The sequence below is a fragment of the Sorex fumeus genome, unplaced genomic scaffold (assembly GCF_029834395.1).
Source record: "Sorex fumeus unplaced genomic scaffold, SorFum_2.1 ptg000020l, whole genome shotgun sequence".
NCBI lineage: Eukaryota > Metazoa > Chordata > Mammalia > Eulipotyphla > Soricidae > Sorex > Sorex fumeus.
In genome coordinates this window covers 19251662-19395840 of record NW_026606077.1, presented here as the reverse complement: position 1 = coordinate 19395840, position 144179 = coordinate 19251662, and the positions used below count along the sequence as shown (strand labels likewise).

General features: G+C 45.4%; 1 protein-coding gene across 1 annotated transcript; it reads left to right on the top strand.

Moving 5' to 3' along the window:
- The first annotated feature begins 62408 nt into the window (after nt 1–62408).
- Nucleotides 62409–143579, top strand: RALA (RAS like proto-oncogene A). The gene is made up of 5 exons (XM_056113416.1): nt 62409–62642; nt 122902–123051; nt 126667–126875; nt 137612–137786; nt 141705–143579. Exons 2-5 carry the CDS (start codon nt 122938–122940, stop codon nt 141825–141827), a joined length of 621 nt encoding a protein of 206 aa, XP_055969391.1. The 5' UTR covers nt 62409–62642; nt 122902–122937; the 3' UTR covers nt 141828–143579.
- The last annotated feature ends 600 nt before the right edge of the window (nt 143580–144179 follow it).

Below are 144179 nucleotides of genomic sequence, written 5' to 3'. Positions count from 1 at the left end.
TAGCCATACCAGTAGTACTCAGGGGTTGCTTCTAGCTCTGTCCTCAGGGATCATTCATGGTGCGTTGGAAGGACCATATGGGATGCCTGGGACCCAACCTAACTCAGACATATGCAAGGCATGCACCCTGCCAGCTGTACTACCTCCTCAACCCCATTAGCTTGAATTTCTATTGCCATGAAAAAAATTCTTTTTTTTTTTTTAAATCTAGGAGTACGACTATTTATTTAGCCACTGATTAGCTGATTGAATTGGCCATGAACTCCACCTTACTTTTTTTCTTTTTTTAAAAATAATTTTATTTATTGAATCACCGTGAGAGCAGTTACAAAGCTTTCGAGTTTAAGTCCCGGTCATACAATGAAACACCTGTACCTTCACCAGTGCCCATTCTCCACCATCAAAATCCCCAGTATACCCTCATCCCACACCCTTCCCCTACCTGTGGGGCAGATGATTTTCACATTATTCTCTCTTGACTTTGATTACGTTCAATATTTTGACACCAGGCCCACCATTATTATTTGGGATTTTACCCCAACACTCAGATCTGCTGAAAAGGCAACAGTAGACAATTTGTTTTCTATTGCTGGTTATGAATAACATATGATGTCGCGTGGCTGCAGTAGTGGTTGCACGATTTTGAAATTCCGAAATTTTAACATTTAAATCTGAAGGGATTTCTGCCAAAACCTGCTGGGTTCCTGAGTCTCTGGGATCATGGCCGTTAAGCAGCTTGATCAGGAGCCAGAGAGGCTGTTCATGGGAGGTGACTCGGGGTCTCATTGGGGTGGGGAGGAAAGGGCCGGATCCACCCCCATGCCATGAGGCCCCATGTGTCTCATCACTGCAGGCCCAAACCTGATTATCCAGTGACCTCTGGAAGATGGTGGCCACCGGGCTGCCAGGGGGAATAGGCCAAGGCACGAAACCTATTCCCACCTAGGTTGGTCCAGTGCCTGTAACCTACTGCAGGGACCGGACGCATTTCTGCCAAAGGCCACTGGGTTTTGAAATTTGTTTCTGAGTCTCTGGGATCATGGCCATTCAGCAGCTTGATCAGGAGCCAGAGAGCCCATTGGTGGGTGGCAACTCGGGGTTTCATTGGGATGGGGAGGAAAGGGCTGGCTCCACCCCCATCCGGTAAGGCCCCATGTGTCTTGTCACTGCGGGCCCAAACCTGACTGACCAATGGCTCCTGGGGGATGGCGGCCACTGATCCACCAAGGGAGAGCAGGTGGAGGGGCAGCACCATTTTCCCCTGGTGTGGCCCGGCGACAGTGTTCTAATGTGGGGTACAGATGTATTTCTGCCAAAAGCCGCTGGGTTTTGAGATTTGTTTCTGAGTCTCTGGGATCATGGCCATTAAGTAGCTTGATCAGGAGCCAGAGAGGCCGTTCGTGGGCAGCAACTCGGGGTCTCGTTGGAATGGGGAGGAAAGGACCAGCTCCACCTCCATCCCATGAGGCCCCGTGTGTCTCGTCACTGCAGGCCCAAACCTAACTGTCCAGTGGCCTCTGGAAGATGGCGGTCACCGGGCCACCAGGGGCCAAGGCACGAAACCTATTCCCACCTGGAGTAGCCCAGAGCCAGTAGCCTACTGCAGGAACAGGACACATTCCTGCCAAAAGTCGTTGAGTTCTGAGATTCGTTTCTGAGTCTCTGGGATCATGGCCATTAAGCAGTTCGATTTGGAACCAGAGAGGCCATGCCTCCAATTATATAGCTAAGGGGGAGGTGGTTTGTGGCTGTGTCTCCAACATACCTAACTTTTGGCTGTTTACTTTCTTGCTAAACTTTGCCCCAAGTTTTTGGGGTCTTGCCAAAGGCACAGCAGCAATTTTGGGGTATCTGAAAGTCTGACGGAGCCATCAGGCTGCTGATGCACTCGCCTCACAGGTACAGATTGACCTGCTGGCGGCACCATACCCCCGTGAAAAAAAATCTTAATTTGATGAGGTCCTATTTATTTATTTGTTTGTTTTCTTTGCCAATGGAGTCAAATCATTGAAAACATGTTTCCTCCTCATGAATTGGGAGGATTAACATTGTCAAACTGGCAATACTCCCGAAAGCATTATACAGATTCAAAGCAGTTCCTCTAAGGATATTCAGGACATTTTTTCAAAGAAATCGATCAAACACTCCTGAAATTCATATGGACAATAAACCTCCGTGAATAGCTAAAGCAATTTTTAAAAAAAGAAAATGGGAGGCATCGCCTCCCCCAACTTCAACTTTACTGCACAGCAATAGTAATTAAAACATCATGGTATACTGGAATAAAGACAGACCTGCAAACCAATGGAATAAGGTTGAATATCCTGAAACACACCCTCAACTATCACTGTATCACTGTATAACTGTCATTCCATTGTTCATTAATTTACTCAAGCGAGTGCCAGTAACGTCTCCATTCAGCCCAGTCCTGAGATTTTAGCAACCTCTCCTTACTCGTCTTTCCCAATGCTGCTGTATTGGAGGCTCTTTCAGGGTCAGGGGAATGAGATCCGTTATTGTTACTGTTTTTGGAATATTGAATACACCACGGGTAGCTTGGCAGGCTCTCCAAGAGGCATATATATATGTATATACATATATATATTTCCCTCTATGATTTGTTGCCTACTGTCTGAACCCCATCAAATATGGTGTGGTAATTATAAAAAATGGGTAAGGAGTGTCTTATGATGTGTCGCGCAGCCACATTTAATCTTTTTTTTTTTTGGTATTTAGAATAACTTGATGAGAAAGTTATTTTTATTTATTTATTTTTATTAGTGAAACACCATGGGTAGAGTTGTAGACTTACAAACTTTCATGCTTGGGTTTCAGTTATACAATGATAGAGTACCCATCCCTTCACCAGTGCCTATTCTCCAACACCTATGACCCCAGTAACCTTTCCACACCCCTCCACCCCATCCCCCTGCCCCACCTTTGTGGAAGGACATTCCCTTTTGCTCTCTCTTTCCTTTAGGGTGTTGTGGTTTGCAATAGAGGTATTGAGTAGTCATCCTGTTCGGTCTATAGTCTACTTTCAGCACGCATCTCACATCCCGAGCGAGTCTTCCAAACACCCTTTACTTGGTGTTCCCTTCTCTATCTGAGCTGCCTTTTACCCCAGCATGTGCTTCAGGCTTCCACGCTGTGGAGCAGACCTCCTGGTACTTATCTCAGCTATTCTTTGGTGTTCGTCTCCCATTCTGTTACTTTATACTCCCCAGATGAGTGCAGTCTTTCTAAGTCTGTCCCTCTCTTTCTGGTTCATTTCATTTAGCATGATACTTTCCATGTAGAACCACTTGTTTGCAAATTTCATGACTTCATTTTTTCTAACCATATGTGGTCACCATCACTGTCACCGTCCTCCCATTTTTCATTGATTTGCTCAAGCGAACCCAGTAACATTTCCATTGTGAGACTTGTTGTTGGCATATTGAATGTATCATGGGTAGCTTGCCAGGCTTTACTGTGCGGGTGAGATACTCTCAGTAGCTTGCAGGGTTCTCTGAGAGGGGAGGAGGAATCGAACCTGGGTCGGCCCTACCCGCTGTGCTACCGTTCCTTCAAGTTTGAGTAAGAGTTTAGTCAGATAAAGTATTCTTGGTGAAGTGTTCATTTCATTGAGTTTTTTTTCACTATATCCCACCTTTGCCTTCAATGGCTTGGAGGATTTCTTCTTATAGGTCTGCTGTGAATCTAAGGGGTGCTCCTTTGTATGTGATTTCCTTCTTTGACCTTGATTCTTGTAGTATTATGTCTCTATCTATGGCATCCACCATTCTAACTATGATATGTCTTGGAATGTTTTTGTTAGAGTTTCTTATAGCTGGCATCCTTCGGACTGCTTGAATCTGGATGCCTGCATTCTCCTGCTCTGGGAACTTTTCAGCAATGATTTCTTTAACTGTGTCTTTTTCATTGGGATTGCTTCCCTGACCTTCTGGTACTCCAATAATTTTAATGTTGTTCCTCTTGAAGTCATCCCGTAGAACTCTGATTCGCTCTAGAGATTTTTTGAGGTCTTTTCCCATTGTTGCTGCCTGTAGGCTTCATGCAGCTTATCTTCCAGCTCACTGATTCTGTCTTCGGCTGTAGCCATTCTACTGTTGAGGGCACACACTGAGTTTTTTATTTCATCTACTGAATCCTTTATTTGTGACACTTCTGTGTGTAGCTTTTCAATTTCTGCTCTCATTTCTTCCTATAATTTCTTGATTCTCTGATCCATTGTTTCTTCCATGTCCTCCTTTAATTTACTGGCTATCTGTCCCACTGTTTCTTTGAGTTCATTGAACATCTTCAATAGTTCATCTCTGAATTCTTTGTCGGAGAGCTCACACTTGAGGCTTCTGGACTCTTTTCATCGTCCTCTCCTCATGGTGGGGAATTTGTGCTGCTTCTTCATGTTGTTGTGGTGTTATGGAGACTGATATGTGACACTAGATTGCTGGGTATGGGTAAAATAACTGCAGCTGCGTTAGTGGCGGCAGACCCAAAAATAGGACATGCCCACTTCTGCAGAGGTCACGCCCACTTCTACAGAGGCCATGTCCACTTCTGCAGAAGACACGCCCCCTACAGATACCTGGGAGAGGGAGAAAACAGGCTGTGGCTTTGGGGACGAACAGGAAGGTGCTCAGTGTGGTTGGGCAGCCCAGGGTCCAAGAGGACAGGACGCCTGGGGCCTGGGTGCGGGGAAGGTGATGTCCCAGGGTCAATTATTCACTGACCTGGAAGAGGGAGAAAACCGGCTGTGGCATTGGGGATGAACAGGAAGGTGCTTGGGGAGGTTGGGTGGCCCAGGGTCCAAGAGCACATTTAACTTTTTAATCTTTGATAAGGGAGCAAGGAAAGCCTCTTTAACAAGTGGTGCTGGCAAAACTGGACAGCTACTTGCAAAAAAAAAAAAATAACAAGAAGGACTCAGACCTCTATCTAACGCTGGACACAAAAAAAGTCAGCATTAGATAGAGGTCTGAGTCTGTAAAGACCTCAACATCAGATCTGAATCCGTAAGATACATGGAAGAAAATGTTGGCAAAACCCTCCACGATATTGAAGCTAAAGGCACCTTCAAAGATGAAAGGCCACTGACCAAAAAACGGGAAGCAAAGATAAATAAATGGGACTACATGAAACTATGAAGCTTCTGCACCTCAAAAGAAACAATGACCAAGATACAAAGACAACCTATGGAATGGGAAAGGTTATTCACCCAATACCTTCTGGTGAGGGGTTAATATCACATATATACAAGGTCCTGGTAGAACTCCACAACAAAAGAACATCCAACCCCATTAAAAAATGGGGAGAAGATATGAATGGAAACTTCCTCAAAGAAGAAATTCTGGTGGCAGAGGACCCAGGCTGTCCCTCCCTGGGTCCCCACCCACCCAGAAGATTAGCTTGTTATGCCCACAATTAGCCTCCAGGTACCATCTTAGCACACCAATAGCCCTGACTCAGAAACACAGCAGCAAGTCCCAGAAGACATCACAGCACTGGAGATCTCTCCAGGCCCCATACCATTCCAATATCACCGGGGCATCCCAGATGGAGCAGGTGCAGTCTCTCCACCTACTCCAGATGGAATCCCGATGACCAAGAGCTTTCACAAGCAAGGTTCAGGTATGCAGTTTCAGGACTAAATCTCCAGGCCGCATGGTGGCAGAGGATCCGGGCTGTCCTTCCCTGGATTCCCCCCTCCACCCAGAAGACTGGTTGTCAAGCCCACAATTTTTCTCCAGATGCCATCTTAGCACACCAACAACCCTGGCCCAGAGACTCCCAATTGAATCCCAAACTGGATTAGTGCCATACAGAGATGTCTCTGGAACATTTACAATTGTGGCCATGCGAGCTCTCATGATATTCGAAATGAGCTATGGAAGATATATTATCTAGAGTCTACTTCTGGCAGTTAGATAGTGGGAAAATTTGAGCGAAATTAATGCCCAAAATTAGAGAGAGAGAGAGAGAGAGAGAGAGAGAGAGAGAGAGAGAGAGAAATGGGGAAATTGTCTGCCACAGAGGCAGAGTGAGGACTATGATGTATATGTATGTGTGTGGGGGGGGGGGCGGTGATACTTGGGATATTGGTGGTGGAAAATGTGCATTAGTGGAGGGATGAGTGTTCCATCATTGTATGGCTGAATCTCAAAAATGAAAGCTTCGTAACTCTATCTCACAGTGATACAATAAAATAAAAAAGTAATGTGGAGTCCATGCCCAATTCAAACAGCTTAATCAATGCCTGAACAAATAGCAGTACTCCTACATTATTAAAAAAAAAAATTCAAATGGCCAAAAGGCACTACATCACTAATCATCAGGAAGATGCAAGTCAAAACAATAATGAAATATCATCTCACACCACAGAGTTGGGAACATATCCAAAAGAACTAGAACCACTAGTGCTGTAATGGATGTGGGGAGAATTAATTGTTGGTAGGAATTCTAACCATTGTGAAAAATAATATGAAAATTCCTCAAAAAAAGTAAAAACTGAGCTCCCATTTGACCCAGCAATACCACTTATGGGAATATACCCTGGGGGCCCAAAAACACATAGCAGAAAAAAATCACCATCAGCACTCCTATGTTCATTATAGCACTATTCACAGCAATAGCCAAATCTGGAAACAACCTGAGTGCCCGAAAACAGATGACTGGATAAAGAAATTATGGTACATCTGCACAGTGGAATACTACACAGCTGTTAGGAAAAATGAAGTCATAAAATTTGACTATAAATGGATGGACATGGAGAGTATCATGCTGAGTGAAATGAGTCAGAAGGAGAGGAACAGATATAGAATGACTGCGTTCATTTGTTGTATGTATACAGAAAACATATAGTATAAGACTAATATCCATGGTCAGAGAAAACAGGGGCTAGGAGGACTGGTCAATGGTTGAATCAATCACAAGTGTGTGTGAGGGGAGGGTAAGTAAGATAGAGAAGTCACCAGTAAGACAATAATACCTGGAAATTATCACACTGGACAAGAACTGAGTGCTAAAAGTAGGTAAAGGGATAAAAATGATAACCTTTCAGTATTTGTATTACAAATCACAATGCCCAAAAGCATAGCGAGAGATAGACAGAGATGATAGAGAGAGAGAGAGAGAGAGAGAGAGAGAGAGAGAGAGAGGAGAAAGTGCCTGCCATAGAGGCAGGCTGGGGAGTGGGGGGGGGGTAATGGGAAGGAACCTAGGGACACTGGTGCTGGGAAATATATACTGGTGGAGGGATGGGTATTGGAACACTGAATATAAGACTGAAACCTAATCATGACCAATTTTGTAAGGGTCTATCTCACAGTGATTCAATAAAAAAAATTTTTAAAAAGAAATCAAATTTGGAATGTAAAAAATGCTGTAAGCAGTTATTTCTCTTTCAATATAGTATTATGTGAAAGACTTGGGGCTTATGACAGAAATAAAAATAGAGCTGCCATATGATCCAGCAATTTCACTCCTGGGAATACATCTAAAGGAAATGAAAACACTGTCTTAAAGAGTTATCTATCTATAACCCTCATGTCCATAGCAGCTTTATTCACAAAAAAAAAAGAAAAGGTATGGAAAAATCCTAAGTACTCACTGAAATATGAATGGATTTTTTTAAAGGTGACACTTTAGCCCCTGAGCCTCCTCCTGCTCCTTAGAAATATGTTAGTTCACATTGCAAAAAAAAGTTGTGAGGGGCCAGGAGATAAAACAGCTGTAGAAAATATTTTCCATGCCGGAGGACCAGATCCAATCCCTGGCACCACACACTTCCCAAAGCACTACCAGGAACATTCTACTTTAATTGCATCAGGCGTAGCCCATGAGCTCTACTGGGTGTTTCCTTAAAAAAAAAGGAAAAAGATGGAGCTGGAGGGAGGGATAGTACAGCAGTTAGAGTTGCATGCAGTTGACCACGGTTTGATCCCTAGCATCCCTTATGGTCCCCCATGCACCACACGGAGTAATTCCTGAGGGCAGAGACGGGAGTAACCCCTGAACACTGTTGGGTGTGACTCAAAAAAACAAGAAACAGTGAATGAAGAGAGGGAAGGCAGGAAAGCAGGAAGGCAGGAAGGCAGGCAGGAAGGCAGGCAGGAAGGCAGGAAGGCAGGAAGGCAGGAAGGCAGGAAGGCAGGAAGGCAGGAAGGAGAGGAAGGAAGGAAGGAAGGAAGGAAGGAAGGAAGGAAGGAAGGAAGGAAGGAAGGAAGAAAATTGGACTATCATTATTAAGTTAAAGATCTTGGGTTTCAGTAAATCATCCAAGCTTTTCTGATAAACGAATTGCAATCATGAGTTCTTATAAGAACGATGAGCAATGCTGGAAGGGAGACTCGGAAAGATGTCATGACAAAAGCAGAGTTTGCTAGCTCTGAAGGTGGAAGAGAGCTGGGAGCCAAGGATCGTGAAGAGTTTGCAGAAGCTAGAAAACACCAGGCATCATACTTTCCCTCAAGCCTGCAGCAGGAGCAGAGCCCTGCCAACTACACTCCTGATCTCAAGAACAGTAAAATAATAACTTTTGCTTGTTTTATGTCCCTAAGTAAATAGAAATTCATTAAAGCTGCTATAGGATTTTAGAAAATAAAACTACAGGTTAAGTAAATAATGTTAAATAAGAAAAAATGAAATATGCTAAGGCATCAATTGCAAAAAAATTGCCACCTACTGAGAGTTTTATATTAATAAATTAATCTGAATTAGAAAGAGGAGATAATAATATCTTACATGATTATTTGATTACTTACTATGCATTAGGATGATCTTAGGTAGTTTGAGTCAGTGCTTTGTCACATTGCAGTATTTTATAGTATATGGGCTGTAACTATCTATCCCTCCCCACTGCCTGTCTTCCCCATTCCTTTGTGGACCTTGTTGCTTCCTGTCACTGACAGACTGTTGAGTGCTCCTGGATCCTTTGTTTGTAATTCTGTCATATTGTGGAAAGGTTTTTGGAGTCTTAGCTCTTCAAAGAAAGAATTAATTCTATAAAGAATTTTGTTCTCATGAATTAGCTTAGACAACCCCGGGGAAGACAAATTTAAATCCATGGATCCCTTGGCAAGCTGGACGCTCAGACAGCTGATGCTGCTGTCTTGGGTTTCCAATCTGTAGGGAGCCCAGCAGCTGGAAATGCAGCAGAGTGGGCCATTAAGGCTTGAGGATTCCTCTTCCAGGAAACCTCAGCTTGTTCTTTAAATCTTCAGAAGATTGGAGGAAGCCCATCCATATTGCCATCAAAAAAGAGTCATCTCTACATTGGGGCCCTAGGGCTAATAGAGAGATTAAGGAGCTTGAATGCCTATAATCCACCCAGTGTATCCTGGGTCAGAGTTAGGGTTAGGCACCTCCAAGGGAGTGAGCCTTGAGCACAGAGTAAGGAGAAGCACTCTGAGTACTTCTGGATACAGGCCACCAACAGCCACAAAACCTAGTAATATACTTTCACTTAAAATCAGTAGATGACTTATTTGACTACATCTTCAAAATTCCTTTAGAGCAACAACTAAATTAGGGTTAAATAAAATAATGGAATAATGGATAGTACAGTCAAACTAACACATAAAATCACCATCACAGTCATCAGTTCTTGAGGGGTGATAAAGACACCATGAGTCCTGTTCAGAGACTGGATGGAGTCTGTCCTGCTTTGCCTGGGACTTCCTAGGTAAACGAGAAAACCATCTCAGGGTGATGGGACTGTTTGGTGTGAGGGTTGAAAGCTATCAGTTTCAATATGAATAGTCAATCATTTTCACTAAAACACACAGAAGTCAACCACAGAAAGAAAGAGGGCAGGAATGGAAAAGAGAATAGTATTCTCAAAGTCAATTAAGCCCAGATACATTCCTGAGTTTTACGTGTTTTTTCACCCTCTCCATTTTTTTCAATGATGTGATCTACTTATCATTTCTTTTTCCTCCACTAACTAGACTAAGGTACATAATTGTGCCAAAAGTAAATTCTTGTGGGGCTGGAACACAGTGGGTAAGGCATTTGCCTTGCACACGGCTGACCGGGGTTCAATTCCCAGCATCCGATGTGGTCCTCCGAGCACCGCCAGGAGTGATTCCTGAGTGCAAAGCCAAGAGTCACTTAATCACTTAAGTGACACTTAATCACTTAAGTCAACACAAACTTGGCCAAGAGCATTGATTCATTCGAATGCCTAACAACCCAAATGGATGTTTACATTTGAATAGATGTGGCTCACAGCCTGCAGTTTCTATCTTCTTGTCTACGCACCAACATCTCATTATGATGAAAGAGAAATCGAGAAGTTCTACATGGAGCTAGAGAAGTTCTATAAAGAAGACCACACCTTCTACAAGATCATTGTGGGTGATTTTAATGCCAAGATAGGACCGAGAAGATCAGCTGAAGAACTTCACATCGGGACCCATGGCCTAGAATGGAACGAACAGGGTGAGAGACTGTCTGAGTTCATCATGTCGACCAAGACCATCCATGGTAACTCACAGTTCCAGAAGGCAGAATCTAAACGATGGACATGGGAGTCTCCCGGTGGACGATTCCACAACAAAATAGACCACATCATATTCAATTGACAGTTTTGCCTGACCGATGTCACTGTTGTCCCAAAATTTTGAACTGGATCGGACCACCGTCTCCTTCATGCAAAATTCTACTTCACAGAGCAGAGAGAAAGGGCTGCAAAGTTCAAAAAGAGAACTCCCAGAATGACCACCAACTGGGAACTCTTTGGTACTATTGTGGCAACATGGGAAGATGCCATTGTTGACAACATTGACGAGGAATACCATCGACTGGTTCAGCACCTCCATGAATGTGCAAGGAACGCCAAGAGAGAGATAGCCACAAAAAATCGCCTATCTTCGAAAACTCTTGAGCTAATTCGCCAGCGTGGTTTGGCGCATGCCTCAGGCAACCGCAAGCTAACGTCCGAGCTCGCAAAGCAGTGCAGAGATGTGATCAAGGAAGACCTCAAAGAGAGAAGAGCAGAAGTACTGGTAGATGCGGCAGAAGCCGGGAAAAGTATTCGTAACGCCTGCCTGTCCTTCGCCAACTACAAGACCAAGATGATTGCCCTCCGACGTCCTGATGGATCCATCACATCCTCCAGAATGGCAATGGAGAAGATTATCCATGACTTCTACTCAAATCTCTTCAATAGCCATGTCCACTTGCTGACATACCAAATTCCACAGGATGGATATGTCATTCCCAACGTTCTCCCTTCCGAAATCCGACACGCCATTTCGTCAGTAAAGAAACAAACAGCACCCGGCCCAGACAAGGTCAGACCTGAACACCTGAAAAACCTGCCGTCAGTACTCATCAATACACTGGCTCGGCTCTTCACTCGCTACCTGTCTGAATGCAAGGTTCCGTCCCAATGGAAAACCAGTAGGACCGTACTACTGTTCAAGAAGGGAGACTTCCATGGCATTGGCAACTATCGCCCGATCTGCCTATTGTCTGTCATCTACAAGTTGTTCACTCGAGTCATCCTAAATAGGATTGGCAGAACACTAGATGAAGGACAACCATGCGAGCAAGCCGGGTTCCGCAAAGGATTCAGCACCATTGACCATATCCACACGATAACCAAGCTCATTGAGGTTTCTCAGGAGTTCAAGATGCCGCTCTGTTTAACATTCATTGATTTAAAGAAGGCCTTTGATTCTGTTGAGACAGAAGCGGTCATTGAAGCCCTAACCAATCAGGGCATTCAAGCCCAATACATCAGGATCCTCCGTGAGCTGTATTGCGGATTCACTACCAGGATCTCACCATTCTACAAAGAAGTGATCGTTGATGTCAAGAGAGGGGTTTGGCAGGGTGATACCATTTCACCGAAACTCTTCAGTGCCACCCTCGAGAACATCATGCGACGACTGGAATGGGAAGGAATGGGAGTGAAGATAGATGGTCGGCAATTACACCACCTCCACTTTGCTGATGACATTGTTTTAATAACACCAAACATCAGCCAAGCGGCACAAATGCTGGCTGACTTTGACCGTGAGTGTGGAAAGGTAGGACTACAGCTGAATCTTACGAAGACAATGTTTATGAGAAACAGCCTCGTTCCTGATGCCCCATTCGCTCTCAACAGAACGACCATCTCCGAATGCAACAGCTATGTGTACCTAGGTCGAGAAGTCAACATGACAAATGACCTGGCACCCGAGCTGCGCAGGAGGAAGAGAGCGGCTTGGAACGCCTTCAAGAACGTCGAAGAAATAGCTAAGAGGACGAAGAACCTCCGGCTCCGGGCACATCTCTTTGATTCCACTGTTCTTCCTGCATTAACATATGCCTCAGAGACCTGGGCCCTACGCAAACAAGATGAGAATGCTATTCAGGTCTCCCAAAGAAGAATAGAAAGAGCTATGCTTGGAATATCACGCTTCACTCAAATGAGAGAAAGAACCCGGAGTTCCGACACCCGTCGACGATCAAGAATCAGGGATGCTGTCTCATTTGCCAAGGTGTCAAAAATCAGATGGGCTGGTCACGTAATGAGATTTAAAGACGACCGTTGGACTAGAGCTGTTACTGACTGGATTCCACTTAATCACTTAATCACTTAAGTTCCCGTTAGTCGTCGATTTGCTCGAGTGGGCGCCAGTAACGTCTCCATTTGTCCCTGTCGCGAGCTAGTGTAGCCCAATGGCATCTGTTCGCTCCGGGAACATGAAAGGCCTCAAACCGATCGTTCATGATCTTCACGAAGAAGTCTGACCATCTGGTAGGTGGGCGGCCACGCGGTCTTTTGACATCCGTGGAATCCAGTCAGTAACAGCTCTAGTCCAACGGTCGTCTTTAAATCTCATTATGTGACCAGCTCATCTGATTTTCGACAACTTGGCAAATGAGACAGCGTCCCTGATCCTTGATCGTCGACGGATGTCAGAACTCCGGATTCTTTCTCTCATTTGAGTGAAACGTGATATTCCAAGCATAGCTCTTTCAATTCCTCTTTGGGAGACCCGAATAGCGTTCTCATCTTGTTTGCGTAGGGCCCAGGTCTCTGAGGCATATGTTAATGCAGGAAGAACAGTGGAATCAAAGAGATGTGCCCGGAGCCGGAGGTTCTTCGTCCTCTTAGCTATTTCTTCGACGTTCTTGAAGGCGTTCCAAGCCGCTCTCTTCCTCCTGCGCAGCTCGGGTGCCAGGTCATTTGTCATGTTGACCTCTGGATTCCACGGGATGTCAAAAGACCGCGTGGCCGCCCACCTACCAGATGGTCAGACTTCTTCGTCAAGATCATGAACGATCGGTTTGAGGCTCTTCATGTTCCCAGAGCGAATAGATGCCATTGGGCTACACTAGCACGCGACAGGGACAAATGTAGACGTTACTCGTGCCCGCTCGAGCAAATCAACGATTAACAGGAAGTTTTAAGTGATTAAGTGATTAAGTGTGGATGCACCTACTTTTGAAGGGTCAGGAGAACGTCACCACTAGTGGCTAAAGCACCTACTTGGCACATGGGTTATCTAGATATCCTAGATATCTTTTTCTGTTTTATCACATATCCAGTGATGAAAATGTGACCTTGGTTTTATGTAGAGGTGTTAAATTCCAATAGGTTGACTTAAGGACAATGCCATCTTCTACAGTACTGTTTACACAATTTAAGTAAGTTACTGGCTTTAGTGGATTATTTTATAAAAGTCCAGCCCACGTGGAGTGTGGTTCTGACAGATTCAGTGTTTTGTTGCTATTGTTTGGTTGGTTTTTGGGCCACACTGAGCAATGCCTAGGGCTTATTTCTGACTCAGAGATCACTCCTGGCTGGCTCAGGGAACCATATGGGATGCTGGGGATTGAACCCAGGTTGGACACATGCAAGGCAAGCATTCTACCAGTTGTCCTATTGCTTGGGCCCCTGTACGGCTGTGTCTGACTGCTGTGTTGCCTGTGATCTCTGATGCCACAATTCTGGCTACACTGCAGCATTCTGCCAGAGTGTGCAGACACTACCAGCAGCCTCAGTGAGCACCATAACCACTGACCCCTAATCATGGCAATGCGAAATTCAACAGGAAAGAGGGGCATTGGTGCAAGATTTGACAGATGTTACTCATTGTTACTCAGTGCCATCAGTAGCTGAAGCCCCGAGAGACAATAAGGAGCAGAGAAGCTTAGCCAACTGCAGTGTGCGTGAATCTCAGCCAATTTGCACTGTGCATGTAAGAGTTGGCAACTGTGTGATATTAAGGCCCTGAGATTTTGAAGTTTTCTGTTACTGCAGTTAACCTAGTTTATCTTCACAGTTTATATACTAACCTTCAGAAGTCTCACCTTTGTAATTTTTCTCATAATTTGTATATTTAAAAAATCAATATTGGGGTTAGGAAGATTGCCCGAAGGGTTTCTGCATGCTGGAACCCTGGGTTTAATCCTTACCAATGTATTGAGCTGAAAGTAGCCCCTGAGCACTGCAGGGCATGACCCACAAACTATCAGTATTGATCTAATGTACTCAAAACAGATGTAATCCTTGTCTGCACTAATGAGTAAGAAAGACAAGCAGCCTTGCAAAGGAAAATACAGGGCACAAGAGAAATGTGGCGGTTGCTATGGCAGTCAGGGGGCATGTGGAAAGTCTTCCTGGGAAGTGACATGTAAATTGTGATGTGAAAGGTGAGTAGGAGTTTCTGAGGGAAGGGGAAGTAGGCAGTTGGACAGGGAGAGGGAAGAAAATTTGTCCAGATTGATGAAACAGCAAGAAGAACAGAAAGTATGGTATTGTATTTTACATCTTAATTCCCTTTCACCCTGGTCTCTTTTTTTTCTAGGCTGAACTGGAATTGCAACTTGCCCAGGAATGAAAATGCGATCCTGGTCTTATGTAGAGCTGTTAATTGCCAACAGTTTGACTTAAGAACAGTGCCATCTGGGGCTGGAGTGATAGCACAGCTGGTAAGGCATTTGCCTTGCATGGGGCCAACCTGGGTTCAATTCCCAGCATCCCATATGGGCCCCTGAGCACTGCCAGAAGTAATTCCTAAGTGCAGAGCCAGGAGTAACGTCTGTGCATCGCGGGTGTGATCCTTCCCCCCCCCCCAAAAAAAAAGAACAATGTCATTCTTGTACAGTGCTGTTAACATATTTAAACATTTTACTGCTTTTGGGGCTGGTAGCACAGCGGGTAGGGTGTTTGCCTTGCACATGGCCGACCCAGGTACAATTCCCAGCATCCCATATGGGCCCCCGAGCACCGCCAAGAGTAATTCCTGGGTGTAACTGTGTCTCGCTGGGTGTGATCCAAAAGAAGCAAAGCAAAAAACAATTGTTTTACTGCTTTCAATGGATTGTTTTATAAAATCAATCATAAAGCACAGTTAAGTGCTGCTAACAACAGCATAAGTTAGACAAAGGTCACTTAAATCATTAGTTGTGCCTGAGCTTTAAAATCTGTAGCCTAAACTAGATACTTATTGGACTTAAATTTTATTCAAAAATTAAGTTCAAAAGTGAGGGAAGGAAATTATATTAGGACCAATTTAGAAAAATTGGGGCTGGAGCGATAGCATAGCGGTAGGATGTTTGCCTTGTGCACAGCCGGACAGCCGAGCCAGGTTCGATTCCTCCGCCCCTCTTGGAGAGCCTGGCAAGCTACCAAAAGTATCTTGCCCGCACAGCAAAGCCTGGGAAGCTACCCATGACGTATTCAATATGCCAAACACAGTAACAACAAGTCTCACGATGGAGACGTTACTGGGCCCGCTCGAGCAAGTCGATGAACAACAGGAGGACAGTGCTACAGTGCTAGAAAAATTATCCTTACTAAGTAAGCCTAGCAACAAAGGAAATGGAAAGGTTCTTAAAATTATGAAAATTAATGGTAATTATTTACCATTTAGAAAATTAATGGTAATTAATCTATCCATAATTTTCTAAAATGACTTACTAAAGAAAATTCTAAAGAAACTTATCAAAAGAAAGCTGAGATTCAGATTTCTTCATAATTTTTTGGTTTATAAAAATTCAAAACTTTTGTGAAAGGAAGGAGAATCTAGGTAGAAGTTAGTGGGAGGGAGGGATGTGTATATGAAGGACAATGCTAATGGCAAGGAATCAGTAGAGATATAAAAAACACAGCAAAAAAAGAGCAAAAAAATAACTATACAATATAATTATTTCTAAAGGCAGAGAATAAAAATAATTGTTCACATCTTCTACTTATTGTTACCATGTTAACACTCAAGATTCAAATCACTTAGATTCATGGGCCTTATCCCAACAGACATGTTTGTGTGGGGGCGGAGGGCGGGTGGGGGGGAGGTGGGCAGGGGGTTGGGCCAAACCCAGGGAAGCTCAGGATTTACTCCTGGCTCTGTATTTAGGGGTCACTTCTTGTTGTGCTTAGGAACCATACGCAGTGCTGGGGATCAACAGTGGGGAGCGTAGAGGTGGGGGGGTTGGTGACCTACAAACAAAGGTCTTAACTTTAGTCAAAACTCTATCCTGTCTCTCTAACTAGTGCACATTCTTTCCTTTGTAAGATTCCTGGTACAATGTCTGAATGTAATAACTATTTTGTAAACGCAAATAACTATTTTGTAAACGCAAATTTAATTCCAATTCCTTAGTTGACATGACTATTTATTGCTGATAATATCTAATTCTTCTTTCTCACATCTGTATCTTTTGATTATGTCCTAATTACCAGATCCCTCCTGATTTTATAAATACCTTTTATTATGATCTATCCCTACCCTACCTATTCCTTTTCCAGGACAAATGATTTGTGATAATTCATTTTTATGAAGCATGATAAATTCATATTCTGCATAAAATTCTGAAGGTAATCTGTGTCTCTTTATATACAAGTGCATACTGTAGGCAGTTTCTAATTTATCATGGTTGACTTTAGTTACTGTGAGAACTGAGGCTGGCAAAGGGTGAAGGTGAAGCAGAGAGAGAGTTTGGGACAGTGCTGGAAAGATGCCTGCACTCTGGAAGCCTAAACATTCAGATTAATACTATTGCCAGTCATCACTTGATCACTTGACTTCCCGTTAATCGGCGATTTGCTCGAGCGGGCGCCAGTAAGTCTCCATTTGTCCCTGTTGCATGCTAGTGTAGCCCAATGGTGTCTGTTCATTCTAGGAACACGAAGAGCCTCAAATCGATCGTTCATGATCTTGACGAAGTAGTCTGACCATCTGGTAGGTGGGCGGCCACGCGGTCTTTTGACATCCCGTGGAATCCAGTCGGTAACAGCTCTAGTCCAGCGGTCGTCTCTAAATCTCATTATGTGACCAGCCGATCTGATTTTTGACGCCTTCGCAAACAAGACAGTGTCCTGGATTCTTGATCGTCAGAGGTCAGAACTCTGGATTCTTTCTCTCATTTGAGTGAAACATGATATTCCAAGCATAGCTCTTTCAATAACTCTTTGGGAGACCCAAATGGCATTCTCATCCTGTTTGCGTAGGGCCCAGGTCTCTGAGGCATATGTTAATACAGGAAGAACAGTGATGTGCCAGGACCCAGAGGTTCTTCATCCTCTTAGCTATTTCCTCAACGCTCTTGAAGGCGTTCCAAGCCGCTCTTTTCCTCCCGTGCAACTCAGGTGCCAGGTCATTCATCATGTTGACTTCTCGACCTAGGTACACATAGCTGTTGCATTCAGAGATGGTCGTTCCATTGAGAGCGAATGGGGCGTCAGGAACGAGGTTGTTTCTCATAAACATTGTCTTCATAAGATTCAGCTGTAGTCCGACCTTTCCACACTCACGGTCGAAGTCGGCCAGCATTTGTGCCACTTGGCTAATGTTTGGGGTTATTAAAACAATGTCATCAGCGAAGCAGAGGTGGTGCAGTTGCCAACCATCTATCTTCACTCCCATTCCTTCCCATTGCAGTCGTCACATGATGTTCTCAAGGGTGGCACTAAAGAGTTTTGGTGAAATGGTATCACCCTGCCAAACCCCTCTCTTGACATCAATGATTACTTCTTTGTAGAATGGTGAGATCCATCCTCCACCACCACGGGTCCCAGCATCCCTCCCAACCCCATACCCCATCCCACCCCGCCTCTGTGGCAGGACATTCCCCCTTGTTCTCTCTCTCTCCTTTTGGGTCCTGTGGTTTGCAAGAGAGGCATTGAGTGGCAATCATGTTTGGTCTAGAGTCTACTTTCAGCACGCTTCTCCCATCCTGGGAGGATACTCCCAACACCCTTTATTTGGTGCTCTCTTCTCTATCTGAGCTTCCTTTTCCCCTAGCACGTGTGGCTGGCCTCCAAAGTACCCCCAAAGATTTTTTAAATTATCTTTGGTTGATATTTCAAATGTTTATTATATAATTTTGCTCAGTTCTTAGTTGAGTACTTTCTTAAGTTAGACTTCTAGTATAACCACACCCAAATTACTAAATTTTCTAACTACAGAATAAAGATTTTGTTGTTATACTGGAAATTTATGCATGTATCTTTGTATTATAACATGTACTCTTTGAGCTTACTTTGTAAATGTGTGGAAAACTTTAGAAATGCCCACCCTGTCTGTTCTTGGGGTGAACTTCCCTTTGTAATGAAGAACAATGATGATGTTTTGAAGCTCTCTGTAGCCATGCTTATAAGACACATGATGTACGTGTGCCCCACTTTGCTAAAGCATGAGGCTGAATATGAATCAGACTGATGAGTTTGCAATAATGTCCTATCAGAAGGCTTATAGACCTTATAGACTCCTTGGGGCTGAGGTTCTCAGAAACTCTTGTTGTCTGGACCCAGCCCACAGATGAGTAAAACTTTATTCTCCCACCATATATTGTTTTGGTGTGCTTGATTAAATGATTGCTGCTTACAAAAATGTTTCTCTAAAGATAGAGTGTTCTATGCCACTGTCTTTTTTTTTTTTATCATTTTTTAAGTCATTCTAGCGGACCTAAATATGCACATGGCATCAAACAAGCGGCTCTGTATGGGAGCACATATTTACCTTCATTATAGACAGCTGTGAGAGACATCTGTACTCTCTCACTGCACGATGCCAAAACTGTCTTCTGCTGCAGAGATACCCACCTGGAGAAGCATGTTCTTTATCTCCCTCTTGAAAGTGTGAGGGCCACATTAGGGTGCTCTCATCTCTAGGTGGCATGGGCACATGATCTTTACTCAGTGACCATTCAGTTTATAGAAATATTAGACCAGACTGAGGGAAACCTGAATCTTGATGAGTGGTACAAAGAAGCGGTGTGATGTAATTAAAATCCACGGGGAGATTCTCATCTAGGCCATTCAGGTGGAATCCCAAAGAGGCAGTAGCCACAAGCAACACAGGTGGTGTCTCCTTCCCAGATAGTTCCTACTAATATTGTCCAGCTTTGCTTATCTGGGAGCTACCTGGATGTTTACTTATTTTCAAGGCTGGTATTACAGTTTCCTGTCCACTTATGAATCTTTTATACTTTACAGTAAATGTATTTTTCTCCTAAGCTAAAGACTATGATGATGGTGGTCTAGGGATGTTTGTGGCCGAGTACATGCCTTGCAAATGTGAGGCCCTGGGCTACATCCCTGGCACTGAAATACCCCTACCCACCCTGCATCACTGGCAGCAGTTCCCACAACTCACATAAAAAATATATGATGGTCTGAAGCCAGTGAGATAGTTCATGGGCAGGGCTCTTGTCTTGCATGTGGCGGACCTGCATTTGATTTTAAGTACTGACATGTTCCCCAAACACTCTAGGAGTGAGGACTGATCCCTAAGTGCAGAAGTGCAAGGCCAGGGGTAAGCCAGGTGTGGCCCCAAAACACTGATATATCAGATATATATGTGTATATATATATATAGGCCCCTCGAGCAAATATATATATATATATATATATTGACTTGAAACCAATGGTCTAGTAGAGGAAATACACACAAGGAAAGAGATGGTTGCAATACAAACTTGAGGAGGAAGGACATTCTTTACCAGGAAGTAGTTCTGTGTTAAGGGTGGAGGGTGTCAAAAGAAAGCTTGAAGTGATATCTGAAGTGGAATTTGAAAATGTTTTTAAAATTAGACCTGACTGAAGTGATAGTACTGTGAGTAGGGCACATACCTTGCATGCAGCTGATGTTCAATCCTCCATATGTCATATATATCCCCTAAGACTGCCAAGAATGATCCCTGAGTGCAGAGTCAGTATTAAGCTCTGATCACAGCAGAGTGTGACCCAAAATCCAGAACAAAAATTAAACTAGTTGAAAGGTAGTTGAAAGGTAGGAGGTGGGATTATTACTAACCTGAAGCCCAGGTGAAGGTTTAGATTTGAGAGGGTCTAAGGACATTCAAAGTAATGAGAAGTTTTGTCTGACTCAAGGGCCAAGTTTTATCAGAGAAAATTAAGTCCGGAACAATAAATGGGGTTTGGATTATGCAAAGTAATATGTGTCCTTAGAGGTGCTGTCTGGGAGCATTGGGAGCAGTTGATGAGTACTAAGCAGAAGCCTCAGTATCCAGCAGTCTGGTGCCTGGGAAACTGTAAGAAAAAAAATGTGAAGTGAGCAGAACCCCAGCAGCCAAAAACCTCCAGAACCCTCGCACAGCATGCAAGCTGCTCACCGCAAGCTCAGAGGAGCCTCACCTATGGGGGGACCTGCAGAAAAACCCAGGTATGTGGGACTCGTGACTGAGACCTCCAAGCATGCTTGGATTGAGACTGGGCCTCCTACCCTCAGCCCCCATTTTCCAGAGGCTTGGCAGTCACACCCACAAATTGCCCCCAGCGCCATGTAGTCTCATCAATGGTCAAAAACCAGAGACTATAAAATAAAGCTCTTGGAAGAGAGTGATGCAGAATATCCTTCCCCAGCTCAGGCTCTCTTGACTGGGGCACCTCGGGGTGGGGGTGGGGCGGGTTGAGTTTCCCTCCTCGCCCCAAGCAGAACCCCAGCAGCTGAAAACCTCCAGAACCGAACCACAGCCATGCTCAAGGATGAGCCTCACACATGAAGGAACTGGCAGAGGAACCCAAGTGTGTGGGACTCGTGCTGAGATCTCCAAGCCAGCTCGGATCAGGACAGAGCCTCCTCCACCCAGATCCCCAGTTTTCCAGTACCTTGGCAGTCACACCCACAAAATGCCTCCGATGGGCACCATATAATCTCATCAATGGTCAAGATTCAGAGAAGGGAGCAACACAGAACATTCTGGAGTTCAGGCAGCCTCTTATACTCTAATCTACTGATGTACCAAAAGTAGCACACATTTGTTTGGGTTCAACATACATGTTTGTGCCCAATTCAATCAGCCTAACCAATGTCTGAATAAATAAATAGCAACACTACATTAAAAAAAATAACATACATGTTTGTAATCTCTTATATAAGGGCTTAAATACAACAGGATGAAATACAACAATCTTCACACACTTTCCTCTTATATTGGTGAGAAGGTGCATGGTGGTGGGACTGGTGTTTGAATATTATCTTTAATGAACTATTGTGAACAACTTTATAAAAATAAAATAAAATTTTTAAAAAATGTGAAATGAAATGGTGGGAACAAAATTCTCCATTTCATAACTTCAAACTTTCCTATGTATTTATGTGTGGATCATAACGTGCTTTATTTCATATATGGGAATGAAAATACTGAATTAAAAATTAGACAAGTTTGTTGATGCTTTTTTAATATAATAAAATAAATTTACTATAATTACTATTAATATTCTACAGAGAATTAATTATGAAATTTCCTTTAGGTTTTTTGACTTCTACTTCCTAAAACTATTTTTAAAAGTCTATAAATATCTTTGCACTGTTTTATACTGATATTTTGATTTTTTAATTATAAATTTAAATAGGCAAAATGATGCAATTTTCTGTCACAATATAAATGTTCAAGTTTTAAATAACCCTCGAGTAGTCAGATGAGTAGTGCAATCAGTAGGGTATTTGTCTTCCATGGTTCCATCCCTGGCAACCTCTATCATCCCAAGAGCCCTGCATAGAACTAGGAGTCAGCTCTGAGCACTGCCAGTTGTGGAGCAAAAACAAAAACTAAATAAAAAACAGGAAGCAGGAGTACAGTGGGTAGGACATTTTCCTTTCACAAAGCGGACCCAGGTTTGATCCCCAGCATCCCATTTGGTCCCCTGAGCACTGCCAGGGGATCATATGAGTGCAGAGCCAGAAATAACCCCTGAGTTTTGCCAGATGTGACCCAAAAAGCTCCCCCCAAATAAATAAATAAATAAATAATAAAAAATAAATGTAGGGGCTGGGGATATCTTTTTTCTTTTTGAATATTTTAGTATTTATATTTACTTGTTTTTTACTATAAAATATATTTTTACTTAAGAATAAGAATAAGTAATAGTAGAACCTCGTGTGAAGTCTGTTTTGATTCCTAGAACTACTGATAATATCTAAGATCTTTTCTTGTTACATAACTGATTACACCAACATCATTTGCCACCCTTTTAGGGTGGCATTTTTCTCAGAGCTTTCCTTTTCTTCCTATTTTCAATGTTTATGTTATTAGAGAAGCCTGTGGGGTTCTTACTTTCTTCAACACACTTTGCTTATCTTCTCTACTCCTATGACTCTAATATGCTGATGGGTTCATCTGAAAAATCAATATCTTCTGCTTATATATCCTGACTGTATGTCTACTCAGTAGCCTCTGATGTACAAGAGGCATGCAAAACCATCAAGGCTGTTACAGGAATAGAGTACTACATGTGCCTGATTTTGTTTCTTTTCTTATCTAAAAAATGAGAAAGATACGATGCTTACAAATGCTTACTGTAAGAATCATCAAAGTGTTCTCAGTTTCTTTCTAGGAACTGGCGATGTGGTTCCAATTCAGGTCCCTGTCAAGTCCTGTGACACCACTCCCTAGGCCCTCTCCACTTGGCTGGGCACCACTGCTCATGCCTCCTACTCTGATAGGCTGTTGCCACAGGGCGGTTTATCTGCCCAGGGTGATACTGTTTTTTGGGAAGTCGGGACTTTCTGATGGGGGAAATGGAGACTTAGGCCTGCTGAATTTTGGTCTTAAAGTGGAGTCTGTCATGGCTCCACTTCGGCCTCACAAAGGAAGTCCTTCTGAGCACTGCTGGGTGTATCCCCTACCCACCAACTAAAAGACTCTCCTAATTTGCTAGGAAAACTAATTTTTTTAGAATTATTAAAAATTATAGTCCATGTATACTTTGTAGTTGACATTAAAAATGAATATCTTTGGTTAGTACAGTCAATAAAGAATTTCTTTCCAAAAAAAAAAAAATTTCCTTTTCAAGTATGTCTTTCCATGCAAAATCATTAGGACACTGAAATAAATGGAAATCTTAGATGCAGATTTTGAATCACTATATTTCACCAAAATTTCAAAATTTGCCAAAACATTAACCAATAACATTTCTCACTAAAAATTGATGTTTAATAGTTGGAGGAAGTCATAAAATTTTGATTTAATATTTTAAAAACTAAAGTATTTTGGTAGTCTAATCTGATTGCCATCTGCTTAAGTACTTCCATTTTGGGGGAAGCTGGGGAGGCTGTGCCTAGCTACGTCCCTGTAGACCATCTTCACCCTCTAAGACCCAGATGGGGACACACCCCAGGGACAGCTGGCCACCGTGTGGGACACTCACAGCAGCATGCGTAGGCGAAGCTGGAAGAAGGGGAGCTGTGGGGTGTATGAGGGAGAGAAAGGCAGAGACCCGGTGTCTTCGGGATTCATTCATTCACTGTGGTTCCCATCCCAACATTCACTCTCCCCGCTTGCTTTGGGAGCCCCTGGGGTGCAGTGTCCCTGGCTCACCATGACTTCCCAACAGTGTTGCTCTAGACTGTGGATCTAAAGACAGTCCTGGGGAAGGGGTCACTTCTCAGGGTGCGTTTCAGTGTGTGGGTGCATGGGTGAGTGCATGCATGTGTGCTTGTGTGTGTGTGTGTGTGTGTGTGTGTGTGTGTGTGTGTGTACAAGAGTGGAGGCAACCTGGGTATCACCATATTCCCTAGAGTCCACATCTTTTAGGTACTTTCCACACAATCTATGTGATAACCTTCTTCCACAACATCCCTTGGCGAGTGAACCAGCACATTGCTGCTATAAATTGCAGCTTTGTTAGGTTCGGTTTGCCTCCCAGTTTCAGAAGCATTTTTCTATGATGGTATGATACAGGTGGGAAGGTACAGTCATCCCTAGGGACAGCACCAAGTCCGATTTTAGGGGAGATACGGCCACCGATGTTTGCCACATAGAGGCTGTCCTTCCCCTCAGGCCTTGGCAGAGGGGATTGAGCACTGGGTTCCAATGCTCAATCCTATCCCCTGCACCTCCTCTAGGTTTTCCTGGCTTGGGATTGGGACTTTGAAAGTCCAGTCTATTTTGGTGGTGGTGAGCTCATTCTAATTTGGTGGTGGTGAGGGGTGTCACACCTGCCCTTACTACTGCCTCTACACTCAGGTATCACACCTAACTGGGCTCTGGTGAACATATGGGATACCAGAGACAGAGGCCAGGTCAGCCGCGTACAAGGCAAGCTCCTTAACTACTGTACTAGCTCTCCAGTGCACTGCAGGCCTTTCTATATGGAATAGCTCAGCCAAGAACAGTGACAGTTCTCTGACTCTTTCACAAGGGCCAGCATCTAGCAAGGCTCAGCAGCTGCCCACGTTAGCCACCAAGCCCAGTTTTCTCTGGCAGTCAGGCATACCCGCCAGGGCAGTCCAACCTCAGCTCAAGTGAGCAGCTCGGGTGTAGATGTAGATGCAGCATTATGCCTGTAAAGGGGTGCCATGATTGTGTTTGATCACTAGGGATCATCAAAACTAACTCACAATTTTTCCGAAGTTCTGGCCACCTCCTATCATTGGCACAATGCACCCGGCAAGCAGCCAACAATTCAGCGGCTGTATCTATGCGCATCAGGGCATGCCAGCACTTCTGGAGGCTGGAAAGGGAGCGCTGGACAAACCCTGACCCGGCACCACCACCGCTGATCCGTGGAGCCAGCAGGAAACAACTCCCATTCAGCTGTTGGGCACATCCTCCCCGATCTCCTCAACCAGGGCTGCAGCAAGCTTTTGTGCCCTCACCACGCACTGCCCCATGGTACTGGGGCAGGCCATGGCCTAATACCCCATATTACAAGGCATCCTCTCACCTTGTTTGGCGTCATTTCTCCCAGAAAACTTGCCACATAAGTGCAGCCCCAAGAACACTTTGCAAGTCATATTAATCAAGGGCATGGAATCAGCCAGATAAACTCCTGGCTTTAATTAAAAGATAAATTACCTAACCAAGAACTCCTCCAGGAATGTGACAGGTGAGCCATGTTCCTGCAATTGTTACCAATTACTGTCCACATGTCTGTCTCAAGGGGCAATGGCAGGTGAGGAACAGCTCTTTACAAATCTGTGGGAGCACATCCACTGGGATCGGAAGACCCTCAGTTCTATGTAGTGGGCCTCATAGAGGGTACTGCCCTGTACCAAAACCAAAGCTCTACAATCGTTTTGCAAAAAAAATAAAATAAAATAAAACAAAAAAGGTACACTATGTTCTGGGCTCCACCAAGAATAGTGGTACTAAGCACTGCTGGGGGCCAGTGGGGAGTCATCTCCTCCTGAGGTCTCTGGTCCCCACTGGCTCTGTGAAGACAGATCTCCATGGTCTCGATGCTACTCAGTAGGAACAGTTCCCCTTCCCCAGAGTTCGCCAAGTGATGCTTTAGCTTGTGAGCTAACAACTTCATGAAGCTTCAGTTCCACATCCCTCTCTTACTGCCCACTTCAGGGAGCAGACAATTGGGTTTCCACAAGCTGTTGCCACAATTCAAACAGATAGGCATTTGTTTTGGTTTCTCGTCTGTTTGACCCTATTTACTGCTGAGTGCCATGGGGGTAAGAACAGGCCATGAGGGGTTCTCTGCCCATTGCACTTGTCAAGAAGGTTCTTGGACAGGGGTGTGGAGGTGCGGTCAGCCTTGATCTCCTGTGCCTCAATCTCCAGGGCTTGACTCCGTTGCCCCAGAGCTCCCTCCACAGCTTTACTGCTTCCCCAGGGTCTGTCTTAAGCCTGTAAGCAGAACCCAACTCAGAATCCCTGAGAGGCTTCCCAGCACTTTTCCAACATGGAGCTCTGTTTTCTCTGACTGGCCAGGGCTCTGTTCACCCAGCCATACCTGAGGAATGGCCCAGGTGGTAAGGAAACTCACTTTCAGGAGTTACGTATTGCTGGTGTGCCACCAGCCAGTTCCCCTCTCGGGGTGGGGTGGATGGTGAGGCTGGGGGCTGCACCTCCGTACCAGCACTGGGCTGCACCATCTCCTTCTGGCTATGCCACTTCTTGGTCAACTGGTCCTTTCTAGTTATCTCAATCTGGGATTTCCTGCAGCACAAAGAAGAGCAGAGGAGCCACAGAGAGTTTTGTCTGTGTGTCTCTGAGTTTTGTGAGATATATGGGATGTCTTGAGTAAAAGTCATCTTAAAATTGTGCTATTACTTATCTGGGTATTGGTGACTCAATTTTATTTTTTTAAATATCCATAGTCAATACCTTTTCCCTCTTTGGAGGCATGCACTGTGCCATTGTAGCACTGTCCTCCTGTTGTTCATCGATTTGCTCCAGCGGGCCCAGTAACGTCTCCATCGTGAGACTTGTTGTTACTGTGTTTGGCATATTGAATATATCACGGGTACCTTGCCAGGCTTTCCTGTGTGGGCGGGAGACTCTCAGTAGCTTGCTGGGCTCCCTGAGAGGGGCAGAGAAATCACACTCAGGTTGGCTATGTTGGCAGCGTACAAGGCGAACGCCTGACCCGCTGTGCTATCGCTCCAGATTGAAACAGTGCAAAGATAAAATTTAGACTACATACAAACAAAGTTTTCTCATGCTTTCATAAATGTTGACAGTCCAACTGTGTTCTAATGCTGCTACTTATTAGTTTGGTGAGTACCAGTAACCTCTTTCTAATACCCCATATTACAAGGCATCCTCTCACCTTGTTTGGCGTCATGTCTCCCAGAAACTTGCCACATAAGTGCAGCCCCAAGAACACTTTGCAAGTCATATTTATGACTGAAAGCATGTTTGAATTGTGAAATTGTTCAAGTATCTGGTGTAAAAAGCTTATGATCTGAGATAATTAAGAACTTTAAAATTAATTCAAAGAAGTTTTTCTTATGTTTTATAAAATTGTTTGCGGGTTTTCTTATGCTGGTATGTTGATGTCTATTTATATTTGCACCGGATTATTAGAATGTGATTTGAAATTATTGGGGTACATGAAAATGAATTTAAAGAGAAATAGGTTAAGTATGAGTTTTAAAGTTTTGGAATTGGTTGCAAAAGTCTTACCCTATCAGTGTTTTATTTGATTTCTGAAAATGTTGGTAACCAAAATTTCAGGAGCTACTGAAACCACAGAATTGTGCCTTGATAGAAGTTAAAGATATCAGCCTTTCTTGCTGAGGCTCCAGACCAGCTTTCTTTTGGTGAAAGAGAAAATGAAAATTGAGGTTAGAGTCATTAAAAAAAAATAATAGAATAAAATACAAAATGCAGTCCAATGGAAGTGATGAAGTGGGCAAAGCTTTAAGGAATATGTTGGTCAATGAAATATATGAATATTGTGAGTACTTTGACTCGAACTTGGAATCCTATGTGATAAGATCTTTAATTACGAATACACAAAATACAGGGTCCTCCCATTGTTCATCGATTTGCTCCAGCGGGCCCAGTAACATCTCCATCATGAGACTTTGTTGTTACTGTGTTTGGCATATCAAATACGTCACGGGTAGCTTGCCAGGCTCTCTGCCGTGCGGGCAAGATACTCTCGGTAGCTTGCTGGGCTCTCCAAGAGGGGCAGAGGAATAGAACTCGAGTTGGCCATGTTGGCTGCGTGCAAGGCAAACACTCTACAACTGTGCTATCGCTCCAGCCCTTTAATTACGAACCTTTTGAACATCTATAGGATTGATGAAATGCCTTTAAAAGAGTATTGGAGAGTATAGCTTAGCCATGGTAATTGAGACAATGATTATCAACTTGTTTACCAATTTCTTGGTAGATCAAACTAGATTAAGTTCACTAAAAATAAAGTTAAAACCTGTGAGATGTGACTATAAGGAAGGAATCTAAATGTGCATTTTGAGTAAAAAGGATGATAGTTGGAGATATCGTTAGTGGGAAAAAGGAAAGGAATCCTGTTAAAGTGAAACTGCTTTTGAGGAACAGGACAAAATGAACATAAAGGAACATAGAGAAGGCTTGAGTATGTGAAGAAATATGTGTGTAGGTTTGAGGCTGTGTTTTAAGAAAGAAAACTGTGAGCAAACTGTATTGTTATAAGAAATTCTTTAAATTATCTGCAGAATTGTTCTAGTATCTAGAATTTTGTTACAGTGCTCTCATGTAATTGGAAATCAAGGTTTTCAACATGGAACTAAATAAATTGGGTAAAATATTTGCTTTTCTCTCCTCAGTACCATGAAGCATTAAGGCATGATGTTTGTTTGCATAAGCCCAGACAAAACTCTCCCTCTCTGCAGTAGGGTCTATGCCTGGTTCAGACAGGAAAACCAGCTATAGGACCCCAAAAGGCCTCTTCCAGGGAAAGAGTAAGGGGATTGGTCTAAATGATAGGGAAAGGTATTTATTTATTTAATTTTATTTTTTTATTAGTGACACGAGAACGGATGGAGACGTTCCTGGCACCTGCTCGAGTAAATCAATGAGTAACGGGGTATCAAGTGATCAAGTGATTAGTGAAACACCATGAGGTACAGTTGTAGACTTACAAATTTTTGTGCTTGGGTTTCGGTTATACAAGGATTGAGTACCCATCCCTCCACCAGTGCCCATTCTCCACCACCACTAATCCCAGTATCCCTCCCACCCACATCACCCCATCCCACCCTGCCTCTGTGGAAGGGCATTCCCTTTTGTTCTCTCTCTCCTTTTGGGTGCTGTGGTTTGAAAAAGAGGCATTGAGTGGCAATCATGTTCGGTTTATAGTCTACTTTCAGCTTTCATCTCCCATCCTGGGCGGATCTTCCCGGCACGCTTTTTTTGGTTCTCCCTTCTCTATCTGAGCTGCCTTTACCCCCAAGAATGTGTAGCTGGCCTCCAAGCCATGGAGTCAACTTCTTGGTACTTATCTTGGCTATTCTTGGGTGTCAGACTCCTATTTTGTTACTTTACAGGGACAGGTACTCAATAGTTGCTATTTCAAGTACCCTACAAACCTCAGGGAGACTCTGAGGCAGACCGGCTCAAGGAAGAACTAGACATTGTCTGTGCCATGGAAAATGTGGAAGCTAGAACACTGCAATAGCTGGCCCAGGCTGAGCCCCCTGCTCAGTGCCAACAGAGGGCGAGAGGCCTGACCCCAGTTCAATCTGAAGGCTCTACCTGTAGTTCAACGTGGGACCTGATCATCAAATCATATGGCCAGGCCTTGGGTAGCCCTGACGTGAGGTAAATAAAACATTAAATGCTGTTGTTGGCGTGGCAATGTCTCCTGTCTCCTGCTCTTACTTACTGAGAAATCCCCAGGACTTCTCAGTAAGTAACAGGATATCCCAAATGGAGAGTTCTTCAATCTTTCTGTGCTCATGCAAAGGAGCATGCCGGGTTTGTTAAGTTGCCTGACAAACTTGAAATGGAGGAGGAGAGAAAACCATGTTTGTGCAATCTGCCTCTTTTGTGAGAATCAGATTCTAGTTCTATAAAGGTGATTGAATAATTGGGTAATTTAGTGAGCACGCTGTCTAGCCTATAGAGGAGCTCAGTGTTGAACATACTATCACCCGTCTGGCCAGTAAAGCAGAAGCCAAAGTTTTACCAGGGGGGACCTCAGCTCAAAGTGTAGGAACACTTGATTTCCCCCAGCCTGTCAATTGGCTAAAGTACTGAGCGTGGACATCTAAGCTAGTTCTTGGTATCCATCCTTAATTAGTGCATAATAGCTCTCAATGCTTGTTCCATCATGGGTTTCATATCCCATTTAGAGAATATTTCCCCTAGGCCAGAACACCCTGTAGAAGAGGAAGAATGGACATTGGAATGAGGTGTCTAAAGGGAAGTTGAAAATTACTGACCCCTAGACTAATGCAGTGAAATATCGGTGAAAGAGATGAACAGGGCAGTAAGAAGGAAGTAACTCGTAACTGTGCTTCCTATACCATTGATAATTTATTTATTTATTTTTTTGTACCCTGAACATTTGAACAATTGCCATTTGTTTTTCTGCCGCCAAGGTTTGGTCATTTCTAAGTAGCATTCCTTAGATTAACAGATTTGATTTTTCAAGTTCAGTGCCTGGGGCTCATGAAAAACTAAGGCAGCTTGAGATTTCACGCCTTGTGCAGGCAGGGTCAGTGTCCCTCTGTCAGCAGGAAGCAGTTCCCGAAGATGGAACTTGGACCATTTTCTCATTAAAGATTTAAGGTGGTGAAATCTTTAGGGGAATATGATATAGGTCGATAGATTAAGGAAGCCCCTCCTGCCTGGAAAATCCATTCCAATTGCCTTGTTGTGAGTGCAAACACCCTTCGTGGAGAAACTCCATTCCCTTTGAAATTCTTTTGGTTCAACTGCCACGACTCCAGCTTAGCCTTGAAAAGGGAGAATAGGCCACAATATATGATCTCTCACTTCTCCAGTCATTACTAGTTTTTACAGGTATCAAGGTCCAGCTCCATGCAGGGCTTGGAGCACATTGCCAGAGTGAACTCCTCATCTGTACACATTGGGAGATCTAGTCTGAATCAGGTGACATAAGATTGCTGCCCACGAACCTCGGTAGAGAGGTCCTTCTACCGTATCCTGAGCACACTGACTGCTCTGAAGGAGGACGGAATCAAAAAGCTGCCTCTCCCTTGGAGACAGAACAACACTGACCAGAGGCATGTCCGAACAACAGGAAATGAACCCTTCCAGATAAGACTGGTGAAAGGGACTTAGAGGAACCATGGGAAGACCACGGGTTATTCTGCTTCTCTAGGCTCTATGGGACAGTGGTGGAGCAAGCTCTGTACCTACCCCAGTTTTGGCACTGGATACATTCTGATGCTGAGACAGGTAGAATTGACCTTGATTTCTGCCAGTTATGGCCCACTCTGGGACGTATTTTTTGTTCAGGGACCTACCGAGCCTATTGTAACCAGAACTATAGAGTGACCTCCCAGCAGTTATACCAAGGGTCAGCTAGGAGAGTTCCTATACCGGGACCTCTTGATTGGGGACATTACGAAGGTGGCAGAGTCTTTCACACTCGGGAGACTCTCGAGGAGGGAAAGGACCAGATTAGGAAAGAAGACAGAGGCAGTGGAGAGGATTAGACGCCTCTTGGCCGGTGCAGAGGAGGGAGACTAGGGGAGACGGGGCTCGGAACCCTTCTTCTAGTCTTGCATAACCCTCTATGTGGAGGGGAAACCTGTAGGAATAATGCTAGATACCGGAGCCCAATATTCAGTTCTGAATAAGCACACAGAGCAGATGTACTTAGGATATAAAATAAGTGAGGGAACACGGTGATTGACAGAGGCAATGAAGGAAACTATCCTTCGAATCCCTACTCCCAGTTCCTCATGAGAGGCCAGGTAATTCCTGGGGACTGCTGAGTATTGCCGATTGTGCATACTCGGCTATGCTGAAATAGCCCTGCCCTTGTACGAAGCCACCAAGGATGGGGTCCAGTGGGAATGGACTGCACAACGCCAATGGGCATTTGGGGGAGTTGAGGAGTCCCTCCTCAAGGTCCCCGCACTGTCTTTACCGGACCCCACTAAACCGTTTACCTCGTTTGTGGAAGAGAAGGTAGAGATAGTCAAAGGAGTGTTAGCCCAGCGACTTGGGCCGTGGAAGTGGCTGGTGGCTTATCTGTCAAAAGACTGGACCCTGTTGCTGCTGGATGGCCTCCATGCCTTCCGAATTATAGCAGCGGTTTCCCTCATGGTCAAGGGTGCAGATAAACTAATCTTTGGGCAGGACTTGAGCTGATCAGCACTCATGCTATTGAGGGAGTGCAACGGCAGCCCCCTGGAAGGTGGATGACAAATTCTGGACTAACTTATTATCAGGGGCTCTTAATCGATTTCCCCCAGACTCACTTTTGCAGAGCCCACCGCACTCAATCCTGCAATGCTCATGCCACCCCGGACTTAGGATCTCCTATACATGATTGCCAGGAAATTCGTCCTGACATTTCACAAATCCGGCTGGATTTGAAGGACTGTAAGCTCCCCAACTCTGATTTGGTATGGTTCACGGATGGGAGGAGCTTCACGGACAATGGGGTGTGATGGGCTAGGGCAGTGGTGGTGGGCCGGATGGGGTAGTGGTGTGGAGCTTCCCCTTGCTACCAGGAATCCCCGGTCAGAGGGAAGGACTGGTAACCCTGGCTGAAGCCTTGGAGAGAGCAGAGGAAGCGAGTGACTGTGTACACAGACAGCCGGTATGCATTTGGGACTGTGCATGTGCATGGGGCGATATATTGAGTGCGTGGCTTCCGGTTGGTGGAAAGGAACTATCAAACCTACAAAAGGTACAGCGACTGCTGACTGCCATAGGAAGCCGAAGAGGGTTGGTTCAAGTCGTAGTTTAACCAGTCACCCTGGCTTGCCACATACTGTCAGCACTGGCAGGGCCCCTGCTGCTCTCCTCCTCCTGGTCACTATAGGACCCTGTGTCTTGAGTAAGCTGGTGGCATTTGTAAGAGACCGGGTTAATACTGTCCAGCTCCTGGTGCTGAGACAACAATATGAACAGCTACACAGGTTAAACCCTGAGGATGATTCTTCAGTTTAAACAAGAAAAGGGGGGAATGGTGGGTACGGAGCAGGAGAAGACGGACTCCATTTTTATAGCCCCTGCTCCATACCCCTACATTCTGCCTTTCTCAGGATTTTGCTCCCGCCCCCTTCCTGGCCATATGCAAAAAAAAGAACGGAAAACTCAGTCTTGGTTCTCAGAATCCTGCTTCTTCCCTCTGGTTGATAACTCGGCCGTGATTCTCAGAATCCTGCTTCAATTCCTCGTCTCCCACCCTGGACTGATAGTTCAGCCCTGGTTCCCAGAAAGCGCCCAGATGGGAGCAGGGGAGGAGGGAACAACCACCACAATGGCCTGGTTATCGGGATAAGATGACTTGTCTGTAACGGCTCATTGTGCTATTTGAAACTAGGCTGAATCTTGTATTTTTACTTATATCTCACTTTGAAACTCTAAGCGTGGACTATGATGCACGCACTGACTATAAAAATTGTAGCTTCTCCCTTGCTCAGGGTCTTGCTTTGACCTGCGTGCCTAAGAGCTTGACCCCAGCTAGCTGGCTTGAATAAACCCCACTTGTGTTTTGCATTACTGGTTGGACTCTTTGTGTGATTCGGAGAGGGGAGATTATCAATCTCGGACCCTAGCAGTTCTAATGCCTTACTCCGGGCTCGGTGCTAAGGGTTCATGCCTGGCGAGCTCAGGGGACCACATATGGTGCCAGGGATCAAAACTGTGTGAGCTGCATTCAAGTAGTACCTGTCGGAGTACTTCTCTGCTCATTATATTTCTTGGTATTAAATCATTTTTTAATATTTGGGATTGTAGCTTGTCTCGGAGGATGAAGAGAGCAGCTTGGAACTCCTTCAAGAGCGTCGAAGAAATAGCTAAGAGGGCGAAGACCCTCCAGCTCCGGGCACATCTCTTCGATTCCACTGTTCTTCCTGCATCAACATACGCCTCAGAGACCTGGGCCATACAAAAACAAGATGAGAACTCTATTTGGGTCTCCCAAAGAGGAATGGAAAGAGCTATGCTTGAAGTATCACGTTTTATTCAAATGAGAGAAAGAATCTGGAGTTCCGACCTCCTTCGATGGTCAAGAATCAGGGACGCTGTCTCGTTTGCCAAGGCTTCGAAAATTAGATGGGCTGGACACGTAATGAGATTTGAAGGCGACTGCTGGACTAGAGCCGTTAGTGATTGGATTCCATGGGACCTCCAAAGACCACGTGGCCACCCACCTACAAGAGGGTCAGACTTCTTCGTCAAGACCCTAAATGATCAGTTTGAAGCTCTTCATGTTCCTAGAACGAACAGATGCCATTGGGCTACACTAGCACAAGACAGGGACGAATGGAGACGTTGTTACTGGCACCCGCTTGAGCAAATCGATGATTAACAGGAAGCCAAGTGATCAAGTGATCAAGTAATTTCTGTTAAACATCACATGGATGCAGCTATTTAAATGACAACATTTTGGATGCACAGTGATCCTCCAAGAAATAATTTGCATAAACATGATAGGAAAATCATTCATAGTGTAACATATTGAAATAAGTTGTGGGGCACTGAGTCTGGAGAGAGAGTATAGTTGTTAAAGTACTTGCTTTGCATATTCTGGCCATGAGATGGTCCCTGAGAACAGAAGCAACAGTAAGGCATGGGCACCTCAAGGTGTGGCCGCAAAACAATAACAATAGCAACAACAAGTTATATGCTACCTAACCTGTGATCAACTATTTGAAATCTATTTAAAGGAATAAAAATGAAGAAACACAGGAGAATGACTTACAGCGCTTCTTCTTTCAGTCCTACTGATAGAAGTGCCTTCCATCAGAGGCTGTTCCTGCAGGTTCAGAAGGATTACTAGCTCTTTCATCTCTGCTCTGACTGCAAACACAGTATGTAATTGCACCATTCTCAAACCTCTTTCACGCTCTTGAAAAATAATGTCCGCTAGAGAGATTGTACAAGGTAAGTCACTTGGCTCACATGCTGCTGACCTGGGTTTGAGCTCCAAAAATGAATAGTTCTTCTGAGCACCACCAGGCATGATCCTTGAGTACAGAGCAGGATTAATCTTGAGCACTGCTGAATATGCCTCCCACCCAATAAAAGATAGAGAAAGTTGTTGGTGCCCAACCAGCTCACAAAGGTGAGGAAGCAGAAGTAGGACCCCACTTTGAACTAAGTGGGCGAGCCTAAACTTAGGAGTCTGAGTGGTCTGGAAAGGGCCAAACCGACTCTCTGGGGCCAGCAATCTCCCGCAGTACAAGAAACAGTCCTCCCCTTCTCACATACCTCAGACCTAGCTAACCTTTAGATGTAAACATCCTCCCCTGTTTATCACAGACCCTGGTCTGGCGAAGTCCCGCCCTACAGGATCCCAGTCCTTGACAACCGGCGCGGAAATTGTAACTGACCATGTTTTCCTTCCTGTTTCTGACCATGTTTTCCTTCCTGTTTCTGACCATGTTTTCCTTCCTAGAGATTGTAACTCTTTGCCTGGTAAACGGGGCAAAATAATGTATCCTTTGACACTTGCTCTCCTGTACCTCGGTTGTCTTGTTTTGATTCTTTCTGCTCAGTGGAATTTCCTGGAGGGGTTTACAAGAGGAGAGCGAATGAAGAGAGGCTGTGAAGGCTGCTGGGGCCACTGAGCCTGCCAGGGGCTTGGCCCGTCCTGCTTCTGCGTTCCTCTGCGCCTCTGACCGCTGGACTGTCTCCGTGCACTTTGGTACAACGAAAAGTAAGGCACCCTTGCGATTGAACAGCACTGCCTATTGTTGACTTCCCATCTTTGCCTTCACATCTTCTCAGCTTTCAGACAAGACAATTAAGAAAAATTAAAAATATCTGAGATTTTTGTGTTACATAACTGATTACACCCACATCATTTGCCACCCCTTTAGGCTATTCCTTACATTTTTCCCCAAAGCTTTCCTTTCCTTCCAATTTTCAATGTTTATATTATTAGGGTAGTCTTTGGGGCTCTCACTTTCTTTTTTTTATGTAGGAGTACTGCTATTTATTCAGCCACTGATTAGCTGATTGAATTGGGTATGAACGCCACCTTTTTTTCATAATTTGTTTATTTTTTTCTTTTATTTATTGAATCACTGTGGGAAAAGTTACTAAGCTTTTAGGTTTAAGTCTTGGTCATACAATGATCAAACACCTTTCCCTTCACCAGTACTCATTTTTTCACCACCAAGAATCCAAATATACCCCCCTCCCAATCCTCCCAATGCCTGTGAAGCAGATGATTTCTACTTAACTCTTTTCTACATTGATTACATTCATGATTTCGACAAAAGATGCACCATTATTTAGAATCCCCCCCCCCCCCAACAACCAGAATTGCTGAAAAGGCATTGTGAAATACTCTTTCCTATAGCTGGTTATGAGAATCATACAACGTTGCGCAGCTGCAACAGTGGCTGCATGATTTTGGATTTCTGCAAAGAGCCAGATAATTACGAGATTGTTTTCTGTGCGTCTTGCGTTATGGCTGTGCTGGAGAGCTGCTCCTGGGGGGCAACTCGTGACCTCGGTAGGGCATGAAAGACGACCCGGTTCCACCCCCCTTCCCATGCGACTGTAGTTGCCCTGTCACCTCGGACTCATACTTGGCTTTCCTATAAGCGCTGAGGCAGCAGCCACCCTACTGCTGGGCGGGGTGGGGGGGAGGCGGAAGGGAGCAACACCCTTTTGCTCCTGGGGAGGCATGGCGCTATATTTTAACGTATGGTCCATTCACTTTTCTGCTGCAAGCTGCCGGGCTCTGGACTAAGTCCTTTTGCCTCTGGAGCCATGGCCATGCCAGAGAGCCGCTCCTGGGGGGTAACTCGTGACCTCTGTAGGGCGTGAAGGATGAGCTGGTCCCCCTTCCCGTGAGACTGCAGTTGCCCTGTCATGGCCAGCTCATATCTGGATTCCAATAAGCTCTGAGGCGGCGGCCACCTTGCTGCTGGCGGGGTGGGGGCAGGTGGGCAAGGCGGAAGGGAGCAACACCCTTTCCTTCCCAGAGAAGCATGGCGCTGTAGTTTAATGCTTGGTCCATTCACTTTTCTGCTGCAAGCTGCCATGCTCTGGATTAAGTCCTTTTTCCTCTAGAGCCATGGCCGTGCCGGTGAGCCGCTCGTAGGGGGCAACTCGTGACCTAGGTAGGGCGTGAAGGAAGAGCCAGTACCGCCCCCTTCCCATGCGATTGCAGTTGTGGGGCTCTCACGTTCTTCCAAACACTTTGCTTCATCTTCTCCAATCCTATGACCTTCATATGAGAAAGGATTAATCTGAAAAATCAGCATCTTCTGCTTATATATCCTGACTGTATGTATACCCAGTAGCGTCTGACATACAGGAGGCATGCAAAGCCACCAGGGGTGTTACAGGAATAGAGTACTATATGTGTTTGATTTTGTTTCGTTCCTTATCTAAAAAATGAGAAAGATCCTATGCTTACAAATGTTTCCTGTAAGAGTCATCAAAAGAGTTCTCAGTTTCTTTCTACTTGTGTTTCTGGATCACATAAAATGTTGTTAGGGTGCGGTGTCAGATCTCCTTGCAGCAACAAGGACCACGCAGAGAATGCAACCCGAAAACAGGTAGTTTATTGTTTCTGGCTCATTAGGGTCAAGCCGGTTACACAGACACACAGGTCCAGTAGGTCCAGGCAAGACCCCGACCCAGGGTAAGGGAGTTAGTTACATGGGCCCTCACTGGCCATCACAGCAAAGCCCACCATTATCATAGCCAATAGATTTATAAAAATCCATTCTTAACCCATCCTATTTCTACTACTGAAAGTACATTGTTCCTGATCCTAGGAGCTTGAAGGGTAACATTTGGAGAAGTGGTTACATTGGATGAGCAAGTGAGCATATCTTGCAAGGAGTATGCGGTTACATTTAACGAAAAAGCAGGCTCAGAGCATATCCTGCAGGCACACTTAGTTATCGCTGTTACCTTGCAATCCACTTCCCTTGTCACCTGCCCCCATTTCCACATACCCTGGGGCACCTGTATCCAGGCAGCAGCCCCCAGGAAAATAGCAACTTGCCGGGCTCTCCAAGAGGGGCGAAGGAATCAAACCTGGCTCGGCCGGGCTGGCTGCTGCGTACAAGTCAAACACCCTACCAACCTACCGCTGTGCTATCGCTCCTGGGATTTGTAATTGGAAGACACAATTTTTTGTACTTCTAGATGGTGTGGGAAGGAAGGCCTGAGCAACATTTAGCAGTGCTCAAAGCTCACTTCTAGCTCTGTGCTCAGGGGTCATTGCTGGTGGTGCTCTGGGACATGTGTGTTGCTGGAGATCAAACTTGGGTCAGCCACATACAAGACAAGCATCTTAACCCCTAAATCTCCGGCCCCTAAAGAGAAAGTGTTTTTAATTAGAAGACACGATTTCCAGTGTTTGGCTATGTAAGAGATATATTTTAAAAAGATGAATCATAATTACCACCAAGTTTAAGATATTTTAAAATAGTGAGAAAAGACTTTTTTGAAACAACTCTAGGAAATAAGAACTATGAAAACTGATTCATATTGAGAACTAGTTCCATAATTAATAGTATTTTATGGCCAAATGACCGTGATCATGTAAACATTTCCAGACTTCCATACTTACAAGAACCCTTTCAATTTGAATGTCTCACCACACGAACCAGCAGCAGCATTCCAGCTCTCCTCCTCCTAAAATGGTGCCTCTCCTCACTATCTCCCAGCCTCTGTCTCTTTACTTCAGTCACCACCTTCTGTTTTCACAGTCAGAATTAATTTTGATTCGGCTGTGTTTATTACTTAGGTAACTCTCTCTTCTGGGGCCAGAGAGATAGCACATCAGATAGGGCACTCACCCAACCAGGGTTTAATCCGTGGCATCCCCTGTGGTCCTCCAAGCACTGCCAGGAATGAATCCTGAGCACAGAGCCAGAAGGTGTTATGTCCTGGGAAGGGAATTTCGCTCGCACATTGACCAGACCAGACGCCAATGCAAGGCCCCGTGATTGCTAGCTTGAGCTAGGCTCCAAGTCTCATATAACGCAGTGGAGACTTGATAAGGACCGAATTCTAAGCCATTGATATAGGATTGGGTTACATAGCAGCAGTTTTTGTAGGAACTGGCTCCAGAACACGATGGGGGTGGGCTGGGACAGGGGGCTCTACGCTGTCGTGAGGGCAGCAGTGACCCACCCTTTTCAGGGGGAGGGTGGCACCCGATTTGTTTCCCAGGAGATCCAGGGGACTGCAGGGGGCGGGGGGGGGGATGGTCCCCCATCCCCCGCCCACCCCACACACAAGTTTACCAGGGCCACGCAGTCATGAGTTACTATTTTTTTGAACATTTATTTTTATTTTATTTTATCTTTAATGTTGATAAGTGAGACTCCAGGTGGTAGTGTTTCACGTGCTCTCCTGCGATCCCCAGCAGCAAAAGAGCCGCTGCAGCCTGCTCCGGAAGCTGTCATGCCGGGGCGGCTGTGCTGCACTGGAGAGGGTAGAGGGACGGCTTGGGCTCCGTCCCCGCCTGTGTGCAGCCCGAAATGGCCACCACCTTCTCCTCCTGTGTCCACGAGGCCCGTCCCGGCCACCGTGGATTGTTGGAGCACTGGCCGGCCTCTCGGCCCCCTCGGGGCGCTGGTCCTGGGGGAAGGCCCGGCTCACAGCGGGGGAGGCTGGCTGCTGCACCCCCGGGAGTCTCAGGGGGGGTGTTCCCAGACAGAAGGAGGAAACGGACGGGCAGTCTTGTCCCTGAGGTGGGCTCCGGCCTGTGGGAGGCTGGTCAGGGCAGACGAAGAGAAAGAACATAACTGGGATATACACTGCCGGGGCCGGGGGCCTGGCCGATGGCGTTGCCGGTGAAGGGCCAGTGTCCGCGCGGACTACAAGTGCAGCTCTGTCGTGTTCTGGGTTTGGTGACTCCTCGCCATGCAGAGAGGGCAGAGCCTCGGGGAGCTGCTGCCACGCCCAAAGGACCACGATCTGGAGAGTTGCTGGGCGTCTGACCCCCCACACGCCTGCCCCCCGGAGGAGCAGCACCCTGACTCGGGTCGGGGCGTGGAGGCCACGGTCTGCACGGCGGTCTGGGGCCCATGGGCACAAGGGCACGCCGTGAGGCTTGGCAGGACACAGGGTCCCCAGGGTGATCTGGGCTGGGCTCTGCCTCATGCCCCCGACTCTTCGGCCGGCTCCTGCGAGGTGAGCCGGCAGCATAGAGACCTTAGGCACCGGAGGGTGGCCTGCGCACCTGTTGCCCGAAAAGGAGCCAGGGTGGAGCAGTGTGTGCAGACCCCCCCACTGTGTCCGAGGTGGGCTCCGGTCTGTGGGAGGCTGGACGAGGGCCAGGGGCCTGGCAGATGTTGTTGAAGGTGTGGCTAGAGGCCGGAAATGGCCAGGAAGAAAAAAGCCGCAGGTGTCCCAACAGACTCCCCGAAGTGCAGCCCAGTCGTGTCCTGGTTGTGGCAACTCCTCGCCATGGAGAGCAGGCAGAGCCTCGGGGAGCTGCTGCCACCCCCAAAGGACCATGATCTGGAGAGCTGCTGGGCGTCTGACCCCCCACACGCCTGCCCCCCAGAGGATCAGCACCCTGACTCGGGTCGGGGCGTGGAGGCCACGGTCTGCACGGCGGTCTGGGGCCCATGGGCACAAGAACACACCGTGGGGCCTGGCAGGACACAGGGTCCCCTGGGTGCTCTGGGCCAGGCTCTGCCTCGTACCGCTGACTCTTAGGCCGACTTGGGAAAGCTGAGCCGGCAGCAGAGACCCCTCAGGCGTCAGAGGGTGGCCTAAGCGGCTGTTTCCCAGAAGGAACCTGGAGCCAGGGTGGAGCAGTTCGTACAGAGATGCCCTCTGTGTCCGAGGGGCGGGTAGAGAGGTGGATCTACTGAAGTACAGCTGATCGGCGCCCGGGGCAGCAGGGGACATGAAGAGGCAAGGATGCCCTGCGGCTCGTCCCCAGCGTGCAGAAAACGGCGGGACGTGGTACAGAGGCAGACGCTGGCGGCAGGGGTCCTGTGGCTGGAGCCATTGTCTGCAGAGGACACAGGGCACAAGGTTGGAGCCAGGAGGAGAGAGTAGAGGCCCCTGCTGACATGGGTGGGAGACCCCGGCACCCCCACAGCCTGAGCCCCTCCCCCTCCTCAGGTCCATGAGGTCACAGTAGCCTCTGCCCTCTCCCAGGACCTCCCCCCGCCCATTTTGAGGCTCACTGCACTGTCCCCATGGGAGCACTCGGTCCTGAGGTATCTGGGGAGGCGGGGGATAGTCACCTGGTCAGCTCAGGGCTCTCCCACGGTGAAGGAGGGCTCCTGCCAGGGAGGAGGGGCCGTCAGGGGTCATGCACAGCTTCCCAGCCAGACCTGTCCGAGCCCCAAGACCTGCGCCCGGCCTGTGCCCAAGGCTCCCTGAGGCACCTGCTTCCGGGGAAAGGCCGGACACACCAGCTCTGGGAACCCAGAGCCCAGTGTCCCTCAGGGACCTGCCGTCCACTCTCTTGGGAACCTTGGTCTGTCCTGTGTCCCCCGCCCACCTGGAGGGCAGTTCCACTGCTTCCCACCCTGGTGTGGTTCACTGGGACCCCCAAGGCCTCAGGCTCTGCCTGTCTCCCTCCTGACTCTCCTCCAGTGCCCTCACGGGGCCGCTGTCCACAGGGACATCTTCAGCTTGTGGCCTGGCCCGGATGGCCAGGACAGGGAGTGTCCTCTGGCAGAGCACAGTCGGGAAAGACAACCCCCTCACCTCGGTGTGTGCAGAGCCTCTCCTCCTCCAGGTAGCCTTCCAGTGCTGAGAAGAAAGGGGGAGTGAGGGGCTGGGCCTCTCAGAAACTCAAGGAGCCTCCCCAGGCCTGGGCTCCTGCAGGGAACTGCAGGCTGGGCTCTCGCCTGCTTCAGTTCCAGGGACGCTGACCCCATTCTCAGTCCCTGTCAAGCCAGCACCCTGATGCCAGCAGCACCCTGACCAATCTGTGCACTGTGCTGCCTCACAGAGGCCCTGGGCCCCCTCTGAGGGTCTCTCAGGTCACCACTGTCCTGTTGGCCCCCATGGAGGCCCCTGTGTGAGTGACCCCTGCCCCGTGGGGTCACTGACCGCAGGTCAGGGGGGAAGCGTGTACTCTCCCCGGAGCTGGGATTCCACAGGGACAGCTATTTCTCCCACAGCGCTGGAGGGGGTCTCCCTCACAGACTCTGGCCCTGAGGTAAACTGGGTCCCCCGGAATACCTCGCCCTGTGCCTCACGTCTGCGAGAGAGAGGACTGATGCTCTCTCCTGGCCACACGCCCCGTCTGCTTCTTACAAACACACCTGCCCTCAGTCCCCCAGGACGTCTCCAGACTCTACCTGGTGCTGTTCCTTGACCGCAAACGGGCAACACATTTTTTCAGCAAAATCCAAAATAGAATTCCATTAAACCCCGAAAGGTAGGGATCCTCAATCCAGAGAACCAGCCATTCGGGTAGATGTTCAGGAATAATAGGAGAATAAGTGTGAGAATCCATCTAGAAGAGATCAGACAAGTATTCGCTTGCCTGTGGCAACTGAGCCAGAGAGCAGCAGGCCCGTTTATATACACTCTGCTGACATCACGGAACCCTGCGGAGTCACAAAGGGTCCCTGGCCGGGGAGGGGACCCCATGCATGGCTGCCACCAGCCCTGCCCCACTCAGACCTAAGTGGTCTCTCTACCCGCCTAGGCCTTAGGTTGCCCTGCCCTCCCTTCCCGCCCCTTCCAAAGCCCCGAGCCCTGCCTCCTGGGCCTGGCCTTGTTCTCTCAGGAACCCAGACACCCCCTGTGTCTGCGCTTTCCGTCTGTCTGCCTCACCGAGCCTCTGACCCTGGCACTTTCCTCTCGGCAGTGTCCTTGTTTCACGTCCTCTTTCCTCCAGACTCTCCCAGCAAAGTTCCCACATGAACCTGGGCCTCGAGCATCCAGCCCTCTCCCACTGGGTTGGAGCCTCAAAATCCCCCACATCAATTTGGTCTTTGCTCAGCCTTTACCAAACATCTTTATTTTTTAAATAAAAAATCTTTCTTTGAAACAAACAAATGAAACAATTATTTTACTATTGTGTACATACACTAGACTCTCAAAGTATAATTATTTGGCATGTTTTTTGTTTTTGGGGGGCCACACCTGGTGATGCCCAGGGCTTCTCCTGGCTCTGCATTCAGGAATTACTCCTTGTGGTACTTGAGGACCCATATAAGATGCCAGAGATCGAAGCCAGCTTCTACACGGTACTATCTCTTAAGCTTTTGGCATTTTTAAGGAAAATAATCTGAATATCAATTTTTTAATGATTTTTACACATTTTATTTTCATAAAGTAGTTCACAGGAGTTCATTACAGGTAACATTCAAACACCCATCCAGCCAGTGAGCATCTTCCGACCACAACAAGAGGGAAGTGTGTGAAGGTTGTTGAAATTCATTCTGGGGCTAAATATCAATTTTTAAGACTTTTCTATTTAGGAAAAGTCCAAGTAGCGTTCTACTTTCAATATATAGAACTTTACTTGTTCCTTTCCTCTTTAAATTTTATTTCTTTTCTGCTTCCATCATAGTTTTATCATAACTTAATATATTATCATAATTTTTGCTTTAAAGGCTGTTATTGATTACCCCTCATACATTCCACCATAAACATGTGTAAGTAGAAGCCAATATCAAATTTTCTTTCTAGATTAACTCCTAATTACAACTCTCAGTAAAATGTACTTGATTAATATTTCCTGTTTTGAGTAATATTTTTAAATATTATTTAACAGGTTCACTATCCGTTGTAGCACTCTCCTCCCATTGTTCATCAATTTGCTCGAGCGGGCACCAGTAATGTCTTCATTGTGAGACTTGTTGTTACTGTTTTTGACATATCAAATACACCACGAGGTCCTTGCCAGGCTCTGCCGTGTGGACAGGATACTCTCGGTAGCTTGCCGGGCTCTCCAAGAGGGATGGAGGAATCACACCTGGGTCAGCTGCGTGCAAGGTAAACGCCCTACCCACTGTGCTATCGCCTCATGTACCCTTCATTAATTCATGTCTTTATAGAATATTACTGCTACATTTCTTTTTTTTTTTCTTTTTGGGTTACACCTGGCGATGCACAGGGGCTACCCCTGGCTCTGCATTCAGGAATTACTCCTGGCGGTGCTCGTGAGACCATATAGGATGCTGGGAATTGAACCCGGCTCAGCCGCATGCAGTGCAAACGTCCTACCCACTGTGCTATCTCTCGCACAGCGGGTAGGGCGTTTGCCTTACACGCAGCCGATCCAGCCAACCCGAGTTTGATTCCTCGGCCCCTCTCAGAGAGCCCAGCAAGCTACCAGAGTATCTCGCCCGCACGGACAAGCTTGGCAAGCTACCCACGACATATTCGCTATGCCAAACACAGTAACAACAAGTCACGATGGGGACGTTATTGGGCCCACTAGAGCGAATCGGTGAACAACGGAAGGACAGTGCTACAGTGCTACTGCAACATGAGACAGATTGTCTTAATTGAACGCATTACACAAAACTATGGTTTGAAATGTAAGTTGCTGTGTCTTTGTTCTTACTCTTTTGGAGGAGCGACACTAAAAGCAGAAAATGAACAAGAGTCATGTCTTTGTTTTGTTAAATGAGAGGGAAAAGAATTCACGTGAAGTATAGACCACAAAAACACTCTCAGAAAGATCACTTTTAGAAAAGTAAAAGCTGAAGTTCTGAAAATTATGAGTGCTACTAGTGAATTTGAAAACCCTGAGTCTTATTTGTACAAGAGCAAAGGAAGACTTACATTGTATACAAATTTAGCTCAGGGCCTGGTCTAAATTGGAGCTAAGCAGTCTTGCCTTGCCTGTGTGAGGTCCTGGGTTTTGTTCCTGACACCATTTTAACACTGTCCACTGTAGCACTATCCTCCCACTGTTCATCAATTTGCTCGAGTGGGCACCAGTAACGTCTCCATTGTGAGACTTCTTGTTACTATTTTTGGCATATTGAATATATCACAAGGAGCTTGCCAGGCTCTGCTGTGCGGGCAGAACACTTTCGGTAGCTTGCTGGGCTCTCTGAGAGGGGTGGAGGAATCGAACCTGGGTTGGCTGTGTGCAAGGCAAACGCCCTATCCGCTGTGCTATCTCTCTAGCCCCTGACACCACACACACAAAAAATCTTCTGGAAATGTCTAGTAAAATACAGATTAGTAGCTCGGACCCGGGACTTTGGATTGCATCGCGCAAGCCCTGGAGGCATCCCGCGGACGCTGGGCAACAAAGCTGATCGGAGACTCTCTGCCTCTCCCTTTCCGCCGCCCAAGCCGAGCTGCTCTCTTCTCCCCACCCAGTCTTTTCTCCCTGGACACACACCAGGTATCTGTAGGGGTGTGGACACTTTAGAAGTGGGCGTGGCTTAATTTTTGGCGGGCCAACGCTTACGTGGCCGCTGGTAGTTCACTCAAATCAAGAAATCTCATCCCTACACCTACACAAAATCATGAAGAAACAACGCAAATCTCCGCCACAGGGAGACCACGAGGAAATAAGTCCAGAAGCCTCACTAGGTGCTAGCCACCTTAGGGACCTCTCTGACAAGGAATTCAGATATGAAGTCATTAAGATGTTCAATCAACTAGATGAAACTGTCAGACAGATATCCGCTAAATTGAAAGAGGACATGAAAGAAACAATTGATCGCACAATCAACAAAATACAGCAAGAAATGAGAGCAGAAATTGGAAAGCTTCGCACAGAAATGGCACGCATCACAGATTCCCTAGATGAAGTCAAAAACTCACTCTCTGCCCTCAAAAATAGAATGACCACTGCTGAGGAAAGAATCAGTGAGCTGGAAGATCAGCTGCACCAAGCCAACATGCAACAACAAACAGTGGAAAAGGACCTCAAAATAACTTTACATAGAATCAGAGTCCTACGAGATGATTCCAAAAGAAACAACATTAGAATCATTGGACTACCAGAAGCTCAGGGTAACAACCCCAATGAAAAAACCATGCTTAAACAAATCATCGCTGAGAAATTCCCAGAGCTCCACAATACAGCCATTCAGATTCAAGAAGCCTGAAGGGTGCCAGCTAAAAGAGACCCGAAAAGAAACACTCCAAGACATATTATAGTTAGAATGATCGATGCTGCCGATAGAGATACAATACTGCAAGCAGCAAGGGCAAAAAGGGAAATCACATACAAAGGAGCAACCCTGAGATTCACAGCAGACCTATCAGAGGAAACCCTACAAGCCCGAAGGCAGTGGCGAGATATAGTCAAAAAACTCACTGAAATGAATGCTTCACCAAGAATACTCTATCCGGCTAAACTCTCACTCAAAATTGAAGGAACACTACACTATTTTCTAGATTAAACAGAAGCTCAGGAACTTCATAGACTCAAAACCAAACCTAAAACAAGGCCTAAAGGGGCTACTATAAGACAAGACAAACCCTACAACTACAACACACCTGCACAGAAACATGACACAAAACCCCATAACCATACTCTCTCTCAATGTCAATGGTCAAAATTCACCATTTAAGAGACACAGAGTGGTAAAATGGATACAGAGACAGAACCCAACATTCTGCTGCCTACAAGAAACTCATCTCGACACTCAGAGCAAACACAGACTCAAAGTCAAAGGATGGAAAACAATCCTGCAAGCAAACAGCTCCTGCAAAAAAAGCTGGGGTGGCCATACTAGTATCCGACAACATTAATTTCACCTTGAAAAAGACTAGAAGGGACAGTGAAGGCTATTTACTCTTCATCAGGGGATACGTACAACAGGAAGAAATCACACTCTTAATTGTATACGCACCTAATGAGGGAACAGCTAAATATTTAAAACAACTGCTAACAGATTTTAAGGAGGACATTGCAAGCAACACAATAGTACTTGGAGACTTCAACATTGCCCTATCACCTCTGGACAGATCAACAAGAACAAAACCCAGCAAGGAATCATTGGCTTTGAAAGAAGAAATAGAAGAGAGAGGGCTTATAGACCCTTACAGGGTTTTACACCCCAAAAAGAAAGAATACACATTCTTCTCCAGTGCACATGGAACATTTTCCAAAATAGACCATGTGCTAGGACACAAAACATATCTCAACATAATCAGGAAGATAGAAATAGTATCAGCCATCTTTTCAGACCATGATGCACTGAGGATAGAAGTGAATCACACACAGACACAGAGAACCAAATCAAACACCTGGAAGTTAAACAACTCGATGCTGAACAACGAGTGGGTCAGGAATGAAGTTAAGGACGAAATCAAAAGATACTTGGAAACAAATGAGAATGAAGACACGAGCTACCAGAACCTATGGGATGCAGTGAAAGCCGCATTAAGGGGAAAATTTATAGCTCTGCAAGCATATCTTAGGTCTGTAGAAATGATGCACATAAACAACTTGACCTCACAGCTCAAGACCTTAGAAAAAGATCAACAGAAAGAACCCAAATCAGGCAGAAGGAAAGAGATCATAAAACTTAGAGCAGAAATCAATGACATGGAAACCAAAGAAACAGTCCAAAAGATCAATGAAGCCAAGAGCTGGTTCTTCAAGAAAATAAACAAGATAGATAAACCACTAGCAACACTCACAAAGAAACAGAGAGAGAGAACCCTAATAAACCGAATCAGAAATGAGAAGGGGGATATCACAACAGAAACCAAAGAAATCCAAAAGATCATCAGAGACTAGTTTGAAAGTCTGTATGCCATGAAACAAGAGAACCTAGAAGAAATGGACAAATTCCTGGACTCCTATAATCTCCCAAAGCTGAATCAAGAAGATCTGGAGTATCTGAATAGACCTATTAACATCAACGAAATAGAAACTGCAATCAAAAGTCTTCCCAAAAACAAAACCCCGGACCCAGATGGATTCACTAGCGAATTTTTCCAAACATTTAAAGAGGACCTGCTGCCAGTCTTCCTCAAGCTTTTCCAGGAAATTGAAAAAAACGGAAACTCTCCCAAAGAGTTTCTATGAATCCCATATCTCTCTAATACCAAAAGGAAACAAAGACACCACGAGAAAAGAAAACTACAGGCCGATATCCCTGATGAACATGGATGCGAAGATTCTCAACAAAATACTAGCAAATAGAATTCAACTACTCATCAAAAAGATCATACACCATGACCAAGTAGGATTCATCCCAGGGATGCAAGGCTGGTTTAACACTCAGAAATCAATCAACATAATCCACCATATCAACAAAAGAAAAGATAAAAATCATATGATCATATCAATAGATGCAGAGAAAGCATTTGACAAGATCCAGCACCCATTTATGATGAAAACCCTAGCTAAAATGGGGATAGAGGGGACTTTCCTCAATATAGTTAAAGCCATCTACCACAAGCCTACAGCAAGCATCGTCCTCAATGGCGAGAAACTGAGAGCCTTCCCTCTAAGATCAGGGACGAGACAAGGATGCCCACTCTCTCCACTGCTGTTTAATATAGTACTGGAAGTACTTGCAATAGCGATTAGGCAAGAAAAAGATATTAAGGGCATCCAGGTAGGAAAGGAAGAAATCAAGCTCTCACTATTCGCAGACGATATGATACTATACCTAGAGAATCCTAAAACCTCTACCAAGAAAATTCTAGAAACAATAGGCTTGTATAGTAAAGTGGCATGCTATAAAATCAATATCCAGGGGTAGGGGGAGCCCAGCCAGGAGCCGCTCCTGCCCCCCAGCCGCGCCGCCGATTCCCGCCAAAGCCCAGCGGGGAGACTGTCCACCACCCTTCCTCCATTCCAGGATCCTGGGTGGGAGTGGCCTGGGACAGGCTAGGGGCGTGGCCACCAGGAGGGGGCGTGGCCTCCCAAAGTGGGCGTGGCCTTCTCGGCAGGCGGCTGCAGTTATATCACTCACATCGAGCACTCAGGACTTTCATCCCACAACTTGTCACCTAATACCAACCAAAAATGTCTCACCTCTTCTACTACAATCCAACAACATCCCACTCACCTACTCCATTTCCAACAAAAGGCCTGTTTGAAAATAGCTGTATAAGCTCAGTACTAAATAGCACCTCCTCCAAAATTTCACTCAATGTCGGTTATAAAACAAAGAATAACGCCTGATTGAGAAGAAGGTTAAACTCAGAAAGGTAGAAGGGTGCCTACCATTGACCAACCTTATCCAAAATCCTTTCCCACCATAAGAGGGAACAGTATGATCTGCGCGGGATGGGAACTGAGGCCCATCTTTTGGCAAAAAAGCTGAACGGCTCCTGGCAGTCTCTCCTCATTCAACCAGGTACAGCCTGCCCCCGCGGCTTGGGACTCTCTCTGGGCATGCGCAGCTAGCCCAATCCCCTAGAATAGCTGGTTTTCTTCCTTGATCTGCATGGGACAGGAACTGAGGCAACATCCCATCTCGCAGCAACAAAGCTGAACGGCGCCGGGAACTCTCCTCATTCAACCAGAATAGTAACAGTGAACGTGAAGGACTAAACCACACTGGTCACAATGGTAAAGCAACGCAAAAGCCCACCAAACTTTCTTATTGAAGAGGCTAGCCCAGAAGACACCAACAGTATTATAGTGTTAGACAACCTCGCTGACAAGGAATTCAGAAGGGAGCTACTTAGGATGCTTAGGGAACTAAAAGAAACAATGGAAAGCAATGCCAATAAAAGACAAGAGGATTTGAAGGCAGAAATGAGGAAAATGCAATCAGAAATGTCGGACCTGAAAAACCTGGTAGGCGAATTGAAATACTCACTGGAAGGCCTCAGAAGCAGAGTAACAGCGGCTGAGAACAGAATCAGTGAGCTCGAAGATGAAGTTCAGAGACTCGCCAGAAAAGAGCAGAAAATGGAAAAGAGGCTCACAGTTTGGGAGCAGATGGCAAGAGAAGATCTTGATGAAGCCAAGAGGGGTAACATAAGAATTACTGGAGTCCCAGAGGGACAGGAAGAAAAGCTTGATGAAGAAGAAACTGTCAAAGACATCATTGCTACAATGTTTCCAGAGCTGAAGAAAACTTGTGACCACATTCAGGAAGCCCAAAGCGTACCAGCTAGAAGAAATCCGAATAAAAATACCCCAAGACATATCCTGATCAAAATGACCAAAACTTTAGACAGAGACAAAATTCTGAAAGCAGCAAGATCGAAGAAAGAAATCTCTTACAAAGGAGCATCCTTAAAATTCACAGCTGATTTTTCTGATGAAACCCTCAGGGCCCGAAAACAGTGGTGGGACATAGTGAAAAAACTCAATGAAATAAATGCCTCTCCAAAAATACTTTACCCAGTGAGACTCTCATTCATAATAAAAGGAACAACATACAGTTTCACAGAAAAACAACAGTTCAGGAACTTCATAGACTCAAAACCATGGTTACAAGTACAACTAAATGGGCTACTTTAAGGCAAGACAGGCCCCTCAAATACACCAAATTTCAACAGAATAATGGGACAAAATCCCATAACAATAATCTCTCTCAATGTCAATGGGCTAAATACACCAATTAAAAGACATAGAGTGACAGGATGGATTAGAAAATTGAACCCAACATTCTGCTGCCTGCAAGAAACACATCTAAATAGTCAAAGCAAACACATACTCAGAATCAAAGGCTGGAAAACAATCCTACAGGCAAACAGCTCCCATAAAAAAGCTGGGGTAGCCATCCTAATATCAGACCATATCGATTTCAGAGTGAAGAAGGTCATAAGAGACAGTGAAGGCCATTTCTTATTGATCAAAGGATCTGTACAACAGGAAGAACTTGTAATAATAAATGTATATGCACCTAATGAGAGACCAGCAAAGTACTTAAAACAGCTACTCATAGATCTAGAAAAAGACATCAATAGCAACACAATACTAGTGGGAGACTTCAACACCGCTTTGTCACCTCTTGATAGATCAACCAGACTCAAGCTTAGCAAGGACATACTTCATCTGAGGGAAACAATGGAAGAAAGGGATTTAGTAGATATATACAGGACACTTCATCCTCAAAAAGCTGAATACACATTCTTCTCAAGCGTACATGGAACATTCTCCAAGATAGACCACATGCTGAGCAACAAAACATACCTCCATAAAATTAAGAAGATAGTGATAGTATCAACAATCTTCTCAGACCACAATGCGCTGAAATTAGAAGAAAATCACATAGAGAAACAGAAAACTAACTCAAACACCTGGAAATTAAACAGTGCACTATTGAACAACGAGTGGCTTAGAAAGGAAATCAAAGAGGAAATCAAAAGATTCCTAGAAATGGAATGAAAATGAGGACACGAGTTACCAAAACTTATGGGACACAGCAAAAGCTGTCTTAAGAGGAAAGTTTATAGCTCTACAAGCATTCCTCAGAAAGGAGGAGCGAGCCCACATAAATAAACTAACCTCACAGCTTAAGAGCTTGGAGAAGGACCAACAAAAGGAGCACAACCCGAATAGGAGGAAGGAAATAATAAAACTCAGAGCAGAGATTAACGAGATGGAAACCCAAAAAACAATCCGAAAGATCAATGAAACCAAGAGCTGGTTCTTCAAGAAAATTAACAGAATCTATAAGCCTCTAGAAAAACTCACAAAGAAAGGGAGAGAGAAAACCCTAATAAACCGAACCAGAAATGAAAAAGGGGTCATTACAACAGAAACTACAGAAATTCAAAGGATCCTCAGGGAGTACTTAGAGAAGCTTTATGCCACAGAACATCAAAACCTCGAGGAAATGGATAAATTCCTAGACTCCTACAGACTCCCAAGGCTGAATCAAGAAGACCTGGAATACCTGAACAGACCTATCACCATCAAGGAAATTGAAATGGTAATAAAAAGTCTCCCCAAGCACAAAAGTCCTGGCCCGGATGGATTCACTAGTGAATTCTTCCAAATCTTTAAAGAAGACTTACTCCCAATCCTCTTTAAGCTTTTCCATGAAATTGAAATATCAAAAACACTTCCGAACAGTTTCTACGAAGCAAATATCACACTGATACCAAAAGCAGACAGAGATACCACAAAGAAAGAGAATTACAAGCCGATATCCATGATGAACACAGATGCAAAGATCCTCAACAAACTACTAGCAAATAGAATTCAACTACTCATCAAAAAGATCATACACCATGACCAAGTAGGATTCATCCCAGGGATGCAAGGATGGTTTAACATTCGGAAATCAATCAACATAATCCATCATATCAACACAAGAAAAGATAAAAACCATATGATCATATCAATAGATGCAGAGAAAGCATTTGACAAGATCCAGCACCCCTTTATGATGAAAACCCTAGCCAAAATGGGTATAGAGGGAACTTTTCTCAACATAGTTAAAGCCATATACCACAAGCCTACAGCAAGCATCATCCTCAATAGGGAAAAACTGAGAGCCTTCCCTGTAAGATCAGGGACGAGACAAGGATGCCTACTCCACTGCTGTTCAATATAGTACTGGAAGTACTTGCAATAGTGATTAGGCAAGAAAAAGATATTAAGGGCATTCAGGTAGGAAAGGAAGAAATCAAGCTCTCACTATTCACAGATGATATGATACTCTACTTAGAGAGCCCAATAACCTCCACCAAAAAACTCCTAGAAACAATAGACTCATATAGTAAAGTTGCAGGCTATAAAATCAATACCCAAAAGTCCATGGCTTTCCTATACACAAACAGTGAGAGAGAGGAAAGCCACATGAAAAAAACAATCCCATTCACAATGGTGCTCCAGAAAATCAAGTACCTAGGAATCAGCTTAACTAAGGAAGTAAAGGACCTGTACAAAGAAAACTACAAAATGCTACCTCAGGAAATAAAAGATGACATGAGGAAATGGAAAGATATTCCCTGCTCATGGGTCGGGAGACTTAACATTGTCAAAATGGCACTACCGAAAGCATTGTATAAATTCAATGCAATCCCTATAAGGATACCCATGACATTCTTCAAAGAAATGGAGCAAACACTCCTGAAATTTATATGGAACAATAAGCCCCCGTGAATAGCTAAAGCAATTCTTGGGAAAAAGAAAATGGGAGGAATCAACCTCCCTAACGTCAAAGTCTACTACCAAGCAGTAATAATTAAAACAGCATGGTACTGGAACAAAGGCAGAACTGCAGACCAATGGAACAGGGTTGAATACACTGACACCTCCCCTCAATCATATGATCATCTAATCTTTGATAAAGCTGCAAGAAATGTGAAGTGAAGTAAGGAAAGCCTCTTTAACAAATTGTGCTGGCATCACTGGACAGCTACATGTAAAAAAAATGGGCTCAGAACTATGCCTAACACCATGTACAAAAGTAAGATCAAAATGGATTAAAGACCTCAACATCAGACCAGACACCGTAAGGTACATTGAAGACAAAGTTGGAAAAACCCTCCATGACATTGAGGCTAATGGTATTTTCAAAGATGCCACACCACTGGCTGAGCAAGTGAAAACAGAGATAGATAAATGGGACTATCTTAAACTAAGAAGCTTCTGCACCTCAAAAGAAACAGTGACAAAAATACAAAGACAGTCTACAGAATGGGAAAGGATATTTGCCAAATACACATCTGACAAGGCATTGATATCAAGGATATACAAAGTACTGGTTAAACTCCACAAGAAGAAAACATCCAACCCCATCAAAAAATGGGGCAATGAAATGAACAGAAACTTTCTTAAAGAAGAAATCCGAATGGCAAAAAAGCACATGAGAAAATGCTCTACATCATTAATCATCAGGGAGATGTAGATCAAAACCACAATGAGATACCATCTCACACCTCAGAGACTGGCCCACATTCAAAAGAACAAAAGCAACTGATGCTGGCGCGGATGTGGCGAGAAAGGGACACTCCTTCACTGTTGGTGGGAATGCCGACTGGTTCAGCCCTTTTGGAAAACAGTATGGACGTTCCTCAAAAAATTAGAAATTGAGCTCCCATTTGACCCAGCGATACAACTCCTGGGAATATAGCCCAGAGAGGCAAAAAAGTATAGTCGAAGTGACATCTGCACTTGTTTGTTCATTGCAGCACTCTTTACAATAGCCAGAAACTGGAAGAAACCTGAGTGCCCAAGAACAGATGACTGGTTAAAGAAACTTTGGTACATCTACACAATGGAGTACTATGTAGCTCTTAGAAAAGATGAAGTCATGTGACATACAAGTGGTACAATATGGAAAGTATCATGCTAAACGAAATGAGTCAGAAAGAGAGGGATAGACATAGAAAGATTACATTCATCTGGAGGATATAAAGTAACAAAATATGAGATTAATACCCAAGAATAGCTGAAATCAACACCAGGAGGATCACTCCATAGCTTAGAGGCCAGCTGGGTATTCTAGGGGAAAGGGCAGTTCAGATAGAGAAAGGAGCACCAAATAAAGGGTGTTTGGAGGATCCTCTCAGGAGGGGAGATGCATGTTGAAAGTAGACTATGGACTGAACATGTTTGCCAGTCAATGCCTCTTTTGCAGACCACAACACACAAAAGGAGAGAGAGTACAAAAGGGAATGCCCTGCCACAGAGGGAGGGTGGGATGTGGGGGATGGGGATGGGAGGGATATTATCCATTGTGGTGGAAAATGGGCACTGGTGGAGGGATGGGTATTGGATCATTGTATAACCGAAACCCAAGCACAAAAATTTGTAAATCTACAACTGTACCTCATGGTATTTCACTAATAAAAAAATCAATACCCAAAAGTCCATGGTTTTCCTATATGCAAATAGTGAAAGAGAAGAAAGTGACATGAAGAAAACAATCCCATTCACAATTGTGCCCCAGAAAATCAAGTACCTAGGAACCACCTTAACTAAGGAAGTAAAGGACCTGTACAAAGAAAACTACAAAACGCTACTTTAGGAAATAAAAGAGGACACGAGGAAATGGAAGAATATCCCCTGTACATGGATCGGGAGAATTAACATTGTCAAAATCGCAATACTTCCCAAAGCACTGTATAAATTCAACGCAATCCCTATTAGGATACCCATGACATTCTTCAAAGAAGTGGAGCAAATATTCCTGAAATTTATATGGAACAATAAGCCCCCACGAATAGCTAAAGCAATTCTTGGGAAAAAGAAAATGGGAGGAATCAACCTCCCTAACGTCAAAGTCTACTACCAAGCAGTAATAATTAAAACAGCATGGTACTGGAACAAAGGCAGAGCTGTAGACCAATGGAACAGGGTTGAATATACTGACATCTCCCTCCAAGCATATGAGCATCTAATCTTCGATAAGGGAGCAAGAAAAGTGAAGTGGAGCAGGGAAAGCCTCTTTAACAAATCATGCTGGCAAAACTGGACGGCTACATGCAAAAAAATGGGCTCAGATCTCTGCCTAACTCCATGTACAAAAGTAATATCTAAGTGGATTAAAGACCTCAACATCAGACCGGAATCTATAAGGTACATTGAGGAAAAAGTTGGCAAAACCCTTCATGACATAGAAGCTAATGGTGTCTTCAAAGATGTCACACCGCTGGCCAAGCAAGTGAAAACAGAGATAGACAAATGGGACTATCTTAAACTAAGAAGCTTCTGCACCTCAAAAGAAACAGTGACAAAAATACAAAAACAGTCTACAGAATGGGAAAGGATATTCGCCAACTACACATCTGATAAGGGGTTAATTTCAAGGATATACAAAGTACCTGTTCAACTCCACAAAAAGAAAACATTCAACCCCATCAAAAAATGGGGAGATGAAATGAATAGAAACTTTCACAAGGAAGAAATCCGAATGGCTAAAAGGCACATGAGAAAATGTTCCACATCATTAATCACCAGGGAGATGCAGATGAAAACCACAATGATATATCACTTCGCACCACAGAGACTGGCCCATATCCACAAGAACAAAAGCAACTGGTGCTGGCGAGGTTGTGGTGAGAAAGGGACACTCCTTCACTGTTGGTGGGAATGCCGACTGGTTCAGCCCTTTTGGAAAACAGTATGGATGATTCTCAAAAAATTAGAAATTGAGCTCCCATTTGATCCAGCAATACCACTCCTGGGAATATATCCCAGAGAGGCAAAAAAGTATAGTCTAAGTGACATCTGCAATTGCCTGTTTATTGCAGCACTCTTTACAATAGCCAGAATCTGGAAAAAACCTGAGTGCCCGAGAACAGATTACTGGTTAAAGAAACTTTGGTACATTTACACAATGGATTACTATGTGGCTGTTAGAAAAGATGAAGTCAGGAAATTCACATACAAGTGTTACTACATGGAAAGTATCATGTTAATCGAAATGATTCAGAAAGAAAGGGATAGACATAGAAAGATTGCATTCATCTGGAGAACATAAAGTAACAAAATAGGAAACTAACACCCAAGAATAGCCGAAATTAGTACCAGGAATTTTACTCCATGACTTGGAGGCCAACCACACATACTAGGGCAAAGGGTGCTCAGATAAAGAGGGGAACACCAAATAAAGGTGTTAGGAGGACCCTCCCAGGATTGGAGAAGCATGCTGAAAGTAGACTATAGACCAAAAATGATTGCCACTCAATGTTTCTTTTGCAAACTACAACACCCAAAAGGAGAGAGAGAACAGAGGGGAATGCCCTGCCACAGAGTCAGGGTGGGATGGGGGATATGGGGGGTGGGAGGGATACTGGGATGCGAGGTGTTGGGAAGTGGGCACTGGTGGAGGGATGGTATTTGATCATTGTATAATTGAAACCCAAGCACAAAAATGTGTAAGTCTGCAACTGTACCTCATAATGTCTCACTATTAAAAAATTTTAATAAAAAAATAAATAAAATAAAATAAAATATAATACTAAAAAAATAAAAAAGAAAAAAGAAAGGAAAAAATACAAATTAGTAGAAATTAATGCTGGGATGTGGAAATACTTCTGATCAATAACTTAGAAATCAAATAAAACCTAATAGGGGTCAATTTTCGTTGTGGTAAATGTTGACCAAAGAGATTATTTTCAAAGACTTCGTTATTATGTGTCACCATGCTTAAGAATAGCCCTAAAAATTGGATCCAGGGGATGGAGTGATAGCACAGTGTGTAGGGCGTTTGCCTTGCACACAGCCAACCTGGGTTCGATTCTCAGCATCCCATATGGTCCCCTGCGCACCGCCAAGGGTAACTCCTGAGTGCAGAGGCAGGAGTAACCCCTGATCATCGCCAGGTGTGACCCCCCAAAAATTAAAAATTGGGTCCAGAGAGATAGCACAAAAGGCTGAATGTATCGTTTGCTTTATTCAGTTTCAGAAGCATCTCATGGTTCCCTGAGCACTGCTAGGAGAAGCCACTGAGTGCGACTTAAAAACAAACAAAAAGGAACATATTCAGTTTGCTATGTTTTCACTATTTGAGTAATAAAAATGCTCAATTTTTATCTATAGTATTAAAATTGATACAACTAAAAGACTATGAAGAAACCAGTGGAGAAATAGGAAAATTAAATAAAACCTAGTACATCTATTTAGGTGATCAAGGAAAACATTTCATTTGGAAGATCAATTTAAGCAATCATTTCCTTAAAATGATTTATTACATAACAATAAATATTAATTTTGGAGTCAGTTTAAAAATAGGCATACAAACTAATTACATGTCAATAAAATATTATAAGGCACTATTCCCTTCTCAGAAGAGAGCATAAAACAACACTCACCATAGCCATGCCACTGACCCTGTGCCAGGATGTTTCATTGGGTGCCCCCAATGAAAATGGGGGTGGGTTAGGCACCTCTCTGCCCCAAGAAACCCAGCTGAAAACCTCTAGAACTCAACCACTGCCATGTTCCCAACCGCTCTCCACATGCTCAGGCAGAGCCTCACCACGAGTGAATCCAGGTATGCAGAACCTGTGACTGAGAACTCCAGGTTCAACAGAACTGGGAATGGGTATCATACTCCCACCCCCTCCCCCATTAAAAAAAATAAAAGAGCACTACACAGTTACAAATCCAAAATTGTATTTAACGTGTGTTATTAATATAGCTCAATATATCAGAAAAGAGCAAGGAAACGATGGAAGTATTTTTAACTACACAAATTCAAGGCTTTTATGACATTAAAAAAAAGCAGCTGCGGACTCCACAAATATTTATTATACCTTTTTTGTTTTGTTTTGTTTTGTTAATTAATTAGTAGAAATTAATGCTGGGATGTGGAAATACTTCTGATCAACAACTTAGAAATCAAATAAAACCTAATAGGGGTCAATTAGGCCATACCTAGCAGTGGTCAGAGATCACTCCTGGTGGAGCTCAGGGAATAATATGGGGTGTCAGGGGGTGAACTCCAGGCAGACACATGCAAAGCAAGTGTCCTGTCCACTGTACTATTTTTTCAGCCCTAGTATATTTCTTCTCTACACACAAAAATGTTTATTTAATACAATGTTGCTTAATTTAATAATGGAAAGACAAGGCAATAAAAGCTTGTTCAGTAAACAATAACAAAAACATAAACTTACCATATGTGAGATACTGTTCTAAGCTCTTTACAAGATATTAACTCATTTAACTTTAAAACAATGTAACAGAATATGGTAAAAATGAACAAAATTTTCTAATTTTCTCTCTACTTTATATCCTACACCTTTCATATTTAGTCAAAGAAGAGCCAAATTTCTGTGAAAAGATATTTAAGTAGAACTTTTAAGAGTTGAGTTGGGTTTGGGCTCTTTTTAGGGTTCTGTGCGACCTTGGATAGATTATTTAAAGCAGTTTTCCCAAACTTGAATAATGATCAGAATTTGAAGGAAGGTGTAAAAGTTAAAATTCCTTGAACTTCATTCAACCCTTGCTAATTGACTATGTTTACAGTGGGACTGGTGAGTCTCAATTTTCTCTCCAGCCATACAGGTGACTCTGATAAGCAAGAACAATTGAGGACCAGTAGTCTTATCTTCTAACCCCCCACCAAGAGGAAAAACGTTTGAAGATATGTGGCTCATGTGGGCAGGAGTTTAAAGACTAGTTTGTCAATTATTGATACATATCTGTGACAATTGGCTCATCTAAGTCCAAACAGAACTATTAGGGACAGCACATAGGCTGCAGTGTCCACACATTTTTGAGCCATGTACTTCACGGAGGTGGCACATCACCTTGTACAGTTCACACTCAGTGCACACTATGGTTTACACTCCTTTACTGGCAGTACTTGCATGGTTGTTCACCAGAGCAACTGCTCTACCTACTATGCATGTGGTTCCCTGAGGACCCTCAGGACTAACCCCTGAGTGCAGTGATAGGAGTAAGCCCTGAGCACAGCCAGGTGTGGCCCTAAACAAAACATTAGTTGTGATGCAAGTGCCACAAATGAAGTGGGTTGCACACTTCACCTGAGTTACTTGCACACAGTTGGGTTGTAGTTCCTAGCAGGCTTTGTGTAATTGACTGCAGTATGCACATTTCAGATGTAGTACTGGAATCCCAAACAGCAGAGCCACTGGGATTGCACTTGGGCCCATGAGGCAGTACTGGGTTTGGAATTCAGGGTCTTACCAGTCTCAAACTTCTGAGGCACTTGCTCTACTGCTGAGATATTTGTTGGCTTCAACCAACTAGTGTATTCTTATGTGGCCCCTCGCACATCTAGGAAGCTTCTGTTGTTTGTATATGTATAGTTGAATTCACATAATACTTTAGTAAATTGGAATGCATGTACATAATATGTATGTACATAAGTATATATGTAATTGTGAATATAAATGTTTATACATGCATATGTACCTCAAAGGAGAAATATGTGTCACTTTGTCTAATGGCCAAACTCATTTACCTTAGGAAAACAATGGATAAAACCTAACAGAACTACATAATTTATATTGCATTTGCTTAAACAATTATGGAGATAGAAAATTCATAGAAAGTTACTATCATGTTCCAGCAGTAAATTGTGGGCTGGAGCGATAGCACAGCGGGTAGGGCGTTTGCCTTGCACGCAGCCAACATGGCCAACCTGAGTTCGGTTCCTCTGCCCCTCTCAGAGAGCCCGGCAAGCTACTGAGAGTATCTCGCCTGCATGGCAAAGCCTGGCAAGCTCCCCGTGACGTATTCAATATGCCAAACACAGTAACAACCAAGTCTCACAATGGAGATGTTACTGGGCCTGCTTGAGAAAATCGATGAACAACGGGAGGACCGTGACTGTGACAGTGACAGCGGTAGGGTATTTACCTTGCAAGCAGCCAGCCCTGCCGAGCCGGGTTTGATTCCTCTGCGTCTCTCGGAGAGCCTGGCAAGCTTACCGAGAGTATTCAATATGCCAAACACAGTAACAACAAGTTACAACAGTAACAACAAGTAACAACAATGGAGATGTTACTGGGCCTGCTCGAGCAAATCGATGAACAACTGGACGACAGTGTTTCTTTGCTAATTCTTATTATTCTATAGGGACACAAATACTGATTTCATTAGAAACTTCCCATTAACTGACAACAGACTAACTACTAATTCTAAGACATAACTATGAAAAAGCATATTCTAGTTTTAAAAACACACATCAGCTCATGGAAGCGTGAACATATTAACTATACTGGTTACTAAGCTCCTTTGCCTTTTTTCTTTGTTCTATCTTTGCTTGTACACAAAGTTTGATCATAAACAATACAAACCAAACCTTACAAGTCAGGAAGAAATCTAAATGTGTTTTAAAAGTGAAACTTTCTAATGCTCTTTGAATTTCTTAGATGCTGATCTCAGGAATGCCCATCTCTAGCAGGTATTAGTGCTAATTAATATCTACTTACAATTACGCCTTTTAAGAGCTGGAGTGATAGTACAGTATTTAGGGCAATTGCCTTGCTGGGTCAAGCTGGGTTCAATCCCAGGTACCTCACATGGTGCCCCCCAAACCCATCAGGTCTGATTCCTGAGCACCACCAGGTGTGAAACAAAAACCAATTTTGTCTTTCCTTGCAATTTTCTGAAAGACCCTTCAATTCATTCATTCTTCTTAGAATATCTTTGAGAGGCAGACTGGTAGAAAGCTATTGTCTTACATTGAAAGAAATGAGGTATAGATTTCACTAGAGGCATCAGAACAGAGAACAAAAAGGGGACTCAAGATCATTTTCTAATGTGTGGTTCAGCAGACTATCCATTGTTTGCCTAAATGGGTTTCTACTAAAGGAAAATGTAGAACAACGTCTGCATATTCAAAGAACTGAAGGTGAGTTTTTCACCTTTGATTGCTATAAATGCAACTACAGAGGAAGACAGAAGAAAATAGTGCTTAGTTTGCTGCTGCTGCAGTTTTTATAGCAGTTTTGTGTGTGTTTCTGAAGCGTTTGTTCAAAGTGATGCATGCAATTTCTGACAGCTTTAAAGCGGGATTGGCATACTGAGAGCAATCAAGAAAGGTCGGGTCTGGGCGGGGCGGGCTGAGTGATGACTTGATGTGGGTGCGCTTCTCTGCCGGACCCTCACCTCCTCAGCCGCAGTCGGTTTGGCTCAGTCATCTATTGCCAATGGTTAAGTGGTAAAGAAAAACATAAAACTATTTCATCTTAACCAGTTCATGATGCTAGTTACTACTGCCATATTTGGATTCTTGTAAACATGACTTGCGATCCTTGAAGGACTATTATAACAGCTGTCAGCCTACAGATGGACATCAATGAGGAATATATTTGCTTTTTGGGCCATACCCGGCATTGCACAGGGATCACTCCTGGGGGTCTGTGGGCCTCTACGGAGTGCCCGGAATGGAACCAGGGTCGGGGCGACCTTACTGGCTGTACTGCCGCTCTCAACGGGAATTTTAAAAACAAAAGAATATTGCAGCAGTTTCCCCCAAGCCCGCTTTGGAACTGTCGAGTGCGGTCAGAGCCGTGTGCGTGGGTTTCCAGGCACGCGCCATCGGCGGGCAGCCCTCCCCGCCGCATCCCTACCCCACCTTTCCTACCCCGCGTCCACGTCCCCCAACCAGACCACGTCCCAACCAGACCACGTCCACTCCCGTAGCCGAGACTGAGCCCGGGATCGACTACCCCTGCCCGTGACGGGCGCGGCTACTTGGGATGCGGACACTGGCCAGCCCCGCCGCCGGCCTGCGGAACTGACCGGTTAGCCCGCTGACCCGCTTGCCCGCCCGCCTCGGCTCCGGATCCCGGGTCTGCACGGAGGCCTTGTCGGCTTCCTCAGTGTGCACGGAGCTGGGGGCCACGGCCGCGGCCCACGCCGCCCCGCGAGCTCGCGGGGGACCCCCAGTCACGGGCCGAGGTGGGCTGCAGACCGCGGCTGGGCCATGGCGGACGGGCTTGGCCAGCAGGGCCACCTCCGCGGCCCGTCTGCAAACCAGCGCCTTCTGACGGCAGGAACCACCGGCTCCCCCGAGCAGGCGGCCGAGACCCCCGGCTCCCCCAGGGCTGTCCCCAGGCAGGCGGCCGGGCCTCCCCAGCTCCCCGCCCCGGGCAGGCGGCCGGGGCCCCCAGCACCTCCAGGCAGGCGGCCGGGACCCCCGCCCCCCGCTCCCCCCGGGCAGGCCGACTCCGCCTCCTCGGGGCTCCGAGCCGCGCCCACCCGGCCATTGTTCCCGGCCCGGGCCCGCCGCCCTCACGGGAGCCCGTGGACCGGAAGTGGCGCCCGAGACTCCACCCCGCGCCCCGCGCCCCGGAAGTGGTCCGCGGTGGCTGGTGCAGAGCGGCCGGGAGGAGGGTGGGTCCCCGCGAGCTCGGCGCCCGGAGTCGTCCTCCTCCTCCTCCTCCTCCTCCTCCTCAGCCGCCGCCGCCTCCGCCTCCCCCGCGGCCGCCGCCGCCTCCCGCTGCCGCCCGGCCGCCGCCCGTCCCTGCCCGTGGTCTGCAGCCGGGGCGCGGGGCCTCCCGAGCCGGCCCGAGCAGCGCAGCCACCGCGTCTGGAGCTCGGGGCGGCGGAGCTGACGGTGCAGGTGAGCGAGCGGGCCCGGGCGCCCGCGGGGGCGTGTCCGGCGGGTGCACGGCCGGAAGGTCACCCGCCCCCGGGACCGCCGCGGCGACCGGGTGCCCGGACCCGGGGCGCCACGCCCTGCGCGCCGCGCGAGCAGCCTGGCCGGACGCGGGGCACGTCCGGGGCGCGGGGCGTTCGTCGGCGGGGAGCGGGGCACGGCCGGGCGCGGGATGCGGGATGCGGCTCTGAGTGCGGGACGCGACCGTGGGTGCGGGATGCGGGACGCGGCCATGGGTGCGGGGTGCGGGGTGCGGGACGCGGCCGTGGGTGCGGGGTGCGGCCGTGGATGCGGGCGCGCTCAAGGGCAGCCCCGCGCTCGCTCGGGGCCAGTGGTCGGGCACTGCCCAGCAAGCCCGAACGTGGGTGGCGGGTGGCCTCAGCACTTGCACCGTGACAGGCACACCTTTCAGCGTTTGTTTCCGAATGCATTTAACTGCATCTTGTTGGTTTTTCTGTCTCCGGTACATGTTATTTTTGTGGCTCTTAAAAGGTGGTTTTTGGGCTTCGGGTTTCGGTGGGGCTGAGCGTGCGGGGACCCTCCGTTCCTTCATGGGGAATTAGCTAGACGTGGTGCCCTTTACCAGCCGGTTAGTTCGTCTCAGCTGTTTCGTTCTGTTTCAGTTCTGGGCACAGAGGAAATTCCTTTGTGGTTTTGTTCTTTGGCTTGGCTTTTGTCTTTCTTCCCAAACTCGGTCCTCCCCTGAACGAGTGAATCGTGCAGCATTGTGATCTGGCGTTATAGCAGCGCGGGTTACATTGTTAAAGGTTTGCTCGTCGGCAGTTCGTGCTGGATGATCAGGATTTCCCGGTGATAGAAACTTTATGTTTGGAGTTGATGACCACACGCAGTACTATTTTAATCACTTCTTGAAAAGAGGAAATTGGGGGTTGTCACTGCATGCAAAACACATCACAGACTTGCTTACTGTGACCTTGACTTGAGAACTAATGACCTTTTCCACGCTGCTTTTCAGATACACGCATGGTGTTCTCCGGCATATTTGCCAAGTGAGCAGTGATCAGTATCTTTCATGTGAAGCACTTCCTCTAGCAGTTTATTCCTCTGCTTCCCGAGAGGAAGGGCTAGTCCAGCAGAGTCTGGACTGTACTGAGCAGGGCTGGTGGGGCGGATGGACTTTTGTCTGTATAAAGAGGGCCGAGTATGAAAGTCCTGTTATCTTTTGCAAATGATCGTTGTCCTGCACTGATTTTTTTTTTCCAAGAGCAGCTTCTACAGAACATGAATAAACGTGCTGGTATCATTTCCTGTTTGTGTGTGTATCTGTTATTATGCATTTGTATTACTTTGTGGCTGAATAGCAATGACACTTTTTAAAATTTATTATTTTTTGGTTTCTTGTGCACACAATTTCAGCACTATACCAGTGTACCCTTCTCCCGTTTCCAATGAGCCAGACTCCCACTCCCCAAATCAGTTATGTGGATCAGTTCTCCTGTTTTTTTTTTTTAATTCTTAAACATAAGATATCAATTTTTTTTTTTTTTTTGGTTTTTGGGTCACACCTGGCGATGCACAGGTGTTACTCCTGGCTCTGCACTCAGGAATTACTCCTGACGGTGCTCAGGGAACCATATGGGATGCTGGGATTCGAACCCGGGTCGGCCGCGTGCAAGGCAAACGCCCTACCCGCTGTGCTATTGCTCCAGCCCCAAGATACCAATTTTTAAAAATAAATTTAGTCACTGTGAAATTACAAAGTTATTGATAATTTGGTTTCAGGCATACAGTATTCTAACACCAATTCCTTCTCCAGTGTCCACTTCCCTCAACCAGCGCGCCTAGTCCCTTCTGTGCCTACCTGCCAGTCTGCTTCCACTAGAGACTTTTTTGTTTTTTGTTTTTGGAATCATACCCCGGAATGCTCAGAGGTTATTCCTGGCTCTGCACTCTGAATTGGGAGGGGGGTGGTATATGGGATATGGGATTCTGGGGATTGAACCTGGGTCAACTGCATTCAAGGCAAACACCCTACCTGCTGTAGTATCTCTCCAGTCTAGAGGCGTTTTATTTTTTTTTCCCTCCGTTTTGGATCAAACCCAGCAGTGCTCAAGGTAACTCCTGGCTCTACACTCAAGAATTACTCCTGGGGGTGCTTGGGGGCCGATATGGGGTGATGCTGGGGAATGAACCTCGATTGGTCGCGTGCAGAGTAAGTGCCCTACTCACTGTACTGTCAGTCTGGCCCCAAGACTTTGTGTGTTTTTGCCTATTGCTGATAGGGTTTCAGACAAAACACTTTACCCTTTTCAGCGCTACCCCCTCCTCCTCCTCCTGCTTGAACACTTCCCTGCACTCCATTAATGTGGCATGTTTCTACTGAGTGCCAGGTCCCATCTCTTTGTTTCCATCATCTTTGTTAGCCTACCATTCTGTTTCTTTAGATCCCGCAGAGGACAAACATCATTCTGTGTTGCTCTCTCCAAGTTTACTGAGCATGGTTCTCTTGAGGTCCCTCCATGTAGCAGCAGTTTGCATGACTCTGCTTTGCCAATGGCTGAATAATATTCCACGTGTACATGTACCATCGTTTCTTTATCCAGTTGTTTGTTCTTGAATACTTCGGTTGTTTCCAGATTTTGGCTATTATGCATAGTGCTGCAGTTATGTTGCCTTTGGACATTTGTTACTACCTTGTGGTGTGTCTAAGTCCTACATATGAGACAATGGCGGTCACATCTAAAACAGTAGGATGAGACTGGTGGGTGAAGAAAAAGATCTTTGAAAAAGCAGGAAGATGGTTCATGCTTTTTATTATTTCATAAAATGGTAGGTATCAGGATGGGATGGGCTTCCAGAGGATGGGTTTCCATTTTTAATCCAGTAACCCTTTTGGTAACAGCAGCCCTCACACATTGATTCCCTGCCTGCCCCATACTGAGAGATAAGCGCGTGTGTGCGTGCGTGTATGTGTGCATGTGTGCATGTGTGCATGCATGTGTATGTGCATTCGTGTGCGTGCATGCATGTGTGTGTTATCATCACACCTTTGCTGGCTAGGTGGCGTTTCTGTACTCCACTGGAGGCAGCTAAGGTGCAGCAGTCGGATTTGAAAGTGCCTATTTCTGAGCATATTCAGTTTTGCAGTGGGCAGGGCTCAGGGAAACGATGATGTGTATGTCTGAGCTGGGCTTCAGGAGAGCACCCATCTCCTCAGTGCTGCCAGCGGTGGGTTGCCAACAGCACTAGTCCAGTGGCCGGGGGCTGGAGCCCCTCTGTGCTCACCCCAGTGAGCCTGTCTCACTGTCGGCTCTTGTGTGTGCGTGGGGGGTGCATTTTTCATGTGAACACCTTAGGAAAATAACGTATTTGAAACTCAAGCTGCATGTTTCATTGCTGCCTTTGACCTCTGAAGGCCCGGGGAAGACTCTGTTTGAGAGAACCATGAGAAATCAGCGTTAGTAGCACTCGCTCTCTTGTGAAATGGTGTTTTAGGTTCTCTCTCTAGTGGAGAGGAAGGAGGACTTGGAGGGAAACGGGAAGAATTATAAAAGAAACAAGAATGTACAGGGCTTGTTTTGGCCATTATAGATTAGATCTTGTTTTCTTTGGGGATTTGGTATGAATGAAAGCGTAAACATAGTAGAACACTAATTAGTCTACTTACTATTAAGTGCTAGCAAGATTTTCATGTGAACACCTTAGGAAAATAAGGTATTTGGAACTCTAGCCCCATGTTTGATTGCTGCCTTTGACTTCCAAATCTGTAGTCATTTCAAAAACGCACGTTTTAAATCAACTTAATTTGAACATGGTTTTTTGCTCTTGTTTTGGCATCACACCAGCTTGCTCCTGGCTCTGCTTAGGGTATGCTCCAGGCCAGGCTCGCAACCATATACTTTGTCGTGGGTCAAACCTTGGTCAGGTGCATGAAAGCAAGAGCCTTAACCACTATACTATCTCTCTGGCCCCTGAACAAGGTGTTTTAACCATTTTGTTTCAAAAGAAGTAGCACTAAAAAACTTGGTCTCTGACCCCCATTATTTTTTATTTTTTTCTTTAGCCCTAAGATTTTTAATTATTGAGGTAATTTTAAAATTAGAGCCCAGAGGCTGGAGTGATAACACAGTGAGTAGGGCGTTTGCCTTACACACGGCCAACCCAGGTTCGATCCCCAGCATCCCATATGGTCCCCCAAGCACCGCCAGGAGTAATTCCTGAGTACAGAGCCAGGAGTAACCCCTGAGCATTGCCAGGTGTGACCCAAAAAGCAAAAAAAAATAAATAAAAGAAAAGAAAAATAAATAATAAAATTAGAACCCAAATGAGGTCACAGTTGATAGTACAGTGAGAAGGGCATTTGCCTTGCACATGACTGACCTGGTTTGATCCCTAGGACCCCAGGTAGTGCTCTGAGTACCTCCAAGAGTAATTCCTGAGTGCTGAGCCAGGAGTGAACCCTAAGTGCTGGGTGTGTCCACCCCCCACTCCCCATCCCCCCAAAGTAACCAAACAAACAACAAACCAAACAGGAAATATCTACATGCTTATAAGTTTTAGGGGTGCAGTAGCACATACTACACCCATCATGAACGTGCCAATATCTTCCCACCACTGTGCATTTTACCATTCTTTTCCACCATTGCCACTACTGTTCTGTTCCTAGAAGCTAAGGTTTCTAATAGTCATTGTTTACTCCCTTGCTTTCTTTATGTACAACATATGGGGGAGCTCATTTGGGTTGTGGGTTTTTTTTTTTTTTGCTTTTTGGGTTACACCCAAGGCAATACTTGGGTTACTCCTGCCTCTGCACTTTGGTACTCCTAGTGGTGCTTGGGGGACCCTATGGGATGACAGAGATCGAACCCAGTACAAGGCAAGTACCCTAACTGCACTCTGGCTCCTCATTTGGTGTTTTTCTGAGTAGCGCCAGGTGTGGCCCCCAATTAATATAAATAGAAGATGAGTAAATTTTTCAAAATTTGCATCTAGGATTTAATCATACTTAAAGTCAATATCTCTGTCAGAGAGATAGTCTATAATAGGCTGAAAATTCTAGGATACTCTTCCCCACAGTTGCACACCTCTGTCAGATGCAGTAGACATAATTCCGTGGCTGGTTTCTTGTACTGAAACTTAATTAAGGGTCTGCAATATCATCTTGGAGAACAGCACACAGCAAAATCGTGAAATTGTCTCTTCCAACTCTCCAAGCTCCTCTGCCTGTGGGCCCTTCGGTCATTATTGATAAAGGTAACATACAAAACCCAGATGTTCGTGAGGCCCAAGCTCTTTCAGGCTGTAGGAAGAGAGTTCTGGGTCCTGACATGTGTCTCCATCCCCGGGTCTGGCACTCGGGCCCCATGTGCCCCGTGGCCTGTGTGGCTAGTCTCCGGATGCTCCCGTCTGCCCTTCCCCGTGTCTGTGCTTGGTCTCTCCTCCTGGTGCTGACACTCGTTTTTGTTGTTGTTTTTCTTTAGGGGGCTACACCTGCCTGTGCTCAGGGATCACTCCTGGCAGTATTTGGGGACTGTCTGTGCTGCTGGGGTTGAACCTGGGTTGGCTTTGTGTAAGGCAAGCACCTATCCACTGTCCTGTCTGTCCGGCGCCTGAAATCTCTTTTCTCATAGAATTCTCAGTTACGGCATTATCAAGTTTCTGGAAATCTGGTATTCTCTGCCCACCCTCCCTCCTGTAATTCCACCCACTCTTCCCGTCCCCAGTATGCTTGTCCTGCTCCTTCAGAACTCGGCTCAGGTCACACCTCTCCAAAACCTCTACCTTGCTTTGATTTTTCTTCTTGATCATCCCTCAGAAACAATGCTTTTTTTGTTTCTTTGTTTTCTGAAGATAATAGCTCAGCTTTAGAGCAGTTGTCTTGCGTATGTGAAGCCCCTGGGTTCAACACCCAGCACCAGAAAAAATAATTCTGTCCTTTCAAAGCTGGCCAGTTGTATGTGCTGCGCTAAAGTCTATATCAGAACTACACCATGCACAGTGCCTTCGTGAGCCAATTGGAAATTTTGTTGAGCACAGTCCACAGAAATCACATAACTGTATATACACAACACTGACCACACACACTCACACATAATATTCCTTACCAACCTTTATCAGAAGTTTCTCAGCTCAAATTCCCAACTTCCTCAGCTTACAGCCTGCACCCTTAATATGCCAATTATTTTTTATTTAGGCCAAAAGAAATCTCAGTTTAATTTGTTAAATAGGTTTGAAACGACTTATAGCAGTTTGAAAAAGATAATACACAAATTAAATAACTTTTCAAGTACATAGTACTCTAGCCAATCTCTGGTACTTGGGCATTTAAATAGTTTTCAGTATTTTCTAGTTTCAAATGATATAATAAAAGACAATGCATTTTGTTATTGAAGGTATAGCTTTAGTAAAAACACCTGTACAGGTATCTCCTTGCTTTTAAAAAAGCTTTACATTAATACCTGTTTTTGCTCACTAAAAGAACCCCAAAGAGGATTTTTGTTTTACAACAAAAGCCAAAAGTAGCATCAATGTCTGTGAATTCCATCAAATTCCTGGAACAGTGGAGGTGGCATGCCACTCCTTCCTCACACGTGACTTGTTCGTCTGTGCTCACCATTTTCGGTTTTCTCTGTGCTGGTGTCACTTTGGGTTGTGTGTCTTCTTTGGTATGATTTGGTAGGGAAGACAATTCTTGAAAACGCCTGAAGACCGTATGTGATGAGTGACAATCACGTCTTTCTTGAATGCTGCTGTCTAACCTAGACTAGGCAACTGTGAGCAAGTAGGGCTTGCGTGGCCTGTGTGTGCCTATGCTGAGGGCCCACGGCAGTGGACAGTGGCCCCCTCATATGATTGATTTTTAAATTTCTGGCAATCTAATTGGTGAGTGTAGTCTTTAGTGTGGGGCCCCAACCTGGAGGTTCTTGGGGGGAGAGTGGTCCATGTGATGTAAGGGATCAAACCTGGGACTCTCAAATGTGAAAAACAAGTACGCCAGCACTGAGTCACCCCCCTCCCCCTTAAATGCACTTTTGGGTTTCTTGTATTATGTGAATCTAACATATTTTCATATGATCAAGGACCATTTTTATTATTTTTCAAAAGTTAATTGTCAGAGCAGTGGTGCAGTGGGCAGGGTATGTGCCTTTTATACGGCCAACCTGGGCTCTGTCCTCAGCATCCCATATGGTCCTTGAACCCCAACAGGTGTGATCCTTGAGTGCAGAGCACGAGGAAGTACTGAGCATCACTGGGTGTGGACCCAAAACCAAATAAAAAATAGATTTAATTGTCTGTGTTATTTGTTCATTTTCTAAATATTTGCACACCATTCCCCGCCCCCCCCACCCCGGTTTTCTTATTTATTCCTGAATATTTTTTGTTTTCAGTATTGTTCTTCTTAATGTAGCTTCCTTAACCATTTTGTATTCTTGTATTCTGATTATTCACATGTGTACTACTAATTTGGACATGGTTTTTCTGCTATCTTACTAAATACATATGAATTACTTTCATTATTGCTTCTCTTAGGCCCAGGTATGTTATCTTGTCATCTGCACTTACAGATAGTTCCTCTTTCAATATTTACGCTTCTAGTTGTTTAACTATTAATATCAGAAATGTTTAGTAGCATTGTCACTGCCTTAATTAGGATGCTTATTATTATGTTTTAAACATTATACACATTTGCACTAGCTACACATGCCTTTCTGAGATTCGTCTTTTCGCTGTCTGTAAAAGATATTTTTTGTTTTGTTCTGTTTGCTTTTGGAAGCTAATCCCAGCCCTGTGCTCAGAATCTCTTCCTGTGATCCCCAAGGAACCATGCAGTGCTGTGGATCCAGCTCAGGCCTTCCCTTACGAGTGGGAACTCGGCCCTCTGGGTCGCCCCTGGCCTGTGTAAAGGGATCTAACAGAGAGGGATGTGATGAGAATCAGCTTTCCTCGTGGGCACCAGCAGAGTTCAGTTGTGGACTGCTCTGTTGTTTCCTGCTGAGTCACCAGTCCTGACTCCGACTTTACAAACGGCAGGATTCTTTGAGACCCCACTGGGCCTTCATTCAGTCAGCTTTGCTTTTTCCTGGAGGGGCCTTGTCTCTGGAAATCTCTTCCAGCTGAGACATACAATCTCAGCTGCTCGTTGGCTGTGCAGGTCAGCTAGCGTCCCTTGTTTTGTTGTGGTGGTGACTGGGATCTTTGGGTCTGTAGAGGACAAGACAGATTAGTAATTCGATGATTTAAGCATGAGGGTGGCATAAATTGTTGGTTGTTTTGGGACACATTTCAGAGTTTAGATGATCTGACTTGAGTCAGTTCTTTCTCTGGTAGTGCAGACCTATTCCTCTGGCAGAAAGTGAGGTGGAGTTGGCCCTGGTCAGTATATTTCTGCATGGATTCATCCACATGGCTCTTATGAACATACCTAGTGCTGCCTCCTGAGTTCTGGAGGGTGTTTTTCTTTCATGGCCATCTAATTCATCCAGAAGTTCAAGTAAGGCGTTCTCTGTAGTCGTGTAATTTCAGGGTTATGTCTTGGTCCTGCTGGAAGCTTCAGTCCATATCCCTTTATCTCTGTGATGTTTCCTTTCTCAGGGGTGCTGGCCAGTAGACTGTTAATTTCTTGATCACTTACTGCTCCGAGTCCCTCTTGTGATCTCCAGTGCATGGTTCGCTGGCCCGGGAGTGCTGGTAGGTGGGGACTCAGACAATCTCTGATTCCGCAGGTCAGTACCGTGACGCACAGCCAACTGTCTGTCCCCTCTTTCCCTGGTCTCAGCTCCTGCCTCACCTGCTGGTGTGTGCTGCTGTCCTGGCGTCTGATCTCGTCTGTCCTGTTTTCACCAGCCTTGCCTCACGCTTTATTTTTTTGGTCTGAGGACTTTCCATCTTCCTTGGTTTTTCTGCCTGGGGCGTTTTGTGTGTGATGGAAAATCCCTCCCTGCACCCTGAGGGCTCTGATTTCTGGGGCTGCAGCCCTAAAGTCAGTACTTGGATGATGGTTCTGGTGCCTGCACCCTGCAGGGAGGGTGGCTCTCCACATCTGTTCCTTCACGGACTTTCTTTTGCTCCTTGTGGGTCTCAGACATTTCTGGGTCCCTTGTCATTAGAACCTGATCATTTGTTCTGCTAATCTCTTCTTATCCGTTGTTTTCATTTGAATTTAAAAAAGCATCCTGTCTTTATCTTTAATTTTGTTAATGTTTATATATTTTGCCTTTTTGTACATTCCCAGCCATTTATGTTTTGTTTTTTTGTGAGATGTCTTTTTATGGTTTTTTGCTTATTTGTGGGGAGTTGTAGGCTGGATTTTTTTTTGAAATAGCATGTTGAGATAGAATTCATATACCATAAATATATCCCTTTAGTGTGTATGACTGAGTGGTCTTGTATAGTTCCACAGTTGCACAGTGGTCACTTGGTCTGATTTGAGAACATTTCCTTACCCCAACAGAAAATTAACCATTATTCCTTTTCCCTCATCCCACTCCAAGCCCCAGGATTACAATCTACTCTTCCCACCTACAGTAATTCCATTGTCATACCTAAGAGATAAATTCCATAATGCCATCTAGCATCTAGTTCATGCAGTATGCAGTTTAATTTCCTTGATTGTCTCCTGTTTTTTTTTCCTCGTTCCAGTATCTAGTCAAGGATGATGATTTCTTTTTGCTGTTATGTTTTTTAATCTCTTGTATTTTTTTCCTTTGGTGGTGTCTGTGAGTGTGTGCGTGTCCTGGGGGAGTCGGGGGGAGGGTTGAGGCCATACCAAGTGGGACCTAGGGCTGACTCCTGGTTCTGTGCTGACAGACCACACCTGACAGTGTGGGGGATGAAATGGGGTGCTGGGCATGGAGCAGCGGCTGGCCTTGTGCCTGGCATGTACCTCAGTCTTGTACTCCCTTACACCTCATTTTAAAGGTATTATTTGCATGTCATAAAAAAATTTTCATTTTAGGTTTACAGTGACTTTTAGTAACTTTATTGAATTGTATACTCATCACCAAATTGGTTTTTTTTTTTTTTTTGGCTTTTTGGGTCACACCTGTCGATGCGCAGGGGTCACTCCTGGCTCTGCATTCAGGAATTACTTCCGGCAGTGCTTGGGACCATATGGGGTGCTGGGAATCAAACCCGGGTCTGCCGCATGCAAGGCAAACGCCCTACCCGCTGTGCTATCATTCCAGCCCTGCCAAATTGTTTTTTAAGTGTTTTCTTAATTGGAATAAAATACTCCCAGTAATACAGTCGTCACTTTCCAATTCAGTAAAATCGCTTATGGTCATTAATCCTCATTCCTAATACTAGCCCTGGACATGAGCTTACATTTTGTCATCATAGATTTCTCCTTTCTGGATATTACATGTAATGAAATCATAGGCCTTGTGGATTTGGTTTCTGTTACTTTTTTTCTAGTTCATGTTGTAGTATGTCCTGAACTTGAGTATATGCTGCTTTGCTTATCCATTTATTAATGGATGGGCACTTACATTGTTTTTCCATTTTTTGTTATTTTAAGTGATTGCTATATAAACATTTATGTGTGTGACTTTCTTTGTACTTCTCATTTCTCATGGCTAAGTGGAAATGCTAGGTTGTATAAGTACATAATACTTAGGTTGTATGCTTAAACTTTTAAAAAACCAGCCAAACTATTTTCCAAAGTACCTGTACATTATTTTGCATTCCTACCAGAACTGTGTGAGTTCCTATTTCTCTGCATGTTTACTAACAGTTTCAACAGTAGTTTATTCAGTTTTATAAGAATATTTTTATAACCATTCTAGTGGGTATAAAATAGTAGTAACGTTTGGTTTAATATGCATTTTCTAATGACTGTGGTGTATCTTTTCTTGTACCTATAAATATATTTAATATTATATATATATATAGTTTGTTTTTTGCCTTTTTGGGCCACCCCCAGCGATATTCGGGTTAATTCTGTCTCTGCACTCAGGAAATACTCCTGGCAGTGCTCAGGGGACCATTGGACCCAGGTCAGCTGTGTGCAAGACAAACTCCCAACCCCCTGTACTATCAGTGGGTGGGGCGATTGCCTTGTGTGGAGCTGACCTGGGTTCTGTCCTTGGCACCTTATATGTTCCCCCAAGTCCTACCAGAAGTGATCACTGAGCACAGAGCCAGGAGTAAGCCCTGAAAATTGCCAGGTGTGGCCCAAAAACCAAAAAAGGAAAGTTTCTTTTCTTGCTATTGAATTGTAGGAGTTCTTTCTGTGTTCTGAAATCATCATTTCTTTCAAGATCCTCCACCATTCAGTTTTTAGCAGGAACACCAAATAAAAGTTCCTTTGAAATTTCAGAAACCTAAAAAGACCTAGAAATTAACTTTTAAAATTAGGTTAGGGTTAAAAAAAAATTAGCTTAAGGTTGGGGAAGTTAATGCAAAGGGTTGGGGACCATGCCTTACACACATGAGGTCCTGAGTCTGATCCCTGGCCCCACACAGCTTCCTGTATGCTATCCATTATGGTACTCGTGGCGTCCAAATACCCTTCCCCCCTCAAATTACCCTGGCCAAAAATTATTTAAGAATTATAATTTACATGGGCTGGAGCGATAGCACAGCGAGTAGGGCATTTGCCTTGCACACGGCCGACCTGGGTTCGATTCCTCCGCCCCTCTTGGAGAGCCCGACAAGCTACCGAGAGTATCCCGCCCACATGGCAAAGCCTGGCAAGCTCCCCGTGACATATTTGATATGCCAAAAACAGTAACAACAAGTCTCACAAAGGAGACGTTACTGGTGCCTGCTTGAGCAAATCGATAAACAACCGGAGGACAGTGCTACAGTGCTACAAATATTTTATCCTAGAGAGTTCTTTTTTTATTTTTGGCAATGGAATTAATCATGAGTGTTCTTTAATTTTTTCTAATTTACCGTGTGACCTTTTTTTGAGGTTTGCAGTGAAACTGTGCTTCCTTCTCTTTCCTGGATGTGGTAGTCAGAGATTTTCCCCTTCGTTGTTGCTATGCAGCTGGCAGAGAGAAGCTTCCTTTTGGAGAGGCAGGGAGCAAATAAACACCACTTGGCAGTAGATGCTTCCAAGGTGTAGCAGCAATGCAGGATTTTGCTGGTTTTCTCTCTTCTTCAGCTTTGCTCCTGGTTCACTCTGCTGGCAAACTTCATCAAGAGTCAGCAGGCAGAGAGACCAATCTTGCCCCATGGCACTGCCAGGAAAGGCCAGGAAGAGTGGCCAGCCTGGTTACTTCCCTGCTTTGAAATGGACAGAGTGCCCAGATGTCCAGTCCTGCTCAGTGGGAGGAAGTTTCTACATCGTCACATCCTGTCTGCTGCTTTGGGAATATTTTGTCACAGCTCACAATTAAGATAGCACAGCGGGTAGGGCGTTCGCCTTACAAGCAGCCAACATGGCCGACCCGAGTTCGATTCCTCCGCCCCTCTCGGAGAGCCCGGCAAGCTACCGAGAGTATTCGATATGCCAGACAATTAAGATAAAACCAGAAGTAATGCATAGAAGCTTACTATGTGGCGTAGGTGAGAAAAACAACCCTGTATTTGAAACTGTGCATTAGTCTGGCATTTTCTTAACCAACTCCCATGTTACAGTCCAGGCTAATGTGCTCAATGTTTCCCCCCCACCTGAAGTGCCTGTGAGGGGACAGCGTCAGTCAGCAGGGGTGAAACTGGATTGTTAGAGCTGATCGTGCTCTGCATTTCTCTTGGAATTCTTATATAGTTTCCTTCTTAAATATACTTTCCTTTTGCTCTAATTGGGGGTTATTGGAGTTCCTGCATTTTTTGCAGGCTGTTGAAATAGATTTTTAAAAATGATGTGCTGCTTCTCGAACTCCTTCATTCATTTGACTTGTCAAGCTCTGCCAGTGTCCGTACATTATATGATTAATATTTGAAATGCTCTTTTTAACTTCGACTATTCACAGCTCCTTTTTTTGGCATTGTGTGTTCCGTGAGGTAATGGCACTCATTGTGATTTCCCTGCTCAGAGGATTTTTATCCCTTCACCTGTTTATCTAAAATCCCAACTGACAGATACAACTGGCAGGAAAATATTACCATACAATCGAATATAAGTTTTGCTGTGGGGTGCCTCTTGTGTTGCTTCCATTCCTTTCCAGTACTCTGTGGGTTTTTTTGTTTTTTTGAGCCACTGAGATTGTCGGTTCTGTTCCTGAAAGGGTTTCTTGCTTACAGTGTTCAAGCCCCACACCCTCCTCTACCAGAATATCCTTTTCCCCTAACTCCTGCCAGTTCTCAGGTTTTGTGGCCTTTGTTACTCTCGTGCTAAGCCTCTTTGAATTCCAGGTAAGAGAGAGCATTCTGTATCTCTCTGTCTTGCTGGGGGGGACGTCACATTCATGATACTCTCCAGTTCCGTCCATGTAGCAACAGATCACGATTGTGTTTTGTTGCCGAGTCGAGTTCCGTAGTATATCACAGCTGCTTTTTTTAAGTCACCCGTCTTGTACACTTGGGTTGTTTTCAGCTCTTGGCTATTGTGAATAGTACTACAATGACAGAGGAGTGCAAATATCTTTTCTGACTTGAGTCTTTGGGAACCTGGGGTAGAGGTCCAAAAGTAGAATTGATGGGTCATATGGAAATTCAATTCCTATTAGAAGTGTTCATCGGGCTGGAGTGACAGCACAGTGGGTAGAGTGTTTTCCTTGCATGCGGCCAACCCAGGTTCGATTCCCAGCATCCCATACGATTCTTTGAGCACCGCCAGGAGTAATTCCTGAGTACATGAGCCAGGAGTAATCCCTGTGCATCGGCAGGTGTGACGCAAAAAAATAAAAAAATAAATTAAAAAAAAGTGTTCACTGTTTTCCAAAAAGGTTGAACCAATCAACATTCCTACCAGCAGTGGAGGAAGGTTTATTTCCCCACATCCATGCCAACACTGGTCATTTTTGCTGTTGGTGAGTGTGCCGGTCTCACTGGTTTGAGATGATATCTTACTGTTTTGATTTGAATTTCCCTGAAGATAAAGGATGCAGAGCATTTTTTCATATACCTATTGACTATTTGTATATCTTCATTGAAAAAGTTTTTCTTCATCTCTTCTCCCCATTTTTGATGTGGTTGTATTTTCTTACTAAGTTTTACAAAGCTCTGTGTCTCCTGGCTATTATCCTTTTGTCAGATGAGTGGTAGGTAGCTGTTCTGTGGGGTGTCTCTTATCCTTCTCATTTCTTTAGTGGTGAGGAGGCTTCTTACTTCGATGTAGTTTCATTTATCTTTGCTTCTGTCATTCCAGACAGAATAAAATGGAATTTATTTTTAGTTTGGAAATTGGATGCAAAACCGAGAACTTAGGGTTTTGGATTGTCAGTATAAAACCTATCCTCTCTGCTAGAGTTAGGAAGTGTTTCTGGGCTTGCTCAGAAGTGGAACATCTGCTTTCTGGGCACGGGGCTCTGAGGCATTAGGATCCCTGGCAACCCCAGTCAGGCTTGATAGGAAGCCATTGGTCCTGCTATTTATTATTCCTGGAACCACAACGAAGTGTGTGATCTCCAGCGCTCGGCAGACAAATGTACAAGGATTGCCTCCAAGTGTGTAAGAGTACTACCACAGCAGAAGCACGTGGAGACCGACCAAGTAGGGAAGCCCAGCTGCTGCCACAGCAGAACTTGTGAGTTTACCTCAGAACAGGGATGGGATCATTACAGAAACATTGACCAAAGGAAGGGAAGGGAAGAGCGGCCCTCTTGGGACCCCTGGCCCACTCTGTCACTCTTAGAAATGCCCCCGAAAGACTAAGCAGCTGCTGTTAGCCATCATTAAGACACTTGCGGTGGTGTTTGAGACATCTATATCATTTCTGCCATCTTACTTAAGACTTCATCTTTGTACATCCTGACTGTGCTTAGGGTCTCTCCTGGCCAGGCTTTGAGGACCTGCGGGTGCAGGGGCTCTCCCGGCTTGTGAGTAAGTACCCTGCTTGCTGCACTGTCTCTGGCTCTTGCACCTTCTCTGAGCTCAAGTCTCTGTCCTGACCTGAACTCTGCTGTCTGTGTTCCTCAGGTGCTCATTGGAGTGATGCTTAGTACACTGACATGTTTTTGAAGTCCTGAGTCAAGTGGATGTTTCACACATAACTTTAAATAATTGCTGATGATAGGCGTGTAACTCAGAATTCCCCAAAAGTTCCATCAGACCATAGAGCCCTTGTTTCTTTCGTTTCTAACCATGCTGATCACAGTCTTCTAAAAATAATACAAGAATTGTTACTTGTTTGTAGGTCAGATTTCAGGACTTCAGCTGAGAGACACGCTTGCAGTCGAAGGAGGGAATTACCCTCTCTCTACCTATAGTTCCTTTCGGGCCCAGCCCTGGCCGCAGTATAGGGTTCGTTATTTCCATCTGATCCCCACAAACAAACTCTTTGAGGTTGAAAATAAGGAAACGGGCCCTCCAATTAAGAATCAGGACAAAGGGTTTTAAGACAATAAATCTTTGATTCTGATTCTACAGAGTAGAAATGCAGGACGAGAAGGCCATTTGGCTCTGACGCATGTTCCCTCTGACTGTCAAGAGTCCTTATCCTCCCTATGCCATGTGCATGTCTCTCCTGAGGCTGGTGGGAGAGCAGGCAAGCCCCAGGAGAGACCCTTCTGGTTGAGGAGAGAGCTAGAAGTCGCTCTGCCTCCCTGCCCAGAACCCGACGGACTCCCCAAGTGGAAAGGCAAAGGCCTGTCCTAGACTGTTGCCTCTGATGCTCTAGGGGGAGCTTCAGGCCCTCTGACTTGTAGACCCGTTAAGGCTGGCGGGAGTTTCTTCCCACAGCCCGAGTGGGGAAGGGTGGTTCACGAAGGCCAGCTCATGGGCAGTAGCGATCAGTCGTGATCAGAGTTAGGAAAGGGAGGAAAAAGGCAAAAATATATACAATTGTTAGGAGAATCCAGGTTTTAAGTTCCAGAGTCAAAATAATCCAGGGAAAACTGCCCCAGATTCTTAAGAGCTACTGAGAACACAGTAAGTAATCTGTTATGATTCTGGCTTACCAAGAAAATTATTTTAGGTTTTCCAAGTTAAAGAATTTGTGAGACAAAATTCTGAACTCAAAATTTTTGCAGGATGCCCCCAAAATGAAAATTCTTCATCTGGCAACTAAATTATTTGTTTCTCATTGATATAATATATTAAGATACTGGATACATAGCTGGTAAACACCAGTTTATTGATGATTCATTTTGGGTGTAGTCATTGCAGTAGAACTTACTGTGTCTTACAACCATAGTGTAATTACAAAAGTTTTCCCATCTTGGTTGTGTTAATGTTTATCACAACTTGTTTTCCCCTTTTGTCTTAGTACATTTTGGTCTCAGTTGAAGAGATCTTTTTATTTAGACTAAGTGAAACATAGTTTAGATTTTCATGTAAAGATAGGAGTAATTTTAAATTATATAGTTAACAGTTGTTTTCTTTTACATTAGAAAATGAGCGATCGTAATTTTTTATTAATCTTAGGTTTAATCCTTTAATCCTTTATCTCGTTTTTCTCAGACTCCAACTACTTATTTGTTACTATTTAAGTTCAGATGAACTGTCCTTTATTCTTACCATCCTTCGCAGTGTGTCCAGTCTGGCTATAGTTCTGCTTTGTTTGGCTGGGTCCCAGTTGGGGGCCACCCCAGGGTACTGGGCACTGCTCCTGCTCTCTGTGCAGGGCTTTTCCTGCATTGCTCCAGGGCCCTGTGGTGTGCTGGGGCTTGAGCTGGACTGGTGTGATGCAGCAAGCACCTTACCCACTGTACTTTCTCTCCAGCCCCTGCAGTTTTAAACCTTTGATACAAATAGTGACAATTAGTTCTTTTGTTTTTCAAAGTTAATGAAAATGTACCGTATTGGGGGGGATTTTTGTATGTGTCTAGGGTGGAGAGCCTAGTGATGGTCTTTGTCAGTGCATTACTGCCACTGTGTTTTGTATAACAGTATGGTCATTTGTACTTAGCAACTTAATTTTTTTTTTTAAATGGACCACACCCAGCTGTCTTTAGGGCTTACTCCTGACTCTGTGCTCAGGGATCACTCCTGGCAGGCTCAGGGGACCAAAAGGATTCCGGGGATCAAACCAAGGTTGGCTGAATGCAAGACAAACCCTACCTGCTCTACTGGTCCTCCACACCAGTGACTTAGAATTTTAAAAAACAATTTCGTCCTATAATATAGAATATGTGCATGAATTTCAGCAAAATGTAGGAAACCCATTAATGCTAATAAATTGCTTTTGGGGGGCAGTTTCTTTTTATTAGTAGACTAAGAAGCATGATACGAGTTTTTTCAGTGATTTCCCCAAACCTTAAAAATGTGAGTGTTCTTTGATTTAAAATCATTGAAGTTGCAGTTGTGGTACCAGGGTTCAGATGGACTTTTTTCAGATGAATAGTGGTATAAAATATTATCACTTATGGAAGCCAGAATGATAGTACAGCAGGTAAAGTGCTTCCCTTGATCTGGGATCAACCCCTGGCATCCCGTTTGGTCCCCTGAACCCCACCAGAGTGATCCTTGAGCACAGAGCCAAGAGTAAGCCAGGAGTACCACAGGGTCTGGCTTAAAACCCCAAAATAAAAATTCAAAAACAGTAAAATATTCCCACTTACATTTAAAATTTTTGACATTTAAAGAACAAATAGCAGTAAGTTTCCTTTTTATAGACTGTTTTCATTGTGATCATCAGTAAACCTAAGTTTCAAACCTGTCCCATGTAGGAGTTGCAGACAGGGGCTTAGAAGGAAGCATCCTGCAAAGAACTCACAAGAAAGGCATTTGCAGAGCAAAGCATTACCCCATGTATGTGTTCTTGAACCCAGAGATGGGACATATTGGCAATATGGTCCCAGTAATGAAATCAAAAAGGAAAGAATGATATCGATTGCTTTTTAATTTTCCTTAGAAATCAGTTGCTTTCTCTTTAATATGCAAAACTTGCAGACATCCGTGTTTTGGCAGCATGTCAGTTTCTCATCTAGAGTACTTGGGAGAGACATATGGTTCAGGGACATGCGTTTGGTCCGTGCAGTGACATGTCTGCTTAATGCAGTCAGCAGCTGTCATGTGCCGGGCACTGTGCTGGACAGGAGATTAGCATGTGATCCAGCAGGCAGAACCTTCCAGAGGTGGTCGCAAAGGGCTGAGTGCCATAAAGGAGATGACTGGGTCAAGGAACAGAATGCCTGTGCTCAGAGAGGAGGAGCATGATTGCTGAGGAGGGTCCGGAAAACAGAGCCACAGAGCCACAGATGGGTAGCTGCCCATTCCCAGCCCCGGTGCAGGCTGGGATGATCAATTAGTTAGAGATCAAGGACTCATCCAGAGAACATGAAGAACTAGTTCTGGGGCTGTTGGCACAATTCATTGCAGTGTTTTTTTTGTTTTGTTTTGTTTCGTTTTGTTTTAATTTTTGGGCCACACCCAGCTTGCTTGGGATTTACTTGTGGCTCTGTGCTAAGGGATCAACTGCTGACAGAGTAAGGGGACCTTGTGGTGTGGTGCCAGGGATTGAACCTGGCTTGGCTACGTGCTTAGTGTCCTCCTGCTGTCCTGTCTCTCTGGCCCCTGCAGTGCAGTGTTTTTCACAAGACCAAAACATAGAATCAGTTTAATTGCCCATTGACAGATGATTGAATAAAACTATGGCATATGTACTCAATGGAATTCCACTGCACCATCAAAAAGATGAAATATAATACCTTTTGAGACAAAATGGTTGAACTTGAGATTATGCAAAGTGAAATTTAAAAAGAAGTGAAAGACGGTTTTACTCCTGTGTGTTCTAGGAAATTTCTAAAGCAAATTTGAGGCTTGGTGAAACTGGGGTGTTAGCTCAGGGATGGTGGGGAGGAGTGGCAGAAGGGGCCAGGGGTTGCTTGTGATGGGGGAGATTCAGATGATCACACACAGAGGCATGAAGCTAACTCCTGATGTTTCATAATACTATAAAAAATCACCAGTGATACAAAAAAAAAATCTTTCACAAAATGGAGACCAGAAATTTAGATAGGTATTAAGATTGGGTTTTCTTTCCTGGACTTAGTTGTGTGTTGTCACAGAGACCAGCGGTGTTGGGCCTCCCCTGGTGCTGGGAGGGGAAGGGAAGTAACTGACTGATACTTTTGTAAAATACAGTGAATCACTTAAAATTCCTAAAGGTAGAAAACCAGACCGTTTAAGGAATGAGTTGTCGAGGGATGAACTCTTTAGTATGACGTATGCCTTGCATATGTCACTCCTGAATTTGATCCCCAGCACCACAGAGGAAAAATGGAGGGAGTTAATTTGAACAGACATAACTAGAGTTCCAAGGACATCATGCTGTCAGAATAAACCTCTCCTCAAGCCCCCCAATGTGTGTTCTCTGCACACACTCTCTCTCTCTCCCTCTCTGTCCTCCCTCTGTCTTTGTCTTCTCTCTCTCTCTCTCTCTCTCTCTCTCTGTCTCTCTCCCCCACCACCCCGTGTCTCTGTGTCTGTCTTCTCACTCTTCCCCTCCCACACTCTGTGTCTCTGTATCTCTGTCTTCTCTCTCTTTCTCTCTCTCACACACGCACACACTTACTTGCTCGCTCTCTCCCCTCCATCTCTCTATGTCTCTGTCTTTCTCTCTCTCTCCTCTTCCCCTTTCCCTGTGGTAACCATCACATTTCTCACAGGGTGAAAGTTATTTTGTGTGTTTTGCCAATTTGTTTGCTTTGAGACTCTTCAGATGAATGAAACCATCTGGTAATTGTCTTTAACTTCCTGACTTATTTCTGCTTAGCATAATCTACTCAAGTTCTGTCCTTGTCTTGCACGTCATGACTTCATCTTTTTTAATAACGGAGCAGTAGTTTCTTGATTACATACAGCAACTTAATTTATCCAGCATAGAATTTCCTGCCACTTTTCTCCTACTGCGATTTTTAAAATTTATTTATTTATTTATTTTGGTGTGTGGGGGGCAGTTTGGGCCAAACCCAGCAGCGCTCAGGGCTTCCTTCGTCCTGGCTTTGTGCTCAGGGATCACTTCTGGTGGCATTCAAGAGACCATATGGGGTGCCAGGATTGAACCAAGGTTGGCCGTGTGCAAGGCAAGCATCTTACTCCTTGTACTATCCCTCCAGCCTTCTCTTCTTGTTTTATCTTACTCCAGTCTTTCATTATGAATCTCTGTCTAAATATCTGACAGATTTCTTTTAAAAATAATAAAGAGATTCCTGCTTTTTTGTGGGGAAGGGGAGTACTATACCTAACTGTGCTCAGGGCTTACTCCTGGCTCTGTACTTAAGGATCACCCCTGCAAGCACTCGGGGGACTGGGGTGCCAGGGGTCAAACCCAGGTTGACCACAATCAAGGTAAAAGCCCGCCCCACCATACTATTGTGCTCACCCCTGTTCTTACTGTAAAGAATTTTTAAAAAATAGTTCTAGAGATCGAACCCAGGGCTTCACACTTGCAGGACAGATGCCCTACCACAGAACCACATCCATGGCCTGTTTTGCTTTGTTTATCCACACAAACCACCCTATCTTTTGAAGAATCTGATTTTGAGTTCAGACAATTTAGGGTGATGATGATACATGCACTTAATTATGGCTTATCTGTATTTTTAATGGGAGGGACTAGGACACATCTGGTGGGTTCACTCCTGACAGGGCTTGATGATATAGGGTGCCAGGACTGCTCAGCCATGTGCTGGGCAAGCATCTCTCTGATTCTTAACCTTCTTTCTTTCTTTCTTGATGGGGGGAGGGGGCTGGAGGGATGTAACATCATGAAAACAATGCTCAAAGTGAGTCATTAGGCAAAAATATGCGTTGATGTATTGGAGAAAGTAGGGTCTAGAATCCAGCAAGTTGATCTGGAATCTATTTACAGTTTTTTTTTTTTCCGGGAATGTTTATTGGAACACCATGATTTACAAAATTGTTCATAATAGAGCTGTTTCAGGTAAACAACGTTTCGACACCAATCCTACCATCAACGTCCTCAGGTTCCCTCTCTGACCCTAAGAAGTCAATTTCATATTATGTGATCCAATAAAACTTAAAGGAATGACAAATAGAATTATCAAAAAAAATCAGTAAGTCGATTTGTGATGATGAATCGCTGTGGTTTTAACCTGTCTTAATCTAGTATAGGACCACCCTAGGCACTGTTAGTGAGTGCCATGCTTAGTAGTACATGTTGGGAAGTTTCTCCTGTCTTTTAACATTTCTTGTCAAATTGGTTTCAAGACTATGAATTCCCTAAGCAGTTGCCTGTCCATGAAGTTCTGCATGGTTCCTTCAAATCTAAGATAAAGGTAAAGGCCCTCCCGTTGATCGTGATTTGCTCGAGCGGGCCCAGTAACGTCTCCATTGGAGACTTTGTTGTTACTGTGTCTGGCATATCGAATACTCTCGGTAGCTTGCCGGGCTCTCTGAGAGGGGCGGAGGAGTCGAACTCGGGTCGGCCATGTTGGCCGCTTGTAAGGCGAATGCCCTACTCGCTGTGCTATCGCTCCAGCCCTTCAAATCTGAATGATAATATATCTGCATAGTATTCTTGGTTTCTTGGTGAGGTGTTTGTTCCATTTAGTTTTTGTATTATATCCTTCCATAGCTTTCTGGCTGGTAGAGTCTCATTTGATAGATCTACTATACATCTTATGGGCTTTCCTTTGTATGTAAGTTCCTTTTTTGATCTTCCAGCATTCAGTATTATGTCTCTATCTTTGTTGTTGTCTTTGGATTTTATCGTTTTGAGTATAATGTGGTGTGAGCTCTGCCTCCCATTCTGAAAGAGGCCCAGTGATGTCAGCAGAGGGTTGATGGCCCTGACCATTTTATTGTTGTTTTGTATTTATGGTATTTCTTTCTCTGTAAGATTCTGTATGCCTTCTTATTTGGATGTTTCACCTGGTGATTCTGTTTCTTCTAAGTGTTACTGATCTAGATTTTTGTTTTCTTCTTATTGTAAGGATTGAATGAATCTGGCTCTGCCTGAGATACCCCTTTTAATGCTGTTTTTACTTGTGTTTATTTTATGTTATTGGGGGGCACATCTGGCAGTGCTCAGGGCTTACTCCTGGCTCTGTGCTTAGGGACCACTCCTGGTGTGTTCAGGGAACCATACAGGATGCTGGGGTTGGCTGTGTGCAAGGCAAGTGCTCTATCCCCTGTACTGTCTCCAGCCCTTGCCTTTATATTTTATTGATATTTTATAAGGGATCTAGCCAGCAGTGATTGGGGTCTGTGCTAGCTGGTGCTCAGACCCAGGTGCTCAGGGCCGTGTAGTAGCAGGGGTCACAATCAGTGCCTCTAGGGATTTCTTACCTTTTAAGAAATTGCTTCCTTCTGCTTGTTACTCTAGAGCACCATACTCAAAGTTTTGTTTCCTTCTTCAGCGCTTCTTTTTTGCCTGCTGATGTTGTAATAAGCCCCCCTAGTTTATGGTTTTTTTGGGGGGAAACCCTTACTTCTTTTTTGTCATTTATGAAAGATAATCCTGCAGGTAGTGTTTTCTCTGCTGGCAGTTCTTTGGTTTGGGGCCATTATTGTTGAGGGCCACACCTGGCCTGTGACAGCCAGTGGTTCAGTGCTTGGAAGCCATGAGGGTCACACCCAGCAGTGGCCTCGGGGCCTTGGGGCCAGGGATTGTCCACCATGTCACACAGACGAGCCGGCACTATTTCCCTGGCTAGCACAGCGGTAGGGCGTTTGCCTTGCATGCAGCCAACATGGACAACCCGAGTTCGATTCCTCCGCTCCTCTCGGAGAGCCTGGCAAGCTACCCGTGATGTATTCGATATGCCAAACACAGTAACAACAAAGTCTCCAGTGGAGATGTTACTGGGCCCACTCGAGCAAATCGATGAACAACGGGAGGACAGTGACAGTGACAACTGCTGTTTTAAGTTTGTTGTTTCTTAAACTCTGTTTGCCTAAGAAGCCACTAGGATAGATTTCTAAGGAATTTCCCGTCTCATTCATTAATGCTGTTGCACTGGATTTAACCTGTTTTGTCATTTGTTTCATTTTCCCAGTAGGAGGCTCAGCTGTTCTCTTTTCCAGGATGTGTTTGCTCTTTCAGGACCTTGTGTTGAGTGAGAGGGTTGAGCTGAGGTTTCTCCTTCAGCTGTTACCCTGGGTGGGACCGGTGTCCCTTCGATTTCAGGAGGGATCTGGAACCCTGGAATGTCCCCTCTCCAGCCCTTCTGCATCCTGGCTGTCTGTCTCAGCTTGGGGACTGTGAGTCTCCTTCCTTTAGTCCGGGCCGTGAGAGCTTCCTGTTGCTGTCCAGTGACTTGCCCTGCTAATAGGCTGGCTAGAATCTCCAGGGAAGGGACAGGAATCCCGACTTGCTGTTCTGCGGGCCCTGAGGTCTGGGGTAGCTTGGAAGCTGCAGAGTTCGCCGAGGGTCCTGCTTGCCAGCGGTGCTTCTCACTGTGCACTGCCTTCACCAGGACTCCCAGCTGGTCACAGTTCCCATCGTGGGTGGCTGTGCGGCCCTGGAAGTCCCCTGCCTCTGCAGAGTCCAGGCACTGGCCCTGTGTCACTGCTTTCACAGTTGTAGTTCTCTGCTGGGCCAGCTACAGACAGCCTGTGTAACTAAGGGCCAGGCCCACCCTCGCACTCTGCTGACCTGTTGGGTTTTTCCCTTATCTTTTGGCCTACACCTGGCAGTGCTTAAGGGCTCTTCCTGGATCCGTACCTAGGGATCATGCCTCCAAGTACCCAGGGGACTGAGTGGTGCCGGGGATGGCACTTGGGCTCCTGTGTGCAGAGCGGCGACCCTCCCCAGTGAGCTGTGTCTGACAGCAGCAGGCATGTCAGCCTCTAAGTCCCTGTCCACCAGAACCAAGGACACTCAGCCACCACCTTCAGACATGCAGGTGCTTGATTAATGGGATGTCCCCAGGGAAAAACTGGTGCCACTTGTATGAGAATGTTGGACTCCAGTTTTTGTTAGAGAGATCTTTCCCCCAAAGTGGGATGTTCCAACACATTTTGTGGGCAAGTCAGCTCCTTGAATAAAATTTTATTACATCTTTTTCTTCCTCTATATTACAATGAAACAATGTTATTTGATGTTCTGCTGTACCTCTAATGAATCACTGCAGAAGCTGGCATGGTGTGAGTGGCTTTCTTTGCCGTACCCTTAAGACTTGTTAGGGTGTGTTGCAGAATTGCCTTGCCTTTTCAGACTGGATAGTATTCCATTGCGTGTGTCTGTGTCACATTTTTCTGTTTTATTCATCTTCCATGGAACACTTGTGTTGTTGCCATGCCCTGTCTGTTGTGAGTCACACTCCTTTGAGCAGAGTAGAGTCCCCGTTGCAGTTCCTGAGGCAGTGCTGGCCCTGCGGTGACTCTCTGACAGAGGGATCCTGCGTGCGCTGCTCTCCCCGGCCTTTCGGCCCATCTTGCTTCTCCTCGGAGTGCATGGCTTCTGGTCTTCCCACACCTCTGCCTGCACTTGTTTCCTGTTCTGCGAGTGCTCCCCTAAGTGTGTGTGGTTCTGGTGTGCATGTCCCTAACAGTGATGTTGAGCTTGTTTCTATATGCTCATTTGTTGGTCATCTTGAAGGATTTTGTGTTGCAGTCCTTTGCCCGTTTTGTTTGTGTTGGGGCCATGTCCAGCACTGCAGGGGCAACTCCACCTCCTGGCTCAGTGTGGCGACCAGTCCGGCTGTAAGGGACCATGTGGTGCAGGAGATCAGACCTGCTCCTCGCCCTAGCCTTGGGCTGCATGGCCAGCCCTGAGTATACCCTCTTTTGTACTGACATCACTGGGAAAACTAAAGTTTTTTACTTGTTGTTTTGAATTTTCTGTCAGTAGAAGCACTGTAGCTCTGTCCTGTTGTTCGTTGATTTGCTCGAGCAGGCACCAGTAGCGTCCCTATTGTGAGATTTGTTACTGTTTTTGGCATATTGAATACATCACAGGGAGCTTGCCAGGTTTTGCCGTGTGGGCAGAATACTCTCGGTAGCTTGCTGGGCTCTCTGAGAGGGATGGAGGAATTGAACCCGGGTTGACCGCATGCAAGGCAAACACCCTACCCACTGTGCTGTTGCTCCAGCCCTCTGTCATTAGTAGCTAGAGTAAAATCCAATCAGGTGTTTAAATGCACGTTAAGTGCAATCTTCCATTCTATGAAACCTACTTCACAGATCTGGTTACTTTGTCATCATTTTCTTCCAAGAGGCTGATGGAGAGGTTATACTGAGAGTAAAATTATTTCTTTTCAGGAATTTATTAAGCTGTTTTGTGCAAATGATTTAGGTGAAACTCTGTATTTCTTTATTTTTATCTTTTACAAGGTTGTTTGTTACTGGGTTTCAGTCATACAGCGCTCCAGTACCCAGTGTACATTTGCCACCACCAGTGTCCCTCCCAATTTTTCCTCCCCCACCTCCCCAACCTGCCCTCTCACCCCACCCCACCCCAGCCTGCTTCTCTTTTTTTCATGGCACGTTGCCCTTATTTATTTTTTTAATTTTTAAATTTCATTTTCATAAAGTTGTTCACAATAATTGTTTATATTCAATATCTCAACACTAGTCCCACCACCATTACACCTTCCCACCACCATTATTTTGAATTTTCCCACCACCACACAGGCAGATGCTAGATAATTTATTTTGTATTGCTTGTTATGAATAGAATGAGATCTCCTGGAATTCTAAAATTTTAAATAATCGGGTTCCTGAGACATCTCTGCAGAGACCAGCCTGCTTCTGTGGCCGGTGCTTTTCTTCTCTCTCTCTCTCTCTCTCTCTCTCTCTCTCTCTCTCTCTCTCTCTCTCTCTCAAGCCCTCTCCTTCTGGGCATTATGGTTTCCAATATAGGTCTATTCCATTACCTACTTCCAGCACTCAGTTCTTGTCCAGAGTGATCATTTTCAACTATCATTGTCTTATTGATCTGGTCCCTTCACAACAGCCAGAATCTGGAAACAACCTGAGTGCCTGAGAACAGACTACTGGATACAGAAACTGTGGAACATGTCTGTGGCCAGCAGGAAAAATGAAATCATGAAATTTGCTTATTAATGAATGAACATGGAGAGTATTATGCTGAGTAAAGTCAGTCGAAAGGAGCAAGACGGATGTAGAAAGACTGCACTCATCTGTGGGATATAAAAAAGCATAATATGAGACGAATAGCATAATATGAGACTAATGTCATGGATGGCAAAAACAAGGGCCAGGAGGACTGTTCCACGGATGGGAGTTAGGATACAAAACTCCATATTTCTAACTCTACCTGCCTGGCTCATGTAACTGCATCCAGATTAGATGCAGCATTTGCAAGCACTGCAGTGAGTGCCCTCCGGCCCCCACTCTTCTCCAGGCCCTCTCCTCCTTCACGTGAATGTGGGAGAGTCAGACCCAACCAGCATGCCAGTGCTAATCTTTGACTGTAACTAAAGCTTAATTTCCCTCTCTTTTTTAAAGGTTAGAAACACATAAAAGTAAAGTCTTAATGTTGAATGTTGTTGATTTATAGTTGGTTTACCATATCATGGGATTCCGGTAGTTTAGCTTCGTATTATACTGTGAACATACTCAGGGCTGGAGCAGTAGTGCAGCAGGAAGGGCATTTGCATTGCACACGACCACATACAGTTTCCTGAGCACCACCAGGAGTGATCCCACAGGGCAGAGCCAGGAGTCAGCCCTGAGCATGACTGAGTGTGGCCCCAAATCATATAAATAAATAATAGGTCCATCCTGCCAAACGTCCAGTGCAGCCCTGTCACCAGTGAGAGCCCTCTCTCTCTCTCTCCTCCAGCCCCCCTCCCATGCCTTCTCTGTTTGCCCATAATCCACTGGCTTGTGGTATAGTCATGCCAGGCGACGTAAGAAGCTATCAAGCTGGGGCAATGCGACTCCAAATAATCCAGCCTGGTATGGCAATCTTCTGAGTCCAGGGGAGGGTTGAGAAAAGTAGCTGGATTTGAAATACTAAGGAGATGAAATATTTTGAATTTCAGTGGCTAATTGCACATGAGAAGTTAAGGAAGATACCAAGAATAACTGAAGCTTTTGGTGTGGGCCAGTTATTGAAATGAGAACCATAAAAGAACAGGTTGTAATCTTTTGAGTTTGGTTATATGTGAGTATCCAAGGAGGAATGACTAATTAGCAGTTAGAAACAGATTAGCAGTTGGTAACTAATTCCTAATCTGGGAATCTTACTTCTTTTTCTTTTGATCTGATGCCTGCCTTATGGAATCATTTTGTTTTTGTTTTTTGCTTTTGGGTTACATCTGGCAATGCTCAGGGTTTACTCCTGGCAGTGTTTGGGGGATGGTGTATAGTGCCAGGGACTGAATGTGGCTACATGCAAAGCAAATGCTCTCTCTCTCTCTTTCTCTCTCTGTGTGTCTCTCTCTTTCTCTCTGTCTCTCTCTCTCTGGCACCATTTTGATAAATATCATAAAATATTAGAATACTGCATTAGGGCTGGAGCAATAGCACAGCGGTAGGGCGTTTGCCTTGCACGCAGCCAACATGGCCGACCCGAGTTCGATTCCTCCGCCCCTCTCGGAGAGCCCGGCAAGCTACTGAGAGTATCTCGCCTGCACGGCAGAGCCTGGCCAGCTACTCGTGACGTAATCGACATGCCAAACACAGTAACAACAAGTCTCATGATGGAGATGTTACTGGACCCGCTCGAGCAAATCGTTGAACAACGGGAGGACCGTGACCGCGACCATATACTACATTACGTATATAATATAGTGGAGGCATTTATCCACAGATTTTTAGCTTCCTTACATTTAAAAATAAGCAGAAATACCTATTGATTTGTATTTTTAAAACAAATTAAAAAATGTATTGCTAGAGTCTCACATTGGAAATTTAGATATCCTCTTTCCTTTCAGTGCTTTCATAAGGACCCATGAATCCACTGTGAAGTTTAATTTTAGACATGTGCTAGAGATTGAATCCAGCTCTAGTTTTTCTCATCAAAAGATTCCTTCCATGCCTGTGGCTATTCCAGATGTGTTGTGTTCTTGTTACTAGAGTTTTGGTAAAGAATATCCTGGAAGTAGTATGGGTTTGGACTTCCAGTGACCTGTAATTAAATTCTAGCTCAGCTATTTATTAGCTTGTGGGACCTTGGATATGACTCCAAGCACAGCTGGGAGACTCATTTATATGTCTGTTATGAAGTGAAGACTTTTTTTTTAAAATAGTGAAAACTCTTGCCTGTGTTATAGTGCTATTACCAAAGATAGTTTTTCCAGTATTTAGCATAGAGCCTTAGGCACTTTAGGTATTTTGCTGGGTTGGTTGGTTGGTTGGTTTCGTGGACCACATCTGGCGGTCAGGACTTACTCTTGGTTCTGTGCTAATGGATTATTCCTTGCAGTGCTGAAGAGACCATGTAGTACTGAAGATCTAACCCCATTGGCCAATGGAAAACACATGCCTTACTCACTGTACTATCTCTCCAACCTAGACTTAGACATTTTTTAAATTTTAATTTTTATTAAAACACCTCGAGGTAAAGGTAAAGGCCCTCCCGTTGATCGTCGATTTGCTCGAGCGGGCCCAGTAACGTCTCCATTGGAGACTTTGTTGTTACTGTGTCTGGCATGTCGAATACTCTCGGTAGCTTGCCGGGCTCTCCGAGAGGGGCGGAGGAATCGAACTCGGGTCGGCCATGTTGGCTGCTTGTAAGGCGAACACACAGCAGTAGGGCGTTCGCCTTACAAGCGGCCAACATGGCCGACCCGAGTTCGATTCCTCCGCCCCTCTCGGAGAGCCCGGCAAGCTACCGAGAGTATTCGACATGCCAGACACAGTAACAACAAAGTCTCCAATGGAGACGTTACTGGGCCCGCTCGAGCAAATCGACGATCAACAGGAGGGCCTTTATTAAAACACCATGATAACAGTTGTTTCAAGCATTTAATGTTCCACATACCACCAGTGTAACCTTCCCTAAACCAGTATTCCCAGTTTCCCTCCCAATCCCAACCTGCTCTTTTAGGCACATAACAAATTTACTTTATATTACTTATTTCTGCAAAACTTTAATAAATGGCAAATAGAATGATCAGAAAATAAATCAGTAAGAGCCAGTTTGTGATTACCATATGATTTTGACCTTTGTAAGTAAGAAAATTAAAGCCATTTAATACAATATAATAAAATGCCTATTCTTATTGACATACATATATTTTCAACTTTGGAATCTAAATTATATTACACCAATTTTTATTTTATACTTGGATCTCATCATGGCAATAATCATGTCTCACCTGTCATCATTATCAAACTTATAAAGCAATCTTTTTTTTTTCTTTTTGGGTCACAATGGCGATGCTCTGGGGTTACTCCTGACTATGCACTTAGAAATTACTCCTGACGGTGCTCGAGGGACCATATGGGATGCTGGGAATTGAATCCAGGTGCATGCAAGGCAAATGCCCTACTCACTGTACTGTTGCTCCAGCCCTTTAAAGCAATTCTGTTTTAATACAGGACTACTGTATTAATACAGAATTATTGTATTAATCTCGGATTTCACATGAATTAGATATGACCTACGCATATACAGATTCTCCTGCTCCCCTCCCTCTCACATTTCATATAAACACTATGGTCTACAAAGTTGTTTATAGGCATTCAATATTCCAACACCAATCTACTACCATTACACCTTCCCTCCTGCATTATCTCCAATTTTCCCAACCACTCTTTAAACATGCCTCCATAGCAGGTCCTTAGTAATTTATTTTATATTTCTTGTTATCAAAAATTTTCTAATCAGATGATTTTTTAAAAGTTTCTTAGAAGAAAATTAGTGTAAATAGTTGTATGTCACCATAGAGACGTTAAGTCCTTGTATAAGACATTACTAAAATGCTGTTACAGGTTAAGTCTTCATTTTTATGCTTTATTAAACAGGATTGGTTACCTTCTACATTACATCCCATCCGATCTGGAGTTAACTTTTTTAACAGTGTTGTAGAGTTTGAGATGTCACTCCTGAAGTCTGGAATTTTTAACGAGGGTACAGCTGGAGTTAAAATTTTTACTGGGTGGCGACTTTGGGATATGTGCATGACTGCTGAGGCTTCCAGGAGTACAGGGAGGTGGTGGCGAGTAGCCCATGCCCAACTGTGCAGAAGAAGCCTGGAGATTTCATTCACAAAATCCACAGACCTGAATTTTTCAGTAGATGAATTTCTGAGTGAGGCCCCACCTGGAGACAGTGGAGTCCAGCCGGCGTCTAGCATCGATATTGGAGTGTAGAAGCAGTGACTGCAGAGGCTCTCTTTGGACAGGCCATCCCAGAGCCCAGACCTCCAGGAGTGCCCCAGATCTCTCATCCATGTGCAGGTGTGGCTTGTAGATTGCTTTGGAGATTTATTTATGAGTATCTGGAGCATGGCTGGTAGATGAGCCTACATGCACTGGAGATGGTTGTGGGTGTGACTGCTGGGGCTTCTGGCAGTACAGGGATGTGGGGGAGGTGGGTAAGCCCATCCCAACTCCAAGAAAGCTTGGAGATTTTAGTTACAAAACCCACATGGCTGAATTTCTTAGCAGATTAATTTCTTGGTGAGACTCGGTCCCAAGACAGTGGAGTCCGCCAGCCTTAGACATTTTAACCTTTAAATATTATTTACTTCTTTGTGACCACCTTTTCAGTTGGTGTGACACTTTTATATAGCATAACCTTTTTTTTTATCTGCAGGTATTCAGGTATCTGCAGGTATTTTATTATCAGCTCCCTGTGAGTGTGGGAAATAACCTGGCATCCCGTAAACCCTATAAAATCATATACAAAATTTGAAAGTGTGTATGTGAGGTGTTAAAGAGACCCAAGGCTACTGTCTCAGCCTTCGTTTTACACCTCTGAAAGCTGTAGTTGGTGGTCAGTAAACGTCAGAAAAATCTAGGCTTTCCAAATCAGTCTGGCAGAACCTTAGCTCTGTCAAACCATTCCAGTCATCTTTTGCCATAAGTTACCAGGGGCTTTTATTATGTTTAAACTACACTATAAAAATGTGGGGGGGAGTTAATATACATAAATTTTCTTGCAAGCTTTTCTATCAAGATAGAAAGTATTTTTGGTCTTTTCACAATTACTCATAATTCAACAGTTATTTCTTTTTCCCCCTTTCCTTTTAATTGATGAAATTGGACTTGATGGAAAGAGTAAATTGATTGTTTTTTCTTTTTTACTGAATTACAGGCATACTGTGTTCCAGCCCCAGTCCCTTCACCAGTGCTCACTTCCCTCGACTAATGCCCCATTTCCCTCCCACCACAATGCCTACCTCTGTGGCAGTCTTCTTTTTTCTCCCCTTTTCTTTTATGTGGTTTACATAGCACAGCGGGTAGGGCGTCTGCCTTGCATGCAGCCAACATGGCCGACCCGAGTTCGATTCTTCCACCCCTCTCGGAGAGCCCGGGAAGCTACCGAGGGTATTCGATATGCCAGACACAGTAACAACAAAGTCTCCAATGGAGACGTTACTGGGCCCGCTTGAGCAAATCGATGATCAACGGGAGGGCCTTTACTCATAGGGTATCATGCATATCATGTTATCAACAAATATTTCTTTCTTTTTTTTAAATTGAATTACTGTGAGAACAGTTACAAAGCTTTCATGTTTGAGTCTCGGTCATACAATGATCAAATACACATCCCTTCAACAGTGCACATTTTCCACCACCAAAAACCCCAGTACACCCCCCATCGCACCTCTACCCTTACCTGTGTGGCAGATAATTTCCACATTACTCTCTCTCTCTTTCTCTACTTTGATTACATTCAATATTTCTACACCAATTATTATTATTTGGAATAATAATTGGGTGGCGACTTTGGGATATTGATTACATTCAATATTTCCCCACCATTATTATTTGGAATTTCCTCCCAACACTCAGATCTGCTGAAAAGGCAACATTAGACAATTTGTTTTGTATTGCTGGTTTTGAATAGCATATGATGAGCGTCCGTGCAGTCTTGAAATTCTAAAATTTTAATAAATCGGTCTGGAGAGATTTCTGCCAAGAGCCGCTCAGTTCTGAGATTCGTTTGTGTGTCTTTGGGATCACCCTTACGGAGCTTGATAAGTGGCCGAGGGGGCCATTCATGGGTGGCATCTCAGGGTCCAGTTGGGGTGGGGGAGGAGGAGGATTGGCTCCTCCCCTATCCTGTGAGGCCCAGCGTGTGGAATCACTGCTGGCCCATACCTGAATTTTCCAATGAGCTTTGGAAGATGGCGGCCGCTAGGATTCCGGGGAATAGGTGGAGAGACAACACCTTTTCCCATCTGGGGTGGCCCAGCGAAGGTGGCCTGATGCAAAGTTGGGAGGCATTTCTGCCAAGAGCCACTCGGTTCCAAGATTCGTTCGTGTGTCCCTCAACAAGTATTTCTTAACATCTAGAATGTGTTGGGCACTCTGTGGGGTAATGGAGATAAAATAGTAGACAAAACCTCTGCTCTCTTGAGCCTTGGGAAGGGGAGAGTTGAGGGGTGTGTGGGAGTGAAGCCTGTGGCTCCTCATCTCTAGTGTAGGACTGACAGGCCAGGGTAAAGCGTCAGGATGGAGCTGCATGGACATGGACATCTTCTCAGGAATGGATACGTGCAAGGGGAGAGCTGGTCTTACCCTGCAGGCATAAAAGGGGTCAGGAATGACTCAAGTGTCTTACTGATAGGATAAAGAGAAAGCAGAAAGAAAGGCAGGTTGTGGTAGGTGAAATTCAGAGTTGTGCATAGTTACTTTTCAGTAACTATTAGGACGGTGTTGCTCAGGTACCACACTAGGCTTGCTCAGGTTCATTTTTGGTAGGCTCAGGGGGACAATATGAGGTGCTGGGAATCGAACTGGTTCAGCTGTGTGTGTGCAAAGCATGCACCTTACCCACTATCCTGTCATTTCAGCTGAGACTATTTTAAACAAGATACCTTGGCTGGAGCGATAGCACAGCGGGTAGGGCGTTCGCCTTACAAGCGGCCAACATGGCCGACCCGAGTTCGATTCCTCCGCCCCTCTCGGAGAGCCCGGCAAGCTGCCGAGAGTATTCGATATGCCAGACACAGTAACAACCAAGTCTCCAATGGAGACGTTACTGGGCCCGCTCGAGCAAATCGACGATCAACGGGAGGGCCTTTACCTTTACCTTTACCTTGGAGATGGCCTGGAGCAATAGCACAGCGGGTAGGGTGTTTGCACGTGGCCGACCTGGGTTCGATTCCTCCACCCCTCTCAGAAAGCCCGGAAAGCTACCGAGAGTATCTCGCCCGCATGGCAAAGCCTGGCAAGCTACCCGTGACGTATTCGATATGCCAAAAACAGTAACAAGTTTTACAATTTGTTGTGAGACATTACTGGTGCCCACTCAAGCAAATCGATGAACAACGGGAGTACAGTGCTACCTTGAAGACTGGTAGGAAAGCCAGATTTAACTATTAGATGATACGTTGAAGTTGTGGAATAGCAGTTGATTGTGAGTTTGGTATTCAAGGAAGCGATACTTGTGGGAGAATAAATGTTAGTGTCATCCAGTAGAAGTCTACCAAGTGAGAGCCTGACAGGAATGAATACAGCTAGAGCAAAGGGAGCCAGGCTGTGCCTGAGACCCATCAGCATTTGGGACAAGAGGAGGGAAAAGGAGCGACCATAACAGAGACAGAATGAGGGATATGCAGTATTGAACGCTTAGCCATGGACCTCAGAACACAATGACCTAGCAGTGGGAAGGTGTAGGATGAAGAGGGAACTGGCGGGGACAGTGGACATCTTGTTGATGGGTTGCAGTGACTTCATACACCAGTACCGTAAACGTTGACTATTATTTTTATGTTGCATAAACAATAATAAAAAAATTTTTTAAAAGAACAACAATAAAGACACAAAGAAATCCCCGTGGTTGTAATATCCTGGCAGTCAAAAACACAAATTGAGAGCAGTCATCTAGGTAGTGCCGCTGCAGAGTGAAGTGTTGTATTGAGAACTGAGAGTTGGACTCACCTGAGTGGAGATCACTGAAGACTAACCATAAGAAGCCTGATAAAGAAGAAGCCACCCAGATCCACCAGATTCTCCAAATTCCAGTAGGCGGGGGTCACACCCACCACCTGGCCCCCTGGCGCCGTGTAATCCCATCAGCGGCCAAGACTCAGAGACTATAAAATCCAGCTCCCGGACGAGAACAGTGCAGTCTTCTGTCCCCGCGCCTGGATGTTCCTCGCCAGGGCCCCTTGGAGGGGAGCGGGTTGAGCTTTCCTCCCCGCCCCGACCAGGGCTCCGGAAGCCGAAGACCTCCAGGACCAGCCACCACCATGCTGAGACCACTCTCCGCACACATGAAGGTACTGGCAGAGGGACAAAGCCATGCGGGTTCCAGGGCCGAGACCTCCAAGCCTACTCAGATTGGAGTCGAGCATCTTCCACCCAGATCCTCCAAATTCCAGTAGGCGGGGGTCACACCCACCACCTGGCCCCCTGGCGCCGTGTAATCCCATCAGCGGCCAAGACTCAGAGACTATAAAATCCAGATCCCGGAAATGCGAACTTTTTTTTTATGACATCTTATTGTCTCATTCCTACTTTGGACAAACTTGCAGGCTATCGAATGTAGCCTGCCCACAGGGCAGAGTCTGGCAAACTCCCCGTGGCATACCAAATATGCCAAATACCAGTAACAATGATGGGTCTCATTCTCCTAAAGAGCCTTGAATATAATCTCAGGGCTAGGATGAAAGATACGTTACTGGGGCCTGCTCGAGGCAATCGACGAATAACAGGATGATGAAATGATGAAAAATGAAAAGAAGAAGCAGTTAGGACTGAGCTTAAGAAGCAGGAGCAGGGTCTGAAACTCCTCTCTGGAAAATAGATTTGTGTCCCACAGAAAGGCACTGAGAGGCACTTTGGGTTGGGGGTTTCTGGGGCAGCATCTGTTGCTTCTGCTGAAGGGCTGGCACTGCCATGAGTGGGAGCATCTACAGTGCGATCAGCAACCACAACTCTCCAGTCTAACATGACGTGCTTCCTGTTTTTGAAGTGAAGTTTTATAACACCGACACACCCATTTATTTAGATATTATCTATCAAGAAACCTGATATATTTACTCTCACAGAACTATACCCAGATAAAGTTGTAGTAACTGAAAGAGTTGGGGTGGAATAAATGTGGAAGTCAGAAAGAGGTAGTAGCCAACTGAGCCTTTTGGGGAAGATACTCAGGTATCTTCCTGGTTGATGTCAGATCAAATGAGAAGTCGCAGAATGAGTTAGTCAAGTTGCTTTTTTTGTAAGGTGGGTTCAGGGGAAGCCCTGGTGTCCATCCAGAACTCCAAATTCTCACCAGCTATTGCAATATCACAGGGTCCCGTGATCTTCGCCACTTGAAGCCACAGCTGTTTCTGATCTCCCAGTTGCTGTGCGTTAGGGCAGTTTGCATGGTTCTGACAGTGTGTCTGCCAGGACCAGCCTGCAGTCATTGTGCTCATTTGGTGGAGAGGGTTGGCGTATGTGGCTTTAAACAGGAGGCTTGCCGCCTGGCTTCTCCCCGTGGCTTTTCTGTAGCAGGCAGTAAGAGAGAGTGTCCGAGCAGAGCCCCCGTCCTGCAGTCCCGGGCGTGGCTCCCCTTTCCTCCACCACATACATCCCCATTGATCAGAGATCAGCCTGGCATTCTGCGGAAGAGGCTGCATGACGGTGGGAATATGCAAGCTATTTTTTCCTTTCTTTTTTGCTTTTGTGCCAAACCTAACTGTGCTCTGGGCTTGCTCCTGATGGTACTGGGGATTGAACTTAGGTCAGCTGCATGCAGGGCAAGTAGTGCCTTACCTGCTGTGCCGTCTGTCCTGAGCTATTTGAATGTCTAGGATTCTGCCAGCACACACTGTGTAACCAGTGTTTTCCTACTGGCCTGTAGTTTGATTATATTAAAGCCCAATTTTAGCCACAAACACTAATTTTTTTTTCTTTCACTTTTTTCTCCTTGATTACAAAGTGACATTCATGGCTGAACACTAGAATACAGATAAGCAAAGAGTCTTGGAAATGTTATATTTGTCATAGCTCCCCATTGTAATCATTTTTTTTAAAAAAATTAATATTTTTAATTGAGTTACCGAGACCACTTTTTAAAAATAATTTTTTAATTCATCTTTTCTAACAACTGCATAGTATTCAAATGTGTAGATGTACCAAAATTTCTTTTTTTTTAAAAATTTTTATTAGTGAAACACCATGAGGTACAGTTGTAGATTTACAAATTTTTGTGCCTCAGCCACGGCCCCAGAAGCACAAGGACTTAATGCAGAACCCAGCAGCTTGGAGCAGAAAAGTGAACGGACTATGCGTTGATCCAGGCCATCAAGTCTGCCGGAGGGGAAAGGGTGTTGCCCCATTCGCCCTCTCCTCTCTGGAAAGAAAGATGGCGGCCACATGGGAGCCTTGTGGACAGCAGGTATGAGCCGGGAGTGTGGGGGCGACTAAAACCTCATGGGAAGGGGGGCGTTTCGGTCCGCCCTTCACGCCCTACCGAGGCCACCAGTTGCCCCCACGAGCAGCTCTCCAGCACGGCCACAGCCCCAGAAGCACAATGACCTAATGCAGAACCCAGCAGCTTGGAGCAGAAAAGTGAAAGGACTATGCGTTAATCCAGGCAATCATTTCTGCCCAGAGGGGAAAGGGTGTTGCTCCCTTCCGCCCTCCTCCCTCTGGAAAGAATGATGGCGGCCACATGGGAGCCTTGTGGACAGCAGGTATGAGCCGGGGGAGTGGGGGCGACTAAAACCTCATGGGTCGGGGGGTGTTCCGGTCCGTCCTTCACGCCCTAACGAGGTCACCAGTCGCCCCCCGCGAGCGGCTCTCCAGCACGGCCATGGCCCCAGAAGCACAAGGACTTAATGCAGAACCCAGCAGCTTGGAGCAGAAAAGTGAACGGACTATGCGTTGATCCAGGCCATCAAGTCTGCCGGAGGGGAAAGGGTGTTGCCCCATTCGCCCGCTCCTCTCTGGAAAGAAAGATGGCGGCCACATGGGAGCCTTGTGGACAGCAGGTATGAGCCGGGAGTGTGGGGGCGACTAAAACCTCATGGGAAGGGGGGCGTTTCGCTCCGCCCTTCACGCCCTACCGAGGCCACCGGTTGCCCCCCGGCCAGGACTCCAGAACACAGAAACCAATTTCTTAACTATCTGACTTTCAGTAGAAATACTTCCAGGGTCAATAGGGAAAATAGCAGAAATCCAAAACCAACATTTAATTCTTGAACCCAGCTGTAGAAAGCAAATCACTTCACAATGCTTTTTCAGCATGTCTGATTTGGGGGCGGGGGGAAACTCTAAATAATAGTGGTGAATCTTTTATTGAAACAATGAATCTAATCAAAGCAGATAGAGTGTTAACTAGAATTCATCTGCCTCACAGGGACGGGGAGGGGTGGGGGTGGGATTTTATTGGGGTTCTTCATGGTAAAAAATAAGTACTGGTAAAGGGAAATGTGTTTGATATTTGCATGACTGAGACATAAACCTGAAAGCTTTGTAACCTTTCCCACAGTGATTCAATAAATAAATTAAAAAAAAAAAAATTTTGTGCTTGGGTTTCAATTGTACAATGATCAAACACCCATCCCTCCACCAGTGCCCATTTTCCACCACCACAGGTCCCAGTATCCCTCCCACTCCCCATTTCCCCATCCCACCCTGCCTCTGTGGCAGAGCATTCTTTTTTGTCCTCTCTCTCCTTTTGGGTGTTGAGGTTTGCAAAAGAGGCATTGAGTGGCAATCATGTTTGGTCTATAGTCTACTTTCAGCATGCTTCTCCCATCCTGGGAGGATCCTCCCAACACCCTTTATTTGGTGCTCCCTTCTCTATCTGAGCTCCCTTTTCCCCTAGCATGTGTGGCTGGCCTCCAAGACATGGCGCAAACCTGGTACTAATCTCAGCCACTCTTGGGTGTTAGTCTCCTATTTTGTTACTTTATGTTCCCCAGATGAATGCAATCTTTCTATGTCTATCCCTCTCTTTCTGACTCGTTTCACTTAACATGATACTTTCCATGTAGTACCACTTGTATGTAAATAATCATGACTTGTCTTTTCTAACAGCTACATAGTACTCCATTGTGTAGATGTACCAAAGTTTCTTTAACCAGTCATCTGTTCTGGGCACTCAGGTTTTTTCCAGATTCTGGATATTGTAAAGAGTGCTGCAATGAACAAACAATTGCAGATGTTGCTTCGACTATACTTTTTTGCCTCTCTGGGATATATTCCCAGGAGTGATATTGCTGGATCAAATGGGAGCTCCATTTCTAATTTTTTGAGAATCGTCCATAATAACAGTAACAGTATTAAAGCTCGTAACTGATTCTTTGTAAGGTGCACTCGCATTTTATGAACACTTTCCAGTGTCAGTACTTGTGTCTTTTTCCTTTAGTTCCTTAGGTGCTGGGGATTGAACCATGGGCCTCAAGAAGGCAAGCATGAGCTCTGTCACTGTTTATCACTGTCTGTGGTGCAGTCACCTTGATCATTAGAGTTTCAGGCCCTCTTGTCATGATACCAAGGCCACCCACAGAACTCCAGCCGGAAGTGCGGCTGGTAGGGGAGCGCAGCTTGAGTGCCTGCTCTGGAAAAATGCTGCCACACCAGCCCTCACGAGCAGGACCTGAGGAAGCACCTACACTGACAAGGGTGTTGGTAGGACTGTGATGGGGCTTCTGTGTTGAAGGCCAGAGACACTTGCTGATCTTCAAGGGACACTGGGATAGCCGTGGCCCCGATTCATTTCATTTCATTTCATCATCCTGTTTTTCGTCGATTGCCTCGAGCAGGCCCCAGTAACATCTCTTTCATCCTAGCCCTGAGATTATATTCAAGGCTCTAGGAATGAGATAATAAGATGTCATAAAAAGATGTCCTGATAAGATGTCGCGCGGCCGCAAATGTGGCCGCACAGTTCTGGAAGCTGGATTTTATAGACTCTGAGTCTTGGCCGTTGATGGGATTACACGGCGCCAGGGGGCCAGGTGGTGGGTGTGACCCCCGCCTACTGGAATTTGGAGGATCTGGGTGGAGGATGCTCGACTCCAATCCGAGTAAGCTTGGAGGTCTCGGCCCCGGAACCCACGTGGCTTTGTCCCTCTGCCAGTACCTTCATGTGTGCGGAGAGTGGTCTCGGCATGGTGGTGGCTGGTACTGGAGGTCTTCTGCTGCCGGAGCCCTGGTCGGGGCGGGGAGGAAAACTCAACCCGCTCCCCTGCAAGGGACCCTGGCGAGGAACAGCCAGGCGCAGGGGCAGGAGACTGCACTGGTCTCGTCCGGGAGCTGGATTTTATAGTCTCTGAGTCTTTGCCGTTGATGGGATTACACGGCGCCAGGGGGCCAGGTGTTGGGTGTGACCCCTGCCTACTGGAATTTGGAGGATCTGGCTGGAGGATGCTCGACTCCAATCCGAGTAGGCTGGGAGATCTCGGCCCCGGAACCCACGTGGCTTTGTCCCTCTGCCAGTGCCTTCATGTGTGCGGAGAGTGGTCTCAGCATGGTGGTGACTGGTCCTGGAGGTCTTCGGCTTCCGGAGCCCTGGTCGGGGCGGGGAGGAAAGCTCAACCCGCTCCCCTCCAACAGGCCCGGCGAGGAACAGCCAGGCGCGGGGGCAGAAGACTGCACTGTTCTCGTCCGGGAGCTGGATTTTATAGTCTCTGAGTCTTGGCCCCAATTAATTTGCAAAAATAGTTTAGTCATTGTAAATCTATCTTACCCCAGACTGGAGAAGTGGCTGAGTGGATATGCAAGAATGCATATGCAAGGCCCTGTGGGTGATCCGTGGCACCGCAGAGAAACCAAAACAGAATAGACAAAGCTTATGTACACCTGTTGCACTGTCTATAAGAAAGTAACATGGCTGGTCTCTCAGATTTCTAAGCCTCATCATAATTAATACACAGTTAAGAAGCAAAACTCGTTTTGCAAAGATTTTCCACTTGCAATTGTTATTTTAGTCCATGACAAACTCAGAAGATTGGCTTGCTCTGTAGGTTATATTCTCTGACACAGATAAGTTTATATTTATTAAAAAAACAGTTTAAAGTATCAGCTCAACTCATTATACTTATCTCTGACAGTTTTCCCCCTTTCCACCATGGGACTTGGGAACTTAAATTCCATAGAAGCTGACAGCTCTGGGACCTGTGTTTAGATTCCTTCCTGAATTCCTAATACATTGTAACTCCAGGGACTTCAGCTTGGCTCTGTCAGAGGGAGAACCAGCTCGACTGCTGTCTCGCATCCCCTGTTCTAGGAATAAGTGGTGCTTCCTATGTGGGTTTCCATTCCCTAGAGGAAGGATGTCTGAGGTATGCCAGTTTCCCAGAGTCACTTCCTGGAGTTTAATTTCTGCTTCAGATAGGTGTGTGTGCAGCAGTTACTGGCTCGATGCTGTGCTCAGGACTGGGACTATAGAACTGAAACATTCTTCCTTATCGAAAAGCCCCAGAGAATCAGCATGAGAAGCACCAGTGACACAGGCCCTGATGCAGCGGAATGGGTCCAGGCTGCCGTGGCATTGCCTGGATCCCGGGGAGCCGTTGGAAGTTGCTGCTTCCCCAGAAGAGGTTCTGCCGGGTTCCCCTTTTCACGTTCCCAGGTTCTTTGTTTGGGTGTGTCATCTGGGTCCCCAACAACAGCAATGTGCTGTCCAGGCATCAGTGTGGAATCATTGCATCCCACCTGGCCCTCACGCTCCATGTCACCCCAGTCCTGAGGAAGGTCCCCCTTAGTGGCTCCCTTACCATTAGGAGGCAGGCAGATGTTCTCACTGGAAATGTTCTGATTAAATTTATGTCAACTTTTCTCATCCTTGCTTTAATATATCAAATTACATAAAATTGGTAATTCTAGGAGTATTTCAAGGGTTGGAGCAATAGTACAGTGGTAGGGCATTTGCCTTGCATGCAGCCAACCTGAGTTTGATTCCTCCCTCCTTCTCGGAGAGCCTGCCAAGCTACCGAGAGTATCTCACCTGCACGGCAGAGCTTGGCAAGCTACCATGACATATTCAATATGTCAAAAACAGTAACAAGTCTCACAATTTGTTGTGAGACGTTACTGGTGCCCACTCGAGCAAATCAGTGAACAACGGGAGGACAGGAATATCTCAAATGTGCATTTATAGGATGAGTAGGAATTGAAATTTAATCGGTCAGTCACCACTGCCCACCTTCTTGCCCAGATTTCTTTGATATAGGAGCTTACAGACAGTTCATTCCACTTTTTTCTTTTCTTTTTCTTTTTTCTTCCCATACCAGTGGTGCTCAGGGCTTACTCCAGGCTCTGCATGCAGGATCACTCCCGATTGTCTTGGGGAAACATAGGGTGTGCTGGGGATCAAACCCCAGTCAGCCATGTGGAAAGCAAGTGCCCTACTGGCTCTACCATCATTTCACTTTTGTCTGGAATAACTAATTAGGAAGATCCTGCAGTGAGCCCAAATCTGTCCTTCTTTGTCTTTTTCTTAATAATGTTCATTTTTAATTCTAAAATTTTTCTCCCCATCTTTTTTGTTTCAGTTTCGCATTACACCCAGCGGTTCTCGGGGCTGATTCCTGGCTCTGCTCAGGGATCACTCCTGGCGGGGCTTGGGGATCATTATGGGTGTTCAGGGATTGAACCCAGGTCAGTTCTCTGTACTCCCAGGTCCTTTCCCAGTCTTTTCATTTTCTTTCGGAAAGGGGGAAAAGATTTTTAAGAAATATGAACTCAAACAATTTGATATATTTCGAAAGGTGCAGTATTTTCTGCCTGTCAGGGACAAGTTGGAAATTAGAGAAGCAGCAGATTGCTGGAGAGCCCAGTGGCACAGGCAGCGTGTTCAGAGAAGGGAGCAGTTTCTACCCACTTGGGTGTGTTTTGTCTCCAAGGTAGAGAGAAAAAATGGAACTTACAGTAAAAAAGGAACTGCCACAGAAGTGTTGTTCCCTAGGAATGGAGAGTAGAGTATGTCCCTCTGAGTCCCCTGAAGTCCAGCCTGGGTAACGCGTCTTTTCAAAGACTTGACACTTGGGATTCCTCATCATTGTGGAACCCTGGGTATATTCAGTGATGGGGTTAGTTTCCACAAATCATCACAAGCAAAATAATTATTTCAAGCAATGAAAATAAGCAGTGTTCAGTTCCTGAAAATACTGAAATGAAACTGATCTTGGGAAAGAGAAGGTTTCACACTTGCAGGCTTTGGCTTAAATGAATGCTTGGGAATGAGTGCAAGGCAATTGTTCCTGTCACAGAAATGAATTCAGATGTTTCATCTTTTGTTGGCTTTATACCTTGGTCTGACTGCAGCTGTGGGGAAGGGCTCCAAGGGTATCAGGCAGGACTGCACCTGGGCATGCCTCTAGGGCCGATGGCAGCCAGGCTCCAGTCTTTGCAGAGTGCACCTGGACTGGACAGTGACTGGTATAGTGACATCGTTGTCAGAGACTGTCCGTGTACCACCACGAGAGAAAGCAGGAGTGTTGGGAGGAGACTTGTGTTACCAATGGCACCATCATATCAGTACACATATCTGCACTGGTCAGATTCAGTTCCACAGATTCACTGTAAATCTCTCCAATTTAATGCAGACCTTAGTTTTTCCACCATTTTTTGAACAATTTCAAGTCAAGCTTGTGGAACTTTAATTTGCTCGGGGGGAGGGGAGAGGTGTGCTGAGGATCAACTCCAGAGCCCCCCTCCATGCTCAGTGCATGGTCTCCCACAGACCTGCTGCCCTTGCTGAAGGTCACTCTCTACAGAGACAAACACTACTTACGGTAAGGGGCTTCTTATGGTCCCTTTCACAAGGGACCTTATTGCTTTTTTCACATTGCTTTGTGAAACCATATACTTGTCCTCATGCACGGTGTGTTACAGATGCAGTGATGCAGTCTGCTGAAACAGGAGCTCAGAACTAAACTTTTCTTGCTTCTAGTTTTTAGGCTTAAGATTTTAATTCACTGGAATTAAACAGATACAGTCTTTATTTCTGCTTGCTCTTTCTCAGTCTTAGAAAGTAGCATTCTAAAACTTTAATTTTTTTTTTCAAACCTTTAGAACCGAGGCTTACAAATTTGAATGGTGCCACAGTTCTGTGAATCCCATATGTGAGCGAGGACATCGCTGATTCCTAACAGGAACCCAGAAAGGAAAAAGGTGGTGGCGGGATTGGTACAGTTGCTCTGCAGCTGTAACAGAAACTATGATATCTCAATTAAAAAATAAGTAAATAAAGCAAAAAGATGATTTACGAGCAACAGCCAGTCTTCTGACAGTTGGAACAGCATTGTTTCACGAGCGCTGTCTTCGTCCAGCCAAGACTGAATTTGAACACCTGACCTGATCTGAAACCAGCCACGTCGAGAGCAGTGTCTCAGGAGGTTAGTTACATGCAGCCTTGACTAACTGAATTCAGTGTAGTTAAAATCAAACCAATCCCAACAAGTAATAGTGTCTGAGACTCAGGGGTGTGCTGTTTGCAAGTGCACAGCGGTTTCCTGGTGAGCATACTGTTCTGGACAGTGCATTGGATTTGCTGGGCACTGCATCTCTGGGCTGGCTCAGTCAGTCAGCTTTAGAGCCTACAACTTTTGTTGCAAGAGAAAATTGAATTAAGATTTCCTTTTGTGGTTTTCAGTTGCGTTATGTTTACTTAAAAGACACCACGGAGGGCTGGGAGACAATTTGATTCTGTCCTGTCCAGCATGTGTTCGATCCAGGCTTGATTCCCTTGAGCAGACCCACAGCATTGTCGGGTGGCCCTGAGCAGCCCCCTCAGAGCCCTGCACCCATGGACTGCTTGGGGCCTCTTCTTCTGCTCCTCCAACAGACGGCATCTTATTAAAATCACATTTGCACACTAACCTGTGGCATTTAATTTAAAACAAAAAGTGAGAATCAGAACAGACTGTTGGATTGTATTTAATGCAATTTCCCGCTCGTGTTGTTACTTAGCTTTTCTCATTTGGCCCAATGAGACAATACAAATGGTTGTATTATAGTAACGTTTATATTAAGCTATTCTATTTTTCCGGTGAGGCTGGAGTGATAGCACAGCGGTAGGGCGTTTGCCTTGCACGCAGCCAACATGACCGACCCGAGTTCGATTCCTCCGCCCCTCTCGGAGAGCCCGGCAAGCTACCGAGAGTATCTCGCCCACACGGCAGAGCCTGGCAAGCCACCCGTGATGTATTTGATATGCCAAACACAGTAACAACAAAATCTCCAATGGAGACGTTACTGGGCCCACTCGAGCAAATCGATGAACAACGGGAGGACAGTGACAGTGACAGTGATTTTTTCAGGTAAAACCTATTTGATGGATTATTCTTTTAGTAATAGGTAAACTTTTTGGTTTTGTAATTTATGAAATTTCCACATTCATAAATGAAGTTGTAATATATCTATTTTCAGTATGATTATTGCTCTACCATTGACTGTTTTCCAAGTTAAATAATTTTGATGACTTTTCTGTGCCACCCATGAGAACTACCTTTTTAAAAATTTTTTCCTTGAGGCTTGGACGTTCAGACAGTGTTAGGGGAAATTCCTTTCCCTATTTCACCGTTTCTGGGCCTCACTTGGTGGTGTTAGGGGATCATATGAGGTGCTGGTCTTGAACCTGGGCCTCCAATTTGATGCAAAGCCTGAGCTCCAGCCTAATCAGTGAGCCCAGAGATCTAGTTGTGTGTGTGTGTGTGTGTGTGTGTGTGTGTGTGTGTGTGTGTGAGAGAGAGAGAGAGAGAGATCAAGAACGTCCAAGCCTCATGGAAAGGACTTTCCTTATGAGTTTCTTCTGCAGCAATAACATTTATGGTGAATACTTCAGGATCTGGGATTTTCCCAATCCTGGACCCACAGCCTAATCCAGCCCTTAACACCACAGGGTCCCAAAGCACTCCAGGGGAGCCCCAAGCAAGCAAGTGTGGGGAATGGCCTCCGGCCCCTGCTCCCCAGTGCTACCAGTTGTGACCAAATGGACAAAGGGATTGGTTCTCCAGCCAGTGTGCCACAAGCAGACTCCACAGGTGGTCTGGAAGGCTGGGAGGTCAGTTGGCACTAGGGGGCTTTTCTTTGTTGACTAAATGCCTGAGTTGGTTCGTTGTGGTTTTTGTATAGACAGGAATGTTCCAGGCATTGGTGTTCCCGAACAGTGCCCCGGGGGCTCTCCCCAACCCAGCACCTTGGTGTGCTCAGTCCTGCAGGCAGCTCTCAGGGCGTTGTCGGTGGGTGCCAGTCCTCCTGCTGTAGTCCCTTAGAGCCTACAGGTGAGAGACCATTCTGTAAAGTGGGAGCCATCATCCTGGCCCCTGCTAACTGATTTGCCCCAGGACTGTTAAGTGAGAGGGGATGGGGAAAGGAGGAGGGGGGGAGGGGGAGAGAGAGTGAGTCATTGGGTGTGGCCCAGTTACTGGGCACATGGTCAGATGCAAGGTCCTGAGTTTGAGCTCTGGACCAGATGCTCCCCCTGTATGCTCCCCCCAGCCCACCGCCCCCCCCCACCCCCGGTTGGGTTGGGGTTTTTGTGTATTGGATGATGTAACGGGGTATTCATTTTGAGGCCACTTTGGGCTTAGTGGAGGCTCAGGGGACCATTGCCATGCTAGGGCTCGAACCCGTGTTGGCATGTGCAAGCCAGGTGCCCTGCCACTGCACTCTTGCTCCAGCCCTGCTTATGATTATTGGGTCGCTCCTGTCAGGAGGCTGTCTGTGCTCACACTGGCACAGGCTTTGGGGCCAGGCAGTGGCTCAGGGGACTGTGCACATTTGTGGCATTCAGAGCTACCCAGGCTATCCCAGTGACCGTGAGCACCTTCAGGTGTGACCCCCAGAGAGACAGTTCAGCAGGGATGGCGTTTGACTTGTTCAACCCCCAGATCCCAGATGGTTCGAAGAGCATGACCAGGAGTAATTCCTGAGATCAGAACCAGGAATAACCCCTGAGTCCAAAAACAAAAACACCAGCAGCTTTGTGACTGAAATCTTCAGTCCACGGAGTCGGGAGTGGGCAGCCTCCCCTGACCTCTCTGGACTTCTGGAAGCCCCACCAGTCACGCGCATGCCCCAAAGCCCTATCCAGTTAAAAAAAATTTTTAAAAATTAACTTCAACTGTATCATCCCATTAAAAATTTTGGACTTCCTGGAGTGCACGACCCGACATCTCAAACTCTACACACTGATAAACCAGGAATAGCACACCAGATTGGATGGGTGTAATGTAGAAGGCAGCCCATCTCCATTAACAAACTACGAACACAGAAGACTTAACCTGTACCTTATACAAGGGCTTACTGGCTCCATGGTGAAATGCAGTGTTCTTCACTAACTTTCCTCTGAGGAAACATTTTTTGATCAGTCTTCTAGCAAATTATTTATAACGAGCAATGTGTAATAAATTATTGGGGGCCTGCGAAAGGGGGTAAATTTAAGGGGAGTTTTGAGAACCGGAGACAGTGGTGGCGGGAAGATGCGATGGTGGTGGGGTTGGTGTAGGATATTGAATGTAACAAATACCATGAGTAGATTTATAAAAACAACAACAAACACTGGTGGCTGAGTCATTGTGTTATTTAAAACTCAGACTAATTTAAATTAGATGACCGTAATTGAAATTTTTGATTTCTGATTTTAAAATATTTTAGGATTTCAACATGAGATCCAATTCAGAATTTTATCTTGTTAATGGTGAAAGTTAATAGACAAATTCACGTGTTTACCTCTTCTGTCTCCTATCCCCGGCTCCCTGAGAAATGACAGAGGTGGGGAAATGTACAGATGAGATTGTTAGTCTATAGCAGCACTAAGAATAGAGCAGATGGAGCGGCCATCAGCAGAGCTGAGCTTCCAGGTTTCAGAAGACAAAACAGATGGCGGTGATGGATGCAAGGGGTGGAGGGCATCCTAGACGCGAAACTACAAGAACGTCTGCTGTTCCTGTCAGGCATGAAGAAGCTGCGCAGATCTGGGAAAAGAGACAAGAGACACAGGACATGGAGTTAATTTAAAGAGGCTGTAATTAAAGCAGCCACATACGCAACCTGTGTGGACAGAGACTGTGACAGTGTACATTCTGATGTTCATTTTAAGAAATGTCTTCTTTTCCAACTCAGTCTGAGGAAAATGAAAGTTTCTTACAAAAGAGTGGTCCAAGCTCTTTCCCCCACACCTCCCCCCATATTTGGAGAAGGAGCCGACCTCTGACACTGTTCCTTCCCCCAGGAACCCTGGAGAAAACCCATCTCTAAAAAATGCCAGTGAGCAGAGTCTGCTGCTTCCGGTCTGAAACACGATACCAGACTCCAGGATAGGAAGGAACTAGGGATAACAAACAAGTGTTCGCCCTCTCCTGGAATCAAAAGATACAATTAGAAAATAATAAGATCTTCTCCAGATACATAATTACCAATTTTGGAAAAATGATACCCGCTGCTACAAGAAGGATATGGAGCATTATCTGCACTTTTGAACAGCAGTGGAACAATGTGCCTAGTGAAATCTTCAATAATTAATTTCTATTTCTGAATCTACCTATGGAAAGCATTTTAAATTTAGAACTAAGTGGTTAGCCAATCTGCTGTTAAATAATTCTGAGTAACTGGAATGAAGGGGTGGGGATGGCAAAGCTTTGCGCCAGAAGGTCTTGACTGGATCCCTCACACTTCCTGGGCCCCTCAGCAGCTGCCAACTGCTCCCCCATTCCAGAACCAGTGGGGTTGTTGGGGGGGGGCGGGTAATACAAATAGCTGTGGTGTCAGGTATTCTGAGATTTGGTTTATAAACTCATTGTCCACCAGATGAAATACGAGTCTGTGAAACTGGCCGGTGAAGGCAGGGACTGGCTCCGATGGGAGCCTGTGGGAGGTCTGCGTGCCCGCCCAGCACCTGCTCCCAGGAGCAGCTCCAGGAGTGAGCCCTGTGGGAAGAAGCAGCTGCAAGTCAGAACTCCGTAGAAAGGAAGGTGCGGGGTCAGAGAGATAGTACTGTGGGAGAGGCTCTTGCCTTTCACACGTCCAGCCCAGACTTGATCTCTGGCACCCCATGTGGTCCTCCGAATTCTTCCAGGACTGATCCCTGAGTGCAGAGCTAGGAGTAAGCCCTGAGCACCGCTTGGTGTGGCCCCAAACCTTACCCCCACCCCCCAAAGGCAAGTGAAAAAGATACAGAAGGAAACTCCAGTTTAATTCTTCTCCCTGCTCACACCTTGATTGCTAGACCCTTAAAAGTCTGGGATTGTGGACTGTGAATTCTCATGCACAGGAAATGTGTGTTTTCTCAGTGGGCCTTGGAGGAAAAAACAGGAAATCCAAAAGTAAACCAAAAAAGATCAGAAGAGGGCTACTAAAAGCTAATTTAACAAAGGCTAGCAATTGAAAAGTAAGATTTGAGAAATGTTTTTATGGGAACTGGAGGCTCTTGTTTACAAGTCTTTTCATTGGTTAATGACTATTTGCTAGTAAGCTTTTACCTTTCTAATAGGTGATCTGATCTGTCTTAAGTTCAGTAATTTTTAATGTAGATCATTCAAGCATGGCTAATTCAGTTTCTGTTAAATTTTTTAAATTAGAGAAACTTTGATAAATATTATTAAGCTTATGTTATCAGTGAGAGAAGTTGAAGCAATTCATGTGCTCTGTGTTTGATGGTATCCCAGTGATCATAGACCACGGCTGGGCCTGCAGTCGTGGTGTGCAGTGGGCATCCCAGCTGGGTTTATGTGATTGTTCTTGTGACATTCAGACTGTGATAAGATCACCTACCAGCACATTTCTTAGACTATTTCCCTGGGATAATTCAGGGTTATTGTAGAATATGAGTTCATAGCATATATGCACAGCACCTAACGCATATACAAATTATATAAATTAAACTCTTTTGTAGGTCTGCTAAACAGACTTGAAATGTTAGTCCTTTAAATTTGTGGTTGGGGCCCCCGAGCGTTAGTATAGTGGGTAGGGCACTTGCCTTGCACACGACAGACCCAGGTTCAATCACCACCAGGAGTAATTACTGAGTGCAGAGCCAGGAGTGTCACCACACATGACACATAACACACCTCCCAAACCCCAGAGCAGCCCTGGCTTTTGACTATTGTACCAGTTCTTTTCACAGTGGCTGATTGTTCCGCTTCTTTTTCTTACCTATTCTAGTACCCAGATTGGATCATTTGCTCCAGTTTTCCCTTTCTGTGACCCCTCTTATGTACTCAGTCAGTCCCCCTTCAGTGTTTCAAAGCCTCCCCCCCACCCCCCGCCCCGCCAACCTTGTTTCCTCCCTGTGGCCCACATCCCCGGGCTCGGCGCTGCGGGCTCTGGGTCCTGTGCTTGCCTCCTGCTCCCTGCTTGATGCGACTTTCACTCAGTCCCTTTGGGGATTATGCCTCCATTGAGAAATGCTGCCTTCATCCTTGAGCCCTGCCACACTCTCCTCTGCCTGGGTGTCCCCTCACCCTGCAGCCTGCTGGTCTGCAGACCCCAACACCCTTGGTGCTGGCTCTGCGGTACTTCAGGAGATGTGTCTTTGCCCTGTCATACTGAGGTCTGTTTTCAGTCCTTGTGATTGTTGCCTCACCCCAGCTTTGCATTTCCTGTTGATGCTGTGTCTTCCGAACTTCAGCAAAGCTGCCCCATCCGTACGTGTGCTTGAAAACTTCTGCTAATTTTAATTGTGGCAAAGGCTTCAGAACTTCATGCTGCTGGTAATTTGCACTGCATAGAAGTTAAATATTTTCTGCACATAAAGAGATTTCTTAAAAGATGCCTAAAATGTATATATTGTTGTCTTCATCTATTTTGTTTTGACTTTTCATATGGGGTGCTTGGGCGGCCACACCCGCTGTTGCTCAGGGGCTGCTCTTGGCCAGTTATTCAGGGGTCATTCCAGGTAGGGGGACCCCGTGGCTGCAGATGGAACCCAGGTCACCCATATGCAAGCTTGCTCCCATACTCCAGCCCTTGGCTCTTAACTACCCAGACCCAGTCATCAAGGTTTAGATTTTATAAATAAGCTGAGACCTAAAGAGCTAAAATAATCTGAGCTTTCTTGATTTCAGCAGTTTTTGCTTTGGTGTCTGACAGCATGTCTAGAAAGTCATTTAAATATGTTTTATTTTGAAGACAGGAAGAATGTTAAACCATCTTTTCAACTCCTGTAACTTTAAAAACTGAATATTCCTTGTAGTTCAGTCTTTTTTTCTGATTTTGTGGGTTTAGCTGTTCTATTTCAAAACTTTACTCGTAGAACTGGAGTTCAGATTTATAATGGCAGATGGCTTTTTGTCTATGAGTTTAGGATGTGGATTACTCATTTTTGATGTTTTGTTTCACTGGTTCTCTCATGTTCGCTTTTTTAGTAATAAGATTTTGTTTATGAACATTCAAATATAGTAACTACTCTGTCACTTAAAATTTGTCAGATTTATGGGCAACCCAAAAGTAGAAAACACTCGGGGCTGGAGTGATAGCACAGCGGGTAGGGCGTTTGCCTTGCATGCAGCCCGACCCGGATTCGATTCCCAGCATCCCATATGGTCCCCCAAGCATGGCCAGAAGTAATTCCTAAGTGCATGAACCAGGAGTAACCCCTGTGCATCGCTGAATATGACCCAAAAAGCAAAAATCAAAACAAAAACCCAAAAGTATTAAACATAAATACTAAAAAATTTTACTTCATGAATAGTAAAAATTACTCTTGGGGCTGGAGCGATAATACAGTGGGTAAGGCATTTGCCTTGCACACGGCGGACCTGGATTCAATTCCCAGGATCCCATATGGTCCCCTGAGCACTGCCAGGAGTAATTCCTGAGTGCAAAGCCATGACTAACCCCTGTGCATGGCCAGGTGTGACCCAAGAAGCAAAAACAACAACAAAAAATTACTCTTTTACTCTTAATAAACATGTTAAGAAAATGAGAAGGGGCTGGAAAAATAGCATCTTTTATGAGGCTGACCCTGTTGATCCTTAGCACCACGTGATTCCCCAGATACATTGCTTGGAGTAGCCCCCAAGCACTGTTGAGTGTGTCTCTCCCTTCCCCCTACCTCAGACCCTCCTCCCCCACCCCCCCACACACACACCAAGAGCCTGGGGTGTGGCTCAGAGGTCTTGCCTTGTACCTGTGAAGCCCTGGATTCAGTTTCTAGCTCTGCTTTGTTCCCTAAACACCACTGGTTTAACAGGAAAAAAAGAGAGAGAAATTGGAAAAAAGATAAGCCACAGTCTGGGAGCAAATAATTTCAGAGTATAACTGGTAAAGCATTTGATTTTAGAATAATATAAGAAACTCTCACAACTTAAAATGGGGGGGGGTATTTTTAAATGAGCAAAAGGTTTAAACACTGAAGATGTACAGGATAGCAAGTAACCAAATGAGAAGATCCTCAACATGATTCGTCTTTAGGAATATGCAAATAAAAGCCACAGTAAAATACTGCTATGCATCTACTGGACTGTCTAGAATTTAAAGATTGGGAACACAGAAATCATATATGGTATTTATGAAAATAAGAAAGGTACAGCCACTTTGGTAAGCTTGTTAAAAAATATTTAGCATAAAACTTAGGTGTTTGCCCAAGAAAAATTATATATGCACTATATGTATTGACACTCACATATGTATGCAATGACATACACAGATAGTTTCTTTACAAGAAATTCAAAAAATGCAAACAACCCAAATTTGAATAGATAAACAAATTTTACTACTTCTAGACAGTAGTATACTCTACAGTAGGGGGAAAATATGCAACAATGTAGATCTGTGTCAAATGTGGCAGATGAAAGAAAGTGGCCTTTGCACAAAAGACTGTGGAGACTGTGGACAGCACATGCTCCACCTTTGTAACATTCTGGAAAAGGCAGAACCAAAGGAATGGACGTCAGAGCAGTGGCTGCCGGGGGTAATGGGAATACCCCGGCTTGTAGAGGGCTGCATGACACTCAGGATGATGCAGTGCTCCCTGTCCTCTTGGTGGAATTGGTTATCTCACCAAAACTCAGGAAACTATACGCTGAAAGGGCAATTTTTTTAGGTGACTCAAATCTTTTCTTGAGTCTTAAAAAAATAAACCTTTGTAAAATGTAATTTTTATTACACATAAAGCCAAACTTAAAAAGAGTTAAGGCCAGTTTTCAGTATCAGAAGTCTTCAAAAATTTAAGAATAAAAAAAAAACTGTAGGTGATAGATTATTCCTAGTCAGGCTTATTTTGACTCTGGACTTTTTATATTGGGAAGAAAGTTTTGTGTATTATAAATTAAGGTTTTTTTTTTTAAGTTTGGTTTCATGTCTTTACCATTTTATTATCTTAATAGAACTACATTTTTTTCAAGTCATCACTTTGTATTACCTAAATATCTTCTATTAAATTGCCTCCATAGATATCTCAGATAATTTGTTAGATAATCTTTTTCTTAGTTGTGTTCTGTTTTGTATATTCTAACTGCTATTTGAAGTTTGTTTCTTTCCCCTGGGGCCATAACCTCACAGTGCTCAGTACTCACTCCTGGCTCTGTGCTCGTCATCACTCCTGGTGGGGCTTGTGAACCATGGTTGGCTGTTGCCTGCTACGCTATCTATCCAGCCCTGAAGCGTTTTAAAAAATATATACAGCGTATAGATTAGAAAACATTTACCTTTGATATCTACTGTTTCTAACAGTTTCTCATTTACTTCCTTTGCCCTAGTCCAGAAATCATATTATCAGTTAATAAGGATTTTTTGCTTTAATTTTCTTTCTTTTTAACTTTTTTAGTGACTCAAAATAGTTTTTTTATAGGATGAAATTTACTTACAAAGATATGATGGGGGAGAAAGAAGAATATGTGTTCAAAAGAACACAGACTTCTCCAGAATAGAAAAAGTAAGCAAGCAAACATATGTATTCACGGGAGAATGAAGGCTTGAAAGCTCACGTCGGCCTCCTGAGTTTTCTTTATAATATTTTCAGAATAATGCTAAACAAGACAGTCCTGGGTCAGGGAGACAGCTCAGAATTGGAGACAGACTCTGCATATGGAACTGTGGCACCTTAGCCAGGCTCTGTGCCCTAGGCACTCAGCTAGGTATTGCCTGAAGTTGTCTGTCTGTCTGGGGGCCACCCTGGAGGTGCTCAGTGCTTACTTCTGGCTCTGTGCTCAGGCATCACTCCTAGTGGGGCTCAGGAGACTGTTTGTGGCTATGGGGATCAGACCCGGTAGACCACATGCAAGACAAGTGCTCTATTATCACACTCACTGCATTATCACTCCAGCTCCCCCAGATTGTTTTTAGAAAGGGGGGTGGAGAATGGGAATAGTGGCCGTTATTATTTTCTTCCTGACATTAGTGGGAATGTTTCTGATTTTTTGTTCAGTTTGTTTTTGTTTGGGGGCCATAGCCAAATGTGCCTAGGATACCCCTGACTCTGTGCTCAGGGATTGTTCTTAGCAATGCTCAGGCACCAGGTACAGAGCCAGGGACCATCCCTGGGCCAGCGACATGCAGCATGCAATCTCCTGCTGCATTATCTCTGATCCCAGACGGAATGTTTTTATTATATCATTAAACCTGATGATATGTTTATGGTTTGGGTTTTAAGGTAGCAAATTTCAAGTGAATGTCACTGAATATTCCTTTTTTTTATTTATAAGGAGTGAACCTTGAATTTCATCAAGTATCACTTCAGATCCTATAGAATTATACATGTATAGGGTATATTGATTTCTAAACTGTAAAGCCATTATTGCACATCTAATTGAATCACGCTTGGTCATTTTAATGTACTGCATTCTAATTGGGAACATTTTTTTACCTAGAGTTTGACATCATCTTCACCACATAGGTCAATCTGCATCTCTTTCATCTCTTTGTAGAACTTTACATCAGTGTTAGGCTCTTTTAAAAATTGGAAACTTTCCCAGTGTTCTGGAATTTTAAAGAGTATTGATAATATATGTCTTTTAGATGGTTGGAGGAATACACCAGTGATACTCTCTCTTCCTGGTAATAAATACTTAATTGTAAGTTAAGTCCCTTCCAAAATAGAATTATCTATTTTGTTTTCTTGGGAAAAATTATTTATGTGTATTATGTTGCTTCATTAATATATATGCATATAGAGTTTTTAATGAAGCAAAATAATTTTTCTTATTTTGATGTGAGGGGAGAAAGAGAGAGGAACAATTGTTCAAGAGAGAACATGGCCTTCTCCAGAGTGGGAGAGCAGAGGAGAGAAAAACATGTTCCAGAGAGAACACAGGCTTGAAAAGTAAGCAAGGCTTGGTTGAAAATGTTCTTTCAAAAAATTTATTTTATGCTTGATATCAGGTTTGCTTTTTATTTTAGGGTTTGGGTTTATGATCAGATATCTTGAATGAGAGAGGGATCATACGTGAATTATTTATATGTATTATCTCCAGATTTGTTTTTTTAGCAGATATCTTATGCAGATAGTGGCCATACATAAGTTATTTATATGTAGTATTTCCAGGTTTGTTTTTTGAGCAAATATCTTTAATGTAGATAGTGATCATGCATGAATTATTTGAGTAATTTATATGTGATATCTCTTGGTTTGTTTTTTGAGCAAGTATCTTTAAGCAGATAGTGATCTGCATGAGTTATTTATATGTGATATCTCCTGGTTTGTTCTTTAATGCAGATGCGTAGTGTGTCCACTTTGAGAGTGAGTAATTTTGCCTCGACCTATGTTGATTTCTAATGGCTTGTAAAAATCTAAGAGAAACTGAACTTCATTCTTCATAATCCTTTGATGCACTCTTCAAACTGGGATGGAAAGAAATTCTGTGCTTCGCTTCCTTTTAAAACTGAAGTCTCAGGACTGAGTCATGGCTCAGTGGGCTGAGCTCATGCTTGCAAGAGCCCCTGGGTTCAATTCCTGGCACCTCTGATCCAGATGCGGCCCCTGTACAGGCGGGGAAGAAGAGAGAAAGGGATAGAGTGGGTGACGGTGAAGGGAGGATAAGAGTGAGAGAAAAGTGGAGAAGTGAGTGGAGAGAACAGGGGTGGCGGGGAGAGAAGGGCAAAAGGCGGGGCTGGGGTCTCAGTAAAAACTTTTGCCAGTTCGGGGCTGGAGCAATAGCATAGCGGGGAGGGCATTTGCCTTGCACGCGGCCGACCTGAGTTCAATTCCCAGAATCCCATGTGGTCCCCTGAGAACCGCCAGGAGTAATTCCTGAGTGCATGAGCCAGGAGTAACCCCTGTGCATTGCCGGGTGTGACCCAAAAAGAAGGGAAAAAAAAGAACTTTTGCCAGCTAATATTTTTGTTTGACCAAATACTATTATCTATTATCAAATACTTTATCTAATCAGAAGATGATAAGGATTATTTCTGTAGATTACTGGACTTTTTAGTTTGGGTGGCTGGCAAGTGTTTGGTGTCTTACTAGACAGGGTATTCATTATTGACTCGTATAAAGCTGGATTTATCCCTGTTAAAAATGGCTTTCAGCTTGTCTTTCAGTTAATTAGCTGAGTTAACTTTTTAATTAATTTTTGCTATTTTAAAAAAAATTTTTTTTAATTTTGTCACTTTGAATTACAAAGGCACAAGTTACTTGTGATTGGGTTTCAAGTGTATAGTGTTCCAAGACCCACCAGTGTCCACCTCCCTCCACTGTCCCCACAGTTTCTCTCCCTGGCCCTGTCCTGCCTCTATGACAGGCATTTATGTTCTTGTTTCCTGTGCTGCCCTTGCCCTTGCCCTTCAGCACAGTGGTTTACCTGCTGTCACCAATAGGTCATCATGCATATCCCTTTGCCTCCATTCATACCCGGTCCTCCTCCTGAGTGTCTGCATCCCCTTGTCGTGGTCACGTTGGTCCCTCCCTTTTCTGACCTGTCCCCACGTCTGAACTGGAAGCCTCCCACTAAGGATGCAGTTCTCCTGCTCTTCGTTTCTTTTCCCTTTGGGCATTACTCCCGTGCTGTGTCCTGCATCTGAGTGAGATCACTGAGTCTTTTCCTCTCCTTCTGACTCATTTCTCTCTGCGTGATACTCTCCAGATCCAACTATGTATCAGTAAATTGCAGACTTCATCTTTCCTTATACCTGAGTAATACTCCATTATGTAGATTCACTGTAATTTTTTTTTGTAGGAGTACTGCTATTTATTCAGCCACTGATTAGCTGATTGAATTGTGCATGAACTCCACCTTACTTGTTTTTTTCCATTTTTTATCATTTTATTTATTGAATCACCATGAGAGCAGTTACAAAGCTTTTGGGTCTAAGTCTTGGTCACACAATGAAACACCCGTACCTTCACCAGTGCCCATTCTCCACCACCAGAAATCCCAGTATACCCCCATCCCACACCCTCCCCCTGCCTGTGGGGCAGATGATTTCCACATTACTCTCTCTCTACTTTGATCACATTCACTATTTCGACACCAGACCCACCATTATTTGAGATTTTACCCCAACACTCAGATCTGCTGAAAAGGCAACAATAGACAATTTGTGTTCTATTGCTGGTTATGAATAACATATGATGTCGTGTGGCTGCAGTAGAGCCATATGGTTTTGAAATTCCGAAATTTTAACACTTAAATCTGGAGGGATTTCTGCCAAAAGCCACTGGGTTTCGAGATTTGCTCCTGAGTCTCTGGGATCATGGCCATTGAGCAGCTTGATGAGGAGCCAGAGAGGCCCGTTCGTGGGCGATGACTTGGGGTCTCGTTGGGGTGGGGAGGACAGGCCCGGCTCCCACCCCCCCATCCCGTGAGGCCCAACAAGTTTCGTCACTGCGGTCCCAAGCCTGACTATCCAATGGCCTCTGGAGAATAACAGCCACCAAGTCGCCAAGAGGGAGCAGGCTGAGGGACAGCACCCATTCACCCTTGGGGTGGCCCGGCGACAGTAACCTACTGCGGGGTCTGGACACATTTCTGCCAAAAGCCGCTGGGTTTTAAGATTTGTTTCTGAGTCTCTGGGATCAAGGCCGTTGAGCTTGAGCAGCTTGATGAAGAGCCAGAGAGGCCGTTTGTGGGCAATGACTTGGGGTCTCGCTGGGGTGGGGAGGACAGGCCCGGCTCCACCCCTTTGCCCCCCCATCCCGTGAGGCCCAACAAGTTTCGTCACTGCGGGCCCAAGCCTGACTGTCCAATGGCCTCTGGAGGATGACAGCCACCAAGTCTCCAAGAGGGAGCAGGCGGAGGGACAGCACCCTTTCCTCCCTGCGGTGGCCCGGCGACAGTAAGGTACTGTGGAGTCCGGATGCATTTCTGCCAAAAGCCACTGGGTTTTGAGATTTGTTTCTGAGTCTCTGGGATCATGGCCGTTAAGCAGCTTGATCAGGTGCCAGAGAGGCCATTCGTGGGCGATGACTTGGGGTCTCGTTGGGGTGGGGAGGACAAGCCCGGCTCCACCCCCATCCCGTGAGGCCCTGTGTGTCTCGTCACTGGGGGCCCAAATGTGAAAATGTGACTATCCAGTGGCCTCAGATGGATGGCGGCCACTGGGCCGCCAGGGGGAACAGGCCAAGGCACAAAACCTATTCCCACCTGGGTTGGCCCAGCACCGGTAGCCTACTGCAGAGACCAGACGCATTTCTACCTAAAGCCACTGGGTTCTGAGATTCGTTTCTGAGTCTCTGGGATCATGTCCATTAAGCAGTTCAATCAGGAACCAAAGAGGCCTTGCCTCCAATTATATAGCTGAGCCGGAAGTGGTTTGTGGGTGTGTTTCCCACATACCTAACTTTTGGCCGTTTACTTTCTTGGTAAACTTTGCCCCAAGTTTTGGGGTCTGGCCAAAGGCACAGCAGCAATTTTGGGGTATCTGGAAGTCTGAAGGTGCCATGAGGCTGCTGATGCACTCTCCTCACAGGTTCAGATTGACCTGCTGGCGGCACCATACCCCCTCACCGTAATTTCTTTATCCAGTCATCTGTATCTGGATTTTGACTGTTGTGAATAGTGCCGCAGTGAACATGGTGCAGGTGGTGTTTCTGCTGTGTGTTTCCCAGGAGTAGTGCTGGTGGGTCGTAGGGATGCTCAGTTTCTGGTATTTTGGTGAATGTCTGTCTTGGCTGTTTTTTAGTGGTGATAGTCATGTAGAACCAAAGGTCATGTCCTTGGTGCCTGGGAATAAGAGCAGCTTAATTCTTGTCTGCTGAGTTGAGTTAAGAACAGGATTTAATGTTTTCAAATACATGTATGGGGGCTGGGTAAGGTGTTTGCCTTGCATGCGGCTGACCTCTGTTCGGTCCCCAGCATCACATTAGAGTTTCCCAACTCAGCTATGGGTGATCTCTGCGCGCAGAGCCAGGAGTAAGCCATGAGCACAGCCAGGTGTGGCCCCAAAACAAAACCAGTTGGATGTATTGTATGGTTTAAGCCATTACCTGAAAGGTGGAAAGCAGTATCAAAGGAAGGTGCTCATTTATTCCTGTAGTTAAAGGGCTAGCAACATTGGGTTTGTTTCTTAAAACTTGGGCAAATAGACATATAAGCAAGGCTCTGGGTAGTGCTTTTGGCTTCCGGGAAGGATGTGGGCATAGTTTTGGTGCCACCAGAGCTCTGCCCAGTGCTGGGAGCCCTGTGGGGTCAGGCATGTGGCACAGAAGCACAGTGGGTCCTTGCCCAGACTCGTGGCTGGGGCCCCAGGGGCAGCAGCTGTGCCACACTGTGCGTCCAGGGTGCCTCCTGAAGTGAAGGCAGACAGCAAACAGCTATTTATCTGTCCAGTTAAGGTTTGTACTGTAGCACTGTATCACTATCCTCACGTTGTTCATCGATTTGCTCGAGCGGGCCCAGTAACGGCCCCATTGTGAGACTTATTGTTACTGTGTTTGGCATATCAAATACGTCACGGGTAGCTTGCCAGGTTTTGCCGTGCAGGCGAGATACTCTCGGTAGCTTGCCGGGCTCTCCGAGAGGGGTGGAGGAATCGAACCTGGCTCGGCAAACGCCCTAAGTAACTGATTTTACCAAACTGTGTTCACATTATGCATTAAACAAAAGCAAACAGGTTTGGATTTGTTAGGCTATAGTAGGGAAGAAGTCTCAGTTAACTAACTCCAGGGATTTCAGGTTTAAACATACAAATATCGTGATACTTGAGCGTGTGGGGGGCAGGGCAGAATTTGGGTTTTGGTTTTGAGTTTTGTTTTTTTGTTGTGTTTTTGGCTTAGAGTGCTTGCAGTACTCAGGGCTACTCCTGCTCTTAGATCAGGAATCACTCCTGGAGGGCTCGGGAGACCATGTGGGGTGCTGAGGATCGAACCTGGGTTGGCGTGCAAGGCAAGTGCTCTCCCCACTGTAATAATGCTCCAGCTCCTTGGACCGGGGAGGGGGGGATGGAGGTGGAGGTGGGGGTGTGCTGTTGTTTTGAGTAAGGCCCGAGAAAGATCAAGAAAGATTTCAAAGTAGAGAGAATTTAGCCAGGTGGAATGTCAATATACCAAGTGGAGAGGCTGCACCGGCCAGGCTGGTCAGACAGAGGTGTGGGTGAGGAGTGAAAGGAGACTCGTGGGCGTGGTATTGACTGAGATGCAGCTGTGCGGGTGAGGTGGGAGGGTACCTCTGGGCTGCGCTTGGGGAGTTGGACCCAGACTCCTCAGCGGGGTCACTTGCCTGTCCTGTCAGGGTGCTCCTGTCATGTGGCCTCTTCCTCAGACCTGGTGTCATGGCAGGGTGACTGCTAGAGAAACCAGGTCTCCACACCTCGTACACAGAAGCTTGTGTGGAGGGAGTGAGAATGAGTGACACCAGATCCGCTGATTCTGGGGTCCATCCATCCTCGTATACACTGATGTCCCGCTCACATGACCTGGGTGCTGGGGCATTGGCTTATGCTTTAATTTTAGGGCCAAATTGTTAGGATGTGATTTTGTTTTTAAGTGGGCAATAAGTGAACCTTTGAATTGGCAGTTTTTGTGTGTGTCATTTGCTTCTTAGTAAAATTTGAAACTGTGTCTCATGACTTTTTTGTCAGTATAGGTTATGAAAACCTGTTTTTATAATCTGTGTGGTTAGAGTCTAATCAAATGAATGCATGTCAGGGAGTTTTCACTGTTGGTCACAGCTCATTTGAAAACTGCCATGAGAAGTGTCCTTGAGGCAGATACTGGTATGATTCCCATTACTGCCTGTGTCTCTGGTCATTGGGCTCACCCCTAGATAACCTCCGGACCACATCTGCCGTCTAAAGTTGTAGCAGAATGAAAACCTTGAACCTCATGGACATGGTCTCGTTCCTGCTCTGGAATCCCGCAGACAGTACTTAGTGTTACTTGTTCTTTCATTTCTTCTAGATTCTTCTTAAGCTTTGCTGAGAACTGTGACACAGGATGGCCACCAATAAGCCCAAGGGCCAGAATTCTTTGGCGTTACACAAAGTCATCATGGTGGGCAGCGGAGGTGTGGGCAAGTCTGCTCTGACCCTGCAGTTCATGTATGATGAGGTAAGCGCTGCTTTCTGTTACTCCGAGTGGGATTTGTTGGGCCTGGGCCCCACCACATGTGTCCATGAGCACACGCCCGGCTCGCTGCCCTCCAGCCTGTGCTGAGGCTGGTGGGGTGAAGAGCTGACCCACTGGTGCAAATGCTCATTGTCTGTGCTGTGCTGGGTGGAGTCCTGAGGTTTTTCCCAATTTTGAAATTCAGAGCTAACCTTTGTACACAGCATGATCTAATAAGTCAAAACTTAGAGTCCTTTGAAACTCCTTGAAAGGAGCCAGAGAGATAGGACAGTGGGGAGGGCGCTTACCTTGCATGTCGCCGACCCATGTTCCATCCCCAGCATCCCATACTGAACCCGCAAGGATTAGTCCTTAAGTCTTGGTCCAGGAGTAAGCCCTGAGCATCACCAGGTGTGATTCCTGCCTGTTCTTCCCCACCCCCCACCAAAAAAACCCCACAACCCTTCTTGAAAGACAAAATTAAGTTGAAGAAACTACCTATTTTTAAGCAATCTTAACTTCAACTCTTTTACATTTAGTATTTTAAAGGCTATCTGGCTTTTATTTTAAGTTTGGTTTTGGGGGATGTACTCAGGGGCTGCTCCTGACTCTGTACTTGGGATTGTTCCGGAATGCTCAAGGGACCATGCAGTGTTGGGGGCCCAGCCTGCACAAAGTGTATTTCACCCTTAAGTCATCTCTCTGGCCCCTGTCTTTAATATTTCAGTTATTTCCACCTTAAATAAATAGAGTGATGGATGAATATCGCACCTGAGTTGAGACTTGAGATTAATATACATGGATTTTCTTTGATAAATTCGACGAATACAGTTGATCTTTGTGTACTTGGCATGACAGTATTAGGCTTTGTTGCCCTAGTTAGAGTAAGATAGTATTTTTTGGAGGACTGTTACCAAATCTGAGTAAGTTAAAGTCAGTGACCCAACCTCAGTGTGTTTCCGAGTTTCTGGGGACGGAAGCTGAGGTCTTCTACCCCAGCCACACCCTGGAGCTTCATTCTTTCCCCCAGTAGAAGCAGGGGTCATGGTTATACTTTTCCTGTTGATCTTCATAACAGTCCTGTATGGTAGATGGTCGAATCTCCATTTTACAGTTGAAAATACAGAAGAACCCTAAGGGTCAGCCGCCCTTCCAAGCATGGTGATTGCTCGTGCGTCACTGTGTTAAACCTGGTCTTCATCCCTCACAGCGTGTGTTTGGCACCCAGGTCTCCACTGTCTGCTCATCCACATTTATTTAGCTCCCACAAACTCTTAAACCCATCAGTTGGTCTGCCTGTTGGTGGTACGATACACACTGACAGAGGAGATGGGGTGGTTCTCTGGGGGGGAAGGGCAGGCAGAAGGCCGTTAACACTGCAGTTCCTCAGGTGTTACCGGGGCTCCTGCACACGAATCCTGTACCCCAGTCTTCAGGGCATCTCCTGGCTCAGAAATGTCACTTTAGATGAGCTTCCATATGTGTTCATTCCTGGTTTTGCACTGTCCTTTTGTCTGTGAGGGTATGTTGGGAAGCCACACCTGACACTGTCCAGATTTGCCCATGGTAGCAGCGAGGCCTGTGCCCACTGGTGGGCATCTCCCCAGCCCAGAGGGCTCCTCTCAGTGCCTGAGCACCTTTGGACTAATCCTGGAACCAGCCCCCTCGGTAGTAAGGAGGCCAAAAGTAAAAATATTCGCATATGGGATGTTTACTGAATGGTTGAACTTTCATGTAATATTTGCTAAATATTGGCATGTAAATGTTGTGGAATATTATATAACTTGAGCATTTACAAATATATAATATCTGCAAACATTTACAAATATGTTTCATTTTTTAAAAATAACTTTTTTAGGGGGCTGGAACGATAGCACAGAGTGTGGACATTTGCTTTGCACGTAGCCGACCCAGGTTCAATTCTCAGCATCCCATATGGTCCCCCAAGCACTGCCAGCATTAATTCCTGAGTGCATGAGCCAGGAGTAACCCCTGTGCATCGCCAGGTGTGACCCAAAAAAGCAAAAAAAAAAAAAACTTTTTTATTAAGTGCCTACCATGTTTCAGAAGTGTAAAGTAAGGAGTAGAATAATAAAGATCTCAGCTCTCAGGGATTAGATTCTAGTAGAGGATCATAGATTTTGGGCAAATAAGTAAGAAAGTGTCAGATGATACAAAGGTATGTATTAAGAAACCACAGGAGGCGCAGATGCTGCCCGAGCCCATGTGCTGCTTGCGCCCACGTGGCTGAGCACATGTGGTGCCCGAGCACATGTGTGCCCGCATCTCCCCTCTTGAGATGTGTACTTTCATGCTTTCGTGTCTAATGCTGGGATGTGTGTAGGGGCTCTCTCCACCCTCGGAGAAGCCCGCATTCTCTCTGGACGCGTTACTCTCTCTGTTACTCTCCATTCCCCCGCTTATCTGCTTATCCCTTTCTCTCCCTCTCCAAAAATCCTCCAAATAAAATCTATTTGTTTCAAAAAAAAAAAAAGAAACCACAGGAGTGTATATAGAACTCATCCGCTAACAAGGACACAGGGCAAGTTTACCAAGGTTGATGGAAGCAGAAATGTAAACTATTCAGTTGTCCTATTTAAAAGTATCAGAAGTTGGGGTTGGAGATAGTACAAATGTTAGGCACTCACCGTGCATGTGGCAGAACCAGTTTGACCCCCAGCACCAACATGATCCCCTAAGCACTGCCAGAAGGGTCCCAAACCAATACACACTAATTAGAAGATTGGGGGAAAATTTTAAAGTCTAGAATGTGACATCCTACAAGTAGTGTAAGCCTCAGCTTCTTAAACTGTGGATGGCGGTTACTGGGTCATTGAACGTGGAGGTCAAGAAAAATTTGGCAATAGGAAAAGGCTTCTGATTTCTTAATGACCAGGAATTAATTCAGAACCCATCTCCTAATGAATCAGATGTTCCTGACAGCTTTCATCCACTTGCATTTCTCAGGTAGAAAAGAGTCACAAGAGAAAAAAAAATGAGAATCCCTAATATAAGTCATAATATGGATTTGAGTCATTTTGGAGAAAGAAAAGATTTGATAGGCTGAACAATAGTCACGCAACAAACCTAAGTTCTATCCCTGACTCCCCAGGTGGTCCCTGAGCACTGGCAGGTGGGTGTAGCTCCCCCCCCCCAAAAAGAAAGGTTTTTCAGCTACTGATGCTAATCTGAGTATTGACTGGATGAAGGACAAGACTTGCTGTAGAACAGAAAGTAGCCTTGCAGTGATCCTGGACACCACGTGAAATAGATAATAAATGATATTTATTTCCACAGTAAATGTTGGGTATAAGGTTTTGCATTTAGAGTCACACAGAAATGAATTATTAAACAAAATAGTCAAGGCACACTGGAATGTTTCCAGGAAGGAAAGCGAGAAGCTTCCAAGCAGTGAATAGTCTGAAGCTGATAGCTCAGCCCCAACTTGTTGCAGGTGAGGAAGTCACCAGATTGTCCAGGAAGAAAATTCAAACTAGTGTCTTCCCAGCCATCTCTGCTGTGGGGTTCTCTGGCTGTTTTGGCAGTTTTGTGGGACTGTCTTTTAAGCATTGAAAGCTGTGACTTGAGGCAGATGTGCTGTCGCTCCCTCTCTCCTAGTTCGTGGAGGACTATGAGCCTACCAAGGCCGACAGCTACCGGAAGAAGGTGGTGTTGGACGGGGAGGAGGTGCAGATTGACATCCTGGACACAGCAGGGCAGGAGGACTATGCTGCCATCAGAGACAACTACTTCCGGAGCGGGGAGGGCTTCCTCTGCGTCTTCTCCATCACAGAAATGGAATCGTTTGCAGCCACGGCTGACTTCAGGTACACAGGGAGTGATGTTGGCACTCCACACATTGACTGATGTGCTTTCCTGGAAACAGCTGTCTGTGTGGGCTGCTCCCTCTGTCTGTCTGTTTCTCTCTGTGATTGTGTTCACCCCCTCTCTGACGTCAGGCTGAGACTTGATCCACTGTGCGGTCCCCTCATTCCCTTGCAGTGACCTGGCCACAGCTAAAGAGCACTGTTCTCCGCTGCTGACCCCTCGGCCCAGAGCCACTTTTCACATCCCTGAGGCCTTTCCCTACCAAGTAGGACCACTGCCATAAAGCCCCAGAGCCCCATCATGAAGCTCTGACCCACATTGCGAATCTCTCTGTGTTGTCACCGGGTTTTCTGTATCACCCTCAGTAGGCACATGGCCATGCTTGTACCACAGAGCCCTGAGGCCACAGTGTGAGCAGCAATTTGAGAAGAAATAACAATATAGCTTGGCAAGTCAGGTTGTGTTATCTAATCTTTAAAAGTATGTTTAGCAGCTGCCTTATTTGCCTGTTTATTTGGTTTGGGGACCACACCCAGCAGGGACTACTTCCTGTGGGGCTCAGAGCCCAGCAGTGCTCAGGAGCTACTCCCAGTAGGGCTCAGAGCCCAGAAGTGCTCCCGGGCTACTCCCCGTGAGGCTCTCCGCCCCACAGTGCTCCCAGTCTACTCCCCATGGTGCTCAGAGCCACGTAGCACCAGGCCTGAGCCTGGCCCTGGCACATGGAACAGTGAGTCTTCTCTCAGCTCTTTGGTCCAGCTCCCTGGCCCCTGTCTTTACTGTGTATATAATAAAAATCTGTCATCGTTCATTTGGTTTGGGTGGGGAGGTTTTGGTGAAAGGATTTTCTGTATACTTAAGAGAAATATGGTATGAATTAGCCATTGAATCATCACGTAAATACTTTAACTATGTGTTGTTTTTGTTTTTGTTGGGGACCACTCCCATCTCAGTGCTCAGATTTCACTCCTGGTGTTGCTCAGGGGACCATGCAGTGCTGGGGTCAAAACTCTCCCACATGCAGAGCACGTGTTGGCCAGCCACCTGTCTGAGATAAAAAGTCCATGTAATGCACTCTTTCTGTTTTTTGTTGTTGTTGTTTTTTACCTTTTTTTTTATGATTTTTTTAATTGAATCACTGTGAGACCCTTACAAAGCTGTTCATGATTAGGTTTCAGTCATACAGTGTTCCAACACCCGTCCCTTCACCAGTGTACATTTCCCACCACCAGTGTCCCCAGGTTCCCTCCCATCACCCCCCTTCCCCATCATCTCCACCTGCATCTGCGTCCAACACATTTCTTCTGTCTCTCTTTCCTCCTCTCCATCTCTCTCCCTTTCTGCTTCTCTCCCACCACCCCCCTCTGTTTCTCTCATTTCTCTCTCTCTTGTACATTCTCTCTCTTTTGGGGCATTATGGTTTGCAGTACAGATACTGAAAGGTTATTATTTATGTCCCTTTACCTACTTTTAACACACAGTCAGTTCTTGTCCAGAGTGATCATTTCCAAATATTATTGTCATACTGGACCCTTCTCTATATTACATATCCTCTGCCCACACACACTTGTGATTGATTCCAACCACTGACCAGTCCTCCTACCCCTGTTTTCCCTGGTATTGGATATTAGTCTTCTAATGTATGTATGTATGTATATATATATATATTTTATATCCCACAAATGAATGCAGTCATTCTATATCTCCCCCTCTCCTTCTGACTCATTTTACTCAGTATGATACTCTCCATGTTCTTCCATTTATAGGCATGGATGTAGGGAGAAAGGGACTCTAATTCACTGCTGGTGGGAATGATTACTGGGTCCACCTTTTTGCAAAACAATGTGGACATTCCTCAAAAAACTAGAAATTGAGCTCCCATTTGACCCAGCAATACCACTTACGGGGCTATACCCCAGGGGCCCAAAAAAACACAGCAAAAACACCATCTGTACTCCTATGTTCATTGCAGCACTATTCACAGTACCCAGAATCTGGAAACAACCTGAGTGCTGAGAAAAGACACGGATAAAGTAACTATGGTACATCTACATAGTGGAATACTACACAGCTCTTAGGAGAAACGAAGTCATGAAATTTGCCTATAAACAAATGATTTGGTTTTGGTCTTTTACAATTTTTTATTATTGTTATTTTTTAATCACCATGAGATACAGTGACAAAGCTTTCCTGTTTAGGTTTTAGTCATACAATTATAGAACACCAAACCCTCCACCAGTGCACATCTTCCAACACCAATGTCCCTAGTATCTCCTCCATTCCACCCCTCCCCCTGCCTCTAGGCAGACAGTCTCCCACATACTCTCTTTTGAATAGTATAAGATGTCAGGGCCGCTTTCATGGAATTCTAAAATTTTAGATGGTTAGGCTCAATTTGGAGATTCTCTTGTATGTCTTCTGGATCATGGCCATTAAGGAGTTTACATAGCAGCCTGAGGCAGTTTGTGAGCATGACCTCCAGGTCCCGGGGAGATGGGGATGAGAGGGACTGGCCCATCCCTTATCCCTGAAGGCCTGGAGTTTGCCATCACTGAACCCACGTGCCTGCACTTCTCATTGGGTTCTGGAAGTTGGCAGCTGCCGGGGTTTTTAGTGGGCAGGTGGAGGGATGATGCCTGCCCCCCATCTGAGGCACCCCGGTGAAGTCGGCCTGGCTTAAAGCAGAAGCATCTCTGCAGCAAGCTGCTTGGTTCGGAGATTCTTTTGTGTGTCTCTGGATCATGACTCTTGTTTCCATCTTTTCCAGAGAAATAAACTATTGATATATGCCCTGCAGGGCGTGCCCACTCATCCACAATGCACCACACCACCAGCCCTAACTGCAGCTTTTGACCTTTTTTGAGATTTATGGGTCTTTGAAATAAGGCCAATAAATGAGCTTGTATAGCAGAGCCAGAGGTAGTTTGTGGGTGTAGCTCCCACATACCTAAATTTGGTCATTAATATCTTGGTAAACTTGGCCCCAAGTTGTTGGGTTCTGGCCAGAAGCACAGCAGCAATTTTAGGGTGTCAGGAAGTCTGAAGGCACCATTAGGCTGCTGATGCACTCGCCCTGACAGGTACCGGTTGACCTGCTGGCAGCACCATACTCCAGGTTTTTTCTTTTTAAATTTTTAATAGTGAGACATCATGAGGTACAGTTACAGACTTACACATTTTTGTGCTTGGGTTTCAATTATACAATGATCAAATACCCATCCCTCCACCAGTGCCCATTTCCCACCACCACGGATCCCAGTATCCCTCTCACCCCCCATCCCCCCCATCCCCCCCTGCCTCTGGCAGGGCATTCCCTTTTGCTCTCTCTCTCTCTTATTGGGTATTGTGGTTTGCAAAAGAGGCAATGGGTGACAATCATGTTTGGTCTATAGTCTACTTTCAGCATGCTTCTCCCATCCTGGGAGGATCTTCCCAAGTGCTCCCTTCTCTATCTGAGCTGCCTTTTCCCCTAGCATGTGTGGTTGGCCTCCAAGCCATGGAGTAAAATTCCTGGTACTAATCTCAGCCACTCTTGGGTGTTAGTCTCCTATTTTGTTACTTTATGTTTAGTTTTTTTTTTTTAAGTGTTTATTGAGGCACCGTGGTTTACAGTGTTATTCATGACTGATTTCAGGCACATGATACTCCAGCATGATACTCCCTTTACCAGGTTCCACTTCCCTCCACCCACGGCCTCATTTCCCTCCACCCACAGCCTGCCTCTATCCCAGGCTTTCTTTTTTTTTTAATGTATTCCTTTTTGAAGAGTCACACAAGTTAGTTGAATAAAACTTGAAACCGTGATTGAGTCTGTGATAACAGAGGAAACTTGGTCACAGTGTCAGAGGGGACAGAGGGAGAGAAGCCGTGGGCCATCCTGATGCCCATGATGGGAGAGAGGCCGCCAGCCCTCCTGAGCCCAGGAACCTGAGCAGAGGAGGGTGCCGTGATGGGAGAAAAGCTTCCGGCCCTCCTGAACCCAGGAACCTAGCAGAGGAGGGTGCCTTGATCGGAGGCCCTGCAGGGCACAGCGCAGGAGCACAGGCTCAGCACACCTTCCCGCCTGCATCTGATTACAAGGTCCATCCCCACATGCATGCACGCATCCTGCGATCACTGTTCTGCCAGCAGCCCAGCAACCACTGCAAGCCAGTCACAGCATCAGGAGGCAAATGGGGGCACGGGGAGGATAAATGAGTGAACAACTGAAACAGATAAACCCAGCCACCCAAGGGAAGGCATGAGCAACAAGGGGGATGAGCAGAAGGGAACCTGGAGGAGACCAGGTGTGTGGGTAAGAGGTAGAATGCACACTAGGCCTGCAGGCTCATGTGCCCAAGGGGAAAATGAATTGATTTAAAGTAGTCCTTTTCATGTGCACTCAGAAGGCTCAAGAACTGAAAGGATTCTAGAAGAACGGTCTTTGCAAAAACATATGTCATTGAGAAAGTTTTAGAATATAGATTTATTTGCAGAATTAGGTTTATTGGTCTCTGTGAAGAGTAAGTTTTATGTGTGAAGAGTACTAAGGGTGGCAGACCCTGATGACTTTATTCGTGGGAGACACGGTGAAAGTTTTGTCAGGGGCTGGTGAGATAGTGCAGTGGGCAGTGCAGTTGCCTTGGGCGCAGCCAGCCCTGGTTTGAGCCCTGGCATCACGTATCAAGCCCCACCAGGAGCAGCACTGCCAGGAGTGAGCCCTGAGCACCACCAGATGTGAACCAAAAACTTTTTAGTCAGTGCTTACTTTTAATACAGCAAATTTTGAGTGCTTACTACATTTCATTTTGTAATAATTATTAATAATGGGCTTGATTTTGTGACCATAATCGCCAAAGCCAAAGCTATATCTCAAGGGGTTATTTTTAGACAGGTAGAGAGAATCTTGGACTGTTGCTGTGCAGAAAATAGGTGACCCGTTTGTCACTCTCCCCTTCCACCTCCCTTCCCGGAACCCTAGCCCTGGTGACTCATCAACAGCCGGGAGACCTCTCAGCTGGCCTGGCCGGCTAGTGGTGATGCAGCTGTGTCCCCCTGTCTGTGCCTCCTCTGTCTCCCTGTCCGTGTTCACACACAGCTCCAGAAGCTGTACTCTAGAATTTGAGTATGTGTTTTCCTCTTTAATGTCAAACTCTTCAAACTGGACCCTTCTTGGGGCCAGAGCCATATAGTACAGTGAGTATGGTGATTGCCCTACACACAACCAACCTAGAATCTATCCCATATGGTCCCCTGAGCACCACCAGGAGTGAATATGACCGGGTGTGGCCCCAAAACAAAGAAGTGGACGAGTCTCTTAGCTGTCTCGTTTAACAGACAGTGGAACTTAGTTTATATTTGATAGTTAGAAAACTTGTGTTACCTTTTTTTGCATCTCACGTCAAAAATGGAGAGGGTGAATCAGTTTGTAAAGATTCATTTCTATTCTAAAATTGTGTGATACTCTCAAAAGCTCCGCTTAAGGCATCATCACGTGACAGGAAATGCCCATGACAGCTGGAGGCCTGGCCTGGACTTTCTCTGCCATCCACACAGTAGCTGACAGATACTGACCGACTCTAGAATATTGTCTCTGTGCTTCTGAACCCACTAGTTCAGTTCCTGTGGCCCTTTCCCGATGGTAGTACTCATACTGCAGCCTCAGTATGGTTCTTCCAGAAGAACCTCACTAGGTATTTATTCATTAAACTCGTGTCTTTATATATGTGTGAGCAGAGGTGCTGAAGTCACCAATACCGGAGTCAGTCTCACCTTCCTGGAACTTAGTAAGACCAGGTGACAAACCTTTGTTTAAGTTGTTGATCAAAAAGGAACTGGTTTTATTTATTTTTATTTATTTTTATTACTGAAACACCATGAGATAGAGTTGTAGACTTACAAACTTTCATGCTTGGGTTTCAGTTATACAATGATCAAGTACATATCCCTCCACCAGTGCCCATTCTCTACCACCAGTAATCCCAGTAGCCCTCCCAACTCCCCACCCCACCCCCATCCCACCCTGCCTCTGTGACAGGACATTCCCTTTTGGTCTCTCTTTCCTTTAGGGTGTTGTGGTTTGCAGTAGAGATATCGAGTGGCCATCGTGTTTGGTCTATAGTCTACTTTCAGCACACATCTCGCATCCCGAGCGAATCCTCCAAACATCCTTTACTTGGTCTTCCCTTCTCTATCTGAGCTGCCTTTTTCCCCAGCATGTGCTGCTGTCTTCCAAGTCATGGTACTTATCTCAGCTATTCTGGGTGAAGGAACTGGTTTTAAAAGTAGCTGCAGATTTGTTGTTCTCTGCACTGGAATGCGATTGTAATGGGTCATAATTCATAGAGAATTCAGAGAGAATCTTAATTTCCTTGCCGTGGTGGTGAGTGTTGCCGCGCTTCCCAAAAGGGCCCATGTGAATGGTAAAGAACCTTCCATCACTACAGATGTCACAATTCAACATTGGCACATAGACACCATAAATCTAGGGACATTTTGATTTGTAGCACTGTAGCACTGTCCTCCCGTTGTTCATCGAGTTGCTCGAGCGAGCACCAGTAATGTCTCCATTGTGAGATTTGTTGTAACTGTTTTTGGCATATCAAATATGCCACTGGGAGCTTGCCAGGCTCTGCCATGCGGGTGGGATACTCTCGGTAGCTTGCCGGCCTCTTTTTTTTTTTTTTCATTTTGACTTGAGGAGTATTTAAAGTGAGTTCAGGTCATGAAGGATGGAGGTGTCTGTGGGTGTCCATAGTCTATTCAGATCAGGATAGCTGACAGTCCAGGTGCAGAGGACTTCCTTTAAGCATTGAGTCTGGTCAGATATCTACTCAACCGCTGGTGACTGAAGCTGTCGTGACATGATGCCGTCCCCTCTGCTTCCTGCACTGACTAGCACTGTTCCCAGCACTGACCCAGATAATGCCATGCCCAGAGACTTCACATGACATTTTTCAAAGTAATAAATAAAAACACTCCTGAAGTTTATATAGAACAATAAATCCCCACAAATAACTAAAACAATTCTTAGGAAAAAAGAAAGGGGTGGCGTCACCTTCTCCAACATCAAACTGTACTACAAAGCAGTAATAGAAAGAGACCCACAAACCAGTGGAATACAGTTGAATATTCTGACAAAGATTCTCAAGTTTTTGATTGCTTAATCTTTGATAAAGACGCAAGAAATGTGAGGTGGAGCAAAGAAAGCCTCTTCAACAAGTGGTGCCAGGCAAACTGGACAGCAACATGCAAAAAAATGAACTCAGACCACTATCTAATGCCAAGCACAAAAGTCATATCAAAACGGATTAAAGATCTCAGTATCAGACCTGAATCCATAAGGTACATGGAGGAAAATGTAGGCAGAACCCTCCATGACATTGAAGCTAAAGGCATCTTTAAAGATAAGACACTACTGACCAAGCAAATGAAAACAAACATAAACAAATGGAACTATGTTAAACTAAGAAGTTTCTGCACCTCAAAAGAAACAGTGACTAAAATACAAAGAGAGCCCATAGAATGGTGAAAAATTATTTACCCAGTACCCATCAGATACGGGGTTATCCAGGATATGCAAGATACTAGTAGAACTTTACAAAAAGAAAAAAGAAAACAAGCCTCCAACTCCATCAAAAAAAAAAATGCAAGAAATAAGCAGAAACTTCCTAAAAAAAGAAATACAAATGGCCAAAAGGCACATGAAGAAATGCTCCACATTGCTAATTATCAAGTAGATGCAAAACAACAAATCAAAACAATAATGAGCTATCATTTTACACCACAGAAACTAACACACATCAAAAAGAACAAGAACAACCTGGCTGGTACAGATGTTGGGAGAAAGGTACTCTCATTCATTGTTGGTGGGAATGCCAACTGGTCTAGTCTTTTTGGAAACCAATATGGACATTCCTCAAAAAACTATAAACTGAGCTCCCATTTGACCCAGCAATATCACTTATGGGAATATCTGTCACTGTCACTGTCCTCCCATTGTTCATCGATTTGCTCAAGAGGGCACCAGTAACATCTTCATTGTGAGACTTTTTGCTATTGTGTTTGCCATATCAAATACATCACGGGTTGCTTGCCAGGCTTTGCCGTGCGGGCAGAATACTCTCGGTAGTTTGCTGGGCTCTCCGAGATGGGCGGAGGAATTGAACCCAGATCAGCCACATGCAAGGCAAGTGCCTTACCCACTGTGCTATTGCTCTGGCCCGGGAGTATGTCTCGGGGTTGCAAAAAAGCACAGTAGAAATGACACCTGCTCTTCTGTTTATTGCAGCACTGTTCACAATAGCCGGAATCTGGGGGGGGGGGAAAAAAAACCTGAGTGCCCGAGTACAGATGACTGGTTAAAGAAACTTTGGCACATCTACACAATGAAATACTATGCAGCTATTAGAAGAGATGAAGTCATGGAATTTGCATACAGGTGAATGGACATGGAGAGTATCATGCTAAATGAAATGAGTCAGAAAGAGAGGGACAGACAGAATGACTGCACTCATTTGTGGAATATAAAATAACATAATATGAGACTGATGCCCAAGTACAGTAGAGACAGGGCCAGGAAGATCACTCCATGGTTGGAAGCCTGCCTCATGAGCTGGAGGAGAAGGCAGCTGAAATAGAAAAGTGATCGCTTAAGTCAGTGATAGTTGGAGGGATCTCTCGTGATGGGAGATGTGTGCTGAAGGTAGATAAAGGACCAAACAGATGGCCTCTCAGTATCTGTATTGCAAGAGTAAGGAAAAATGTGTCTGCCACAGAGGCAGGGGGTGGACTGTGGTAGGGGTCAGCAGGGATACTGGGGACATTGGTGGTGGAGAATGTATATTGGTGGACGGACAGTGTTCGATCATTGTATGACTGAAACTCAGTCATGAAAGCTTTGTAACTATCTCACAGTGATTTGATAGAATTTTTTTAATAGATCCCTATTCCCTCAGGTGTATTTTTATGTATTAAACGCATTTTAATACAAGGCATTAGTATCAATTCTAACTAACCCTCAACAGAAACCATTGGAAGCATTTTCCAGAAGGGTGAAGGTTTCCTTATCCATCACGATCACCCCTTTCCTCCCTCCTGTCTTTAGCCTGTGTTCCTGCACGGGAATGGTCAGTCTAATGGCAGTTTCCCTCTGCCATATGTGCTTTGCCCTATGTCCAGAACCCTCGCCAGTGTCCGGTGGACAGCTCCGTGCTCACTCCACGCCGGAGAAGTCCCAAGCACAGGGCGCCTGCCCAGAAAGGCTGTGATTGCAGAGATACAGGTTCTGTTACGGGGAAGCCCACGGCACGTTCTGTGTTTGTGCCATGGAGTCAGGTTTCTCAGAGTCCAACCTTGGTTCTCAGCTGTGACACTGCAGACCTTCATCTCACCTCTGGGGTGAAGACAGTACTAATGGGATTTGGGTGAGATTTGAATGTGATAATACATGATTTAAAAAATGAAGTGTTGCCCCCATGTTGTAAACATGAGTCCAGAGCTAGGTGCTACAGAGGTGGGACTCAGGACACACTGTCTGAGAAGACAAGGTGGGGAAGATGGAGAATGCAGACATCATGGTAAGATCCTGGTCAAATCAGGTACACTTTGCTAACTTGTAACAATCCTAGCACAGTCTTTGATTTTCCCTTTTTCATCTGAAATACTTGAGTTCAGGATAGTAAAACAGTATACCTAAGTCTGGCAATTTCTTTTTTCTGTTGCTTTTCGTAAGGAAACATTTTTCTCCAGTAATCTAATAGTACCAGTTCACATTTACTGAACATTCACATGTTCCACGCACAAGTCTTCAAGTCCCATTTTACTACAAACAGGACACGACTCAGACACATGAAACTTTCACAGTCTATAGTTCTCCAAACGCAAATTTAGAGGTAATTTATTTCTACTCAAGGTCTGACTTCCAGATAGTTCTTGGCCCCAATACAGATACTTAGAGACTCATCATGATTCGTAATTTAAATATTGAGACTGTAAGATTTTAAAAGCATTTATTGGACACTTACTGCAGTTTAAGAATGACATTTTGTGCCTCTAAGGGCATCCTCCTGAAGTCCATGGCCTGCTTGCATTGGGGAAATCCTCGGTGAGAGGTTCGCCATTCTACCAGTGGCCTGGCTGGAACCGCACAGAACTGGCAGAGCTGTCAGCACCAGGGCAGTCTGGAAATAGGCCCAGGCGATTGTAGTCAAAGGGGAGATGGTAATTAGTTGATACACCCTGTTTTCTGAGTGGGGCTCTAGAACAGGAAAGGATGTTAGGTAAGAATAGACCATCAGGACAAGGTTACACTTAGCTAATAATGCCATATTCATGTTTCGTGTGATAACTGGAGCACAGTGTGAGGTTGACAGCAGCAGAAGCAATGGGAGGCTGTACCTTTAACAACAGAATAGTAGCTTATACCCAGACCCACTACTGTCTTCACAATTTTCCTGCAGATCTGAAGTTTTTTCAACATAAAAATATTTATTTTTCTAAAGAGCATTAGACTCTTTCATACCTCTGTTGGCTGGCTTATACTCGTCTGTGATGTGTTTCCTTCCATCAGCGATGTGGCTCTGTAAGTGAGGTGACAGGTGTCGAGAGCATAAGGAGGTTTCTTGCTTCCTGCGGCGGGTATGCAAGTGAGCTCCGTGTCACTGAGGAGAAGCATGGGCAAATGCTGTTGTTCAATATTTGGTAGTTTCTCATATTACTATTAATAAAAGCATGTTATATTTCTCTTTTTTTAATCCAGGGAGCAGATTTTAAGAGTAAAAGAAGATGAGAATGTTCCATTTCTGCTGGTGGGTAACAAATCTGATTTAGAAGATAAAAGGCAGGTGTCTGTGGAGGAGGCGAAGAGCCGGGCGGACCAGTGGAACGTGAACTACGTGGAGACATCTGCCAAGACGCGCGCTAACGTCGACAAGGTAAAGGTGCTTCTCGTTGCTCTGCCGCGTGTCCGACAGGACAGCCAGCTTGCTTTGCTTCTCAGCTCAGTGTTCTGTGCACATCTGCAGAGGTGTCCTTGTTGCCACTCTGCCCCAAGTGCCCAGCACAGAGCAGCCAGGGCCTTTCCTTGGGCCTGGGCTCCTGAGAGCCGCTGCACGGGAGACAGCACAGCTCGGTTGCCTGTGGGTGGAGGTGGGAACAGGTGCCCTTTGATTATTGGCGTCTGCGACTGCTGATGCTAAGCCCTGATGGTTCAGCCCAAGGCCTGGCTCCCCGTGCCCTGAGGGCATGCTGGGGAAGTGAGGGCAGCCCTAGCCCAAGGCTCCAGCTCCCCTGCCTGTGTGGAAGCACCCCAAGTGCCCTACCCTCCCTCCCTTCCCACCACCAGCTGTCCCAGGTGCTTCTGGGCAGCCCAGGCCCCAAAGACAGACCCTGAGATGTTGAAGGGCCCTGAGGGTGGGCATGTAGGACTGGCTGCCCCACCGGGTGAGGCCTCATTTCCCAACCCCCTTGGGTGCCAGACTGCCTGTGCCCAGTGGGTCTCCTAGCGTCATGCAGATAGCACCCAAGTGTCTCAGGAGATGGGTTGGAAGGCTCGTGCATCTGGTTTCCAGTGATGCATTGGTGCTGTGTCCTCCTAAGAGGGCCCCATCTGTGGCTGGGGAACAGCAGCCTGTGTACACAGCTATGGCCTCCTTTGCTGACCAGGGTAGCCCTGGGCCCTGAGCACCGTGGCTTGTCAGACGTGAGAACCAGCATCAACAGAGTTTCACTAGGTCAGTCACATGGGAGCAGCTCTGGCCTGAGGTACGGAAACCAGGACCCTCAGCGGTGCCTGACATCCCCGACCACTGCAGCCTGCACCCCAGCCAGCAGACCAAGAAAGAAAATTCAAGAATGTTTTTTCATAAAAGAAAAAAAAAAAGAAAATTCTAACCTATAAAAAAAAAGAGCAATTGTTTTGTTGTTTTATTGTTGTTTTTGTTTGGGGTCACACCTAGCAATGCTCAGGGCTCACTCCTGGCTCTGCACTCAGGATTCACTCCTGGAGGTATTTGAGAGACCACTTGGGGTACCAGGGATTGAACCCTAGTTGTCCATGTGCAAGACAGATGCCCTATTCACTGTGCTATCAGCACTCCCGCCCCCAGGAAAGAGCAGTTTTTCGATGGCATTTTTCAGCTAGTCCTGGATAACATTGTCGCTGTGGAGGGTGCTTCAGCTGCCCGGGATCAGGAGGAGAGCCCAGAGCGCAGGCTTTGCTGGTGGCAGCCCTGGGCTCAGCCCCAGGGTCACACTGTTCCCCGAGTACCACCTGGAGTGTCCTCCCCAAGCAGCGAGCCAGGAGTACCCCCCGAACACCACTGAGTCACAATAATAATGCACTGTAGCACTGTCCTCCCGTTGTTCATCGATTTGCTCGAGCAGGCACCAGTAATGTCACACACAAATTGTGAGACTTGTTGTTACTGTTTGTTGGCATATCGAATACATCACGGGGAGCTTGCCAGGCTTTGCTGTGCAGGTGAGATACTCTTGGTAGCTTGCTGGGCTCTCCAAGAGGGGCGGAGGAATCGAACCAGGGTCAGCTGAGAACAATTTATTTATTCACAATAATAATAATAAAATTTTACCCAGAAACTTCAAGGTCCAAGAACCCATTCCACAAATAAAATCCTCCATCCACACATTCAGTGAGCATAATGTTCAGGGACAGGTGCAGCATTTGTCATGGAAGGAGGAGACTAGAGATGTCCAGGTGCCCGGTAACAAGCTCAACTTTTCTGCACTGTAGTGGGACAGCTCAGGCCAGATATCAGCAGGGAAGGGGGGGGCCGGTGAAGTCGGGCTAGAGGGGCTTAGGATAGGTGGTGGGGAGATGGGGGGCACTTAGGTGGAGTAGAGGTGCAGTAACTATATTTCATCCATAAACATTGACACTATTGTGACCAAGTTCCTGAAGCTAGAAGAAGACACAGAGAAAGTCGAAGGTCTAGCCAGGGTGTAGCTCATGGTAAAGCCCTTGCCTTGCCTATGTGGGCCATGGCCTAGGTCCCTGGCACAGGAGGAAGAGGAACACAGACAGGCCAACTGGGCCAGGGACAGTGAGCAGCGCCAAGTAGTGGAGTTTGCTGTCACCTTTGCTTTAACACACACATGTATGTCAGCATCAGAAGATTATGTATGAGAACTAAGTCATAAGCATATGCTTTTTTTCCCCCCACGGCAGATGCCCTTTCGGATTTCTATATTTGAATTTTTTGCCAACCACATATGTAATATTTCAAAAGCACAGAGTGCAGGTACAGGTACAGGACTAGTTAGTTACTTTGTGCAGTGAATACAAACCTTAGCCTTGCACAGTCACGGTGGAGGTGGACCGTCTCTGCTCAGGTCTGGGGGTGGGAAGCCTCTCGACTGCCAGTCAAAGGCATATTCCCACGAGTGGGGTTCACTTTGACACTGGCTGCTCCCTAGTGTGTTTCAGAATTGCCTCCCCCCTTGCATCTGCCCTGGTCCCTGTGTGCCGAGAATAAGGCATGTGCTGATGTTCGGTTAGCCATTTCTAGTCTCCTGCTCGCAGCCATGGGGGTGCCATGCCTTCGCCCTCTGCACCCTGCTTTCCTGTCAGCGCCTGTGGTGTGCCCTGTGCTTGTGTGGGAAGTCATCAGTCATGGGTAGTGTACATGCTCACAGTGTTCTTGTGTGTGGAGTTCTTGCCTTAAACTGAGGTTTTGCATTCTACGAGTACTACTCTGAACTTTTTCAAATCCAGAAGGCAGTACAGACCGTAAAGTTGTTTACCCATTTACCCTATACACAAATTGTATATGTACACAGTGTGAATTTTTTTAAATTAATTTTTGTTGGGGGGTGCTTTTTGGGCCACACCTGGAGATGCTCAAGGGTTACTCCTGGCTCTGTACTCAGGAATTACTCCTGGCGGTGCTCGGGGGACCATATGAGGAATCGGGGATCAAACCCAGGTTGGCCATATGCAAGGCCCTCCCCACCATGCTGTCACTCCAGCCCCTACAGTGTGAATTTTCATCTTTCTCTGTGTGTAAACATTTATTAGTGATACTTTGTTCATTTGGATCTGGCTTTGATGTTTTGAGGTGAGGGTCATGCCTGCCTGCGGGGCTCCTTCCCACATGAGCTGGGGCTCTCCTGGGGTCCAGGCCTACCCCCCACCACAGAGTCACCAGCTCTTAGAATCCTCCTTCCCTTCTGGTATTTAACTTCTGAACTTCCCACTAATACTTCCAGATTATTATGCTGATTTTAATCTCATTTGCTACTTTGTAGACATCAGACAGGAATGCATAACTTCTCAGTGAAATTGGTATTAAAATGAAGTACGCATTTTCTTCATTGTTCCTTAAAATGAAAAAACTGAAGAAAATGCAAGTTATGAAATGTCATTTTCATTAAACATCAGTCATTGTAAAATATCACTTGATAATATTATAAATCACTTTTATGTAACATTTGTCCCTTGTAACTTAAAATTTTATCTTGAAAATAGAGATGGAAAAATCAGGTTATGTCATGTGAATATTTTTAGCATAAAGAGCTATTCAGAAACCTTTTCAGTTTTCCCGGTAGACTTAAGAGAAGCAGACTTTGTCTCCTCTCCCTGTTCTTCCCCAAACAGACACTCTCAGAATTGATTCTCTGGGATGGGGGTGCAGGGGTGGCACAGTAACCAGGGCTGTTGGGGGCAGCGGGGCCCTTGGGATGGTCGGGTTGGGCCCATGATTCATGGTGCTGCTGGGCCTCGTGCCTGACCCCTGTACCCTCTCCAGCCCCCCATGAATCCTCGTGGAGTTCAGAAATGCTCCCACACCCATCTCAACCCATGTGCTTCATTTCTTATGTTTTCTTCTCTCTAGGTGTTTTTTGACTTAATGAGGGAAATTCGAGCCAGAAAAATGGAAGACAGCAAAGAAAAGAATGGGAAAAAGAAGAGAAAAAGTTTAGCCAAGAGAATCAGAGAAAGATGCTGCATTTTATAATCACAGCCCAACTCCTTTCTTATCTTGACCATACTAATAAATATAATTTATAAGCATTGCCATTGAAGGCTCAATTGACTGAAATTACTTTAACATTTTGGAAATTGTTATGTATCACTAAAAAGCATGAATTGGAACTTCACTTGAAAGCCAAATTCACTTAGAAAGAAATTAATGTGGCTTCACCAAGAAGCAGTGTTCAGCCTTCCTCCTACTCACCCCATTGTCATGTCCTGGACGTCACTTGAGCGCGTGTCCCGGCCGGTCCTCCTCTGGACTGCCGCAGGTGAGGGCTTGGGAGGGTGGGAGAAGGTGCTTCCTCCGGGTTATGAAAAAGCTTCGATTTTATATCATTTGAAAATGTCTTGGTCTTCTACTGCCTTGAAAAAATGAGAATTGTGAACATGATAGTTAAAACTGTTACCACTTTTTTGTTGACCATTGTTATGCAAAATATAGAAGAAAAAGTTGCTGGCATGATTGTTGCATATAGTGAAAACAAGAGTAATTCATCTGTGAGCCTGCATTGTTTACCTGGCAATTAACAGAGAAAAGGGGTGTAAACTTGTACATGGAAAAGTTTGAATATGCCTTAATTCAGAAACTGAAAACTACCCGATTACATGGACCTGGGTGTGTCCTCGCCCGTGTTTCCCGGTGAGAGAGAGTACACACCTCTTGTGTGGGGTCGCCTTTGGCAGGGGGAGGAGGAGTCTAGGAAATCGCAGCTCAGAGTCTGTCCCGGCCTGCAAGCTGTGCCATACTCCTGGAGGCAGGCTCTGGAGCTACTTGAATGCTTTTTAATTAGCTAGAAGGTAGCATAAAGTGAAGAGCCAGCATCTACTTGGCAGATAATTTTAGACTCTGAGGATTCCACAGCAGTTGTGTTTCCGAGTCCTTTTCCTTTGAAGATGCTGGTCCCCAGAAACCACTTTGTTCAAGTGGTGAATGTGTTGAGTTTTTCTGTCTCTTTGGAGCCGGGCCCAGGAAAAAAACTATCAAAAAAACTGCCTTCTACTCTAGAACAGTTAGTGCTTACAAGTCTCCACATTTATATTTATGGCGTTGTAGTTGGGTGATGTGGGAGCTATTTTGGAGAATTTGTAGTCTGTGTTCGTAACAAAGGACACGGTAGCTACATTCTTCCTAGTAACATCGAGCAGTCCATCTGAGCATGTGCAGAAGACAAGTTCTCGAGCACCAAGCGGGCAAGGCTGCTGCCCAGCATGCCTGTGGGAGTTAAACCAGTCGTGTATCCTTTCCCTCTTTGGAATGAAGCTAAGACAGTTGACTCTAAGGCTGCTCCTTTTGCTCAGTCTGAATTTCAACAAGTCAGAGGTGTGTCAGGCATTCCAGGTAAAAGGTGTATGTATGAAATGAGCAGAAATAGGCTTTTTAGGAACCCAACTCTAGATATCTCATCTGGCTTATCATGTTAAATATTTGTCCTTAAAAAGGGTTTGAGATGCTCTTTCATTTCATATTTTTCATCAGCTATGCCACGTGCAGAATTAAAGCTCCCGATGTCCCACTGGCCCTGCGGCCTGGCAGTCCCTCTGTGGACTCATCACAGTCTTATTTAACCAGGGGTCCTAACCACTAACGTGTGACTTTGCTTTGAGACCGTTCCTCTCCCGGGTACTCAGGTGCTATGAAGCCAACTGACAAAGATGCATTACATGTCTTAGGCTGATGCCGCTACCCAATTTGGTTTATTTGCAATTTGAGCCATTTAAAGACCAATAAACTTCCTTTTTTTAAAAAATGTTTGTGGTACTGTTTTATGCTTACTGTATGATGTGACACGTTCAGGTTTATCAACCTATGCCTCTTTGACTGGAGAGTCAAACAGCTATATCTTCTGAGCTTTCAGTTTGTGACTGCTTCTGTGTCATATGAGCTCTCCCAGCCCAGCCTAGGAACTGCTCCAGTAGTGTAGTGTCAAGGCTGAGGAACAGGAGAGCCCTGCGTACACAGCCAATGCCCCTGTGCTGTGATGGGTAATTACAAACGTGTATATTACTTTAAAAACACTAAAGTCTGAAACACAGAGATTCATAATCACTTTCTAACCAATATGAACCCCAGAGATCATTTATTTCCAAATTGTACCAGGAATGGCCACCTGGTTCAAATTTCCCCACGCTTCAGTCCATTCCCCTCATGGTGTCCTGAGAAGCAGTGGTGAGTGAAGTGCCTCAGCCCAGGACTCAGACTGTCTCGGGCCCAGTGTTGAACGGTCTTTCGAAGTCTAGCTCATTTTAATGTCGTAACTCATAGGCTGTGCCAGAATGCATTTAAGTTATAATCGGCATATTTTAGCCTAATGATTTGAAAATGTACATATACCAA

What these genes read in the sequence shown, in the direction of transcription:
- RALA (XM_056113416.1), top strand. Translation starts at nt 122,938, where the DNA reads ATGGCCACCAATAAGCCCAAGGGCCAGAATTCTTTGGCGTTACACAAA. An exon ending in GCAGCCACGGCTGACTTCAG is followed by an intron (nt 126,876 to 137,611) that starts GTACACAGGGAG and finishes TTTTTAATCCAG; the next exon opens with GGAGCAGATTTTAAGAGTAA. An exon ending in CGCGCGCTAACGTCGACAAG is followed by an intron (nt 137,787 to 141,704) that starts GTAAAGGTGCTT and finishes TCTTCTCTCTAG; the next exon opens with GTGTTTTTTGACTTAATGAG.